At 35.8% G+C, this 144,179-nt stretch overlaps 1 protein-coding gene across 1 annotated transcript; it reads left to right on the forward strand.

Annotated features, from left to right (window-relative positions):
* The first annotated feature begins 42,753 nt into the window (after positions 1-42,753).
* Positions 42,754-121,089, forward strand: LATS2 (large tumor suppressor kinase 2). The gene is made up of 8 exons (XM_051986587.1): positions 42,754-42,851; positions 61,572-62,133; positions 104,206-104,338; positions 108,732-110,263; positions 111,344-111,926; positions 112,828-113,010; positions 114,419-114,525; positions 118,697-121,089. The coding sequence occupies exons 2-8, from the start codon at positions 61,804-61,806 to the stop codon at positions 119,189-119,191; spliced, it is 3,363 nt and encodes a 1,120-aa protein (XP_051842547.1). The 5' UTR covers positions 42,754-42,851; positions 61,572-61,803; the 3' UTR covers positions 119,192-121,089.
* Positions 121,090-144,179: the final 23,090 nt, after the last annotated feature.

Raw genomic sequence — 144,179 nt, forward strand, 5'->3', positions numbered from 1 at the left:
CAGCATGCAAAATCAAGCTAAAGGTCTTTGAGAAAAGCAATGTGTTATCTCTGAGCTCCCAGGCAAAATTGAGCCTTCTTTAGTAATCATCCTAAATTTCTTATTTCAGGCTTTTTATATATATATATATATTTTGCCAAAGACACAATACTGTGTTCTGTAATTGGTAGCATATGGTATTAATTTCAGTAGAAAATTCATTTCCCCCTACTAAATTTGAGAAGATAATTTGATTTGTTGTATTAAAGACCCACAGAGACCAAATAGGATTTATCTTTAGTTCTATAGCATTACTTAACACATTAAGTAAGCCATACTCACAAATTCTAACTGGGGTGGGCCTACTAGTACATTTTCCAAATTCAGAAGGGGCTAACATTTGGAAGCAGCTTGGTTGCTCAGTAGTTAGAGGGTGAGGCCTAGAATCAGGAAAATCTAAGTTCAAATCCAACCTCAGACATATACTAGCTTGTGATCCTAAGCATATCACTTAACCTTTTTTGCCTCAGTTTCCTCATCTGTAAAATGAGCTGAAAGAGGAAATAGCAAAACACCCCAGCATCTTTGCCAAAAAAAAAAAATCTCCAAATGGGTCATGGAGAATTGAACACAATTGAACAACATCATTCTTTAGTCTTATGGAAATAGTGAGATTTAACAACTGATTATAGGATCATAAAATAATAAAACTAGAAGGAAAGGTCATCTAGTCCCCAGCTTTTTAAACTGGGGCCAATAAAGGCAAATGGTCATTTTTTGGGGGGGAGGAGGGAACATAAGGGTCCCTGATACCTAAGGAGAATGGGTGGGAGAAAAAAGGATGAGTAAGGAAGTTGGAAAAGCACATAAACACATTTTTTCTGTTATACTTAGGACTCAAACTGTCTAAACCAATTCTCTACCCTGGTAAGCTTGGCTTTACAAATAGGCAAAGAAGGGTCAGTTCTTATGATAAAATTAGATGGGCACTGAATAGAGACTCCCGAAATGTCTCCTATCATTTTTGAGAAATCCTGAAATTTATGAGAGATTCATTCTTTTAAAAATATTTTATTTATAGCTTCTGTTTTTTATATCACAGTTCATTTTCCTTATAAAATTCTTTCTCTATAAAACAGTTAAGCAACTGGCAGGACATCCTTGTATTACAGGGCATGAAAAATTCCTCACCTATAGCCTACTGTCCCTCTAATAAAAGGAAGAAAATGTGCTATATCATCCATCCTCTAGAAACAGAATGGTCATTGATTTGATCTTGGGTGTTATATTAGTGTAGTCATTGTATATATTGTGTACATATATATTGTATATATTGCTTTCTTTCCCATGTATCAGTTCATAGAAGTCTCTTCATGATCACATTTCTCTGAATTTCCCATATTAATTTTTTTCTTGAAACACATTGCTATTTTATTACATTCATAACCACAATTTGTTCAGTCATCTTGCAAATGATAGGCATCCACTTTGTTTCCAAGTTTTTTTTGAATTTTTCTTTTTTTCTTTCTTTTGGCCTTTTTGGCTGAATCTGAACTCAGTTCTTCTTGACTTCAGATTTACCACTCTATCCCAACCAGTTGTATTAGTATCCTATTTTCCCATGACCCCTACAGCATTTGGCATTTTCTTTTTCTGTTGTTTGCCAATTTGATAGGTGTGAGGTGATACCTAGTATTCTAACTTTAATTTTTCTGATCAATGGTAATTTAGAGCATTTTTATATGACTAATGGTAGCTTTGATTTCTTCTTCTGAAAAATGACTGTTCTTATCATTTGACTATTGTCATTTAGGAAATGGCTCTTATTTTTGTAAGTTTGGGTGAGTTTCCTATATATTTGAGAATATATCAGAAAAACTTGCTATACGTTTCCCATCCATCCCCACCACCCTGCAATTTTCTGCATTCCTGTTAATTTTGGCAACATTGTTATTTTGGGCAAAAATGATCAAAATTATCCTCTTTATCTCCCAGGATCCTCAGTATCTGTTGTTTGGGTATAAAGTCTTCTCTTATCCATAGACTTAACAGGTAATTTTTTCCCATGTTCACTTAATTTGCTTATCAAAGCAAATCACTTAGACATATCACCCTTTAAGTCTAAATCATATAACCATAAAACTGGAACTCTGATGCATTGTTGGTGAAGTTGTGAACAGATCCAACATTCTGGAGAGCAATTTGTAATTATACTCAAAAAGTTATCAAACTGTGCTTACCCTTTGATCCAGAAGTGTTATTATTGGGTTTATACCCCAAAGAGATATTAAAGAAGGGAATATGTGCAAAAATGTTTGTGGCAGCCCTTTATGAAGTGTCTAGAACTGGAAATTGAATGGATGCCCATCAATTGGAGAATGGCTGAGTAAATTATGGTAGATGAATGTTATAGAATATTATCGTTCTGTAAATAATGACCAGCAGGATGAATACAGAGAGGCTTGGAGAGACTTACATGAACTGATGCTAAGTGAAATGAGCAGAACCAGATCATTATACACTTCAACAACAATACTCTATAAGGATCAATTCTGATGGAAATGGCTATCTTCGGCAATGAGAGGATCGAAATCAGTTCCAGTTGATCAGTGATGAACAGAACCAGCAACCCAGCGAAAGAATGCTGGGAAATGAGTGTAGACCACAATATAGCATTTGCACTCTTTCTGTTGTTGCTTGCTTGCATTTTTGTTTTTCTTCCCGGGTTATTTTTACTTTCTTTCTAAATCCGATTTTTCTTGTGCAACAAGATAACTGTATAAATATGTATACATATATTGTATTTAACATATACTTTAACATGTATGGGACTAGCTGCCATCTAGGGGAGGAGGTAGAGGGAAGGAGGGGAAAATTTGGAATAGAAATGTTTGCAAGGGTCAATGTTGAAAAATTACCCATGCATATGTTTTGTCAATAAAAAGCTATAATGATAATAATTTTTTTAAAAAAGATCATCACTCTTCAATTAAAAAAAACATATATTGGATTATTTGCTATTTAGGAGAGGGGCTAGGGGAAGGGAGGGAAAAAATATGGAACACAAGATTTTGCAAGAGTGAATGTTGGAAATTATCCATACCTATGTTTTGAAAATAAAAAGCTTTAATTTAAAGAAAAAATTAATAAATAAAAATAAATCATGTACCCATTTTGAGATTATCTTGGTATTTAGTGTGAAATGTTGTTCTATATGTAGTTTCTGTAAGACTACTTTCTGGTTTTCCCATTAACTTTTGTCAAATATCGAGTTCTTGCTCCCAAAGCTTGACTCTTTAAGTCATAGCAAACACTAGATTACTGTGGTCATTTACTATTGTGTATTACATACCTAATCTATTCCACTGATCCCTTGCTCTATTTCTTAGCCAGTACCAAACTGTTTTCATGATTACCACTTTGTAATATAGCTTGAAACATGATACCGCTAGGACACCTTTCCTCACATTGTTTTCATCAATTCCCTTGATATTCTTGACCTTTTATTCTTCCAGATGAATTTTGTTACTATTTTTTCCCTAGTTCTGTAAAATAGTTCTTAGTAATTTAATTGTGTTCATATAGTTCATATAGTTCCTGGATGTGTCTTGACAGGTAAGATATATTTTTGTGAACATATTAAGTAAGAACTCTTTCATGCCCATTTTTAGGGATTTTAAATATAATTCAGAGCTATGTTTTGTGAGACTTTTTCTATGCCTATTGATAGAATTCTAATTTTTGTCATTTATGTGACTATGCTCATTGCTTTTCTAATGTCAAATCATCTTTGTAACTATGCTACATAAGTCCCACATTGTCACAATAGAAAAGGTTTTGGTTATATTGTTGTAATCTCTTTGCTAAAATTTTATTTAAAATTTTTGCATTCTTAACAGTGAAATTGGTTTATGGTTCTGACTTAACTTTATCCCTCCCAGTTTGGGTATCAATTGTATTACAGAACAGTTTGTAAAATGTGACTCCTTTCTTCATATATGTCTTTCAGTCCAGGTAGCATAGTAAATAGTGGTAGACTTGCATTTGGAAGACCTGATTTCAAATCTTGCCTTAGACCCTTACTAGTTTTGTGACTGGACAAGGAACTTAAGTTCTCTCAGTTTCAGTTTTTTCATTTGAAATGGGATAATTATGCTTGGATCAAATAAGATCATAAAGAGTTTTGCTAATCTTTTAGTGCAATATAAAATTTTTATACCTATTTGTTAAAGCAGGGGCACCAGAGTGCATGGAATGTTGGACCAAGAAAAAGAAGGCAAGAAAACTTCCTGAGATTAAATCTGGCAGCAGACACTGTATGACCTTGAGCAAGTCACTTAACCCTCTTTTGCCTCAGTTTCCTCATCAGTAAAATGGGCTGGAGAAGGAAATGACAAACCACTCCAGTATCTTTGCCAAGATAACTCCACAAAAGAGTCAGACACAACTAAAAAAAATTACTGAACAACAACAAATAGCTTTTTGTTATGCCTAAATTAACCAGGCAGAGGTAGGAACTGCTTTTCAAAATGTTTGATATAACTTACTTTCAAATCAATCTGAAAAAGTGTTTTTTCTTCGATAAATCATATAGTTTGCTTAATATAACTGCTGATATTTATACATACTTTGGTATTTGCAAAGCACTTGACACACTTTATCTCACTTGATCCTTACAACAACCATAAGAAGCAGGTACTGCTATTATCTATCATGTTTCACAGATGACAAAGTTGAAACTTTGAAAACTTAGGCATTTGTCCTTAATCATGCAGGCAATGAGTGTTTGAAGTAGGAATGTAACAAAGTCTTCTTGCTACAAGTCCAGAGTGTTAAACTCAAAGAGAAATAGGGGCCCCCAATCCATCAGAACCCCAGGCAGATCCATATTGAATTAGTTTCTAAATATGATATTATGTTTCATTAAATTTTTATTTGTTTTATTAAGTATATCACAACTACAATTTAATCTAGTTTGAGCCACATCCAGAAGCCACACATTTGATTCTTCTGCATTATTCAATATATGCTTTCTGAAACTGGGTAACTCAAGAACTCATATTTTTTCTGTTGTTAATTTGGGTGTTTTATGTTTTTTGTTGATAATCGTCCATTTCCTTTAAATTCTCAATTTTGCCATCCAGTAATTGTGTATTGTCATTATAGATATCTCTGTTTCCTCCATTTGTTATAAATTTGCCTTGTTCATTTTTTACTTTTCTCTTTAAAAAATACCTAAGATAAAAGGATTATGGATTTAGAGCTAGAAGAGATTTCAGAGTCCCTTTTGTTAATCTTCTTCCTTCCCAAAGCTTTGTAAAAGTTTGTAAAAGCTCACTTATTATTCGAGGTGCTCTTAGTCATTATTGTCTTCTTTTAAAAAAATGTGTGTGTGTAACCCCAATTGGCTCATACACACAATTTTTTTTTTTTTTTAAAGAAGATAATAATGATGCATTTGAATAAGGGAGAGCTGTGCAAGGTCACCTGCCTCACTTTCCCCGCCAGAGCCATCTGGGTCTAGTGGCCAGATACAGATCAGGACAATTGGAGATGGCTCTCAATGAAATGGGAGATTTTGGCCTTTTTAAGCTAAGGTCTTCAAGAGGTCTCAGTTTGACTGAGGCCACATCCATTTAGTGATTAAGGGTAGGTAGCAACTGAGGCAAAGAATTTCCTCTTTCACTTAGTTTAAATTTTTTTAATTAATTAATTAATCTGGGAGGGGAAGACCCTTGGGGTTTCTGGTCAAGGCAGAAATGATTATTATTTATATTCAATTTGAGTAAATTAGGACCCAAATGATGACCAAATGGGACTTGGCCTAGGACCCATTGGTGGGCAATTAGAATCAGATTGGTTAGGCACTAGTATTTGAGGGAAAAGGTTTTGTGCAAAAATAGGAGCTTGAATTGAGTCTTTTTTTTTTTTTAAATAGTATTTTATTTTCCAAATACATGCAAAGATAGTTTTCAACATTCACCTTTGCAAAATCTTGTGTTTCAGATTTTTCTCCCTCTCCTCCCTTCTCCCCAAGACAACAGGCAATTCAATATAGATTAAACATGTGCAATTCTTAACATATTTCCATATTCATCATGCTGTGCAAAAAAAAAAAAAAAAATCAGATCCAAAGGGGAAAAAGCGTGAGAAAGGAAAAAAGCAAACAAACAACAAGAACAATAAAAATGCTTTGATCCACATTAGTCTCCATAGTTCTCTCTCTGGATACAGATGGCATTTTCCATCTTTTCCATCGCAAGTTTATCAGAATTGTCTGGAATCACCTCATTGTTGAAAAGAGCCCCGTCCATCACGGTTGATCATCACATAATCTTGTTGCTATGTACAATATTCTCTTGGTTCTGTTGAGCTGAGTCTTTAAGGAAGTGAGGGATTCTATAAGGTAGTGAGGCTGAGCTAGAGCCAGATTAGCTAGTTTTTGAGAGCCAAGGCCACAAATCAGAGATTGATTTATTATTTTGTTGATTGTCTAGACTTAAGAAAGTGATGGAGAAAATGTTAATAATGTAGATGGGGAGGAATGTCTTTGGGTTTGGAGATATGTGTTGATTTTTTTTTTTTTTTGGAGAAGCAGTTATTAAACATTTACCAGCTCAGCCTTGGGTGGAGGTGAGAAAGGAATGCATTTCAGGCACGAGGAAACAAAGAGTACAAAGGCAATTAGGAGATGAGTGACTTGTGTGAGGAACAGTAGATAGGACAATTTATCTGATCCATAGCATGCAACAAGAGGAGTCAGGCATTAGAAAGTTTGAAAGGTAGACTGCAGCCATGTAGTAAAGGGCTTCAGAAAAAATTATGATTTTATATTTTATCTTGGGAGCAATAGAGAGCTATTGGAGTTTTAAAAAAATAAGAGTCTTTTTGATCTGATTTTTCTTGTGCAGCATTATAATTGTGGAAATATGTATAGAAGAATTGCACATATTTAACTTATACTGGATTACTTACTGTCTAAGGGAGGGGATTGAGGGAAGAGAGAGAGAAAAAAATTTGGAACACAAGGTTTTGCAGAGGTAAATTTGAAAACCATGCATATGTTTTGAAAGTAAAAGCTAAAAAAATTTTTAAAAATTAAAAGAAGATTGTATAGTGCCTGACCCATATGCTTAATAAACATTTGTTGAATTGAATTGAAAAAAAAAATTTAGGAAGCCACCTGATAGACCTGCACTGAAGGAAAATCACTTGGGCAGTTGTGGGGAGGAAAATTAGAGTAGACTAGAGGTGGATGCACCAATTTAGGTGCTACAGCAATATTCTGAGAGCTAATGAAGTCCTAAAATAAGGCAGCTATGAGAAAAAAGAAAAGGGGGAAAATATGGGAGATATTATGGATATTGTAATGGTAACACATGACTACCAGTTTGATATATTAAGTAAGTGAAAGCTAAGACTTGAAGATATTGCCAAGGTTATGAACCTAGAAAATTGGAAGCAAGACAGGACCCTTAATATTAATAGGGAAATAGGAGAAAGGAGAAAGAGCACAAGTTCTTTTTTGGATATGTTTTTGGGACATCTTTTTGGAAATGTCCAAAAGACTATTTATTGATAATACAGAACTGAAACTCAAATGAGGCACTGGTGTGTGTGTGTGTGTGTGTAAATATATCTATGTCTGTATATACCCAGATTCACATACATATACATATGTATACATATAAATATATACACACACATATATATATAATATTTGAGTAATCTTCATAATGACTTGTCGGAAGCTCATGAAATTACACTCAGGAGAAAGGAAGAGAAGAACAGGTCTGAGAAAAGAATCATTGGAGAACACCCTAAGTTAGAGGATCTGATAAGGATGATGTGTCAACACAGGAAATGGAGGAGTAATCAGAGAGTTAGGAGGAAAACCAGAAAGGAAGAAATCCGGGAAGCAAGAGAGTACACTAGTAGTCTTAGAAAGACTTGGACAGGGGTTTTTGAGGGACCCCTAAGTGATGTGTTTGAGGTTCAGCTTCAAAAGTTGTAATTGAGATAAGTACCAAATGATGAGATGGAGAGGAATTAGCACCAAATGTTGGGGTTTGACACCAGATATTGAGGCTCAGCCATGTGAAGAATTTACAATGGCCATTCTCTTTGCCAAAAAAAAGGACATTTATGTAGAAAAAGAGGTTACAGACAAAATGAAGAGCTACAATAGACACTGGGAGTGGTAAATATGAAATAGATTTAGGAGAGCATATAACAATTAATAATGGAAAAGACAAGTTTCCCAATGGAACTCACAATTAACCAGGAGAAAGGAAATACTAATAAGGTGGGATTATGACACTGGTTGGCTAAAGCCATGGAGGAGTTTAGGACCCTAGAAGAGTTTGTTTACTATAAGAAGGAGGAAAAACTTTGTGAGTCGAGGAAGGGACAGGAAGAAAGATACTGAGAGGCAGAACGCCAGTGGAGAATTAACTCAAAAGGATTCAGCCAAGATGTTGTGGCCCACGGGCAGATCTACAGGGGAAATTTAACCTTGGAGATTTGACATAACTTGGCTTTTTGATTAGATCCAGGAAGGCGGGTTTACCTCTGGATCTCCACAGAGGATGGAACTATAAGAATTAAGTTGATCCCCATCTGTGTCCTTTCCTGCTTGCCTCAGGGAGTAAGCTTATCAATACTTGAGGCTTTCTCTGCCAATACCACCTAGTGACCAGGACCTCATCAAAATTTGGGAATTGTATTTTGTATTACATATAAATTGTGTGTATATATATATAAAGTATAATGTAAAATTGTGCTTTGGGAATTGTATTCTTTTCCTTAGCTGGGGAAGACTGGCAGCTATCAAGAGATAGAAACTAGCAGGGATTTTTCCTACAGAATAGTTTTTAAATCTCTGGAACAGGACCACTGAAAGAATCGGAGAACCATTCAGAAAGTTCTGTCTACCATTTGACCTATATCCTTGTCTAGCTGTTTTGTGTACTCATGATACTTGAAAGGACTTTCTGCTCTCAAATGGAACCCATTTTGATGGGCCACAGTCATTTTATCCCTCAGGCTTAAAAGAAACCATATTCATATTCTGCACATCCTTCCTTTTCTTCTCTCATTTTTTCACTTTTCCCAGTTTTCCCAAAGAGAGTGTGTGTGGGGGGAGGGGGGAATAGAGAGTGGGAGGTCAGGGTGGGGGTGGGGTAGGGGAAGGAGGGGGGAACCAAACAAAACACTAAACTCCTGGTTATTTTGAGCCAAAGTCTAGAGATAGGAGGTAGGGGTAGGTTTGCATGTTTGACTCTCCATTCTTCTATATTTCTCCAAACCTTTCATTTATTCATGAAGGAATGTGATTTTTAATTCAAGAAGTATTAACTGAATTATCCCTCCTCCAGACCTTTTTAATCCTTTTATATCTTTTGCTCCTTATATTCTTTTTTCCCATAGTTTTCTCTGTTCTCTCATCTGGGCTCACGGTCTCAACCTATGGAGAGAAGTTTTAGGCTTTTTGTTTTGTTTTGTTTTGTGTTGGGAAGGAGGGGGAGAGACATTAGTTCTGTCTCACCCTAGATGCTCCAGAGTCTAGATTTCATATTTTAATATTATCTTGTTAACGATATTTACCTTTTCTTTCTTTCTTTGTTGGATTTATTTGTGTGTAAAATTTCCTTTTCTTTTCTAGTTTCTTTGGAAGGATGATTTCCTTCTTCCAAAAGCCTTTCCATCTATAAAAACTCTCTAGTAAAAGGCAAATATCTGAAAAAACACAGTGTCTAACACCTTTAATCAACAAGAGCTAACACCTTTGTAGGAATTCCTTGGTAGCTGGTAGAGGAACTAACTGGTGAATAATCAGCTTGGGAGTGTTCATCTGCTTAGTGGCAGGCTGCAGAGGGTGGAGGATAGGAAGCACAAAGTTGGCTTTATTATTTTGCCCAGGGTTAACCGAAGGCCTCAATATTTGTGGTCACATTTAACTTCCAAAGAAAGAGCTGTAGCATTGTGCCCAGGGCTCTGGCAATTTTTAAAATCCAGATATTCTTAACTTTTATTCCATTTGAGGATATACATTAGAATTCTTCTTGTGTTGCTCAATTGTGCCTGACTCTTCAGGACCCCATTTTGGGAGGTTTTCTTGGCAAGGACACTGCTATGGTTTGCCATTTCCTTTTCCATCTCATTTTACAGATGAGGAAACTAAGTAAAACAAGGTCAAGTGACTTGCTCAGGGTCACACAGTTAGCTAAGTAATAGTTGAGCTCAAGAAGGAGTTTTCATGCTTCCAGGCCTGGTGCTGTCCACTGCACCACCCACCTGCCTCTTTTCCCGGTGCCCACTAATTAAAAGGCACTGAATCTGTGATCTGTGAAATTTAACCTTATTTAAATAAAAATATACTTGACATTTAAAAGTATCCTGAAAAGATTATTGGAAAGTACATTCTGAGGAAAAGAGTGCAAAATGACCCAGCCTTTTAAAAATGTTGTGTTTCTGGGACATGGTAGTGCTCTCATTATATTGAGCTTCTCATTAAATTGTGAGCTAATTCTTAGCAAAGTGCCTGGTACGTGTTAGGCACTTAATAAATATACATTGGCTGACTCTGTCTCTGTGCCTGTCTCCTATCTGTCTCTTTCTCTCTGACTCTGTCTCTGGCCCTGTTTTGCTGTTTCTGTCTGTCTTTTTCTCAAATTGTTCTAGTTTTTTTTTTTTTTAAACATATCCTTTCTCTGAGCTTTTCCTCTCATCATTCTTAGCTTCTTCTTTTGTTCTTCTGTTGCTTCTTGCCTTCCAGATTTTAGTTTGAGATTTTTCCTACTTCCTGTTGCAGTTTTGTTTAGCATTTAGGTTAGAAGGCATTTATTAAAACTTAAAAGCAATCTTCTTCACCCATCCCCAGGCTCAAAACAGGACTTCATATGCAACATCAGAGAGGTGCATTGAAACTAACACGTCTAAAACTCAGCAGTTTCTTAGGAGGTATGGAACATGACCTGTCTGATTTAACCAATAAAACTTCATTAGAATTCATTCTTCACTCTTTTCAACTACTGGGGACTTGGGAGGGTTGATAATATATTTGTAGAGATGTTCTGGGGAAGATTTCCAATATTTTTTTGTAGTAGAATCTTGTATCACAAAATTTAAGATTAGTGGAGATAGCCTTTTTTCTATATGACCACTGACACATAGTAAATGCTTAATTAACATCTGCTGAGTGACAGGGGTCCTCAAACTATGGCCCACGGGCCAGATGCAGCAGCTGAGGACGTTTATCCCCCTCACCCAGGGCTATGAAGTTTCTTTATTTAAAGGCCCACAAAACAAAGTTTTTGTTTTTACTATAGTCCGGCCCTCCAATAGTCTGAGGGACAGTGAACTGGTCCCCTATTAAAAAAGTTTGAGGACCCATGGAGGCTCTTAGAGGACAGAGAGTGTCTTTTGCCTTTTTATATCCCCAGCACTTAGCTCAGGGCCTGGAACATAGTAGGTGTTTAACAAATGTTTAGTGATTGATTGATTATTCTGAGATTTGGAAAATATAGTCTATAATTCCAAATGAAATAATAACTTTTCATATGTTTATAATGCTTTATTGAGAGTTATTGTGGCAATATGGAGAGCTCTGAACTCCACCACTTAGACCTGTGACATCGTGGGCAAATTGCTTAATTTCTCTGTATCTCAGTTTCTTCATCTGTAAAACAAAGGGGTTGGACTGAGATTAATTTTAAGGTCTCTTTCAGTTTTTAATCCATGATAATTGTTCTAGTGAAGGATTTAGAATAATAAAAACAGTGAGTAATGAATTCTCTGAAGTTAAATTGGATGAATCAGACAAATCCCTCCTCTGGCATTTTGTAATTGTGACCATGGGCAAAACATTCTTTTGTTCAGTCATACCTGGCTCTTGGTGACCCCCTTTGAGATTTTTTTTTTTTAGGAAACATACTGGATGGTTTGCCATTTCCTTCTTCAGCTCATTTTACAGATAAGGAAACTGAGGCAAACGGGGTCAAGTGACTTGTCCAGGGTCACATAGTAAATTTCTGAGACTGAATTTAAATCGACTTTAGGCTTAGCGTTCTATTCACTTCATCACCTAGCTACTTTCAAGTGCCTAAAACAACTAGTTTGCTGGAAGTCATTCTGTTCTTGGGCCAATAACAACTCCCAAGGTTTAGGACTAAAATCAATCAAACTATTTGGTTGTTTTATAGTGTATTTAGATCCATAGGCGATTCCTGTTTGTTGTGGGCAGATTAAGTACAGCTCCAGAGAGGAAGATAAGTGTAATCTGGAAGACACAGATTCAGATTCAGACACTCAACCTATTACTGCCCCAGGAAACTCTCTAGGACAATAAAATGCAAGAAAGGGTGACTGCATCAGATGTGATTAGTGCTTCTCTCAGATCTCCCTACACAGCTCAATCACAGGTCCAATTCATGGAAGAAAAAGTACATTAGGATTTGGGGCAGAAATTGCAGAGGGAGTTGATCATCATGAGCCTGGAGGAGCCTGTTAAGAGGACTTGCTTCTGGGAAATTGTGCTATGTTTTTAATAACTACAAGCTTCTCTCTGAAACAAAGGCTTATTATTGTTATTTTCTTAAAAACAATAGTCTCACAGTGGTAGTTTCTAGTATATATACCTATAGTATATATAGGTATAGATAGCTTCTAGTGATGGAATATTATAAACTGAAAAATTAAAGTTGCAGATCACACAAAAGTCAATGAAAAGTGGCAGAAAGAGCATAAGAAAGTGGCAATATTTTACTTTTATGGTTTGATACTTTATTTTTAGTGGTATTTTATTCGTCCAAATATATGCAAAGATAGTTTTCAACCTTCACTTTTGCAAAATCTTGTGTTCCAAATTTTTTTCCCTTCTCTCCTCCTTGACCAAGGGAACAAGCAATATAGGTTAAACATGTGCAATTCTTTTAAACATATTTCTGTATTTGTTATGCTGTGCAAGAAAAATCAGATCAAAAAAAAAAAAAAAAAAGCACGCAAACAACAACAACCAGAAAAGAATGAAAATATTATGCTTTGATTCATATTTAGTCTCTATAGGTGTCTCTCTGGATACACTTTCCATCACAAGTCTATTGGAATAGCCTTGAATCACCATATTGTTGAAGAGAGCCAAGTCCATCACATTGATCATCACATAATCTTGTTACTGTGTACAATGTTCTTTTGTTCTGCTCACTTCACATAGCATTAATTCGTGTCTTTCCAGGCTTTTCTGAAATCAGCCTGCTCATCATTTAAAACATATAGAACAATAATATTCCATTACATTCATATACCACAACTTATTCAGCCACTTCCCAGCTGATGGGGATTCATTCAATTTTCAATTTCTGGTGGCAATATATTATTAATAAGGAGATGTTTGTGTGTAGGGGAAGCAATGTTAAGGATATCACCTGAAAAACAGATAACCAGAAAAGGTTTTTGGTCCAGTCACTTAAAGAGAGCAAATATTAAGAGAGATAAAGGGCTGCTAGCATACCAGTACCCTCATGCAAAGTCTTGGATGTGAGCTTAACAAGATAAGAAGAAATTGATGGGTTATGATCTATAACCCCTGGAGGATGCAGATCTATATCAATGAGGTCATTGTACAAGGATACCCAGTTACACAGAAAACATTATGGAAATGAATCGTTTATTGCTGCTGTTATTATAATTACTAATTTGCAAAACAGTAATCTCATCAACCCTACCACTAAGTAGCATCTCAGAGTATTAGAACTAAAGTCAGAAAGCTTTGAATTCAGATCCTGCCTCATGTATTTAGCTTTATGATCCTGGGGCAAGTATTAAAATTGTATGTTTCCTCATTTCAAAAATGAGGGAAATAATAGCACCTACCTCCCAGAGGTGTCTTAAGGATCAAATTAAATCTATTTGTAAAGCATTTGGTACAGTGTTTGGCCCACAGTAGGTGATTATTAAATGCTTGTTTCCTTCTTACCTTCCCTATAATTTCAGGCAAGTAACAGTATCTCTCTAGTTCCAGTTCTAAATTTATGGTCTTGTGAATTATAATATGACATAATGTGTACAAAATGTCAACAAGTGATATATGGAAGTCCAAGAAGGAGGAAATCAGTTTCAGCTGAAATAGTCAGAGAAGACTTCATGAAGGAGTTGGCACCTGAGCTGGGCCAAGAAGATAGTTAGAATTTTTGTTGATACAGATGGGAAGAAGTTATTCCAGAGGGATCAAATGGAATAAATAAAGGTGTGATTGACATATAAAATATAACCTAGGTGCTACAATTTGATCCCCCAGGGATTAGCAAATTATTTCCCCTTTTGAGGAATGAGTTCCCAGAAAGCAGGAAAAAAATTTTTTTTTGGTTTTGTCTTTGTAGCTTTCATTTCTAGTTCTATGCCTTGCTAATAAATATTTGATGAATGGAATAGAATTTACAGAATTGTGAATTGTCTCATCTGATTATAGTTTAGCAAACCTGTAAGAGAATATTAGAAAATAAATTAATACAGGTAGATTAAAATCAGATTGTGAAGTCCTATGAATAGGCTAACAATAGATCTTAGTTGGGAGACAACAAGGAATATTTTTAATAGGGCAGTGACATGGAGTCATAGACCCATAACACTTTTGAGCTAGAGGGAAATATAGAGGCTGTGTGATGCAATTGCCTTTTTTTTTTTTTTTTTTTTTTTTTTGGCTGATGAGACACCTGAAGACAAGAGAAATTAGATGATTTTTTTTCAAGGTCATGCAACTGGTTGGTGTTAAAGCCAAGATCAAAATTTAGACTTTCTTATTCTTTCTTCTTTATAGTGCTGACATGATCAAAACATGGCATTTCCAAGATTGACCTGGCATGTAGGATAAATATAGGATAAGGACATTATAATAAAGGTAAGAAAAATAGAAGACCATTTCAATAATATGTGCAAAAGGAAATGAACATAAGTAGTGATGTTACTAAAAGAAGAAAAAAGGGCAAAAAGCTGGTTTTTGGAATGAAGGTGATATTGGTGCTTTTAGCCATTTGGGGCATCATGTGCTAAGCTAGTGGCCATTTCAAGAGGAAATATTCACCTAACAGCTTGAAATTCTCTTCTGGTAAAGTTCAATCATTATCATTTTCTCTGTATTACTCTTGAATTTCCTCTGAATCCATAGGAATTCTTCCTCTAATTTTTTTCATTCATCTATTCTCTATTTGCCTTGATGACATTGTCTTATTCAAACCTTGATATGGTAACTCATCTTTAAAACATTTTTGCTCATTTCAGAAACAAGTTCTTAACCTCTGTGGATTTGCCTTCTGCATATCTCCACCCTTATCCTATTCTTTTCCAAAGTCCATTTTCTACATGCCTTAAATACCAAACTTACCTCCCTACCCCCACCCCAAGCACCCTTCCCCCATTCAAATATCTCCACCCCTACAACAGATCTTTTCACCTAGAACATTCTATTGGCCTTTGATGCTTATCAGCTCCAGGACATTTTTCAAGTTCCATCCTCAAATCCTGTGTGAGATTACTGGCCTTCTAATATTATCATCAACACTGGTTTACTGACTCTCTTACAGCTTTTTCTTCCCAAATCAGAGACTCTCTTGAATGTTCAGTACACTTGTCCATTACAACTTGATTATTGCCCAGTCTTCTCTCTAGATATGACAGTCATTGTTGCCACATTATCATTATCCTCATCAAAAACCATTTACTGAAAATCCACAGGTATCAAGACACCTTATTTTGGTCATCTAATTAGGTTGTTACATTCAGGTGCCTAGATTGAACTAAAAAGCAGTTATTTTATTAAACAAAAACAAAGGACTGTGGGAGAAAGAGCACTGTATTTGAACTCAGAGAATCTGCGTTCAAGTTGTAGCTTTAGTATTTTCTACCTGCATAAGTCACCTCATCTCTCTGGGTCCCAGTTTCCCCATCTATAAAATGATAGTTGGACTAACTAGACTTTAAGGTTCTTTTCCAGTACTAAATCTATGTTCTAATGAGCTAAACCCAGAATAATATCCTGTAGTGACCTTAAATGTGAGGTTTTTAAAAGTACCAGAAAGTAATCATACCCCACTTTCTGTGGCCCCATATGGAGTTTTCTTGGCAAAGATACCAGAGTCATTTACCCTTTCCTTTTCCATCTCATTTTACATTTATTGGAACAAAGAGGTAAACAGGGTTAAGGCACTTGCCTAGTAAGTCTATGAGGCTGCATTTGAACTCAGTTTTTCCTGACTCCAGGCCCAACACTCTATCCACTGTGTCACCTACCTGCTCCTCCAGAAAGTAATTCATTTTATATTCTACTAATTAAATACATATTATATGAATTAACTTACATTTCTGAATTTAAAAAAAAAAAGAAACTAGAGGCAACAAGGTGGATAAAGCACTAGGCTTAGAATTAAGAATACTTGAGTTTAAACCTGGTTTACAAACTCACTGGCTGTGTGACTTCTGTTTACCTCATTTTCCTCATCTGTAAAATGGAATTAATTATAGCATCTACTTCCCAGGGTTGTTCTGAGTACTAAATGAGATAATATTTATAAAAAGCTTTGCAAAATTTAAAATATATATTATGTTTTATTATATATTGTTATTACATATGTTATTTTATTATAATTATATACATATATAAATATCATATATATCATATATTAAAACATTTTGCTAACCACCCTTCCCACACCCCCATTATCATCATGATCATCATGACTTTGTCTAAGGCCTTATCTTACATAAAACCTATTTTATAAAACCTTATAATAGTAAAAAATTTTAAGAGAGAGAAAAGGTTTGAGGTTGTGTGTATGTGGTTGTGTTTGTAATCATAGATTTAAAATGCAATAACACTTCCCTGTAATGTATGGAAAGTGATAACAATGGCATTCAACTTATGCTTACTAAGGAAGGACAATAAAATGAAGTTGACAATAAACATAATGGAAAATAACGGGGAGATGGCTGATATTCTTGTCACTCCTAATAAAAAGTAAATTACTATACAATAAAAAGATCAGTCCTAGCAGACCTTTTCCTTTTTATAATACAGGATATCAACACAGAACTTTTTTGAATACAGTGTAAATATTTGTATCTTGACAGTGTTTCTTTGAGTTTTTCTGGTTTAAAAAAAAAATTTCTTCTCCTTGTGAAGCAATTCTGCCTTATGCAACCACATACTTTGTTACTCATCTGTGAAGCAGAGAAACAATTCAGAGAATGAGGCCCTGCATGCCCAGCTCCCTGGCATTTCATTGTCTGCCCTCAAATTTGCAGGTAAACCAGGATTGCTAAATAGTCACACGTATCCTGTTAGACTTGTTGGGAACCAAAAGTCTGAAACATTTTACTCCCATAGATGGAGGGGTTCACCACTCTGTTTTTTCACCACTACATTTGGTTTTGTCGTCCTTAGATAGTATTAGGAAAAGTACCCAAACTCAGGGAAATTCACTCTTCAATTTACTACCTTAAGAAAAATGCTATAGAATTCATAGGGAATATGGAGGATAGTTCTCCCTCCTTCAAAGTACTTCATACCCCAATTAATCATTTTGCTGTGTCTTTAGCTAAAGCTCTTCATTGGAATGAAGCAATCGGATGATAGAGCTGATATAAATTCCTTACTTATCTCTGCAAGTTCCTACTCATATATTTGTATTCAAAATCAAGGACTTTAAAAGAGATAGCTACATTATCTAACTACAACTAGATATTAACTCCCTGTGTGACCAAGGATCTTGCAGAAGTGAAGAGAGTTTTTAAATGAGATTTTGAACATCAAAATATTAGAGCATTCATTTATTTATTCAGGAAACAATTATTGAGTGTTTCCTGCATATACAATGAACCAGGGGATTACTGCCTTAAAGAAACTGACAATTTAATAAGGAAGGAAAAATGCAAGTTCCTAAAACAATTAGAAAATAATATCCTCTGCCTGGTTTTCTTTTTTTAATTAAATGTTTTAATTACCTCCCTCCTCTCCCCATTGAAAAAGAAAAAATAAATCCCTATTATATACATGTATTATCAAGCAAAATAAATTCATATATTTGATATGTCAAAAAAAAAAAGTACCTCAATCTATATATTAGCGTGCACAAGACTCATGATAAAACATTCTGACTTCTTCCAAAAAAAGAGGTGAATCCATCTGGAATTGTGGTTGGCCATTGAATTGATCAGAGTTCCTAAGTCTTTAAGTGTAGTTGGTCTTACATATTGTTGTCACTGCATAAACCACTGGTTCTTGTCATCTCACTCTGCATTATTTATGCAAATCTACCTAGGTTTTTCTGAAATCTTATTTCTTATATTACAACATTCCATCACAATTACATATCATAATTGTTCAGACATTTTTTGATTGTTTGGCACTCCCTTGGCTTCTAATTCTTTGCTATATATATAGCTATAGTTGCTATAGATATTTTTGCACATAATTAGCATTTATTTTTCTTAAAACTATTCCCCCCTTAATCTACTTTTTTTAAAATTCTCCCTTTCTCCCTTTTCCCTCCTGGTTCTCTGTTTAGTGAAATGTTTTTTCTGTACTTAACTATGATGAGTATATATGTATTTTTCTCTTTTGACTAATTCAGATGAGCTGTTTCTCCTACCCCTCCCTCTTTGTTTACATAGACTTCTTCTACTTGTCCATCCTAATTATGTGAGATGTTTCCCTAACTTTCATCTCCCTTTTCTCTTCCTCCCTACCTAGTGTATTCCTCTTCCTTTCTCTTTTATTCTTCTAGGTTTAATAAAACATTACAGGATCACTCCCAATCCCTGTCTATTTAAGGAACCTGATGATTATAAGGTTCTGAGAAGACACATTATTCATCTCCATATACTAGAATGTTAAGAAATCTATCCTTTTTAAGATATATATGATGGTTTGATCATATTACTTTTTTTTTTTTTTTTACTTCTCTTAATTTGTGTATTTGCATTTCAAAGTTTCTAGATAGCACCAGTCTTTTCATCAGGAATATTTAAAAGCTTCCAATTCATTAAAGATCCATGTTTTGTCTTGTAGGATCATAATTAGGTTTTCTGGATAAGTTATTCTTGGTTATAAGCCCATATCCTTTCCCTCACATAATATTGTATTTTAAGTGGAGACACTCCTCCATAGTGGTAGCTGCTAAATTGTATGTGATCCTGAATGGCTTTCTGGAAATTTGCAGTATTTTTCTATACCTGAAAGCTCTGGATTTTAGCTATAATATTCCTGAGAATTTTCTTTCTTTTCTTTTTTTTTTTTCAACAGACAACTGGTGGTTCCACTTTGTCCTTTGGTTCTGGAAGATCTGAGCAGTTTTTCATCTTGTTTTGTTTGTGATTTCTTTAAATATAACGTCCAGTGTCTGTCTGTCTGTCTGTCTGTCTCTCTTTGTCATAGCTTTCATTACAATCCAAAATTATCTCTCCTACTCTTTTTTCCAAGTGTTGCTTTTTCTATGAGATGCTTCTTATTTTCTTCTATTTTTCCAGTCTTTTGACATTATTTTAATATTTCTTGTTGTCTCATTGCATTAACTATGAAGAAGTAATCTATTTTAATTTTCAGGGATTTTGTTACTTGGGCAAGGCTTTTGTATCTTTTGTACTAAGTTAATAATTCCTTTTTTATTTTTTTCTTCCATAGTTCTAATTTCATTTCATTTTTTCCATCCAGTACTCTCATTTCATTTATTTAACAAAAAATTTAAAGACTTCTTTTTAAACAATCGCTTTATTTTTTCCAGGAATTCTAGTTGAAATTATGCCCAAGCTATGTTTTCCTTTGAGATTCTGCTCATAGATGGTTGGGAGTCATTTTTTCCTCTTGCTTGAGTATGTGTCTTCCTAGTCTCTGTTGCCATATAAATTCATTATGATGGAATTGTTTTTTAATTTCTCATTCTTCCCACCTACTTCCTGACTTTAGACCTGATGTTAAAGAAGGGTTCTGTGCACTTTTAGAGGAAATATCAGGGCTAATCCTACTATTGTTTTCTTGGAATAGTGAGTGTTGAGTTATTCCAGGATCTCAGAGACCCTTCAGGTTGTGAACTTGCATCAGTACTGACTCCCAAAATGGCCTGAGTCAGAGGCAAAGTTTGCTTTCTGCCCTTCTGATATGAACTCTAAGTACCTGATTTGTTAAGCAACTCTCCTGTAGGCTTGCCCCAGTTGGAGTCCTAATAGATTATAGAAAGATTCAGACATTACTAGCCAGCTGGAAAGCTCTGCTAGTTCAGAGAAACAACATTGCAATCTCCCTTTTGGTTTGAAAATCCTGCCATGGTTATTCTCCTGCAAGCTTCAGATGGGACCTGGAACTGAGACCCTATTCTGCTTCTGAAGTCAAGAACATTGCTGATACTTGATTCTGACCTTGATCCTTCTCAAAGGACTAAAGTACCTAGACTAAAGCCCAGGATTGCTGCTCACTCACGAGCACCAGTCCTAGGTGCAGGTCCCCTCCTCAGTCAATACTAGATCTGTGACCTGGAACTGGATAGAGTAACAGCTGCTAGGTGGCATCTATCCCTGCATCTTGCACAAGGTTGGGTCCTTGTTTGCTGGATTTGGAAACTCTACTTGCCCTATGTAAACAGCATCTCCATATCTAGAATGCTTTGTTCAGTCATTCCTGCCTACACTATGGCCCCCCTGGGTCAACAGATCTTTCTGACAGTCTCCCTGTGCTGACCTAGGCTAGAAAAATGACTCCCTGAGATTTTTTTTTCTCAGATTTCCCAATTAGGATTTTGTCTAGTAAATTCTCTAGATCCATTTGAGTTATTATAGAATATACTTTTTCCAGCTCTTCCACCTTGGCTCTACTTCTGAGTTTTCCAGGCTCTATATGATGTAGTCCCTCTCCAGGCATTCAGAATGCATTATTTTCCATTACTTCTTAATAGTTGCCCACCATTCTCATCTGACAAATCTGCTTTATACTCTACACATAAAATTCATACCTCTATGCATTTTCTTATGCTATTCCCCCTCCTTTTGATGCACTTCTCCCCAGATCTCTGTCAATTAAATACTATTCACATTAAAAAATCCAATCCAATGCTGTCTCTTCCATGAAGTTTTCACTCACTAATCCTATATACATTGATGTTTTCATTTTTTGCATACGTGATACTCTCATGGCACCACATAATTTAGAATTGTTTTGTATATACTGTTTTTATATCCAAAGGTAGAATGTGTGCTCCTTGTTGGCAGAGACCATATCTTGCCATCATTTTATACTCATTATAGTGAATAAGTCAACAAAAATTTATTAAATGTTTTTACTGTGTGACAGGCAATATACTAAGTGTTGGGGATACAAAGGCAGTAATGACTGTGCCTGCCCTCAAGGAACTCACATTTTAATTTTTTTTTTTTTTTTTTATGTACAAGGAAACATACAAATAACTAAGTACACACAAAATGTTAAAAGCTTACTCCAAAGATAATTTTAGAGGGAGGAAGTGGCAATTTGGGATAAGAAAAAAGGATTTTAGCTATTCTTAAAGGAAACCAGAGACCAGAAACAACATGGTTATTCAATGTTTATTGACGTTCCAAGACAACTACAAGACTTTGTTATTGTATGTAATTGAGGAAATAGGAAGTAGAGATTTGTAGTTCATCATTAAAAAAAAAAAAAAAAACTTAGAGGAAACTAGATTGAAGTCAGGTCCTAAAAGAAGTGAAAAACTTTGACTACTGAATGAATGGCAATGGAATCTTTTCTCAAAAAGGTAATGGCATAATCAAGGCATGGAGGCAACATTAACTCATACTGTTATTAGAGAAAAGATGGAGAGATATGGATTAGACCATAATACAGTTAAATGAAGTCAGCATTAGTTAGATAGATGAACTCAAAGGACACCTGTTAAATGGCTCTGTATCAACAATCTCCACTGGAGTATCCCAGTAATCTGTGCTTGGTCTTGTGCTGTCACTGCTCATAGTGACTCAGATAAAGGAAAAATGTCGTGACCATCAAATCTGCAGATGGCACAAAGTTGGAAGCATTAACTAACATATTAGATGACAGCATCAGGATCCAAAAGGATTTTGATCATCTAGAATATTAGGCCAAACCTAAGAAAATAAAATTTAATAAGGATAAATGTAAAGTCTCATGGATATTTTAAAAAATCATCTTCATAAATTCATATAAGATGAGGGAAGTATGCTTCGATAATCCTTGTCCTGAAAAAAAATCTAGTGTTTTTTAGGAACTACTGGTTCAATATGAATTAGTTACATAATGCAAATCAGTCAATTAACATTTATTAAGCACCTACCATGTTTTAGGTATTGTGCTAAGTTCTGAGGATAAAAAGAAAAGTAAAAGCTAGTCCCTGTCCACAAGAAGGACATTCTAATAAGAGAGACAACATACAAACAATTATATGAAATCAAAATATATAAAAGATAAATGTAACAGCCAAAAAAGTTTATCTGATCTTGGGCTGCATTAAAACAGATATAAGGAGTTTCACTGTAGTCTATTCTTGTCCTATGTCTTCTGGAATATTGTGTTCAGTTCTGGCTGTCATGGTCAAAGAAGAACATTAATAAAATGCAGAGCACCCAGAAGGGTACTTGGGTAAGGAAAGGCCTTGAATCTTTATCATATAAAGATTTGATGAAGGAACTGTACGTATTTATAAAGCCTGAAGAAGAAAAGACTTAGGGGAGATGTAAGATCCGTCTTCAAGTAGCTGAAGAGCTGTCGTGTGGAGGAGAGATTAGATTTAGGAAGAACTAGGAACAATGGGTGGAAGTGGCAAAGTTTCCATTTTAAGTTTGATGTTGGAGAAAAAAAATTTTTTTCTAACAATTAAAGCTGTCCAAGAGTAGAATGGGCTGCCTCAGGAAGTCATGGATTACCTCTGCTTGGAAATTTTCAAGCACTTCTTGGAGAGCCCCATAACATATTATATTAGGGTTTTTATTATTTAGTTTTATTATTTTAGTTTTGTTTTGTTTTTTTTTAATTATCTGGGTTCAATTGGATGGCCAATCAGGTCCCTTCCAACTCTCAAACTCTATTAGTCTGTAAGATATATGCCAGAATCAGTAAAGATAGTGACTTCATTGGATGAGAAGATATGTGTTGAAAAATAATTAGAAATGAGTTTTAGAGAATCAATTTTTTCCAATTCAATAGGTCCCGTTATTTCTTATTCATGAAATTTTAAGTTTTCTTCTATATTTCAAGTTTTCTGGATTCATAGAAAAAGAATAACATCCCTTTACTCCTTCTATATTCATTCTTCTTCTTAACAGATTTGCACACAATGACAAAAAGGGTGGAGAAGTACGAGAGAGTCTATGATTAGGATTCCATGGAGCCAATAACTAAAGGACACATTGTGGGGAAGGAAGGATTCATTTGTCTTTGGCACTTTCCTTTTAAGAAAAAAATTTTTTTTTTCTTACCATTTTGGTATTCTATCATCTGCAGCACTTTAAATCACCTTGGTTCATCTCAACTAGTGCCCTCATACTATATTTTATCTGCTCAGGGTCCGCTGTTGGCCCATTACCTGACAAAATATCATCCCTGGAAATCCAAGAATGGATTCCCTCGTCCTATATTTCATTTTATTTGAAATAGTATTTGTAAAGCACTTAGCACACAATAATAAATGCTTATTCCCATCTTCCCTTTATATCATCTTTCTAGGGTCAAGCTCTCTGAGTCTTCTAAAAATCAATTAGTTAACCTAACAAAGTAATCTGGGCTAAATGATGAAAGTTAAAAACTATATCTAGGATTTTATGAAAATTGCTTTGAAGGGATTTTCTCAACTTTTTCTTTTCTAAAATGGGGCAGTCATTCTAATGGGAAAATCAGGCAATGTGGAAAGCAAAGTAATATTAAGCCTCAGAAGGACATATTTGAGGAAAAGGGTGGTCTTGTACATACTCTATATATCTAGAATTATATCATCTAAATTGTCATTTTTTTCATCTGTCTATTTTTTGCACAACCACCACCTTCACTAAGATGTCCTTCTTCATTTCTTATCACTTCTCAACCACTTAACTTCTTCCCCCACAATTTCCTTTATTCCATTCTCTGATGAAGAAGTGACCCTTCTCAATAAGGCCAATAGTTGACATGCATGTTTGATCCCATATTCTCTCATTACTTTCTCTATTGGCTTGCCCTAGCTATCATCCCAACTCCACTCCCACTTCAATCTCTCCCTGTTTATTGATTCCTTCCTTTCTTCCTGCACATATGCCCAAGTTTCCCAATCCTAAACAAAAGAAAACAAAACAAAAAGCCTATGATTTTATAGCTCTCTTATCTGAAACAAGCATAATCATTGAAATAGAAGTCATCTACATTTGGCATTTCCTTTTCTGTCCATTTCTTCTTTTTCCACATTATCAATATTTGAGGACAGGGGATGAAAAACTTTTTTCATTAGGAGTCCTTTGGAATTGTGATGGATTATTTTGTTGATCAGAGTTACTAAATCTTTTTCAATTGATTATCTTTACAATACTGTAGCTACTATATAAATTTTTCTCTTGACCCTTTTTACTTCATTTTGAAGTCTTCTGAATTTATTCCCTTTGCCATTTCTTCCAGCACAGTAGTATTCCATCACATTCATATAACTTGTTCAGCCATTTCCCATTTGATGAGCATCATCTCAATTTTCAATTCTTGACCTGATAAAAAGAGCTACTATAAATATTTTTGCATGCATGAGTCCTTTTTTTCTCTCTCATCTTTTTGGGATAGAGATCTAATAGTGATATTGCTGATTTAAAGAGTATACATAGTTTAATAGCTTCTGGAGCATCCTTCCAGATTACTCTCTAGAATGAAGAGATCAGTTCACAACTTTACCAACACTGCATTTGTGTACCTATTTTCTATATCCACTCCAATATTTGTCATTTTCCTTTTCTGTCTTTTTAACCAAATCTGATAAATGTGAAGTGCTAACTCAAAATAGCTTTAATTTCTATTTCTCTAATTATTAGCAATTTAGAGCATTTTATATGACTATTGATCTTTGATTTCTTTGTCTGAAAACTGCCTTTAACCATTTATCAATTGGGGAATTGCTCTTACTCTTATAGATCTGACTTAATTCTCTACATATTTGGGAAATAAGACCTTTATCAAAGAAGTTTGCAACAAAGATTTTTTCCCAGTTTCCTGATTTTTTCTAATATTAGTGATATTAGTTTTGTATGTACAAATACTTTTCAACTATATGTAATAAAAATTATCCATTTTACTACCCATGAACTTTTCTATCTCTTGTTTAGCAACAAATTCTTCCCCTTTCCATAAATATGTCAAGTAATTTCTTCCATGCTTCATTATTTTGCTTATATCATTCTTTATGTCTAAATCATGAAACTATCATATCCCAGTCTCTCCGTCTTTTTTTTACCCTATTTACTCTAGTTTCTGATCTCATCACTCAGCTGAAATTGCTTTCTCCAAAGTCATTAATGATATTTTAATAACCAAATCTAATAGCTTTTTCTCAATCCTTATACTTCATAACTTTTTATAATATCTAGCATTGCTGATGACTCATTCCTTTTGAATACTGTCTAGTTGAGTTTTCATGACACTGTTACCTTAGTTCTTCTCTTGCCTATCTGTTAGCTCCTTCTCAGTCTCCATTACTGGATTATCATCTGTTACACTCATTCATTGTATGTATATCCCAAGGCTCTATCCAAAGTCTCTTTTCTCTCAATACTTTCTCTTTGTAAGTGACCTCATCAATTTCTATCAGATTGAACAATTCTGTACAGATGATTCCCGGATCTATATATCCAGCTCTCATACCTCTCCTCAATTCTAGTGCCACATCATGGACCATCTATCAGACATTTTGAATTTGATATCTATATTAAAACTGAATATATCCAAAACAGAATTCATTATTTAATCATCCCTTTTTCCAAATCTATCTTTTTTTAAACTTCCTTATTATTATTGTTACCACCATTTTTCTACTTAGATTATTAACCTTTGAATCATCCTTACCTACGTACTCTTTCAACCCAGATATCTAATTACTAGATGTTCTTATCTTTACATCATTTCTCAGATATAGCACCTCAGCACTTCTCTCAGAACACTGCAATTATTACTGAGTGTTCCTGCCTCAAGTCTCTACTCACTCTAATCCAACATCTACACAGCCATGAACAAAATTTTTCTGCAGATCAAGTCTGACCATATCACTCCCCTAATAAACTTCAATGACTCCCTATTACCCATAGGATAAAGATAAACTTCTCATGTTTTGGTAGTTGAAGCTCTTCACAACTAGTTTTCTTTTTACATTTACAGACCCCTAATACATTGTTCTTGTAATGTGTAATAGGCTTCAAACACATTAATGAGTTAGGGGAATGCTTACCCCAAGAAAATGAAGATTTTATTACAATTTGTTTCATTTGTGTTTGATTTATAAACATCTTGTATAAGTGCCAAAGTGATTTTGCTTAAGTGCAAAATTAATTAAATTACAGAACAGAATTAAGATCAGATTTTTTCAATCTGATCATGTTACTCCCCTACTCAAGAAACTCAAGTAACTCCCTGGTGCCTCAAAAACAAAATATAAATCCACTATTTAGTATCTAAAGCCTTTCACAAACTGTTCTCAGACTACCTTTCTAGATTCATTTACTTTATGCTCACATTCTTTAATTAGCCAAACTTACAGATAGTGAACTATCTTCCATCTTTGTGCTTTTCAACTGACTGTTCCCCATGCCTAGAATACACTTCCTTCTTACCTAGACTATATAGAATCCCTCACTTCCTTCAAGACTCAGCTGAAGCAGTACCTTCTATGCAAAGCCTTTCCTAATACCCAAACTATGTGTCCTCTCTCCTTAACTACATTGCATTCTTAGTGCTTTTATTTTGTATATTGTTCCTGTGATAATAAAGCCACAGTCTCCTAAGGGAACTCATTCTATTTTTGGATATGTGTATACGTCGTCTCCTCTACAAAGTATAAATTCCTTTGGAACTGATCATCATGTCAAAGAATTGGAAAGTAAAGGGATGCCCATCAATTGGGGAATGACTGAACAAGTTGTGGTATACAATTATAATGGAATATTATTGTGATATAAAAAATGATGAGCAGGCTGATTTCAGAAAAACCTGGAAATTCGACTTACATGAAGTAATGTAAAGTGCAGTGAATAGAAACCAAGAGAACATTATACATAGTAATAGTAATATTTCATGATGATCAATTGTGAATGACTTAGCTATTCTCAGCAATACAATGATCCAAGATAATTTAAAGGACTCATGATGAAAAGTGCTATCTACATCTAGAGAAAGAACTGATAGAGTCCAAATATAGATTGAAGATACTTTTTCCCCCATTTTATTTTGGTGGGGGGTTTCCCCTTTTGTTTTATGTCTTTAACAACATGACTAATATGGAAATATGTTTTACATGATTGTACTTGTATAATCTATATCAAATTGCTCACCCTCTAAGGGAAGGGGGAAATAAGGAGAAAATTTGGAATGAAAAATTTTTTAAATGAATGCTTTACATATAATCAGGAAGAATAAAAAAAATTATTTAAAAATGAAAAAATAAAGCTTGACCCCACCCCCTAACAAAACAATGAAAAAAATTTTAATTTTGTCAAGAATAGAAATCAAGCTTACAGGTCTCACATAATTAGCCAATCTGAGCTGGAAAAAACTCAGAAACTATTTATTTCAATTTATTTCTGGATAACAATCCCATTCCCAAAATACTCAACAAATAGTCATTGAACCTATGCTTGAGGACTCCTCCAAGAAGAAAATTACTATCTCCTGAGATTCCTTTTAGGATGGAATTAGTTGTTCATAAGTTTTTCTTATAGCAATCCTACTCCTTGGAATTAAACAAACTCTGCCTGGTTCCCCCGCTTTTTTTTTTCCCTGAAAACTGGGACATTTGCCTTTCTAGAACACTGTATTACCTTCCCCACTTTAGTACATCTCTTTATTGTGACTTTTGTTTTTATTTTAAATCTATCCTCTCCTTTTACCTAGAGAGTGATACCCTATAAGAAAGCCTAAAGGAAGGAGAAAAAGCAATACAAAGAAAACTATCCACAATCTATTTTCCCTTCCTCTTCTGTTTTCAGTTTAAAGTCCTTTTAATTAGATTAAACCATGGAGTCAGTGGAAATTGGACAGTATAACTTTTGATCTTGATTCAAAGTTCACTACATCCCCAGAGACAGGTAACTCAAAGATCAGTGACCAATGGCTAAGTGATTTCACTCAGCCAGGAAGGTGAGAAAAGGAATGTCATGTCTGTAGAAGAGATGATAGAACAGTTTAATAGAACAGAAAGTACATAAAGAAAAATGTTTTGAAGTAAGACTGACAAGGTAGGTGTGAGCCAGATTGTGAAATGTAAAGTTGAGCAGTTTGTACTTTATCCTAGAGGCAATAGTAGAGAGAATCCCTGAAGATTTTTGAGTATGAAGGTAGGTGATATAGTTATATATCTTTTAGAAATATTAATTTGGGGGGCAGGTAAGTGGCACAGTGAGTGAAATCAGGAGGATCTGAGTTCAAATCCGACCTCAGACACTTAACACATTCTAGCTGTGTGACTCTTAGCAAGTCACATAATCCCAATAGCCTCAGCAAAAAAAAAAAAAAAAAAAAATCAATTTGATATTCATTTATATGGGAATAGATTAAACAAGAAAGAAACTAATGGCAGGGAAAACAATGAGAAGGGAATGTAATAAAAAAGGACTGATTAGAGTCTGAACTAGGTACTCCTCTACAATGTTTTATTTTCACTGTCTTGTACTTGCATAATTTATTTTTTGGATCCAGTGTTTATTCTTACTAAATTTCATCTTATTAGCTAGCCCAGTGTTCTAGGAGGCTCAGGTATTTGTGGGTTATGATTCCATATTTCAATGAATTTATTTTTTCTCTGAGTTTTTTTTTTTTTTGACAACTAATATGCCATCAGTCTTCATCCAAATTATTGATTAAAAATGTTGTGCAGAATAGGACCAAGGACAGAGCCTCATTACAGTCTTCAACAGCCCTCTTTGTTGACAATGATCCATTTATTATCACTCTTGCACTGTTAGTCCTTCTGTTCTGAATTCCCCTAATTGTACTATTTTTTAATCCTTAACTATTTATCATGTTCATATGAATATTATGATATACTTAGTCAAATGCTTTGCTAAAATCAAAACAAGCTATTTTCTAAGCATTACTAATCTACTAGTCTATCAAAAAAGAAAGTTAGTATGCCTCAAGTAAAATGAATTTTTAAAAAATTACAATTCTTCTTTTTACTAAAGTGAACTTGATAAATATTAACAAATGTCAACATTTCCCTACACGAGATAATTAAAAAGGAGACTTCAAATGAAACTGTGAATCTCCATTCTTTGCATTTTGTTTTCTGTTAGTATATTTAACATATACATTTAATATGGTATTTATAACACTGCTCTGCTTCTCTGTGAGTCCTTTTGAAATTTCTTTTGCTTTCTTCTATTTTAAAATGATTCATTGATACTTTTTTCTTTATTTTTGGAATTGTTATTACTACCTTTTGCATTCCTCAAAAGTTCTGCCTTGCAGGGTATGATAGCCAAGCAAAACAAATTAATACAGTTTGTATCTGAAAATGTGTGTCCATTAGTCCATCAGTTCTCTTTTAAGAGGTTATGATCATGCATAATGATTAGTCTTCTGGAGCTGTGATTGATTACCGCCTTGAACACCAGTCTTTCACAGTTGTTTACAATGTTGTATTGGTTTATATACACTGTTCACATATTTCTTATCACTTTACTATATATATATATGTTCATACAATTCTCCCCCAGTTTTTCTGAATTCATTCTTTTCATGATTTCTTTTTTTCCTTGAAATTGATCTTTTTATTATTATTATTATTATAGCTTTTTATTTACAAGACATATGCATAGGTAATTTTTCTTTTTTTTTTTTCTTTTTTTTTCCTAATAACTTTTTATTGACAGAACCCATGCCAGGATAATTTGTTACAACATTATCCCTTGAACTCACTTCTGTTCCGGTTTTTCCCCTTCCTTCCTCCACCCCCTCCCCTAGATGGCAAGTCGTCCTATATACGTTAAATATGTTGCAATATATCCTAGATACAATATATGTATGCAAAACCGAACAGTTCTCTTGTTGCACAGGGAGAATTGGATTCAGAAGGTACAAATAACCTGGGAAGAAAAATAAAAATGCAAATAGTTTACATTCATTTCCCACTGTTCTTTCTTTGGGTGTAGCTGCTTTTGTCCATCATTGATCAATTGAAACTGAGTTAGGTCTCTTTGTCAAAGAAATCCACTTCCATCAGAATACATCTTCATACAGTATCGTTGTTGAAGTATATAATGATCTCCTGGTTCTGCTCATTTCACTTAGCATCAGTTCATGTAGGTCTCTCCAAGCCTCTCTATATTCATCCTGCTGGTCATTCCTTACAGAACAATAATATTCCATAACATTCATATACCACAATTTACCCAGCCATTCTCCAATTGATGAACATCCATTCAATTTCCAGTTTCTTGCCACTACAAACAGGGCTGCCACAAACATTTTGGCACATACAGGTCCCTTTCCCTTCTTTAGTATTTCTTTGGGATATAAGCCCAGAAGTAACATTGCTGGATCAAAGGGTATGCACAGTTTGATAACTTTTTGGGCATAATTCTAGATTGCTCTCCAGAATGGTTGGGTTCGTTCACAACTCCACCAACAATGAATCAGTGTCCCAGTTTTCCCCATATCCATAGGTAATTTTTCAGCATTGACAGTTGCAAACCCTTTTGTTCCAATTTTTTCCTTCCTTTCCCCCACCCCTTTCCCCAGATGGCAGGTTGACCAATACATGTTAAATATGTTAAAGTATAAGTTAAATACAATATCTTCATACATGTCCAAACAGTTATTTTGCTGTATAAAAAGAGTCGGACTTTGAAATAATGTACAATTAGCCTGTGAAGGAAATAAAAAATGCAGGCAGACAAAATTGGGAATTCTATGTAGTGATTCATAGTCATCTCCCAGAGTTCTTTCGCTGGGTGTAACTGGTTCAGTTCATTACTGTTCTATTAGAGCTGATTTGGTTCATCTCATTGTTGAAGAGGGCCATGTCCATCATCATACAGTATTGTTGTTGAAGTATATGATGATCTCCTGGTCCTGCTCATTTCACTCAGCATCAGTTCATGTAAGTCTCTCCAAGCCCTTCTGAAATCATCCTACTATTTTCATGATTTCTTAAGTGCAATAATATTCCATTATATTGACAAATCATCATTTGTTCAGCCATTTCTCAAATGATAGACACTCACTTTGTTTCCATCTCTTTGCTATAACAAAAAAGTGCTGCTATAATTATGTACATATGAGATTCTCTATTATATTACTTTGGGCTTTATTATAAGCCTTATAATCATATGACTAAATCAAGAGATATGCCATTTGGTTACTTTTTGGATACAGTTCCAAATTACTTTCCAGAAATTAGAGGGGGAATCAATTAAGAGTTCTACCAACATTCCTCTCATTTCCCCTCTAACAACTGTAATATTCCTTTTTTTGTCTTATTTGCCAATCTAATTTTAGTTAATTTACATTTCTCTTATTATTAATAATTTGGAGCCAATTTTTTGGAGCAAAGTAGACTAAGGCAAAGCAGTTAAAAGTCAGAGCATAGTGATACCTGAAAGCAATTACAGTAAAATTGAGACTACAAAGGAATAATCAAGAGGAGAAGTAGAAGCAGAGAATATAAACAGCTTTATCTAGGAGTTTGAATAAGAAAGGAAGGAGAGCCTTAGGATGATATTTTGAGGGAAGGATAGGATCTAGTGAAGGTTGGGTTTTGTTTGTTTTAGGATGGGTAAACTTGGACATTTTTAAAGTAAGAAAAGAACCAGAAAGTAGGAGGGAATAGAGAGAGGATGGATAATTGAGAGAGCAAATTAATAATAAAAAAAGTAATAAACAGGATCAAGGACATAGATTTGAGCTTGGTAAGGAGAAGAGTTACATTGGAAGATGTGTAGGGGTTTTAAGTTGAAGACTAGGATAGAAGAGGAAGTTCACTCTAATGGCTTTAATTTTCTCAATAAAATAAAAAGCCAGCCAGATCTCAGCAGAGGGAAAGGTGGAGAAGGGCAGGCTTGAGAGTCTTGAGTATATAAAAGAAGTTGTGGAGTGAGATAATGAATCAATTAGTGAAGAATAAAGGGATTGCTGCAACGAGGACCTACTTGAAGTTCAATAACATAAATTTATAATGTATCCAATCATCAAGGATATATGATTTCCTCTAAATCATTCTTTTTCCTATATATTTGTATCAATTCCTTAAATAGCTTAGCTATCAGTCCTTTGTCAGAAAAATCTGTATGCCTTGATTTTAATGAACTCATGCTGGTTTATAGTGCTTATTTTTGCCTTTCCTCTGTGTTTACAAACCCTTCAGTAATCCATTCCACAATTTTATCAGGAATCAATTTTAGGCTTCCTAATCTATAATTGAAATATCTATCTTCTCTCCCTTTTTGACAATCAGGAAGGACACTTATTTGATTTTTCAATGAAATTTCTTCTGTTATCATGATTCTTCAAAGATTACTGACAGTCATTTAACAATCACATTTATGAGTTCTGTCAGTACTTAAGGGACATAATTAGTCTGGACCTTGTGGTTTAAATTAATTGAAGTCAACTAGGAATTCTCTCACCATCTCCTTAGCTTTATTTTTTTGTTTGCTTGTTTTCATGTTACATACTTCCTCCCCCCCCCCCCCATTTATTTACTATTGTGTTTTTCCCAGTTACGTGTATAACGATTTTTAACATTTGTTTTTAAAACTTTGAGTTTCAGATTTTCTCCCTTCCTCCTTCCTCATACCACCTGTGAAGTTATACAAAATATTTCCATAAAAGTCATGTTATAAAAGAAAGCATAGATCTCCCTCCGCCCCCCCCAAAAAAAAACCCTCAAGAAAAATAATTTTTTTTTAAAGTATGTTTCATCTCTATTCACACCTATTCAGTTCCTTTTCTCGGTGCAGATAGCATTTTTCATCATACATCCTCCATCGTTGTATTGCTGCTGAGAATAGCAAAGTCATTCACAGCTTATCATCCCACTTTGCTATTGCTTTATACACAGTATATTTCACTTTGTATATGTTCATCATGAAAGACTTTCCAGGTTTTTCTGAAAGCATCCTGCTCATCATTTCTTATAGAACAATAATATTCCACCATAATCACATACTATAATTTATTCAGTCATTCCCCAATTGATGGGCATCCCCTTAATTTCCAATTCTTTGCTGTGAGAAAATTATAGCTTTGGTTTTAATTCTCCTGTTAACTACTTTTGTCCTAAAGATCATTCTCTAAGAACTCTTTAGACGCTTTAGTTTTCTTTAAAACAGAAACAAAAGAAATATTGAGCAGTTCTAGCTTCTGTTGTTTTTTGTCATTGTCCTTTCCACCCCAAGTAAGTTTATTTTTTCCCTGACTTTTGCGCTCTCTCTCTCTCTCTCTCTCTCTCTCTCTCTCTCTCTCTCTCTCTCTCTCTCTCTCTCCAAATAGTTGAAAAAAAAAAAAAAAGCCCTCTTTTGTTGTCGTATTTGTCATAAACTTCAATTGGAAATGATCTTTGGTCACAAAGGTCACAAAGCTAATATGTTTCCAAAGCAGGATTTTAGCTCAGGTATCAGTGATGATTTATAGAGATCCAGCTCTCTATCTTTTATGCCATACTGTCTCTGCGCCAAATTTCTGATTTGTAAAATCTAATATCTCAGCTGGGCTTATGGCCAATTTTATGCTCTTAACATTATACTGAGTCATCATCAAAAAGAATTTACTAAGTACCTACTATGTCCCAGACACAAAGCAAGGCAAAAACAAACTCTTGCCCTTGGGGAGCTGGCATTCTAGCAGAGAAAAGCACATGCAAAGAATTATGTCTGTACATGATATATACAGTATGAATGGGAGGTAATCTTAGAAGGGAGGCAGTACCAGTGAAAGGGACTAGGAAAGGCTTTCTGTAGAATGTGAGGTTTGAGCTGAGTCTTCTAGGAAGCTAGGAGACAGAGGTGGGGAGGGAGAGTAATACAGGTATAGCCAAAGTCAATGATGCTGGATCATTGAGTATGTAGAAGGAATCTTTTCCTACCTGAAAAGGTAGGAAAAATCCAGAAAGGACTTTTAAAAATCTAGTATTTTATATTTGATCCTGGGGGAAACAGGGAGCCACTGGAGGTGGTCATAGTTATATCTTCTTGTTAAACTCTTCTACTTATTTGTTTATGAGCTTTATCAACTATAGTTGGACATTTTTCTCCTTTCTCCTCTTGCTTCCCTTTGAAGTTCTCTTCTATATAGCAATCCCTCTCTAGACAAACGCCCTGGCTCTCCATTCTTCCAGTTTATGCCTTTACCCAGAAAGCTAAATGCTTTTTTCCAACACCATCTCTGCTCGTCTCTTCTCATACATTCACTTCAGCAGCAATGATTAAGACATCAGTCATGTCCCCTAAAACCTTCGGTTTCCTGACCAGTACTTCATAATCCCTAGATATTCTTTCCAAGTCTCTTCTCACAATATCATTTCCCTGTCACATAAATGAATTGTCAATCACCAAAAGACAATACTGAGTAGCAGTGATCCTCAGATCATGTCCTGAATGCCTAACCTCAGAATACATCATAGTTCCCAACTGTTTACATCAGGAGGAACTCTAAGCTACCTCCAGATCTTTTGGCAAGAAGTTATCTACCACCATCACTCAGATCTCCTTGGTGAGGCAGTAAAAGATGTTGTTACTCTTGGTGCATATGTACCTTGTACTTTATTTTATCATTCTATGGATTGTAGGGAGCTGCTTGATTCTTAGAAAGTGTTTCATTCTCTTTGGGAAGGATTTTGTAGCTATTGTTTCTCAAAAGTCTTTCTGATATCCTTCCTTCCTAGTGTGTTACTCTATCACTTCCCAAACTCATAAACTTCATTTTCCTTTTTTGGATTTGCTTCTGTTGTTCTCAAGTAAGGGTTCTTAATTTGGAGTCTACAAATCTTCTTTTAAATTTTGATGCCTATTTGGTTTCCTTTGAAATCCTATGTATTTATTTTATACATTTAAAAACATTATTCTAAGAAGGAGTCTATAGGTTTAATGAGACAGTCAAAAAGACCCATGACTACACACAAAAAAAGTTTAAGAATCTTTGCTTGAAAGTTATTTTTGTGATGACAAATTGGAAATTTAGGGGATGCCCATCAATTGGGAAATGGCTAAACAAGCTGTGGTAGATGAATGTAATGAAATACTATTATTCTATAAGAAACAATGAGCAGGCAGATTTCAGAAAAACCTGGAAAGTTCTACTCGAACTGATGCTGAGTGAAATGATCATTTGTGCAATGATCAGCTTTGATAGATTTAACTCTTTTCAGCAATACAATAATCTAAGACAATTCGAAAAGACTCATGATGGGAAATGCTATCTACATCCAGAGAATAACTATGGAGTCTGAATGTAGATCAAAGCATACTATTTTTACTTTTTTGTTATTTTTTTCTTTATTGTGTTTTTTTCCTTTTGTTCTGATTCTTCTTTTGCAACATGACTAATGGTGAAATATGTTTCATATAACTGTGAATCTATATCAGATTGCTTACTGATTTGGGGAGGGAGGGAAAAAATAGAAATCAAAATCTTAAAAAAGTAAATGTTGAAAACTAAAAAAAAAAATTAATGAAAAGGCCAGGATTGCAGGGCAGAAGAGAATCTTTGCTTAAAAGGGTTTTTTCTTCTTTATTTTTTTCCCCCAGAGGCAAATTAAGTAGTAGATGGAAGGCTGATCTTAAAGTAAGGAATATAATATTTAGGTTCAAATCTACTGTAACTCATATTGGCTCTGTGATCCTGCTTAAGTTAGTTGGTGTTCTCTTATACATCTCTCTAGTTCTATAAGATGCAGACAAAGTGGGACTTGCATTGGTAAAAAGATGTTCATACCTGGGAGTTTCTTCTCTATACCAAGAAAATAAAAGGTATAGTCCCTATATCCTATCCTATTTTTCCCCCTAGAATTATCTTCCTGACAAGGGAATACTTTCAGCCTCATGATGTGAGAAAGAAATGAAATCTTCTTTCAGATCTTTTCCCTTCTCCTTTAGCATGGAGACTAGTTTCAAGTTAGTGGGTGTGACTGTTATTTTCCTATGTCTGGAAATATTGATGTATGGCACCAATGCAGCATAATGTAGTAGAAGAAATACTGGGCATGGAATTCGAGAACCTGGGTTCAAATCCCATTTCTGTTACCATCTAAGTGACTTTGAGCAAATTTCTGTCACTTTCTGGGCCACAGTTTTCCCATCTGTAAAATAAGAGGGTTAGACTATTTTAGTAAAAGGATTCTTTGACCTGATGTCTCTGAACTTTTATTTAAGATTTTTTTTTTGATCACTATCTCAATGTAATTAATTTCTTTGGAATTTTATGTATTCTAATTTATGCTTTTAAAAATATTCTAAGAAGGGATCCATATGCTTCAGCAGATTGCCAAAGGGGTTCATGGCACAAAAATAAGTTAAGAAACTTTGGTGCAGCAGAATAAATACTAGTTGTGGACTCAGAGTAGCTGAATTCAAATCCTACCTCAATTACATTCTTTTGTATTGCTCCTAATGGCAAAACTCTTGACCTTTAACCACTTGACATTTCATTTCCCACCAGCTTGATGTAGTAAAAAAAAAGTTTTGGGTATAGAATAAAAGAATCAGCTCTGTCACTAAGTCATTTAGTAGCTTGATGATTTTAGGTCCCTTAACTTTCCTGGTCTCATTTCCCCCATCTATAAAATAACGAGGCTGCACTTCATGGATTTTGAAGACCCTTACAGCTCTAGATCTCTGGAGCTATAAATAAATGACCTCTGAGTTTCCTTCAATCTCTAAATCCAGGATGCTATGATCTTGTTGGTCTTTGGAAGAGCTCTTTCAGTCTCACTTTGCTCACCTAAAAAAACTGAGATCCTCTGCTATCTCTAGCTACATCTCCTAATTGCAGTCAGGTTCTAAGGAACATAAAATATTTTTAAATAAGTTTTTAATTAATGTAATTTTTTTCTGTATCATAATTTTCCCTAGTATCCTTCTACCTCCTGTATCAGAGAGCCATCCCACATGAAAAATCATATTTTTAAAGACATGGAAAGAAAAGGAAAAAAAAATCAGTTTAACTGATCAAGACATTGAAAAATTCTGACAATATGTTAAATGTACATGAGTGTACATTCATGGACCTCCTCCTCACAAATAAGTGATATGTTTGTTTTTTGTTTGTTCTTGTTTTTGTACTGAGGCAATTAGGGTCACACAGTTAGGAAGTGTTAAGTGTCTGAGACCACATTTGAACTCAGGGCTTAAGGGCTGGTGCTCTATCCACTTCTTCACTTAGCTGCCCCATGGGTTTGTTTTGATGTGTATGTGTCAGTGTATGGTTGTTCTTTCTATTTCTATTGTAGTCATTGTGAACATGGTTTTCTTGACACCTCTTACTTTACTCTGAATCAGTCCGTGTAATTCTATTCTTCTCTGTATTTGTTATATACATAATTTCCTATCATATAATACATGATATATACCGTATCATATACCATAATGGCTTAGCCATCCTGTCTTTCAACAAGCATTCATTAAGTACCCATTAAGTTCTAGGCATTGTGCTAAGTGCTGGATTACCAAGAAAGGCAAAAAAAAAGTCCCTGCTCTTTTAAAGAGCTCACAGTGTAATGAGGGAGACAGATGAGATACAGACCAAAACCATGTATAAACAAGATCTACCCGAGGTAAATTGTAGATAATCTCAGAGGGGAGGCCCTAAGGTTAAGGAAGACTGGAGAAGCCTTCTAGTAAAAAGCAGTTGACACTTACAGGAAGCCAGGAAAGCCAGGAGTCAGAGATGAGGGAGTAGGAGGTAGTCAGTGAATGTCATGTGTAAGGAACACCAAAAAAGCCAATGTCACTGAATCCTGAAGTATGTAGCAGGAAATAAGACATCAGAAGACCGAAAAGACAGAAACAGTTCAGGTTATGGAATTTCTAAAACCCAGAGAATTTTTTATTTGCTCCTGGTGGTAATGGAGAACCACTGGAGTCGATTGCATAGGCCAGATGCAAGTTTAAAAAGATCAATTTGACAGATGGAGGATGAGGTGGAATGGGGAGACTCTCGAGGCAAGCAGACCCTCCAACAGGTCATTATAGTCTATGAAATGATGAGGTTGCATGAAGGGAGTAGCAGTATCAGAAGGGGGAAGGGGATGTATACTCAGAAGGTTGGGAGGGTGGAAAAGACAGGACTTGGCAACTGATTGAATTTGCATTAGAAAGAGAGAGAATGAGGACTCCAGGAGTTCACCTAGGTTGTGAGCTTGGGATCTAGTCTGGAACATAATTATAATAGCCTTCTTCTGGTAAGCTCCCAATATCCCAGCTGTCCTTAGCATTTATCGGCTATTTGTTCAGTGTTATGCATAGTATTTAACAAGAGCCTCAGCAGACTGAACTTTAGCCTTTCTAACACCAGGGCTGCACATGCTATTCCTTTGTATTCACTTATGTTCAATTTACTATTCTTGTTTCTTTCTGCATAAGCCACCTGACCCACTGAAGTAAAGTGAACTCCCTTACTCCTTTAGAACCCAGCTTAAACTGTGGTTCACACTCCTATATGGGGTCTTGTAACTAAATGTGGGGCTTACGAAATGATGATTTATTATCATTAAATGTTTTATTTGTATACCTATTTTATATATCTATATGCACAGGGTCACATAAAAAGTTCTTAGGTGAAAAGGGGTCATGAGTGGAAAAAGTTTAAGAAGCCTTGTTTCAAAAAAGACCTATAGGATCCTAGATTTAGAACTAGAAGGCACCTCAGAAGTGATCCGATCCAACCAACATTCTCACTTTACAGATGAAGGAACTGAGTCCCTAAAGGTTTACATTACTTGTCCCAAGGGACAAGTTAGATTACTTGTCACACAGGGAACAGACTTGGGATTGGAACCCAGTCCCTCTGGTTTCACATAGAGTCCCTTTTTTGTTATACCAACCTGCCAATACCATCCTTTCTCTGAAAGCCTCAAGGTGGGTATTATATATAAAATCTAAGGTAATCTTTTATAGAATTAGGCAAATTAAATATCAGCTCTCTGGGTTTCTGTAACTTTATTCTTATCTGCCAACTGGTCTTTCAGGAGTGCCCACTAGTTTTTTTATTGATCCCTGTCAATTTACATCAGGGGTCAGGCTCCAAAATCCCCTCCTCTACAAAGTATTAATCCATTTTGGGGGGAGGACTTTTCACATCTACAGGTATAAGCATTTGTGCCAGGTACCAAATAGTAAGAGTACTGAAGAAAAGATATAAACCCTGCTTTTCAGGGGTTTACAATCAGATTTTTGAGAAAAAAAAATCACAAAATACACAACAAAGATATTAATAAAGTAACTTTTAAAAGATAAATCAAAATCATAATTTGAGGTTTTATTATTCATTCCACTCACTATTATACTAATACCTGTTAGATTAAACAAATCAAAACTTTTAATCTAAATAAAAAGTAAGTTATATGACTTTTCCCATTGTTCCTCATCTTGGGAGCTGCATTCACCCATTTGTGCTCTCAAATTCCTCCATTTTCACAGTGGCTGGAAGCTTTCCTTCTCTCTAGCCTAGGCAGAAAAAGCAGTTTTCTCTGCTATCCTAGTTAATACCCTTTCTTTGAGAAAACTAGCTAATCTAATCTCACTGGCAGATTGTGACCTGTCTAAAATAGAGTAATCAAATGATAATCTTAAAGATCTAATCTTTACCTACTCTAACATATCTGGATTCATCCCAAGTGAAATTCCTGAACTCTTGTAACTTCTTATAATATCTTTTGCCCCATTTACTGAATTTCTTAACAGCAACTATTTGCTGTCTTTTGGATGAATTCCCATCTCTAGGTCTTTGCTTACATGGTTCTCATGCCTAGAATGCTCTACCTTTACCAACCCCCTCCCCCCTCCCCCATCTGCACCCTGGCTTTAGAAATTCAAGTCATCCTTTAAGATTCATCTCCAAGGGTAACTCCTCTAAGAAAATTCTTCCTATTGCCTCTTTTGGAAATTATCTTTCTTTTCTTCGACTTCACAAAGTCCCTTGTACCTGTTGTACCTGTTTTCTGTCCCATTCTGCAACATCATTATTGTATACTACTCCATATTTATGTATGTATCTCTCACTGGATTGTAAATTTTTAAAGAGCAGCTACCATGTCTTAATTATCACATCCCCCAATTCCAAGTGAAGTACTTTGCACATAAGACCATAAAAAATGACTTTCCCAGGCAATAATTTACATATTAAAAATATATTTTTGCTCTCCTAATTATGATTTCTTCTCTCCAGGCTCTCTTTTTATCAGTCTGGCCAAATCTTATAAGTAATCTTTCTAATTCATCCATCTATATCCAGTTTCTTTTACCTGTTTTTCAAAGCTCTTTCCTAAACTCTCTCCACTTTACTTTACACATTTACTCTCTTCTTGTTCTTATCTGCTCCCCTATATTCAGTTATCACCTTCAAGAAGATTCTCAAATATACACATCTGGAAGTCTGGAACTCTGGTCTTAGATCTTCAACTGTTTGCTAGACATCCATATCTGGTTGCCCTGCCTCCAAATGAATATGTCCAAAATTGAGCACATTTCCCCCCCAGACCTGCCCTTAATCCCCCAAATTTTCTTATTAATTTTGACAGAACCACCGTCTTCCCAGTTATCCAGGTGTGAAATCTCAAAGTCTTTTTCAGCTTTTCCATTTCCCTCAGCCTCCATATCCAAGCTGGGACCAAGTATAGTCAATTCTATTTCTGTAATTCCACCTATTCTTCTGCTTATAACTTCTACTGGCTCCTTCTCTTTACAAATAGAAGTCTCAGGTCTCTGTTCCTTTTTTCACTAACATTAGGAAAGCCACTGTTGGGTCACCAGGGGCTGGGATGTTAGATTCTTTTCTTTTTATATCTGGGTATTCAGCATAGACCTTTTTCTAAGGCCTAGGAAGCCTCCCCATCCATTTCTCCACCTTCTTCTCTATTATCACTGTTTAACAGAATGTGAGGATATACAGTAAGTGCTTAAAACATATTTCTTGGTAAGCACCGAGAAAGATCCAAATACCATAGTTTTCTAACTATATTCTCAGTACAATAGAAATACAGGGAATTACAGGTCAAGGTAACTGGAATAATCTGATGAAAGAGTATAATTTTGACAATTGAGGTAGAAAGGCAAATGAAGGAGAGTGTTGAAATAATCCTGAACAATGACTAATTTTATTATTACTATTATTCCCCAGGGACTTTAAATGATTCAAAAAATAGTTATTTATTGTTAAATCAAACTTCACCTCAATTTTCTGCTAATACTCAATGTGGACACTAAGTCCTACGTTAATAGATGGAGGAGTAAGTTAACATTATATTTAATTCGTGTTAGTGCTGTCCCCCTCCCCCTCCACAACTCAGAATGACAACTCCTTTGTAACTTAGATTTTGAAAGTTAATAAATAGTCAAAATATCTATCAAATTCGTGAAGAACATATATTACCGGTTTTAAAATAGGACATTATGTAGAGAGGCTAAATAATTTGTTCAACTGGACATAATGGAAGATCCAGGAATAGATTCTAGATCTGACTTCCAGTCGGCTCTCCACACCCAGTTTTCCTGCACAATCGCTTCATTTTCATTTGCTACAAAGTACATAGTCTCAAAGTGCTAACGCAGCACTGTGCAAAGTACAAAAAAAAAAGTCAAACTCAATACTGCCAGCAGAAAGCATACTGTTTTGTGCATTGTACTGCAGTTATTTAAACAAAATATACGAGATCAAGTGGGACTGGATAGGACTAAATTTCGCTTTGCAGAGACGTATCCTTCGTTCTTTGCATGGTCTCATGGATCCTTTAAGGAATTAGGAGGGGTCCCTTTTCTTACGCCATATTTCTGATGACTGCCAGCTGCTTGGTGGGCGACTCGCTTTCCCTTCCAGGCCAGTGGGTCCACGCCTCGGCAAGCCCGAGGAGATCCTTAAAGAAGCCAGCGGCTGCACGGGCCTGTGGGGCCACAAACTTTTATAAGGGAGTACAGTTGAGCAGGGCTGAAGTTGGGGGGGGGGGGATGGCAGAAATGCAGAAATAGCCACAAAAAGTACAGAATCAGAGCACTGGCAGGGGCAGAGATGGAGCCCAGGTTGGGTGACGGGGGACTGGGAGGGGACTGGCCAAGTTGCAGGCTGTGGAGTTAGGAGCGGCGACGGGACCGACAGCGGCGGCTCCGGCGGCAGCCGCCCCGCCCGGCCTGGTATGCGGGCGGAGAATGACGCGGGAGGCGGGGTCACGTGACGCTCGTGGAATGCCAACAATGTAGCGAATGTCCCACTTGGGTCTGCGCGTTGGAACAGCGGCGTGAGCGCCCGGGGAAGATGGAGCAGCCGCCGCCGCCGCAGCAGCAGCCTCCGCCGCCGCCGACCACCGCTCTTGCCCTGCTGCCGCCTCCACCCGGGGCACCCTCCTCCCTGAGGGGCCAGCAGCGGCCCGAGCCGCCAGTGCACGGCTGCTCCGCACGAGAGGCCATCGAGGAGCCGCTGGTCAGCGGCCCCCGCTGCCCCTAGACCCCACCCGTCTCCGGAGGTGAGTAGGCGCTGGGTGCGGAGTGTGGGGGTGCGTGCGTGCCTGTGTGTGTGTGTGTGTGTGTGTGTGTGTGTGTGTGTGTATGGTAAGGGGCGGGAAGGGGTGCAGTTACGGAAAGTTTGTCCCGGGGCGGCCGAGCTCAGGGTACTCCCTCGCTTTCTCCTTACAGTCCCTCACCTCCGCCCCGGGAAGCTCCGGACCGTCGGGAGGCGACGCTCCGCCGCGTGCGGCCGGCTCCGGCCAAAGACTGCGGCCGCCGCCACTCTGGGGCGGAGGAGTTAGGGGCCGAAGGGAAGTTCTCCCCTTGTCCGCCCCAGTTCTTCTCACTTGAGAGAGATCGCTCCCACCCGACGCTATGTCGGATCCGGGTGAGGACGGTCTAGGGGCATCCTGCAATGGGGTGAGTTTGCCCCGTGGAGAGATGTCTCGGAGTTCTCAAAACTCCGTCTCCACTGTCCCCGCCGCCTCCGCTGCAGCGCAAACTAAGTTTGGGACAAGTTGGCAGGGCAGGGGCCGCGGGGACTTTGTCCGGGCACTGGAGGAGCCGCGGCCCGGCGAAGCATCGGGAGCGCCTCTTTGTTGTGGGTCCCGGGAATGGCTTTTCTATGGTATGTGAAGAAGGGGCAGGATCATCCTTTTCTACCAGCTGGAGGCTGGAGGAGTCCGGAGACCGTGTCCTCCCTGGGCGGGGGTGGGGAGATGCCTCTCTCCTGAGGGGAGGAGTGAACGAGAGGACCTAGGGATGTGAAACTGGACTTTTCCATCAGAATACCCCCTGGGTTTGGATACTCAGATTCCGCTGGGGCACTGAGGGCCCTCGGGACTCCTGACCACTCGGTTCTGCTTGGCTCAGTTGGGCCCGGCTCCGGGGCAGCTGCACGTCACTGGCCGGGATGTCCCACGCAGGCCTCAATACCCTTGGGTTTAAATCCAGGCTCTCTCCCAGGCTTTTTCCTCTGTAAGTTTCCCTCCCCTGGTTCTTTCTCCTTGATAAGTTTGTCTCGCTATTTTCACCAAACTCAAGTTTCGAGAACACTTTCGCCGCGGTAATTCTGGTGGCAATTGCATAACATGTCTTCCCTGTGTCCTAGTTTAGCTGACTTTTCTGGGACTTGACTTTCTTAACTTCCAAATGCCACGCGCTCGCACTAACCCGGAGCATTTATTTCCCTTGACCACTGAGGAAAGTATCCGCTGTGTAGCCTTTACTTTTTGGGGGGTTTGTTTGAATATTATCTTCTATTTACCTGTCTTTGGAAATAGGGACATGCAACTTCCCCTGGGGAAAAAAATGCAGCCTTTGGAACCAGATTGTCAGAAGTTTGGAGAACTTGGCTGGAAAGCCTTTGGTGTTTGATTCTTCCCAGGTTTTCTGTATACTGTATTCTGTATGCTCAGTATTCCTGAATCAGAATAAGTCTGTATGTCTTGTTGGTATGGAGACAGCATGGTGTGTTGGTTGGAGTAACCTCCTAGGAGGAAATAGTCCCGACTCACCATGTGACCTTGAGCTGGTAAATACCACCTATATATTCCCTGCGGTGAAGTGAAAACTAATGCTATTAAAAGCTCTGTATACGAGATGTTTTGTAAGAAGACATCAAGGTATATCTTTAGGAGTTACTTTGTGTGAAGAAAACATAAGGGCAATAGCTGATACATTATGGGAGTGGGGGATGGCGGGGGTTGGGGGGAGGGGGGAGAAACGACGACACATTTAGGGCAAGCTAAAGTGTTCATTTGTAAGGTATATAGTGACCTGTGCTTTGTAAACAGCACTAAGCCAGAGAACATAATATTTATAGAGAATGTTATTAATACATATAAGTAGAAATGCAAATTAAATTTTTTCAGAAATAATCTTTCATGATTTTGCTTATTTTTAAAGCAAGCTTTGTGAATACTTTTAAGGTAGCCAGAATGAAGTAGAAATTTGATTCCAAAATTCTGTTTGGATCTCTAATACCCTGCAAATTCAAAAAATTTGAGATTAATGAATAATATGAAGCAAATTAAGAAGAGGGTAGTTAATTGTTTACTTTCAGAAAGATTATACCTAGAAGATTTTAATACTTATTTCAGGATAAATAGCTGCAGGTTGGATTCTCTAAACTCTGCTTGAGAGCCATTCATTCTTGGAGAGCTACCAGGAATGAGCTACTTCCGACCTTTTTAGTTTGTTTCACAATGCCTATTGTAATTCAAATGTATCACTAAATTAGAACTTCCAAATTCAGCAGAAATGAACTGTTCAGAAAAGGGCCTTTTAAATTTACATGACAGTTTGAGTTGACCTCATAAAACTTGGTCTAATTAGCTCCAGTTACATAGAGAATTCTGCTTAATGAATATATGAGTATTCTTTTGAAAAGAATTCTCTAAGCATTTAATCAAGAAGAGTCAGAAACTCAGGTAATTTTGAAATTGTGTCTTTGATAATAATATATGGAACTATTCAGGTTAATTAGTAGGATCTTAGAAACTTGGAACTAGTAGGGACCTTAGAGACACACTCTCTCTCTCTCTCTCTCTCTCTCTCTCTCTCTCTCTCTCTCTCTCTCTCTCTCTCTCCCCCTCTCTCTCTCTCTCTTTCTCGCTCTCTCTCTCTCTCTAACCAAGTCTTTTATGGAGCATTGAGGAGTCAAAGCTTATGGGGTAAAATGTCATGATTTAAAGCAGTCTTATCATTTAAGGCACTATTTAATTACTTATGTCTTCCCACAAATCTGAAATCCCAAAAATGTTGATAGGTTCCCAGCATAACACAGTAAATTGAGAAAAGGTTTAGAGAGCTTAAACAAGAGATGGAGACTGGACATGAGATTTTATTGATATAAGAAACTCCCATGAGGAAATTCCCTCTATCAGGGCAGGTCTGCACTTTCTCTGAAACCAGTTCTAGAAAACTTCTATAAGGCACTGAGAGGTTAAATGATTTGCCTAAGGTAACATTTTATAGGAATCAGAAGCTGGCTTGAACTTTTGTTTTCCTAGTTCTCCCTCCAAAATACCAAATTATCGTTATATAAGCTAGTTTTAAGAAGTGATTTTACAATTATTTAACAATAAAACTTCACAGTAATATTCCTTCAACATTTTTTTCCAGCTGTTACTTTCTTGAAAATTGTCAAAGAGAAATATTTCCACTTTGCCCATAGTATTGCTTTTACAGAGAGATTTAAGTTATTTTAGGCCCCATATCGCTCAGGGATCTATCTACCCAAGTGAACTAAAATGATCTTTTGCATATAAAATACTTTACAAGATAATAAATATTACTTACAAGACAATTATTGTCTTGTAATCAAATCAAAGCCCCCCAAAATAGCAAATATTGAAAATAAAAGTTGGTTAAGATTTTAAAATGAAGACTGAATTTGTTTTTTACTATTTTCCTCTATTTCAATTCTAATGCCTTTCTCTAGCTTGGAGATGAAGCCAGGTTCTTTCATATGCTATTCCAATTTCATTTACAAATGGGGGAACTGAAGCCCAGGAACATTAAAAAATTTGGTTATTGTCATACATTTAATGTCAAAGTCAATGCTTGACCCAGTTAAGTGACTTGTCCAGGGTCACATAGCTAGTATAGTCTGAGATCATCTATTCCATTGTGCCACCTAGCTGCCTTTTGTGCCATTGTGTTTTACTGCTTTTCTCTTTAAGACTGCTAATAGAGTAAAATTCTGGCAGTTATTACTCAATTGGGAAGGCTGGAAGTGAGCAATAAATTGTCCCCTATACGCCAGCCCCTGGAACTATGAAGAAGCTCCAAACAAATGATGTTTTTGCTTTTTGAGGGGAGGAGGGGAAGCAGACTTTCTACTGTTGAAGAGTGTTCCTAAAGCAGAGAGCAGTTGTAATCTACATAGGTAGAAGGAAGGAAATGTTTATTAATCACTATGTGCCAGGTATAGTGCAAATTAAATACTTCACAAATATCTCATTTGTTCCTCAAAACACCTTTAGGAGATAAGTACTATCATTATCCTTTTTACAATTGAGAAAACCAAAGTTTAATGACCTGACCATAGTACCTGGATAGTTAACTACAAGCACTAATTTGAACTCAAGGCTTCCTACATCCAGGAATCTGCTCAATATGATGCTGCATTTAACTGCCTGCATAGGAAGAAGTATCCTTATCAGTGAACTCAAAAAACATTGACATTTTGAATAAAACTTTGTATGTGCTCCCCACCAATGGTACTCAAAACTATCCAACACAAGTGAACTTACCTGGTGGCAATTGCTTTTTAGAATTAATTACTCTATAATCCTTTATTTGCTAGTCATTTGATACATATAATATAGCATATTAAAACTTATTTATGGGAAGATATAAAAATGTTATTTTGCAGATGTGTATCAATTGCAACTATTTTTATGTCTCTCAGTAAAAATCTTCAAGTATACAATGATTTATTAGGTATAATATATCTATACATAACAAAAACAAGAATAATATAAAATAAATGTGGGGTTCAGTCATTAACTGAATAATAGGCATTTTAATAAAATGAAAGGTCAAGCATTAGGTTCCATTGCAAAACAATGGAACTACACCTCTGTTTGAATATTGGCTCTCTGCCTTCTAAGGATTAGTCCTTAAAAAATTTTTTAAGGTTTATTGATGAGTTTAATTCTTATATTATGGTACTTTCTGGAAATACTGTCAAAATTGTCTCCTTCATATTGAACCCTCTTTTGTTATAAAAGAAAACAATTAAACCAAAACCTCTAAAATCTACACAGTATTTTATTCTAGTAGAACCATACCTTTCCACTATGAAAGCCAGGGACTTCTCATTATCTCTCTACTCCTGATTGTCATTGATTTTCCAGTTACTCAAGAGTTCGGTTTTGTTTTAGGGTTTTTTTTTTTTTTTAAAAACATGATTAGAGTTGTGTTGTGATTCTCAGCTCTTGGATTATTCTGTCAGTTCATACATATTTTCTTCCATATTTTTCTGAATTCCTTGTATTCATCATTTCTTACTCCACCAGACTTTATGGTCCTTTACATTCATATACAGCCATTTCCTAGATGATGGATATCCACTTTATTTTTAGAGCTTTGCTACCACAAAGAATGCTCCTAACATTATTTAGGGTTGTGTTTACCTTTTGTTTCTATCTTTGGCCTCCTGGGTCAGAGGGAATGGACAATTGAGGCACTGTTCCTGTATGATTCCAAATTAATAGCCAGAATTTTTGTTGACTAATTCAGAGCTTCACCAACAGTATTATTAGTTTTCCTGTCTTTCCACTGATCTCTATCTCTAGCTGTAATTGTTTTTGCCTTCTTAGTCAGTTTGCCTGGTATAGGATGGGGAGGAATCTGTTTTAAAAGGCATTACTCTGGGGGCAGCTAGGTGGCGCAGTGGATAGAGTACCAGCCCTGAAGTCAAGGAGGACCTGAGTTCAAATGTGCCCTCAGACACATAACACTTCCTAGCTGTGTGACCCTGGGCAAGTCACTTAAACTCAATTGTCTCAGCAAAGAAAATAAAAATTTTTTAAAAAGGCATTACTCTGGATCAGTTATTCCAAGGATCTCTACTGAATAACTAAAATCCTATTTTATGGACTTTATTTCATAATAGGCTCCTCTTTTTTAGTGAGAGAAATTATCATCCCTGCTGTTTACCTTTCTTTCCTTCATCTTAGTCTGTAACAGTAAGTTCTGTATCCTTGAAACAGCCTAATCACTTATTCAAACAACTATAGTCGTTAAAAAAAAATTGGCTCAGGTTTTCAAGTGTTTTTACACTAAAAATATCTGAAGTCTAATTATGATATACATAAACACATATATATATATATTTAAAACAGCTATATGCTATAGAATTCATCTATGATTCTAACTCAGATCCCAGGGACAGTATTATAATAAGGTTATATTGTATTCACATGGCATTAGGAATATTTGGGTAAAAATATGAGATACATACATGGCGCTTTCAGTATTTGAAAATATCTGTCTTGATCACTGTGGATACCCCATCCACTTTCTCAAACCACAATACCTCCTCTACTCCTTGGGGTTGGTTTCATGAGTTGCCATAAATTGGGGGGTGGGGAGAAGCCAACTGTTTTGGTCTAGAGCCTTTCCCATACTTAGATTGTTGAACAGTCTATTGCAGGGATGATATTTGTAGCCTTTATCCATTTTGTGGTATCTAATGGAAACCTGTTTTATTGGATTAATGGAAATCTAACCTCTTAGATGTACCTTAGGCTCTCTTCCATGCCATAGTCAGTCATCAGAAGAGATTTTTAAGAGGTTGAAATTCTATTTTAGTTTTCCATTTAGATTGTGAGCTTCTTTACTCATTTTTCACTTGAGTAATATCCAATAACTTAATGGCTTATGTAATGCCATGCCACATTGGGGCTTGATATAATAGTATCATAGTAATTAGGCATCTTTTTTTTTCTTTTGTATTTAGCATTTTGATTACTATATGTTTAAAGGAAAATTCTTTACAATTTGCCCTGCTGGATCAAAGATTGGGAGGGAGTTTTGATAAATTCAAGTTACAGAGCATACTTAAAATACTACAAATGTATTGAGTTCTTGGGACCAAGAACAGACATTTATATTCTTAAATAGTGAGTTTGCCATTTATGTCTGGAGTCAGAAGTGAAAAATGATTTTCATTTCTAGTGAGCTGTTTCATACTTTATAACCTGTGGTATTTTGCCATTACCCTTTAAGTGTGTTTTAAACTAATTGGTGATGTCATTCAAAGAAATGTAAAATTTTAGAATTATTGGCCAGTGGTTTGATTATGTTTTGTTCCTTGATAACCCAGCACCCACTTAAAAAAAAAAGTACATATCCCAAATGCTTTGGAAAGGATAAGATTTTAGAAATTCCTTTTGGAAAAATTTTCTCATCCTTAACCTCATTTATTAAGATGATAAAGTGTGTCAGAATGTTTTGTTTTTATTCACTAATCTTAGTATGACTTATTGCATTCCTATTGTAAATCCTTTCAAGAGTTTGTAATTTGGACATTAAATAAATTGTCTCCAAGCCAAAAGGTTAGCACACAAAGTTTGTAGCTGAGAAACTATTCTCTATTCTTTATGAAACCAATGAAATTTGTGCTCTTTCCAAGCAGGCAGACAGGCATGAGTGCAGCTTACTATTTTGAAAAAATAGTTGTTTTCTACTTAACTGTTTTTAAACATTAAAAAAAAAATCTGTGGTGTTTTTTTAGTCCAAAGTATGTACATTTCCTACAAGATTATGGTAAAAGGAGGTAGTTGAGCTAAAACAGTGTAATGCACCTCATTCCTCCACCCTCCATATTAGAGAAAGGTTTTAATAGAGAGCCAAGAAGTCTGTTTTGGAATCTGTTTGGGACATATTCACTCAGCACTTAACCCACGTATAAATATAGACATCTACACATGAATGTTGTCTCACTCCTACCTGTATTGGTTAATTTTTATAAATGGAATTTTTGTGTTACATTTGAAGATTCTGCTACAAAATTCCAAGCTATCTTAAAAGAGTTACTTCATTGTGAAATAATCCAGCTTTCTGGAATTTCCTTGTGTTAAATGGTGACGACAATCATCAAGACTTGTATATTTAATATCAGAGCTTTCTGTCTTTATAGTTTAACAGTAGATTTTGGAGTAGAGAATTTTACCATGCCATTTACTATTGTATTGCCCATTGTTTCTTTTCTGATTTTCATAGTTTTTTCTAAAGAAACAACTATATTTGGGGGCAGCTTAGATGAAGCAGTGGATATAGCACTACTCCAGAAATCAGGAGGACCTGAATTCAAATTTGGTCTCAGACACTTAACACTTCTTAGCTGTGTGACCCTGGGCAAGTTACTTAACCCCAATTGTTTTGCAAAAAAAAGAAAAAAAAAAACAATTGTACTAACAGAATTAAATACCTAAACATGACTGATGGATGAGTAGATATCTTGTTTTTGCCTATAAGTCTGTATGAGGTTTGTTTATTATAACCTTGTGATATTATTGCCTTTGTATTAAGTTTATAGTTTCAAGTTGAATAAAATATATTTTCCCTTAAAAAAGAATGAACCTCACATTTTGGTTATATTGCTATCAGGAACTTTTGTTACAACACTATGGTTTGAACAGGAGAGGTTGTGGCAGAGGCAAGTTTTGCCAGACATTTACGTCGGAATTTTTCTTTTTTTCTTCCTCCATTTTTTGTTTCTATTTCTGTTGAGAGAGAGAGAGAGAGAGAGAGAGAGAGAGAGAGTATTCAGACATTGAATTTAAAGAGGATAATTTGTATTAACTTTTTAAGGAATCACTTATGTAGTTTGGTACCATTTTCATTAGTCATTAATTTATCATTATGAGTCAGGTTTATCCTGATCTTATTCCTAGACTTGAATGCTTGAGTTCTTCCTAACTTACCTAGTACTTTAATGGTTCAATCAGCAAGCTTTAATTTCCTTGTATGTTCTAAGCAATGGAGATGCAAATACAAAAAAAAAAAAGTTGCAACAGCTGCTAACCTCCTGGAAGATTCAGCATGCACATGTATAAAAATGTCTTACCTCATATTTAAAAATTGTTAATTAACAAAAACTTTATTATTTTTGTTTTTTATTTTAATTTGTTACATAGTTTGTTTTGTATCATCCTTATAACTTAACTTTTTATGGATATCTATTTCACCTAAATTTCTCCCAGTTATCTCTACCTATCAGAAAGCTATTCCATGTAAAAAATAATGTTTTTAAAGAAAAAAAAGGAAAAGAGGAAAAAAAAATAACAAGAACCCATCAAAATATTGAAAAAATCTGAAAACAAGGACTATGTAGCACAACTTGTGAACTTTTGGTCATTGTAAAGGAATAGGGTAGAGTTACCTTAGACAGCAGTTAGGGGCCTGATGGATAGAGTGGTGGGCCAGGAGTGAGGAAGACTACTCTTGTTGAGTTAAAATGTATACTCAGACATTTACTAGCTATGTGACCCTGGCAAGTCACCCCACTATTTGTCTGTTTCCTCATCTATAACATGGTAAATCAGTTTTACTTAATTTTCCAAGAAAACCCCAAATGGAATCATAAAGAGTTGGACACTGCAATTTCTAATTCTTTAATTTACTGTCACCAAAGAGAGCAGCTATAAATACTTTAGTTCTTATAAGTTCTTTTTCTTTTTCCCTAATCATCTATAGACATATGCCTATGTGAATTTAAAAAGGTTCAAGATATATAGCTTTTGAGTAATTTAGTCATTTTATTAGTAAGGCCAGCAAGTTATTAATAAGAGGATGGTCGTTTGGCCATTTCTGTTGGACAACAGTGGTGGCAGACTCACAGTTTATATACCTTTCAATAGAGTTCATCAAACAGCAACCAAATTTAATTGGCTGATATAATTTTGGAGGTCAGACTATATTACAGTGGAAGAGCTGAATATCTTTTGGGAAAGGAAAGTATTTCTATGCCAGACCACCTACAGCTTTAAGGTATCAAATGAAATCCTTTGCAAGGTTAGATGAGTGATCATGATCTAGGAGCATCAATGCAATCTCATTATCAGTAAAGTCCTTCAAGAAAAACGAGACTTAAAAGTCAGGACTTTTGTAAGAAGGTGGAGGAGCTCTTAATCTTTCCCAAGATATTGGTTATTAATATTGATTTCTAACATTTGATTCTTGAGAGGCATGAGTTCTTCAATGAATCACTAACTGAGATGACAGATACTTCAAGGGTTTCTAATTATGGAAGTTATGAGAGGATAGAACATGAGAGGAAAAGGAAAAAGATGGACAATGCTTTGATAAAAATCAAAGGAAGCAATTCCCTTTGATAACATTTTGACAAAAATCAAAGACATCAATTACCTTGATAAGTAGACCTTATAGATAAAACACAAAAGAAAAGAGTAAACAGCAAAATAAAATTCAGAGATGTGTCTATCTGTTCCTCTGGAAATATGTCTGATGTCCTGTGGTTTGGGTATGGTCTCAGAGCAGTTCTCCAGCTCAAATCACTTGTAAAAATTCTCTTATCTGATAAAAATTTCCTGCAAAATTGATCCTGTTCTCAGGGACAGATATTCATTAGCCTTAGGTCTCAGCTGTTACTTCCGTCGAGCTGCTGACTGATGATGTTTCTCTTGAAGCCCATTTAAGCATGGCAGAGTCACAGAAAACTCCTTTTTGTGTTGCTTCTTTCCATTTTTTAGAATCCAGAAATGATTGAATTAGAGGTTTGAAGTTGAGGAGAGTCGATCTTAATTTATAGATCCTCAGCAAAGGGTTTCTCTTTAGGTGAAGAAATCTTACCATGAAAACTGCCAATGAGAATGGTGTGTTTCCTGGGAGATATTTTTGCCAGATCTGTCTCTTTTTCCTCTATAGTCCCTTCCTGGTTACCATATCCTTTAAAAGGGTTTGAGAGATTCAGTCTCTGGGTAATTCAATAATTTTATTAATGAGCCCAGCAGGTTATAAATAAAATTTGGCCCAAAGATCACAACATTCACTTCTGATAATTTTTGTGGTCTTTTCTTTCCCCATTTATGTGTTTGATGACATTGTATATTTTGTTTTTTTGCCTCTGTTTATATCCCTCTACATCAGTTCATGGAAATCTTTCCATGCTTTTTAATATACATCATATTTGTCCTTTTACAGCATCATAATATTCCATCCATTACATTCTCATTTTCGATGACAAGCTAGTCACTATGATTACTGTATTTATGTTTTTGGGTTTGTTCTTTCCATTATCCTTTATATAGCTTGACTTGTAGGTAAATGTATGTTGTCTTAATGATTAGATTGTAAGCTCTTTGAAGTCAGGTCTTTGGTCTTTTTTATCTCTTTTTGTATCCCAGCACTTTAACAGTATTTGGCTCATGGTAGACACAATAAATATTGATTGATTGTTGAAGCCATTATATATGTTTTTCAGGTTCTGCTGTGCTTTTCTGAATTTTTTATAGGAATAATTTCTTATAATTCAGTAGTGGTCTATTACTTAAATGAACCTTAATTTGTTTAGTCATTCTAATGGATGGACATCTGTTTTCAATTTTTTTTGTACGTATGCATGAATTCACACACATGCACACACATATGTATAATGTGACCATCACTATTTTGGTGTTTAGGGGAGTTTTCTTTCTACATTTGAACTCCTACCTTACCCATGGAATTACCCAAGTCAAACTGAAAGGCCATTCTAATTGCTTTCTTTGCATAATTCCAAGTTACTTGCCAGAATAATTGGATCAATTCATATCTCTATCAATTAATCAGCTAATAAGCATTTATTAAGTATCTACTATGGGTATGATACAGGTATTAAGCTCTGTTGATACAAAAAAGGCAAGACAGCCCCTGTTCTCTATGTTCTCTAAATTCTCTAATTTATTTGCAGGTTGTCTCCACTAATAGATTGTGATGAACTCACAATCTATTAGTGGAGACAACCTGCAAATAAATTAGTACAGATAGGTTTCACATAGAATAAATAGAAAGAAGGCACTAAAATTAAGAAAGATTGGTAAAGGCTTCCTTTAGAAGTTGGGATTTTAGCTGGGACTTAAGGAAAACCAGAAGGCTAACAACAATACCTTTTTTTTTTTTTTTAAATTATTATAGCTTTTATTTACAAGATATATGCATGGGTAATTTTTCAGCATTCACAACTGCAAAACATTTTATTTCAATTTTTCCCCTCCTTCCCACACCCCCTCCCCCAGAAGGCAGGTTGACCAATATATGTTAAATATGTTAAAGTATAAGTTAACTACAATATATGTATACATATCCATACAGTTATTTTGCTGTACAAAAAAAATTGGACTTTGAAATAGTGTACAATTAACCTGTGAAGGAAATCAAAAATGTAGGCGGACAAAAATAGAGGGTTTGGGAATTCTATGTAGTGATTCATACTCATTTCCCAGAGTTCTTTCACTGGGTGTAGCTGGTTCAGTTCATTACTACTCTATTGGAACTGATTTGGTTCATCTCATTGTTGAAGAGGACCACATCCATCAGAATTGATCATAATATAGTATTGTTGTTAAAGTATAAAATGATCTCCTGGTCCTGCTCATTTCACTCAGCATCAGTTCATGTAAGTCTCTCCAGGCCTTTCTGAAATCTTCCTGCTGGTCATTTCTTACTAAACAATAATATTACATAACATTCATATACCATAATTTATTCAGCCATTTTCCAATTGATGGGCATCCACTCAGTTTCCAGTTTCTGGCCACTACAAAGAGGGCTGCCACAGACATTCTTGCACATACAGGTCCCTTTCCCTTCTTTAATATCTCTTTGGGATATAAGCCCAGTAGTAATACTGCTGGATCAAAGGGTATGCACAGTTTGATAACTTTCTGAGCATAGTTCCAAATTATTCTCCAGAATGGCTGGATGTATTCACAATTCCACCAACAATAAATACCTTATATTTTTATAGTGTTTTTTATAATTTTAGTGTTTTTATGTTATCCCATTTGTATCTCACAAGCTGCTCTGTGAAGAATGACAGTTGGGTATTCTTTTCCCCATTTCATAAATGAAACTGAAGAGAAATGATTTGTCCAAAGTCACATGGACAGTAAGTGGTAAAGCTAAAACTAGGTCTTCTTTACCTCTCATCAGTGTTTACTGTCTTAAGCTCTTTCTGAATTTGCCTCTTCATTGGGAACTTCAGGTTGGCTTGGCTCAAAAGCAGATTTCAGCATCTTCCCTTTAGAACTGTTAAGCTTAATTAAAAGAACAAAGTCCCAGGAACTTTGATTTCCTTTCATCCCATTCCCATATGACTAAAAAAGAAAAAAATTTACAATCCTGAATTGATGCAGTAAAAAAAAAAAAAAAAGCAAAAGTACTAGTTACAACAGTAGCTTAAAGTAGCTTCAGACTTCTTTGAAATATTTTTAGGAAAATGTAGGTAGGCTAAAAAAAATCAAAATAACTTCCCATTTCATCTGAAGTTTACTTGGTACAAATGAGGTGGGGCAGATTAATAGAAAGAGCAACTCTTAAACATCAGCTCTGGGAACATTTAAGCCCTCTGGATGTCAGTTTCCTCATCTGCAAAATGTGGGAGCTAGACTTGATCTATAAGGATCTTGCAAATCTTAAGTCTGTGAATTACTTTGAATGAAATTATGATGAAATGATATACTGAGAAATGCATTCATTTTATCATAGAAAACATTGTTAAAGGCCATCAGAGGGAGATGTGAAAATAAACAGGTAGCTAGCAGACTTGAATTTTGCAGAATCTCAGTGTATGGGGGATCTTGGAGATCCCTCATCCCTAACCTGAATATGACTGATTTTTTTCAATTTTTTCAATTTAGTTCAATTTCAATATTTTCTATATCTCAATATGAATTCAAATACCAAAAAGTAGTCATCCAGCTTTCACTTGAAAACCTCAAATAATGGATAATTTAGCACCTAATCCCATAGGTGAGCCATTATGATAGTTTTTATTTGCATCAAACCCTAAATCTGCCTTCCTGTAAATCCTACCTATTTCTCTTAGTTCTGCACTCTTGAGGCAAACCATAGGTCAGTCCTCCTTTAAATATTTGAAAACATCTAAAATGTACCTTCCTTCTACTCTCTTCTTCAAGACAAAGATCTCTTTTCACTCAAACCCAACAATAAAAAACAAAACTGTAATGATCCTTGTATGTGATCATTTGACTTCTTACCATCATCCTGGTCAGTTCATCAATGTCTCTTTTATAGTGTGGTCCCTCTAATGGATTCTGTGTTTGGTCTAAATTTGGGCAGAATATAGTGAGGATTTTAATCTTCCTCATGGATACTGTTGCTGTGAATAGTTCCCACGATTGTCATGCTGTTGACTCATGTTTACCTGGCTGCTGTTAGGTGTACAAGGATCTGGAGACCTGGGATGTCATTTAGTCTATTTCGTTCATTTTACAGAGAGAAGAAACACATGAAGTTAAAATGATTTTTTCATATCCTTTCAGGGAATTATTACTACAAATAATGTAGTTCTAACTATTTTTGTACAGATAGATCCTTTTTTCTTTCCAATATCTTTGGAATAAAGTTCTTATAATTATGAAGTTAAATATTATGATCATTTTATGACATTTCTATATTGAGCTGCAAAATATTTGTTTCACTCTACATCCCCACTAACAATGTTTAAGAGTATCTATTTCTCCAAAGCCCCCACCAACATGAAATTTTATCATTTGTATTGTTGTGTCAATTTACTAGGCATAAGATAGCATTTTAAAGTTTTCTTGACATGTAGTTCTCTTATCTTTAAGGAGTTTGTTATCCTTTTATGTGGTTATTAGCAGTTGTGTTTAATATTTCAAAAATTGTCTGTTGATATGCACTGAGAGTTTTATTCCTGTTGTAATTTCTTTATAGATTGTGAATATTTTCCCAAATTTTTTTTATTTTAGAAATCATAAATTTAGAGCTTAAAGAGACCTCAGATGCTATCTAGTCTAACATCCTTGTTTTATTGTTGAGTATATTAAGTTTGAAAAGGATTATAGGTGACTTGTTTAGGGTCCACCAGTTGTCAGGAATTGAGTCAGGATTGAAACATGTCTATTTCTGCTTTTGTTGTAATAAACCCCTTTCTCTTTATAAACAAAATTGCTTGTGTCTCCAATAACTTCACCTGTTTGTTTGATTAAAATATTCTTCTTTTTGGCAAATTGAAGCAAATTTCTTAATTCTTCTAGCTTTTCACAACAATATAGATTCCATGGAAACTTAAACCTGTTTTGTTTTTCATTTTTGTATGCTTATCCCAACAATGCCTCACAGTCATGTGTTAATGTTGAATGCTCTTTGAAGTGAATTAGATTTTTTAAAAATTTTTAGATCACTGATCCAGTTAGGGTTTATTAATAGTGTATGTAGTAGATTCTGTAATTATTGTTTGCCACAAAATTTCTAAATTCTATTAAATTGTGGTACCACTGGGTTTTATTTCATGTCCTTGAGTTTTAAATCCCAGTTTTAGGACTTTATATTTAACACTTTGAATCTGTGATTTCATCAGAGTGATACTTCTATCGATTGCAATCCCTCTCCGCTTTTTAATTCTGAGATTCTTGTCTGGATCTTCCTATAAAGCCTCTCTAAGAGTGAATATTCACCCAAAGTGCAGTAGCCCTTTCTTTTTGTGCTTTTGGCTGTCTCTGCCCTAACTAAGCAATCTGTGGTCTCTCATTTGTGATACATCACTGAATTGATTTCTTTTTCTGTCTTACATCCTTGAAAATGGCTTAATCTGCTATTTAGTAAGTAGGCATAAACTACCATAGATAATATGCATCCAACTTAAACTTACTATGCCCTTTTCTTTTGTCCTCTGAGTAATAGATGGAATAGATGGCCATTTCCTTTTCCAGCTCAATTTTAGAGATTTGGAAATTAACAGTTAAGTGACTTGCCCAGAATCACACAGCTAGGACGTGTCTGAGATCAGACTTGAATTTAGGAAGAAGAGTCTTCTTGACTCAAAGTCTGTCTGAAAGAGACCTTAGAGATCATCTTATCCAACTATTTCATTTGATCTACTTCTCTGGGACCTAGAATGATGTGTCCTGTTAAAGTGAGTGACAGGGCCAAGATTCCAACCTAGGCTCCCCCTGGCTTCCAGTGCAATATTTTTCTTTCCACTAACTATAGCACCTTTTTTTTTTTTTTTTTTTTTTTAAGAAAAGAGTTTTATTTTCATCTCTATTATGTTACCACATGAAGTAGAAGTCCTGTTAATTAAGTAGAAGAAAAGAAGAATTTAAAAACTTATCTATGTCTCTGCACAAAGGGAAAAAAAAGGGGTTATACAATGAATGTTATGGAATATTATTGTTCTGTAAGAAATGACCAACAATATGAATACAGAGAGGCTTGGAAAAACTTACATGAACTGATGCTAAGTGAAATGAGCAGGACCAGGAGATCATTATACACTTAGACAACAATACTGTATGAAGATCAATTCTGATGGATGTGGCTATCTTTGGCAATGAGAGGATCCAAATCAGTTCCAATTGATCAGTAATGAACAGAACCAGCTACACCCAGCTACTCCCATTTTACTGGGAAATAAATGTGAATCACAACATAGCATTTCCACTCTTTTGATGTTATTGTTTGCATTTTTGTTTTTCTTCCCAGGTTATTTTTATCTTCTTTCTAAATCCGATTTTTCTTGTGCAACAAGATAATTGTATAAATATGTATACCTATATTGTATTTAACATGTACTTTAACATATTTAACATGTATGGGACTACCTGCCATCTAGGGCAGGAGGTGGTGAAGGGAAGGAGGGGAAAAGTTGGAATAGAAGTTTTTGCAAGGGTCATTGTTGAAAAATTACCCATGCATATATTTTGTCAATAAAAAGCTATAATAAAAAGGGGGGAGGTGTCATTCAATGCAATTACTGGACAGTTGCAAAGAAGTGAAATTTCATTTTAGAACAACAAAATCTCTTTAAATTAAAAACAGATATGTAAAAAAAAAAAAAATTACCCTGGCATGGATTCTGTCAATATAAAGTAATTATTAAATAAAAATTTAAAAAAAATTAAAAACAGATAATTCAGAGAAAATGGTCTTGCAGTTAATCAATATTTTAATTTTTTAAAATAGCAAAAATAACAACTGACATTTATTTAGTGAAATTATAAAATGCTTCACATATGTCTTCATTTGATCCACACAGAGACCCTGTGAAATACAGTTATAGTCCCCAATTTACAGATGAGAAAATTGAGGCTCTGTTAAAGTTCCCAACTGAGGTAATTTACCTAATAAGTGGAAGTTCTGGGAAATGAACCTAAAACTTTTGTCTTAAGTCCAACATTCGTTATAATATAGCAGGTTTCCTCTATAAATTATTTTATGAGCTGGACAATAAGGAGAACTAGGATGCCATTATTTTTAAAATGCCATACTAATAACTGGTTCTGTGTTATTTCCTTTTTGGTATCGAACTCCTTTTGTGGAGAGACTTGAAAAGTTGTGAGGATCAGAAAAAATGTCTAGTCCACCATCTTGTGCACACGTGATCCACCATTTCCTTTATTTCAAAATTAAAGTGATTAGCTGTCCTTGCATTCTTCTATTTTTTTTTAATTTTTTTTTTTTTGTCTGAGGCAATTGGGGTTAAGTGACTTTCTAGTCACACAGCTAGGAAGTGTTAAGGGTCTGAGAGCAGATTTGAACTCAGGTCTTCCTGATTTCAGAGCTGGTGCTCTATCCACTGGGCCACCTAGCTGCCCCTTTGCATTCTTCTAAATGAACAATATAATCAGTGTTGCTTGTCCCCATTTCTATCATGAAAGTAAATGTTTCAGCCCTTCTCTTTTGGGTGTAATTGTACATTAATGTGATATATTTCAAATTCCAGCTCCAGTGTTCATTTCCTAGCAGCATGTCCAACTTCTCTGAATTGTCGTTTCCTCATATATTTAAAAAAAAAAAAGAAGAAGAAGAAGAAAAAAGGTAGATCTGATGATCTCCATGATCCTGTCTGTTCCAGATGGGCTAAGATTCTACAAGTCTCTTAATATTTGAAAAACTGGGGAAAGATTATGATTGGTGTTTTTCTAGGGAGAGTCAAATTATTAAGAGTAATTTCATAAATAATAAAGGACTTGTTTATAGAATGGAGAGAGATGATTAGCAGAAATAGGGCAGGAAAAGGGGGGAAGAAGAGTAGATAGATACTAAACAAGATTTATTGGCAAGAAAAATAAGCATACAATAAAGCAAACTAATAAACTATACATGAAATTGTAATAGAACGTCAGTTAATCAAAAGCTTTGATAGATCCTATCTAGGGGACAGTTGATATAAGTGTACAGAGTGTCCCAAAAGGCTTAGCATAGTTTATAAAAAATGGAGCTTTAATAGCTTAAAACTGGGCTAAGAATTTTTTTGGAAAGTACCTTAATATAAATATCTAATGTTTGAGGACCAGCTTAATTCAGAGAAGTTAACCATTGATTTAGTCTCAGAATTTTTGACTAATTTCCCATCTACTAGGAGTACCCACACCAATAAAATCACAATTTCACATTGTGAAATACAATTGAAATATTAAATATTATTTTTTCTGTCCTTGCAAATATAATTAAAATAATGCAGAAATTGACTATATTCCATTTAGTTTGCTTATTATATTTTAATAGTCTACTAGATGACTAAAGAACCCTTAACTTTGAGTCAAGAAGACCTGAATTAGTTAGACTACTTCCTCACATAACTTCCTGATGTATGATCCTGAGTAAAGCATTTAAGCGTTCAGTGTCATCTGCCTGTGGAGGGTGGAGACCACTCCTCCCAGAAATTCCATTTTTAAGAGAGAGCTCAGGTTGCTATTCTTTTTATTCTAAGCAATTAGCACAATGCCTTACACATAGGCATTGGATAAATATTTATTGACTGACTAATTGAACCTCATGCTCCTCATTTGTAAAATGGGTATATTTAGCTCCCACCTCACTGGTTAGTTATTAGTATCAGATGAAATGACATATGTAAAGCACTTTGCAGATTAGAAATAGTTGTTGATATTCTATTTAAATACCACTGTATTTTAATAATTTAATCACTCTGATTTTCAAGAAATAGAATTTTTTAAAATTAGCATAAGTTTTTTAAAATATATAACATTTTTCTTTTTCGTTATCTTTTTCAGGTCTGCAAAATGAGGACTCGAGAAATTTTTAGGTTCTCTAGGAACTATGAAGATTGAAGAAAAAAAATTAAAAAGGAAATTGTTTTAAAAGTATGTTTACAATGAACTTATACTATTGACAATAGGGTTTTTGTTTTTGGTTTTTTTTTTATTTTGCTTTGTTTTATTTTGTTTTTAAAATAAAGTATTTTGAGAAGATTGTATTTATGTTAAAAAGGAAACTGGACTAACAATGAGGCCAAAGACTTTTCCTGCTACAACTTATTCTGGAAACAGTAGACAAAGATTGCAAGAGATTCGTGAAGGGTTAAAACAGCCTTCCAAGTCCTCTGGTCAAGGGCTGCCTGTTGGAGCAGGCAGTGACACCTCCTTGGACACAAAAATCTTGGTCGTAAAAGATGCCACAAGGCAGCAGCAGATGAAACCTACTCCAAAGTTTGGACCTTATCAAAAAGCTTTGAGGGAAATAAGATACTCTTTGCTACCTTTCGCCAATGAATCAAGCACAGTGGATGTAAACCGGCAGATGTTACAGGAATTGGTCAAAGTAGGATGTGATCAGGTAAGTGTATGGATTCCTTTTGGATCTTTGGGTTGTGTCAAGTATTAATGCATCGGGGATGAAGTGAAAGTCATGTTTCAATACGTGTTGATGTAGTCTGAGATCCAGATTGGTCATTCATTACAGAAAAGATTTCTGAGCTCTATAATTGCTCCTATCAATTAATCATGTTAATATATTTGTCTTCTTTCCATTGTGAGTCCTTTAGGTAACATTTGTAAAGTTCTGTTATCTTTTCTGCACTTGAAAAATCAAGGAAGACAGGTACTTACGTGATGTTTTCATTTAGTTTTTAGTTAATAGATTTTTCTATTCATGTGTGTTGGTTTGGTCTTCTTATTCTAAATCTGCCTGTGTACTTTCCCTCTTTTCTTTGTTATAGGAGATGTGAAATCAGTTCCTTTGAGGTGTATGAGAAAGAATAGGGGAAAAAAAGTCCAGAAATCTTTAGACATTTGCAAATCGCAATGTACATCTACAAATAGACTCAGTACATGCACCTTTTCATGTACCTTTTATAATTTCATATAAGTGGGATGTGGCCACTGAAAAAATTACTAATTTTGAGAGGCAGTTAGTCTAAAGTAAACTAGATGTTATTTTGTAGATCCTCATTAGTAAAAATATTATTTCCTTGTGAATGACTCTTAAAAGTCATTGTTGTACCATCTGTTATCCTAGTCATGGCTGCTCTTTCAGGATTAGAACAAGCTGGGTGCTTTTACTAACAGTGCCTTGAAAAATGAGATTTTACTTTCAGAACAAGGAAGAGTAGTTTGAGTGTTTCTTCAGAACATATAGAAACACAAGTACAGGAAGTAAGGTGAATACTTGTGACATTTCATATGTGATGTGTTAAAAATAGAAATCATTACTATATTGGATTCTTCAGAACATAATATGTATTTGTTGCCTTTCAGTTAACATTTAAATTAGTTTGGACTGGAACTGTGATTTTATTGTCATAGGAAACCTCCAGTTAGGAAAGCAATGCAGACAGTACCTCCTCAGCAATTTGTTTCAGAATTGTCTTGGGGTGCTGAAAAGATAGATGACTACTTGCATCACACACATAGGACTTGTGGTCAGGATTTCTCTCTGCTAGCTGCATTGCCTTTCTTGGTTATAGAATTTTAAATTTGCTAACTTTTGTAGTTTTGTGAAACCATGCCTGCTTTTTCAGTGCCTCCTTCATCAAGATGCTGAGGTTGTGCAGAGGACCAAGTGTTTTATGGCACCCTTTGTTGTATAGAAAGTGTTTTACAAAGCATGAAATCATAAATAATGTGGTACAGAGAGTTTCTAGAAGTGTAAAATGACAGCAGAAGGCATGACCTTGCTCACTGCAAAAATATGAAGCTAAATATGCTGCCAAGCGTTATTCCCCGACAAACAAAGCTTGATGGCTTTGAAAGTACAGAGGGAGCAATCTTGGAGAAACATCAGAGTGAGATCATGGAGAGACTTGCAGGTCAGCAGCAGAGTTTAAAATCTGTCCTTATAAATCACTTGCAAACAAAAGAGGTAATTAGAGATGGCATATTGGGTGCAGTTGTGTTTCAGCTGTGATAAAAAGAAGCAAGTGAAGCATGTGATCCAAAACACAGGTGGAATCCCACTATATCAAAATCCATTAGTGATAATTGCATTACAAAACATAATGTAGAGGATGCTTTCTTTTCTATTTCTACTGTGTGAGATCCCCGTACATTCAAATTAACAAGAGTGGGCATTCTAGTCAAGTTCTAACCAACAAAAGTACACTCATTTTAATTGCCAGCACAAAGGGACCTGTTTACCATACTTAATGCTTCTGAAAAATTAATGCTAAAGTCAATTTATTGTATAGTGTTGTTTTGTAACTCAAAACATCTGTACCTCTACTCATACCACCCACCTCAACCATCCTAGCAAATTTTGACTATATAAACTCAAACAATGGGAGATGAGACAAAGTGATTGAACACCTCTAGTTTTTGTCTACTTCTGGGTAGAGCTGGGTATCATTGTAATTCAAATAGGACACTTAAAAGAGAACCTAATTGTATCTGCACATGTCTTCCATCTTCTCTTCCCCCTCCTCCCTTCCATCTGCTTTGAACCTTATTCCTTTTCTTCATCATGATGGGAAAGAATTTAAACTCTTTTCCCATAATCTAGTAGGCATAGAGTTTTATTTTGATTTGGCTTTGTTGAAAACTGTACCAAAATAATTGCTTTTGCCACTTTCTTTCAAATGAGCTCATTTCAAAAAGTATCACTACTACCACTTTTGTTTATTTTTCTTTGAAATAAGTGAAGACTTAAGGTCTTTGCCCTTTCCCCTCTGCCCTTATATATTCTATGTAATGAGTCTGTGATTTAAACTTCATAGTCCGTTTACTAAGGTCCTGTATAAATACTCTGGAGGGAAAAAAAATGACTCTTGTATTAATTAGTTTATTCCTTGAAGAAAGCTTTTCTTCTAACGCAAAGTTTGATGTTTTTTTCCAAGTATCAGTATGATTATCTTTTATTGGCTTGTAATGAAGGTTTTGGTCTTAGCTTTAACCTATCTTATTTTTCATTTTATTCCAGGTTTCTTGCATATTTTTTGTCACAATTTTTTTTTTTAAAGAAAGAAAAAGGCTTTGAGCCTTTTCTTTTTCCTTTTGGCAGTCTTTTAAGAACCACTAATTTGATTATACAGAAATTGTAGTATGAAGAATGTTCACATTTTTCTGGAACTAATACTTTTATAATTCATTTACCAGCTAGTTATGTTACAAATTGCATATTACAGCATGTACTATGTAGCTTTTTGGTTAGGCATAGTATATTGAAAATGAAGTGTTTCTTGAAGATAAGTGGCTTATACAGAATGGGAGAAATTAAGGTGGTTTGTTTATTAAGGAAAGGAAAGGAATTCTTTGCATTTTCTAATCTGAAAGGGGAAAAAAATTATCTTTCTAAAACGTAAGGAGTACCAAAACTAGAAAAAATTTATTAAATAAGGTCCCCAGAGACCCGATTGTCTTACTTTGTATATTATCAAGAAATCTCCAAATGAAAAAGAACAGAAGCCAAGTATAACAAAAATCGAAATCATTCAACCAAGTTTCCTATGACCACTGGTTTTAATTCTCCCTTTTATATAATCTGCCTTTAAGATTTCTTAATATTGTGCAAAAAATTAAATACTTCAGGAATTGTAATAAACTCATAAACATCAGCTCAGCTGGATTTTTTTGCATTATCTAGAGCAGAGCTACTTAAGCTTTTTCCACTCGCAATCCCTTTTCACCTGAGAAATTTTTACATGATCCTTGGTATATTATATAGGCATATAAAATAGGTATACAAATCAAACCCTGATAATAAATCATAATTTCAGGAATAAAGCATCCTATATGGGGTTACGAACCACAGTTGAAGAAGTTGAGTTAATCTGTAATCACTTGACCAAGAGTTTATGGATATATTTTAGAGGGTCTGTGAACTTGGGGGAAAATTAAATTTTTATTTTCACTAATCTCCAATTAAAATTTCCTTCAGTTACTTAAAAACATTTTATACATTTTTAGAGGTACAATAATGTCCTATTTGATTGAAAGCAACCGTGTAAAAGTGGTATCACATACACACCACACACAAAGATGAATAACTCCTGACCTAGGATAACTTTGCCTCTGGGTCCCATATAATCTCATGCCTATCAAACTCCCAGACTCAGAAGTGATTGGAAGTTGGAGACTTCAGGCAGATCAGTGCTGCTCTTGCTAATGACAGCAGTAACCAGGAAAAACAAGTATTCCTGACACCGTTGGACTTCTGTGGTTTATTCTCAATTCCAGACTTTGTACTTCGCACCTGTTCTGTGCATATCACCTATACCTGCCCTGGTCTTTTCTCTTCAGACCACCAGTTTAGGAGCTAATTTGGCTGCAGTGATGTTATTATTTCTGAAAGGCAAATTTAATGTTCTTAGACTACTTCATTTTTAGTATTCTTTCTTTCAGAAGAAGCAGAATACTATCAGTAGAGCATCAGATTTGGAGTAAGGAGAGACTTGGAATTAAATCCTGTCACTGTCACTCACAAGAAATGGGAATTATTTTTTCATCTGTAAAATAGGAAGAATAATAACATTTGTTTTTAATAAGATTGTTGTGAAGATCAAATAAGATAATGACATGACTTAAGGAAAACATATTTGCATTTGGATCTAGAGGACCTGAGTTCAGATTTTAGCTTGCCTCTTCAGATTGTCAACCTAATCACAACCTCCATCTCATCAGTAAAATCAGAAGACAAAGTAGACATTTCCTTAAGGTCCCTTCAAGTTCTGTGATTCTATATCAAATGCTTTGTAGATTATAAAGAGTTATGTAAATGTTTATTTTTTTGTGAGGTTTTGATTATTATTATTCTTACCTCTTTTTCAAGTCTTGGTTATCAATGATATACCTCATTCCAAAATGTTCTTCATTTTCTGGTATTACTTATTAATACAATCACAGTATTTATTCTTCATCATCTTTAATATCTTTTGCCACAATCTTAGTGTTTAAGTAGGGTTACCTTATTATCAGAAGCTTTAGTAGTTATGAAGAGATAAAATAACCTGTAACTTCAGATACAGGTAGACGAGGTGGTCTGCTGGACACTTTGCGTCTAGGCTTGGCTGCATGGGAGATTCTATTTCTTAGAAAGTTTTGTACCTTTATACTTAAATATAAATAGAAGGTGAATTTAGTGGAGAGGCCATTGGCATGGGGGGTGAAAGGGATCAGGAAATATCTTATGCAGAAAGTCATGCTAGAACGAAATCTTGAAAGAAATGACTTAAAGGTACCACCACCAATTTTCAGGTCCCCTTGTTCATGCTTTCTCTTTCCTACAGTTATCTAATGTGTATGGTAATTTACATGTCATATTCCCTCAATAGGTTGTAAACTCCTTGAATTCAGCAGCATGTGGTGTGGCTTTAATGTCATTTTGGAGAGGCTTTCTTTGTCCCGACCTTATCCCCATGGGCCTTCCTTCCTGCAACAAATTAATTTGTACCTTGAGTTACCTCTGCAAACATTTTTCTCAGTAGAATTGTTAATAAATAGTTATGAAATACAAGATTTCTAGGAATACTTAAAAGTTCCAGTAAGTTCAATCAAAATAGCAGCCTTATTTAAATAATGAAAGTTAAACAAAAGCACTGTGTGTAAGTTGACCAATTTTTTCTTTGTTTTGGAGTTTAATCACTAGAGTTCTTTAGCTGTGATACATGTATACCTTATTAATAATAATAGCTAGCTTTCATATATAGCACTTTAAATTTTGCAAAGCATTTTTGTAAATTGTATATGTATATAATGTCTGTTATATGTAGTTGTTTAAATAGTTATGAATTTATAAATCTATAGTTATATTTATATTTTTGAGATTCATGGTAATCCAGTGAAATGTATGACATTATTATCCCAGTTTTTCAGATGAGAAAAATGAGGCTGAGAGAATTACAGTGACTGGCTCAGGATCATATACCAGCAAGAGTTGGAGGCTAGGTCACATTCAGATCTACTCTGTGCACTGTATCACCTGTCTCAATAAAGTAACATTGGAAAGTAGAGAAAACAGTTCACTCATAAATTTATACAGAATCACTATTTCTTTGTGCTTTGGTAATAAGATCTTATCTAAAAGTTATTTCATTAAAGATATTTTGCAATAATGAATTTAAAATCATTCAGGTAATAATGAATGTTGTTTCTTTGCTTGTTAAAAAAGGAAAGATCTTTGTGTCATTGAAAACTCAAGATTATTGTTAAGTCACCAGTATTGAGGGACAGAGAAAAAGAAAACACACATAGTGGAATTGTCACTAATGAAAAGGAAATTATATTGCAATGATATTTGGAAGAAATAGCCATTTCTTCCCCCCTCCCTCCCCTTTTTATTAATAAAAAAAGATAAAAGCTGCACTTGTTCTCAATGTATGCTTTAGCAAAAAGTATGCAATTTCATTTTTAGGGTTCTTGTGAAAGCTGTGTAATAAGGGAAAAGCATTCATCTGAGAGTCAAAGAACCTCATTTCAAATTCCATTTCTACCACTTCAGTTACTCAGCAAGAACTCATTAAGTGCTTACTGTATTCCAAGAACCTAAAGTAAAAGACAAACCAAAATCAATCCCTGTCCACCAGGAGGTTATATTTATACTATCATACATCCAGAGGTGTTCTGGAGCCAACTTTAACTCTGATAAAGTTGATTGTTAAATTTTCAGTGTGAACATTTACATTTTGGAGATCAGCAGTCACTACAAATCAAAGCTTAATTTATTGTTCTGATGATTAAACTTAAAAGTGTGCCCTGTTATATGTCGCCCCCACCTCCCACCCCCTACTAAAAAAAGCTGATTGTTCAACATTGATTCACTGCACCATTATCTGTATTTTGTTTCTCCTTTTAGAATGTAAACTCATTGAGGGTAAAAATTGTTTTTGCCTTCTCTGTATCTCCAGTACTTAATAACTGCACAGAAACTGCCACAAGTATAGCAAGCACATAGGAAATACTTATTAACATTCTAGACGAACTTAATGGCAGTAACTACTTGAGGGGAATCAAAAAGGAACTTGATCTTAAGAGAGTGGGAGCTAGTGACTCCCAAGAAGTGGAAAGAAAGAGCATTGAGTAGGGAGAGAGAATGTCTGTGAATAGGCTGTCAGATAACTTTGCTGGCCCCAGCTTCATTGTCTATAAAATTAAGAGTCTGGATCTGATAGTTTCTACCAGCTCTAAAAGTATTTTATAATTTCCTGACACTATGTGTCTGGTACCTTTTGCAGAGTATGCTAAGTAAGACTAGTACAATTAGGTAAAAAGGAAGTCTTGTTAAGGAACTTAAAGAGTTTTATTTACCATTTTCTTCGTTCTTAGAGGCCTGTTGTCTATGACTCAGAATGATGAATTAGGAGAAATCTGCATTTCAGCATGAATTAGTCATATATGTTACTATTTGTTGCAGTTCTACTTTCTCAGGATAAATCATAAAGATAGTAAGTATTGTCTTAATTTAACATCCATTTGGTGAATCAAAATAAATTTATCATTGGTATATTTTATTTTATTGAGCATTTATCATTCATTTCAGTTCATTTTGAGTTAACTGTTACGTATATGATCATGAATTTAATTTTTAAAAAAAAATCATGTAGTTTTTGTTAAACCTCCCAAGGCTTCTATATAAAAGCTAATTTGAAAACTTTCCTATACTCAGCCTCAGTCTCATCCAAGAATTTTCTTGTCCTCTTCTCTCCCCTCCTTGAACTGTGTTGAGCAGGGAGTAAAGCAATTACAATGGTGTGTTAACAAAATGCCCCTTTAGTCAGTGAGTATTATTCTTTTGGTTGTCCTAAGTTTGTTTTTAGACTCTTTTAAGTTTCTTCAGTTATATATAGCTCTCACGCTTCTGGGTGGTAAAGATTAAAACCCAGGGAGAAAAAGACATTAAAACTGCCTTTTGATGGGATTATGATGTTTTAAATTAGCTTTTAAAATAGTAATTTCCCAATTTCTCTTTTCTCTCTGTAAGGTCCCTCTTCACTCCAAATCTGTGACGCTATTTTAATTTAGCATAATATTAATTTGTCACATAAGTTTAGGTGTGAGTTGATCCAGTGCAATAAATACATATTAAAAGCAAATACTGTGTATAAGACATTGACTAAATAAAATGCAGGGAATAAAAAAATGAAAAATAGTATGATACTTTTCCTGTCTTTAAAAATATCTTGTGGCCATCAAATTTTAAAATAAGTAAACACAATTCCCTACTGCCTTCATAACTTTATACAAAATCCCTTCTTTATTCTCTTGTGGCATATTTATTAATATTTTTTTGTCTAGCGTTCTTTTGTGTGTGTTTTTGGTGGGGGGGAAGGTCAGAGGGAATGTCCTTTTCTTTTGTCCATTTATTCTCTCCTTTCTTTCTCTCTTCTCCAACCAGTATTGTGTTTTATACTTAGTAAGTGTTGTACAAATTTGGATTTGGGTGACCAGTTTTCTAAAAATAATAAAATAACTATAGTTATATTATTGAACTATCCTAAGTACTTGAATTGGTGTATCGTGGATAGAATATTTGGGCTTGGGAAACTTGGCATTGCTACTTGAAAAAATTCTTTTGGATAGTATCATTTTCCTCTTATGCAACTTCATTTCTGTTCCTCCTGTCCTGTAGAACTGCATGTATGGTATGCATTACTCTCTTAGTGGTTTTGATTTATCATTTGGAGAGTTAGGATGTTAGAAAAAGAATTAGTCATGTGATAGGAATAAAGGTTGCTTTATCCAAAAATGTGCTTTCTCAATCAATAAATATGCCATGTGAATTTAAAATGACGTTGTGTTCTAAAAGCTTTTATTCACGAAAAAAAACCTTTTTATTCATCTTAGAGCTAGTCATACTTGGCATCCACTAGGCCAAGAGAAGTGAGAGAACATACTGGAATGAATTGAGTTAGGTGGAAAACTTTAACCATAAATTACTTTGAAGAAGCTTGGAGGACACTTAAAAAGGAAGTGTACTTGTCTCCACTTCCAGTCCTGCCCTTTTACTAAGGTAATAAGTCAGTTAATAATGAGGTCATCCCCATAGAAAATCTCAGAAGCTTTTCAAATTCAATGGTAATCTTTTAGTGCATATAAACTAGGAACTTTAAAATAGGGATCCCCAACTTACTGGTAGATTTTGACTCCCCAGAAATTCATCACCTTTAATTTGAGATTTTATTATCACCCTTGTTTGTACTGCCCGTTTTGAGAAATGAAAAATAATTTAATCCCACAAAAAAATCTGCTTTAAACTTCATCTTTGACTCTTTTTTTCTCCTTTATCCAAAAGGATGAGAAAAAAAAATTCAGCACAAGCAGTCGAGATTTTTATTTTTTAAATCTGACATATGCAATGTCCTATTTGCATACAATGCATCTCACTTTCCAAAAAAAATTGAGGGAATATTATCTTCTCATATCTTTTCTTTGGGGCCAGACTTGTTCTTTATTATATATAGCAAGATCCATTTTCAGTTGTTTTGTGGTTGTTCTCTCCATTTACCTTATTGTACATCTTATTTTCATGGCTCTTCTTACTTCACTTTACATTAGTTCATGAAAATATTTCTTTGTTTTCATTTATGTTGGTCATTTTTTATGGCACACTAATATTCTATTACATTAATGTGTCACAGCTTCTTTGGCCATTCCTCCAATTGCTGGTTATTATTTGTTTCTAGTTCTTTGCTAACACACACACACACACACACACACACACACACACACACATTCTGTGTATAAATATTTTGATGTACTATATGTGGAATCTTTTCTTTTTTTTGGTCAGTAAACTTTGGTTATTTGCCCAGCAATAAAATCTGTGTCAAAAGGTTATAGACATTTTAGTTACCTTATTTGCATAATTATAAGAACAGTAGTCAGAATTGATATAAAGATTTTAGACTTGTAAAGAGCTTTACAAATCCTATCTCATTTTATTCTCACAGCAACCCTAGGAAGTAGTTATTACTAATATCCCTATTTTATAGATGAGGAGCTAAGAAAGTCAGATCAAGACAGTGAAGACTAGATTTGAATTTAGATCTCTGGATGTCCGCTTGACTCTTGCCCCAATGTTCTACCTACTGTGCCTCTAGTTGCCAAATTGCTATCCAGAATGGTTGTACTATTTTACCTCTGCACAGATAATTCATTGGTGTGGTTGACTTTCTATAAGCCTTCTAATGTTAACTCTGGAACATTCTGTTATATGTTTATAGTGTGCAATTCTTTTGAAAACTGCTCATATCTTGTGACCATTTATATATTGGATAATGGCTTTTGGGTTTTCTATATTTGTTATGGATAAGAAAATCTTATAAATTTGATGCAAATTTTTTTTCCAGTTGACCTTTTCCCTTTAATTCTTAGATAAATTGATTTTGTTTGTGCAAAAGCTTTTCAGTTTCATGTAATCAGAATTATTTATTCTATCTTTTGAAATTATTTATATCCTTTTTTGGTTAAGAATGCATCCCCTACTCATCATCCACAGCTTGATTTTCAGGGCAACCTGGCTTCTCTGTGATGTCCTCGAATCACCTTAAAGTCACCATAAGGAACCTAGGATACCTGTAGTACTATATTGCAAAGACACCTTAAAATGCCCACTTTCAAGGATTACAAAACCCCTATCATCCTGAGACAATCCATTTCCTGGTTTATTTTGAATTCCAAAAGCCTCAGGAACATTTAGACCATTAATGCATACTGGCACGCCCAGCAGATGTTTCATGAGTGCAGATTCTAAATTCATCAGTCTTTTAGGAAAGCAAATGAAAGCTTAAAAATTAAACCTTTGCAGGCCAGCAGCATCTATCAGGTTTCAGTCTTACTGTGTAAAGAGACACCAGATGTTTCTCCCCTTCTCCAGTTGTCTTCCTTTTCACCTTTCTAGTTGTCCTTGGTTTATTTGAAGACTTGGATCAGTCTTGTTACTATGGAGTAGTATTGCTTGGAAAGATGCCCTGGAATAATAAAGAACTGAAACTCAGCTCACACTTTTATTTTTTTTAATTATAGCTTTTTATTTACAAGATATATGCATGGGTAATTTTTCAGCATTGACAATTGCAAGATCTTTTGTTCCAACTTTTCCCCTCCTTCCTCCCATCCCCTCCCCCCGATGGCAGGTTGACCAATACATGTTAAATATGTTAAAGTATAAGTTAAATACAATATATGTATACATGTTCATACAATTATTTTGCTGTACAAAAAGAATCAAGACTTTGAAATACTGTACAATTTGCCTGTGAAGAAAATCAAAAATGCAGGCAGACAAAAATAGAGGGATTGGGAATTCTATATAGTGGTTCATAGTCATCTCTTGTCAGTTTGTTATTTCTACTGCTTTCAAAGTGATATGTAGGTTGTATCTGTCTTTATGTCCTTGTAAAGATGGGATGTCATATCAGCTTTCTATTATTGTTGAAGTGCCAGCTATGTGCCAGCTACTGTTCTGGGAACCGAAGACACAAAGACAAAATCAGAATAGTGTCTACCCTCAAGGAGGAGGAAATTACATATATACATATAAAGGGATACAGTCAAATTAAGTGTCTACTGTCTCTCAGGTACTGTGTTAAGTGCTAAGGAAACAAAAATATGCGCAAGACAGTTCCTGTCCTCAAGGTGCTCACAATGTAATATTAACTAGCATTTATGTAATACTTGCTATGTGTCAGACACTAGGCTAAGTATTTTACAGATATTCTCATTTGATCCTCACAACCACTGTGGGAGGTCAAGATTATTGTTAACCCCATTTTATAGATTAGATATTTTATATTTTCTTCTATTTTTTTCCTTCATTTTTTTTGTTAACTGATTTTTGACGTCTCATTGAGTTATTCACTTCTATTTGTTCAATTCTAATTTTTAGTGAATTATTTTCTTCAGTTAGCTTTTTTATCTCCTTTTGCATTTGACCAATTGAAGTGTTTTGTTCATTGCATTTTTTTTTTTCCATTTCACAAATTATGTTTTTCAACGAATTGGTTTCTTTTTCATATCTATTTTGTAAGGAGTTAACATACTTTTCCTATTTTATCCAATCTATTTTGTGGAGTTATATGGTTTTCCCATTTCATCCAATCTTTTTTTTAAAGGAATTTTCTTCAGATAATTTCTGTTCTTCCTTTTTCCATACCTTCTTGCAAAGATCTCATTTCTTTTCCCCATTTTTCTTCTAACTCACTTTTAAAATCCTTTTTGAATTATTCCATGAAAGCTTTGTGAAATGGGAACCAACTCATATCTTTCTTTGGGGCTTCATCTGGAGCTGATTTGTCTTTAGCATCCTCAGAGTTTGAGGTTTGTTCTCTTCCTTTTCTCCATAAAAGCTCTCTGGGTCAGAGTTCTTTTTGCTTTTTTGTTCACTTTTTTTTAAAGGTTGAGGTCTGCTCTTAAGGCAAAGGGGCCACAGGTACTTTAGGTTGCCCTGAGACAGGTGTTGCTGATTGACTTCTGGTGCTGGGTAGGTGTGACCAAGTTCTGGGATTCAGTAGTTCACAATTTGCCTTTTTTATTTCCTTTGAGTATCTTACACTGGCTTGTAACTGGACAGAGTAGCCTAAGAACCTCCCAGTGGATTCTCCAGTGGGCAGACAGCAACACCCTGGCTCCCTGTCCCATGCTCAGTATCCTCTCCCTCTGCCCAATTGAAACAGACCTTTTCTGAAGTTCTTCCAAAGTATCTAATGGAAATTTGCTGTACTCCAAATATTTGTGAGTTCTGCCACTCCAAAACCAGTTCAGAGGCTTAATCTACTATTGAGTTGAGGGAAGTTCAGAGGAGGTCAGATAGAAATGGGTCTACTCTCCTTTCTAAGCCATTTTTGTTTTATTTCTGTCCTTTTTCTCTGTTTTCTGTTTCAAGTAGAGTATTTGCCAAAATCATTCATGCTATGAGGGGTAGACGCATATTTCTTAAGTGTTGGTTTGGGGGTTAGTGAATCTTAGGAGCCATGTTTCTGAATGAGAATGCTGACGTGTTTGTGTTAAATATGATAAATATGAGAATAAAAATTAGCAAGTGCTTGTTTCTTGTCTATAGGCATAAGTGCCTACAGAAATCATGTTATTGTCTATTTTAAGTTTAGGAGTAAGGATGCATGAGAATAATAATAATAGTTCTTATATAGTGCTTAAAGAACTTCACAAATATTTCATTCTCACAACATCCTGTGAAGTAGATATTATTGTTATCCCTATTTTACAGATGAAGAAACAGAGGTCAAATGACTTGTCTTAGATCACGCAGCTTGTAAATGTCTGAGATAGGATTTGAACCCAGTTCCTTCTGACTCCAGTGCTAATGTTTTATCCACTGTGCCAGCTAGCTGCCTATAGGATCCATAGAATATATTGCCATCTACACTTGGAAAATATCAATTTATGTAACCAATTTACATAAACTTCCATTTTCAAGTAATAACAAAAAATATTACAAGGTTGATGATAATAAAAGGGGCTTTGACAAATATAAATCAGATTTGCTTCTTTTCCTGAATGGTTTTGGTATAATAGTATATAAACAATAGATGTAGCATGTCCCAGTTTTTGGTTATGTACTATGTTTCATATTCTGTTAAGTCTATGTCAGAGTCAGCAGGTATTGAATCAACTACTTGAGATCTTACTATTCTTGGAGGAGTATGGTGCTTAAAATTTAGTATGGACAATTTTATTTAGTCATTAAAGTCACAAGTCATTTTCTTGGAGCAGCTAAATTGTACATATAATCCATGCTTTTCTCCCATCCTTAGTTTATGACAACTCCTCAATCTCTCTACCAGAGTAATCTCCCTGCATTAAGCTCCCTCAACTTCAAATTCCCATCGTTCAAAACTGTAGATTTCATAGTGGCCATGTGATTGGCCCATGAAACAGAGCCCAGGATTATTCTTGGCTCCATTCCATTGTGGTATGCTCTCTCAAGCTATGCTGGAGATAAACCTGGCAGAGTACAGAAGAACTCTATACTTATTCCTCTCCTGTACATTCATCAGCAGTGACCTGATAATAAGACATTCACTGGACTGGAAGTTTGTAGTTTGTTTCCCCCTTCTCCGCCCTCCCCCCACCAGTTTATCTAAATATTAAAAGGATTATAAACTTTAGAACTAGAAGAAAAACCCAGAGTTAAATCCAATTTAGCAAGCATATAAAGTGCTATGGATGCAAAGAACAAAGCAAAATAGTTTCTGCCTTCACAGAGCTTATATTCTACTAACAAAATATACACAAAGGTAAATAAAAATATAAAGAATTGTGGAGGGGGGAACACTATTGATGGATAGATCAGGAAATACCTTATGTAGAAAAAAAAAAAAAAGATAGTCATGTAGTACAATCCTCTCATTTTGTAAATGAGAGAACTGATACCCAGAAAAGTTAAGGTACTTGGCCAATGTCATGTAGGTAAATAATATACATTGAATTCTTACTCAGGCTTTCTGATTTCAAAGCCAGTGTGTCATATTGGCTAATATATGATTCCGTGTTGACCCAGGAAAACCTGTCTTGTGTTATTCTTATATTTATTTCTGGGCTTGCCATTAATTATTTTTTAAAGTTTGTTCAGTGGAAATGTGGATATTATTTTGTTTTTAAAAATAAAAGCTATTTTGATCCAACTTATTGATGGTGCCACATTGAATAAGGTAGCAGGTCTGGAGAATGAGATTGTAATTTTTCAGTGTGTGTAACAAGTTGGGGGAAAAACGGATTGGAATATATAGAGAATGAAGTTGATTGGAGATCTAAGCAGAGTGATTCACTTGCAGATAAGTAACTGAAAAAAGGGAAATCATTTCATTGCTATAGCTGATAAAAGATTAGAGAATCTTGCTTGATCTTTTAATAGAAATGTCAGCAAAGTAATGTTCTTATATTAAAAGCAAATCAGATATATTTGGATATATGTCTGTGATCTAAAAACAAGTACTTAACTCACTTGGATCATAAAATAATCCAGATATAATCAGGGTCAGGTCAGGGCACTGTGTTCTGATTTGTAATCCATATCTTCACACAAATGTATTTATAATCATTCATTCAGAACACATTTTCTAAGCACTTCTTGTGTGTTATGATCAGCACTATGCTGAGTGCTGAAGATACAGTGAAAAAACAAAAACATACTTTGTCTTCAAGGAATTTATATTCAAATAGGGAAGTCGTTAACATAAATGAGTATATGAAAGCTATATCTCCAGTAGATCTTAGAGGAAAAAAGAATGGGGGAAGAGAGGGAGGGAAACAACTTGGAAAGACCTACAGAAGGTTGTATTTGAACAGTGGTTTAAAGGAAGCCTGGGATTCTGATAAACAGAGGTAATGAGGAGGGAGAACATTCTAAGCTAGGAAGGGCTAGGCACAGAGGGGAGATTTGGAGTATCATGTGAGGAAAAGCAAATGGGCCACAATAAGTAGACCATATAGAGAAAAGTAATTTATAAGATCGGAAAGCTAGCATGGTAGTAGGTTCTAAAGAGCTCACATGCTACGCAGCCATTTATATTTGATTCTAGTGAGTCACTGTAGTGATTCTAGTGAGTTTATTGAGTTGAGGGAACAATATTCCACTTGTACTTTAGAAAGTCATTTTACTAGTTATGTGAAGGATGATGTGGAGTGTGGAGTGATAAGGCAGGAAGACCAATTAGGAAGCTATTGAAGTAGTCCAGCTTATAGATGGTGAGAGGCAGGAAGACCAATTAGGAAGCTATTGAAGTAGTCCAGCTTATAGATGGTGAGGGCCTAAACTATGTTGGTGGCTGTGTGAATAAAGAGAAAAGGATGGATAATTGTTGGAGAAAGAGTTGGCAGTTCATAAGTTGATGCCTGATGGGAAATCAGAACTCAGGAGAAAGAGTAGGTTTTTGGGACACCCTGAATAAATATGGGAGTCATTCACATAGAGATAATTGAATTCAAAGGAGAACTGATGAGGTCATCAAGTAAGATGATAGAAAACCTAGGAGCCTTGGGGAATGCCTATAGGCACTTGGCTATGACATTGAAGATCCAGCAAAGGGTGCTGAAAGGTGGTCAGGCAAGTTAGGAAGAGAACCAAGAAAAAACAATGTCATGAAAATCCAGAGAAGAGAAATGGAAAGAGAAAAGGCACAAGATTGAGTTAAAAGAGTTCAAGTTCTGGTTCTACAGTTATTACTTGGGCGTTTTTTGAACAAGATGCTTTAATCTCTTAATGCCGCAGTTTCCTTTTATGTACAGTGAGAAGTTGTATAAGATGACTTCTGACTCCCCTACCAATTTAAAATATAAGAACATGTGTTATGTGTCTCATATGTACCAATTTATTTACATTGTGTCTCTAACTTTTAGATTGTAACATCCTTGAAGGCAGGAACTGGTTATTGTTTTTTGTTTGTTTTTTGTCTTATCTTTTGCTCCCTTGCATAATTCCTGATACCTGTTAGTCTCCTGATAAATGCTTGTTGATTTATTTCATTGATCCTGATATTCTATCTTATATTATTTGATTTGGTTTAAGTATGTATGTTTCTGACTAAGTTCCTTAAGGGTATGAACCACATTTTCTTTTAACACTTGTGTTTGTTACAATTTCTAATATTTAGTAGGAGCTGCTCAAGAAATGCTTTTGGAATGGAACTGCAAAGGAACAAGGATTGAAAAAAATTTAAGAGGATTGCAATAGAAGAAGAGGAGAGAGACTTGAAGAGAGAACTGGGAAGGTCTAAGATAGGAAAGGAAAGAAGATGGAGAAAGTGAAAATATGATTAGAGTTCACAAATAATTGATGTTTAGTTTAACATCACTGCACTTTCTTATGGCAACTATGAATTGCAGATCCCTAGAAGGGAAGGGAGAGGTCTTTTCTCCAGGATCTAAATTAACTATAGTAGTCTAGAAGGTGTTTGCTTACTTGAGACTACTTTTTGTTATTCTCTACATGAAAAGTTAACCATTGGGGAAAGCGTTGTTCCTGAAAGTTCTTCACCTGAATATTGGGACCATTTGAGGCATTCTGGTGTGTTTATAGATAGCATGTCCAGGAAGAAAGGCTTGACTTGCAAAAAATAGATTGAACATCTTCCCACATAGAGAGCCGTCAGGTTGAACTATTCTATTATTGAATCTCAAATCCGTCTTAGTCCTTAGTCAATTTGTCGAAGCTCAACGTTGGGAAGGGATTTTTAAAAGCCACCTAGCCCAACATATATTGAAGTGAAAAAATCCCCTGTACTAGCTTATGGGATTAGCGCTCTTTTGCTCTATTTATTATTTAGCTCTGTTTGTTAGGAAGCTTTTCCCTTTTACTAATCTCAAATTCACCTTTTTGTAATTTCTACCAATTGTTCTTAGGCCTGTCCATTGAGACAAAGCAAAACAAGTCAAATATTTTTCTAGATACATATCATATTTCTCAAGTTATCTTTTCTCCAGGCTAAACATTCTTATCCTCTTCAGCCTATCCCCTCATCGCATGAACTCTAGGCATTGGAATTCTAGTTGACCCCCTGGTCAGTCAGCCGCTTATCAGCATCCTTAGGTGGTACCCAGAATTGAATGCAATTTGTCTTCGACCTTTGAAATTTAAAGCTTTGAAGTTTATATCTGTTCAGATTACATTTTCCTGGTTTCTTTTTTGATGGGAAGAGATAATAATGGGGAAAGATCACCTGCCTTTTCTCAACCCTGGCAATTTTCCTTACTCTAGTACCCTTCTTAGGTATGCTCTCAGGGAGGAGAATGAACTAATTGACTAACCTAAGGACTATGCTTTAAAAAATCATTGAAATCCATCTTATAGTTGGCTCTGCTGGCACTGGAGCAACCTATCAAGCATTCTTTGTTTTAGTATTGGTTCAGGATTAACTCATTGAGAGTAGTGTGATAAAACAAATTAATAAGAAGTCCTTTTATAGTCCTAGACCAATTCTAGCTCTGCTTGAAACAATAGTGTGGGGGTAGTGCTGTAGGAGTGCATTACTGCCTGTTGTGAAATACTTCACATTCATGAAGACATAACATTGTTGCAGGTTGACCCATTCTGCTTCAGAAGCATGGGAAACTCTCCTCCTCCACCTCTGTTGCCTCTTTTATCCTCCCTACCCCAACTCAAACTTCCTACTCCTTCCTGTAACTTACTGGGAGTATGGATATGTAAATCTATATGGCTTTCTACATTCATTCATTCATTAAACAAACAATTGTCTCCTTGGTTAGTAGGAAATATAAAGATGAACAAGATGATCCCTACCCTCAAGGAACTTAAAATTTAGTTGGAATAAATATAATGTAAATTAGAATATAAATGTAATAATATAACTTGTACTTATTTGAATCTATCCTATTACCTTACTAAATTTGTAAATTTTACAAAACCAAGGCTTGCCATATTGAAATTTTTTATTCTTCCCACAATATTCTATGCAAAGTAGGTGATTATTAAATTTTTATTGAAAAATAGAAGTATACATATCTGTGTGAGCAAGAGAAAGACTATTCATTTTTACTGAGGGAAGCAACAAAGACTTAGGATAATTTGAGCTGTGTCTTAAAGGATTGATAGGTTTCAACAAATAGAATTTGGACAAGAAATCTTTCTGGGATGTGGATAAATAGAGGATATATTTAGAGTATGTTTTAGTAGTCCATTTTGGAGCATAAGGTATATAAAAGAGAGCCTCAGATACTAAGAAAATTGAACTTCATCTGATGGGCAATAGGGAGTGTCTAAGGAATTTTGAGCAATGGAATGCTATAATCTGACTTTTTTATTTGGAAACCTAATCTGATAGTGCACATAAAATGAATTGGTATGGAGGAGAGAGAATGGTAAGGAGACTCAAGAGCCTTTGGGTAGTTATAATAACAAGATTTAAAAACTCATTGAATGGGGAATTCATTGAAAGGAAGATGGTAGGCCAGTACGTTACTGCAAAGTCAGAAAGAGGATTAAGTTTAGGAATATTGATGTGTGGTAAGGTCATGTGGTTATTAAGAATCTGACACGACTGAAATGACTGAGTAATGACAAAAACCATCGAGGTCGCTTTCGGATATTTTGAACTTGAGGTGCTAGTAGAATATTCTAATGGAGCTTTTCTACTAGGTATTTGGAAATATGGGAGGCTTGGAAAAGTGGATTAAAGATGAAGATTTGGGAATGCTTTATGTAGAACTCTTTGTTAGAGTTGTGGGAGTGGATAAGATCATCAAGGGTGTATAAAGAAAAAAGAAAAGAAAGCTGAGGACATAGTCAAGAAGAATGTGAATGTGAAAAGTATGGGAAGAGGAATAAGAAACAACAAACAAGAAAAGAGAAGTAGCTGAAAGAAGCCAAACTTCCAGTATAAGTAGCCTAATAATTATAATAGCGATAGCTGGCATTTATCTGGCATTTTAAAGCTTGGCAAATTCTTTGCTTGGGTTATCTCATTTGAGCCTGACAATAAACCTGTTGTGTAAGTATTACAGGTAGCATTATCCTCATTTTAGGAATGAGGAAACAGGTTCAGACAAGTTAAATGACTTAACTGTGGTCACACAGGTGGTTAGTTAGGTGGCAGAATTCCTACTAAGGACTTCTTATTCTAAGTTCAGCACTTTTTTCTGGACCATGCATGCCATAAAAGGTACCAACCTATTTTTTAAGGGTATAGTAAAGTTGAGGGCAAATTATTATTATTTTGTGTCTGTGACTTAAAGACATATACAGACTCAAGAAAGAAAAGTCCTGCTACTTTGTAGAATTGCATAAGAAATGGGCTATAGAAATTTCAGTTTTCTTCAAATGAGGACCATCTGTATTTTTGAATAAATCAAAGGATTATTAGTTAAATCCCTTTAGTAAGGTAAGGAATATGTTTTCTTCCCTTTTGAACCATAAAACTCAGAACCTATATTAAGCCTTAATTTCTCAGAACTATGTATAAATAAATATTCGTATATGTATATATACACATATGTAAAAGCAAAATAATTATATAAAGAAAATCATGTCTATTCCACCCCATGTCTTATCTATTTTTACCTCTCTAATTTTTCATCCTCTTTTCCTTCTTTTCCCTCACATACCTACCACCCTAATTTACCTCTCATTGTCCCTCATCACCTCTCACCTGGAGAACAGTCTCCTAGTCAGCTGATCTGCATGTAGTCTTCTTTTCTAATTTTTCATATAGCTCCTAAAATGGTTTTTTAAAGCACATATTTGACTGTGTTACACCTCTGCTTAATAAACTCCAGGGGACCCTTATAACTTTAAGGTTAAAATACAACCATCTCTGTTTTGCTTTTAAAGCTATTCATAACTTGGATCCAATCTACCTTTTATAGTTTGTTGTACAAATAGGCCTTTTAAATATTTATTTCTCATCTCTGCCTCTTAGAATCTCTAATTTCCTTCAAAACTCAGTTCAAATATTTTTAATTTTTAAAAAAAATGAACAAAAATAGGTTTTTCTCACCCTCCTACTTCTCCTATTAAAAATAAATAAACCACCTTGTGACAAATGTGTACTCAAGCCAAATTCCTCATTGACCATGTCGTGTGTGTGTTATTTTGCATCTTTCACCTCTCTATATGGAGATAGGCAACATGTTTTATCATTAGTCTTCTGTGGTTCGTAAGTTTTTAAAATTTGATTGTTTTTATAGGATAATGTTGTATTGTTCTTCTAGTGTTGCTCTATTCATTCTTTGTTGGTTCTTTCTTACAGATTTCACTGAAACAGTTCCTTTCATAATTTTTTATGGCATAATAATATTCCATTATAGTCATATACCTTAATTCCTTCAGTTATTTCCCATTTTATTTAGTTTCTGATTAATTTGTCATTATAAAAAGAGCTGCTCAAAACATTTTGCAGTCTTTTTTCTTCTGTGCAGCTAGATGGTGCAGTGGATAGAGTACTGATCCTAAATGCCTAATAGCTCTGTGATCCTAGGCAAGTTATTTAACTTTGCTCCAGTTTTCTCATCTATAAAAGGGGCTGGAGAAAAAGATAGCAAACTAATCCAGTATCTGTCAAGAAAACCCCAAATGGAGTCAACAAAGAGTCAGACTTGACTGAAAATAATTAAACAACTTTTTCCTCTTTATTTAATAAAGAGGCCTTTCCTGATTCCTTCCTCCCCAAATGCTAGTGTTTTCTCCCTAAAGTTCTTTGTATATATATTCTTGTATTTTCTGCTATGCTAGAATGTAAGGCCTTTGAAGGCAAGCACTGTCTTATTTTTATCTTTGTATCCCTGTAGTCCTGCCTGACACATAGTAAGCACTTAGATACTTGTTAAACTGTTGTTTGAGATATTACTGCTAAACTTTAAGCAGCTAGACCAAAACCTTCCATCACTGGAAGAGAATGAAGAATTTGTGGAGAAGATTCATAACTCTGCTTTATAGTTTGATATATATCTGTCCTGTTCTGTTATATATTCCTGCAAGGCAAGGACTATTACTTCTACATCCCCAGCACCTCATAAAAGGTACTATACCTCTCAGCCTTTTGATGAATTCATTTACATTCTCTGTGCTAAGAAACTAAGAAAATCTAGTCAGAACAGTACTTTTTTTGTTTATGGATTCCATTACTTTTTCCTACCTCTTAAATAACTGGCAGCTAAGACACTTTTAAGGAAACTCCCTGTGGTTAAAGATTGCTGCTGTGGAGGAATGAATATACTTTTATAAAGCTAGTCATGCGGATTTCTGGGCTAATATATAACTCTCTCATAATAATTGCTAGCATTAGCACTTGAAGGCTTATAAAGCACTTTACAAATATTATCTCATTTGATCCTTCCAATAACTGTGGGAGTTAGGTGCTGTTATCACATTTTTTCAAATGGGAAAACAGGCAGAGGTTGTGACTTGCCCAGGATCAGTAAGTTTAAAGCCAAATTTGAACTCTGGTCTTCTAGAGCCACGATTTAGGGCTTAATACACCGTGTCATTCATTCTGCCTGTATGATAACAGCATGAGCACCAATTTGGTGCATAATTTGGCCATAGTAAAAAATGTTAGGTCAGATTAAAAAGCTGCTCCCATTGAACCTCAGTAATCCTGGTTTTCTCTGTGTGTAGGAAAAGGAAGGAAGGAGCCAAGATGGAGGAAGATAATGAAGGGTGGGGGCAGGGTATTACTCAATCTTTTTTTCTTTTTTTTGAGAGGTAGTAGTTATTTGCCAAGTATAGTTATGACACAGACAAGTTTTTCAAACATCAGCCAGATTCTTAGAAGCCAATTGCAGTATTTCAAAATCTTGATAATTTACTAGTACTTGGAAGACCTTCCTTCAAATCCCAGTTCTGCTACTTAATATCTAGATTCTCCCTAAGATTCCTTCCAGCTATGTTTTTTGTGCCATCCTTATTTTAGAATACTCATTTCAGGAGAGACTTACTTAAAGGCTAGTATGCCAAAGTGTTGGGATATGGGAAAACTAATTCCTCTTCTAGACTTTTTTGTTCATTTTTTTAGTCATGGCCAACTCTTCATGGCTCCATTTGGGGTTTTCTTGGCAAAGATACTGGAGGGGTTTGCCATTTCCTTCTCCAGCTCATTTTACAGATGAGGAAACTAAGGCAGACAGGGTGAAGTTTCTTATCCAGGGTCACAAAGCTAGAAAGTAATTGAGGTCAGATTTGAAATCAAGAGAATGAGTCTTCCTATCTGCAGGACTGGCACTCTATCCACTGTGCCATCTTGTTACCAAACCTTAGTAGTTGTGCTTTCATGGGCAATGCAACCTCTCAGGGCTTCAAAATCTTTATTTGTACTCTGCAAGGGTAATAGTACTCTATCTCAGGGATTGTCATAAGGAAAATGCTTTGAGAATCTTGAATATTTAGGTAAATGTGGATAGTCATTTTTGGATTTTATTTTCTTTTTGGCATATCTGTGAGCTTTTATGAGTTGGGAGGGGGAGAGTAACAAGATTCTTGTTTATGTGGATTTTAGTTTAGTTTCTATTCATCCCACATGTACAACTCATCTGTCCCCCACCCCAGTGTATGGTGTTCTGTTAATCACTATTTCTCATGCTGCATGGGAACATTAAATTTTCATTTCTTTGTCATTTATTCATAGCAACTTTTAGTGATATGTCATATTTACATCCTTGTGAGTGCCGATACCTACCAGTCACCTGATGAGTCCCTGATATTTTCTGTAAGGTATCTTCAGGGATGAGTAGCCAATTGTATATCCACATAAACAAAGATTCCTGTATTCTATAGATGCCCTCTGATACAACCAGTAATCTGACAGTAAAATATATGGTCTTAAATATTCCAAGCATTACATACTTTTGAATCCTTCATAGTTTTCTATTACTGGAACTTGGGAAGGATGGGATGGTGGAGTAGATGAGAAGAGAATGGCATAGTTTTCTCTGGCTCCCAGTTTGTTTAAAAATCAAAGAGAACACTGGTTTGTAATAGAGAGATATTAATTAATCAATAGGTATTTATTGAGCTGCCTGCTCTGTATTAAAGACCTATAAAGGATTATAGAGAGTTAGAAGGGACTTCAGAGCTAATCTAATTCTATACTCATTTATAAATGAGAAAGCTGAAACTTTAGGTAAGGAAACATCAGTCACCTGGGTTTTAAGTAGCAGATCTGGGATTTCAATCCGTGCCTTCTTAACTTAAATCATTACCAAATATTATAGTTATAGCTGGTGATCTCAGAGAACTTGAAGTTGAATCAGGAAGGTAACATCTGAAGAGAGAACTCATAATTATTGTTGTCCGTTTATGTGTCCTACTGTTTGGGACCCCACGGACATACTATCCAGGGATTTTTCCTTGGCAAAGATATTATAGTGGCCCTCCATTTCTTTCTCTAATAACTTATAATACCAGGCCATAAACAAGTATGTTATAGAGAAAGTGTTGGGCTGGAATACTGCTGTGGATGGAGCTCTAGGCCTACACTCAAAAAGAATAGAGTTCAGATTTGATCTCCAACACTTAACAGCTGTGTGACACTAAACAAGTCACCAGCATAAAAAAAAGAAGAAGAAGAAGAAGAAAATGGTAAACTGCTCCAAAATCAGTTTGCCAGTTGAAAATCTCATGGACAGTTGGTCACAACTAAACAATTGAATAACAACATAGTATTACTAGAGCTCAGTGGAACAAAAGATCATTCCAGTTTGAGTGCATAAGGAAGGCCCTTTGGATGAAGCAGAATGACTTGAATTCATCTGATAAGAGTTGACCAGATGTTTGAATAATTTGGTAGAAAAAAGAAAAAAAACCTATTTGGGAGTTTCTAGTGTGAGAGTTTTATATTTCACTATATTAGTTTAGGACTACTAGGTGGCACAGTGGGTAGAATGCCAACCCACATTTAGCTATCTATGTAACGCTGGGTAATTCACTTAATCTTGTTTACCTCGGTTTCCTCATCTGTAAAATGAGCTTGAGAAGGATATGACAAACCCCTCCAGTGTCTTTGTCAAGAAAATGCCAGAGGTCAGAGTCAGACCTGAACAACAAAATATTAGTTTATTTTTACATAGTACTTGGAGGTTGACAAGATACCTAGAAACTTTAAATCACTTGATATATATTCTCTTTTCAAGTATTGCATACCTTCATTTTGAGATTCTTTGAGGTATACTTTTGTTTTTCATGTTGGACTTTGAAAGTGACAACAGTGAAATACAATTTTTCCCAGGCCCAATAAACCATGTTTTAATTACCTTATTATTAATAGCATAATTATTATTATTATTGGTGAGTACCTTGGGAAGTTATGTGACTAAAGATATTCATGATCTATAGAATTTTTCTAGTCAACTTGCCCCACACTGCTTTTACATGTTTGGAATTTTCTGCTAGATCTCAAATATTTGTATTCTTCATATTTAAAATGCTTCCTCCTTAATGTATCTTTGTCAAAATCATCCTTTACCTAGATGTCAGTATTTAGCTAATTTTTTAGCCACATTATAAAAGGCAGCAGAGATTAGCTTTAAAAAAAAATTTACTTTCATTTATCAATTTCACCAGGCCAATGAAGAATGGAAGAATGTGCAAGGTGATTCATAATTCAAGTGCTTACGATGTACAAAGCGTACCATTTTTTTAAAAATCTAGTCAAAATGTGGTAAATTGATCTATCTTTAGTGATGTTGTAACTGAGGTTCACATTCCATTTTTAATGTTACCTCTGTGATATTGGGCAAATCACTTCTCTGGCCTCAGTTTTCTCAGCTATAAAATATTGGGATTGGACTAGATGGCTTTTGAAGTTCCTTCCCAGTTCCAGATTGATCATCCTTGGAATAAAACTCAATGATAGCAGAATATCGTGCTAAATCTCATCTAAAATAAAACAAATAAGAAATAGAGATGTACTGGCTAGTATTATAAACTCCAAACTTATCTTCTGAGATGTGAGGGAGGGTGGCTGAGGAAGCAACATTCCATCTTCCTCCAAGTATGATGAATTTTTGTGCCACTTTATAAACTATTTTCTCCTCAGTGATCTCCTCTTGTCTATTTTCTCTAAGCTATTCATATAGTTATAAATAGCTTGATTACTTCATCTGAAAACTGTTTATATCTTCTGATCATTTCTCAGTGGAAAAAGACTCTTATTTTTTATAAATTTGATTCAGTTCCTTCTACATTTGAGAAATAAGGCCTTCAGGTGTCCTCAAACTTTTTAAATAGGGGGCCAGGTGCAGCAGCTGAGGACTTTATCCCCCTCACCCAGAGCTATGTAGTTTCTTTATTTAAAGGCCGGCAAAACAAAGGTTTTGTTTTTACTATAGTCCAGCCCTCTAACAGTCCGAGGGACAGTGAACTGGCCCCCTATTTAAAAAGTTTGAGGACCCCTTAAAGTCTAAGCTACATGTAAATCCCAATTCCTTGCTACATTTTATAACTCTTTCAATCAAATTTGTCTATCAAATGTTGGGAAAAGGAACAAGAAAGGAATTTAGAATATGTTGCAGGCATACTAAATCATAATAGTGCACAGTAAAGTAGTAAAGTGTTTGAGGTAAAGAAGGCAATTCCTCAAAAATTTGAACTTGTCGTTCTCTTAACATATAATTAATCAACAAGTGTTGATTAGGCACTGAATATAGGTTTCAAAAGACAAAAATTGAAACATTCCCTGTCCTTATGTTTACATTCTTTTAAGGGAAATGTGTGTGTGTGTGTGTGTGTGTGTGTGTGTTTTAAATTTTTATATATATATATATATATATATATAATATATATATATATATATATATATATATATATATATATATATATATAGTAATAGGATGGGGGAGGGCAGAGAATGGGAATAGCAACTGGGAGGATCAGAAAGAGCTTAACTTAATTTCCACCTCTTGTTTTTGTCACTGACATCACCATACTCCTGGTCACCTAGATTCAGAACCTGCCATCTTCTACTCCATTTCTTTTAAATGCAATCAGCTGCCAAGGCCCATAGTTTGTTCTACTTTTGCTTGTCTCTCTCCTTTATATTCAGATGTCTACAAATGCTGCAGACGACCCTAGTTTTGCCTCTGGTCACCTTCCAGGGTCTATTTTCATAGCCTTTTAACTGTTCTTCCTGTCTCTACCCTTTTTCTTTTCCAATCTTACCTTCATACTTAAGTAATCTTAATATACTTCCTTACATAAAGATTGTAAACTTCTGATCCTTGCTTGAAGATCCTCAACAATCTGGTTCCAACCTGATTATTTCATTGCTTCCTTTTGCTTATTCTACTCTATAGTTGCATAGAAGGAACCTCCCACCTTCTAGTATTCCCCATTACCCATCCTTACCTTCAAGACTGAACTCAGGTGTCATCTCCATCCCTGATTTCCCCTACCAACAATGTTTCCTGATTCTTCAAATTTCCTTCATAAAGGAAAATTTTGCCTGTACCTCTCCTTTAAAATCATAGTTATTTGTATACATGTGGTTCCCTCACATTAGAATGTAAACTCCTTGACCTCAGGGTATGTATGTCTCACCCATCTGAGGCAGCCTGGCATTGGAATTGGGAGACTCCCATATGTAACTATATTGATACTCAGCAGCCATGTGGTCATGAACTCCTCACCTACTATAAGGCTCCAATGAGATCTATGTGGGGTGCTATTTAAATGTCAATAAATGTCAGTAAATATCACTGTTATTGTTATTTCTTTCTTTGTTGCTCTAAAACCTTGCACATGGAAGTTTCTGCTAAACCCAAATAACCCAATTTTCATGGCTCTTTGGGAATTTTCTCATTGATACTGTGAATCAGCTCGTTAATTCTTCTTCTTCTTTTTTTTTTTTTTTTTAATAATGACCAAAGCAATTCTCTCAGGTACACTACTCAAAAAAAAAAAAAAAATAGAAGAAAGTTGTCAGTAGGCAAGAAGCCATAACAACTGATTGTAGGCCAATTGGGACTTGCTGAACTCTGGAGCTTACATAACACTCCAATGAATAAATTGTTAATTTTAACAAGAAACAGTCATGCCTCTATGTATGACTATTTGCAATTGTGTTTGGCTAGCCCAAGGTTAAAAAAATATATAAGGATTAAACACGATATAATATCATAAGAATTTACTATATTAAAATATTGCAGCTAACAAAGCACCAAAGTGAGAGAATTTAAATACTTTGTGACATTCTCATTGTTTTTCATTGTGAATACTAAATTTAAGTTTTTTTTTCATAGTTATAGTGATAATAGGAGTTCTCTTGATAATAAATATATATTTATAGTCAATACTTAGGGTAAATTCACTGTCTTAAAATTAGATTACTCCAAATATATCAGATTGTCAATTGACTTGCTATATTTTTTGAGGAACTATTACCCTTCTATTTGAAACACAAAGTTCTAGTGTTGAAAGTAGGTATTTCTTGATCAAATGGATACCAGCATCTGGAATACATCACAAGCCAGTGGCACTATCCATTATTTCTATATTCTGGCAATCCCACAATAGCCAAATGGAATTTTACCCCAAGATTTCCATGGGACTGGATTTCTTAAATTCCTGTCCTGAGGGAAAACCTCCCAACAGTGGCTTATAATGAGAATACCTTTTCAGCCATCCATCACAGAGAGTCACTCAACCTTGCAAATAGCTGTTCTTCCAGAGACTATAATGATAGAGACCAAAGGAAGCAGTAAAGCTTTTGCTGATCTTTATTTTAATATTTATCTGACACTTACGGACACTAAAACATTTGGGGAGGAGGGGTTAGCTGGGGGCAGAGGAAAAGGAATTCTTTTTGGCAAAGCTTCAGAAACCATAATGCCAAAAATGTGAAATACTGTCTTCTGTTGTGTGATGTAGTGGGAGGAAAAATGGAATTGGAATCAAGATTCTTAACTGAGGTCCTACCTCTTTCACTTACTAGCTAGACTCTTTGACCATATATAAGTCACTTAATTTTTTTTGATCTTCAGTTACTTCCTTTGTAAAATGGAGATAATGCTTACTCTGCTGGGGTTATTTTGAGGTTTCTGTGAGGTGGGGGGAGGGGGGTGTATATAAAATTTTCTCTCTTTACATATTTATACACACCACACCACACACACACACACACACACACACATATTCATTTATTCTTTATATTTAGGGATAGAACTGGTCCTGTAAATTCATTAATATAGTAGAGGGTACTCCTGGGTGAGGAAATTTCTACCACTGCAGATCAGCACCATTTCTGAAACATGATCTTAGAGAGTTACCTATAAAACCTATGTTAGACTCAGATGCACAGTCCTGGTCCTGGAGTCAAAAGATGCATCTTCTGAGTTCAAATCTAACCTCATATACTTAGTAACCATGTGGCTTGGACAAGCCATTTAACCCTGTTTGCCTCAGTTTCCTCATCTGTCAAATGATCTGGAGAAAGAAATGGCAAACTACTGCCGTGTCTTTGCCAAGAAAACTCCATTCATGAAGTTATTAGGATCTCTTCAGGCTGAGTATTGACTTAGAAAACCACATTAGCATTATCCATATTCTATTGTATAATATATATTTATTTATTTTGTTAAGTATTTTTTAATTATATTTTTATCTGAATCTGGCGTCCCTAAGTGATACTTGCGGTCTAGAAGAGTGAGATTTTGATCTGTCACAAGGCCTGTGTGTATGAGGGTAGGGCTTCAGTCCAGGTCTTTCTGGCTTCAAGGCCAGCTTTCTATCTTGCCTGCCATGCTGCCATTGTCAATATAAAAGACTGTAAAAATGGAAGTTATTGTTAATATGAATGTTAGTACATTATATGAAATGCATGTTAAGATCCAGGAAAGGGGAAAATCTACTGATTTTGATTAGTTGCATAACCTTGAGCAAACCCTTTTATTTCTCTGACTTTCCTCTTTTGTGAATATGAGAGTTCAACTAGATGGCCCCTAAGGGTCCTAAGAGCTAGGAAGACTAAGCTTGAGTGATTCCCTGACTCGCAGCCATAGCTTGCTTTTTTTGTTGCTGAGGATGACCTCTTCTGACAGTTCAGAAGAACTTGAAAAGGGAAGGAGATACTGAACTCTTAACATTGTCAACAACTAAGATTGTCGACCCCGAGAGAGGGGTAGGGAGAGGAGAATGAAGCAGATTTTAGTGGGTTTCCCTGTGTTCTTTTTTTTTTTTTCCTGCTATAGTATATCTCTCCCTAACTTCCCACAATGAATAAATTCCTTATTCTTTCTTCTACTTGGGAAGCAGTTATCTGAATTTATAGCCAGCCAGCTTCTGAACCTTGAAGATAAAAATAAATAACTTGGTTTTTTTTTGGTGGGGGGGGTTGTTTGTCCATTTTTTTTTATCATATATGTAGGCTTCCAACCAAAGAAAGTGGGGGACTGATGCCATGGAGCAAATGGCACTGTAACAAGAGCTGCAGTTTATATAGCTTTTAGATACACTATAGGTACATTGTGATGTGTACATTTGCTTTGTTTAAATATGATTTAGTCTATCATCATTGAAAGGCTTGTGAAGATAAATTATAAGCGCCTAAAGAAATGGCAAATACAAAATAATGTAAGAACTCTTGTAGGAAGTGGTAATGAATAAAGCAAAAACCAATGGACAAACTAAGACTTACCAAGCTTTAAAGTCTGCAAATGATAGGGGTAGCTCATTGAGTTAATTTAATTCTTGACAAAATTCTAGAACTTTAATATTGAAGGTGTAGATAGTAAGCATCTGGGAAAGAAAACAGGGAACCAACATAGTACTTTTTTTCTTTTTGCTGAGGCAATTGGGGTTAAGTGACTTGCCCAGGGTCACACAGCTAGGAAGTGTTAAGTATCTGAGGCCATATTTGAAATCAGGTCCTTCTGACTTCAGGGCTGGTTCTCTATCCACTGCTCCATCTAGCTGCCCCCACCACTACCATAGTATTGTGAAAAAATCAGTCATGCCTTACAATCTCATTGCATTTTTCATAGGACTAGTGGAATGCTATAGATATAATTTACAAATTTTAACCAAGGATTTTTTTTTTATGAAGTTTCTCAGACTTCAGAAAAGATCGAAAATTAAGGCCTAGATAACAATTCAACTTATATGCAAACTAAAAAAATTATTTAAGTTCTAGGAATTCAGAACTGATTGACTGTCCAGACTCAAGTATAGCTGAACTAAATAAATGTCAGCTGGGAGAAAGTCCTGTGAAGTGCCATGGGGATCTATGCTTGACCCTATCCTCTTTATCATCTTAATTAATAATTTGGCTAAAGATATAGTAACATACTTATTAAATTTGAAGAAGACATAAAGGTGGGAAAGATTGCTAATATGTTGAATAGCCTCAGGATTTAAAAAGATGGTAATAAACTAGAATGTTAAGCTGAATCTAATAGGATGAAACTTAGTAGGGATAAAAGTAAAGCCCCACACTTGGGTTTAGAAAATTAATTTCACAAATACAGGATGAGGAAGAATAGCTAGAGCAGTTCATCAAAAAATCATCCGGGGGGAAAAAGGGGGAAGGGGGAGAGATTGGTGGACTGTAAGTCCAGTGGTATGTGGCAAGCCAAAAAGCTATAGTGATCTTATTCTGCAATGAGATACTATTTCCCGAATCAGAGAAAAAATTGCTCTGCTTTGAAGGACTATTGGTCTCTTGGCAATCTCTACCCATTGCTACTAGTTCTTTCATCCGATGACAAGCAGAATATACCTTTTTTTTTTTGCCTGCATTTAGGAAAAGCTCCCTAATAATGAGAGCTAATTAGAAATGGAGTGAGTTATCTTGGAAAGTAGGTAATGGGTTTTCAGGCAAAAGATAGATGAATGGTGACATGACGGAAGTATCACGAAGTGTTCCAATTTGGTTTGGAGTGCTTGTGAACTTCTGTGTGCCAGGGATTCTATGACAATTAATGTCTTTGTTGTTTAAAGAAGTTCAGCAGCACTTTTCATTCATTCATTCATTTATTTATTTATGGTTAGGTAATAAATGGCAGGATTTGAAAGTCAACTCATTTACCTTTGTTATAAGTAACAAAACCAGTATTAGATAAGTTTGCCCCCAAATTCAGTCATCTTTCCACCACACATACTACTTAAAATTATTATTTTAAATATAATTTAAAAAAATAATAATCCCAGAGTGGCAAGGACTCTATAATGATTCTTATCCTTTGAGACTTAGAGCTGAAGCTAAATGAAACTTATAAGAGACAGCACTAAAGTCATATAAAAGAGGTACATACTTTAAAAGCATTTTTGTCTTTCTTTGGAATCAGTATTTAGAAATAATTTTTTTAAAAAATCCATCAGGTTTTATAATAAATGTGTTGCTAGGAGAATCTATTCAATATATATTTTTAAGAAGGTAGTATATTGAAATATTTACATGTGAATTCTTGTCATTTTACAAACAGCAATTAATTATCTAGAGATGAATACCTCCTAATCTTCACATATACTCAGTACATTTAATTTCAGGTGCCTGGATTGGCCTATAGCCCAAATGGTTTCTAAGTCTGTTCTTAATGCATATTTCAGAACCACATTTAAATTGTTCCTGGTTCTGCTTTGATGAATGCACTGTTTATTTCTTGGCTAGCTTAAGTGGTTACTTACTGTATTGTACAATGCCTCAACCATGGAAGCATGTATAAACTCCAGGCATATGTTTTTGTTACATCACAAGACATTGACTGGACCTTATTGTTCACGGTGTTCATGTGTATAAAAGAATTGACATACAAATGATGATTATTTGTTATCTGCTTTGGGTAATTCACAGATGTTATTGATGACCCATTTTTTCCCTAACAAAGGAAAAGGATTCTTTCTCAAAGGATTGATTTCCTTGGTATTATTTGAAAATCTCTGGCATCAATTGCCCCTCACAACTTTTACTGTTATTTCCTTGCTCAGGTCTCATGCAGAGAGACACAAAATGGACTCTAGCTTTATGAACCTTTTTTTTCCCCACCATACATAGATTTAATCATTGAGTATGAATTAAATTTCCTCTGAAACTCCCTAAGGTCCTTCCTTTTTAACTACATTTAGTGATCTCTAGGTTTGGCACTACCTAAATACTTCTGTTATCCAGAAGGTGAATTGTCATTATATTCTGCAATCAGAGTATTTCATATTTGTTACTCCTGAATTCCTGCAGCATAAGTAAAATTGAGGAAAATTTTAAATTTCATATATTTTCTTGAAATATCTAGTTTGGAAAGTTTTGAAAAATAACAGTATGGGGAGTCTCCAGGTGATCCCACCTTTGAACTAGATCTGTGGCTACACTTCAAAAGGAGTATTCTGGCTCACACAGTGTGGTCCAGTGGAAAGCATGCTGTATTTGGAGTCAGAGCAACTGGATTCAAAACTGGGTGGTTCTTCTTGCTACCTGATTGACTTTTAGCAAGGTTTAGAAAATTTCAGAGCCTCCATTTTCTTTTTCTTTTTTTTTTTTTTCTCTATATACATGAAAATTTATTAGTATCATTTTTATAGTAATAAAGAACATAATAAAAAATTTAAAACAAAATAAGTGACTATGCTTCTTTTGAGGGTTGTGGGGGGGGCTGTTTTATCCATTTACATTACTATAGTCATTGTTTTCATTGTAGTATGCTATTTCTTTGGTCCTGCTTATTTCATCAACTCTGTATCAGTTCATACAGATTTTTTTTTATGATCCTCCTACATTCACATTCTTCATTTCTTTTAGCATGTTCCTTTAAATTAATATAGTATAATTTCTTTATCCAATCCCAAATTGATGGGCATTTGTTTTTTCATGTGTAAAATGAAAGGGTTAGGCTACACAGACCTCTAACTCCCTTCCAGATCTAAAGGTGGATTCTAGGATTCTCTTGCTACCTAGAAGACTTTTTTAAGTTTTGTATTTTAAGTAGAACATCATTTGGATCAGACTCTTTCAAGAAGCAGGGGCATTTTTCATTTGTTCTCCTTTTGTTTTTGCCTGTCTTTTTTGAGAGCAGTTTTGTTACCATTTGTCAAGAGATGTACCGAGTTCTACTTCCATCTGTCCTGGCTTCTTTCTGTTCACTCTTTTAAAGTACATTGTTTTGTAACCTAATGGTATGTTTTCTTTTGTTTTGGAAAGCAGGACCTCTACCCCAGTCCTGATGTCAAACTAGTTCCCAGATTTTTTCCTAGAATTCTGTCTTCTTGGGACTAACATCTTTCGTTTCCATAGATTGCACTATTTCTTTGTTTCCAAATAATACATCTGCCAAAGGGCCCCTTTCCCCCCATGACTCACAACACTGGTGCTTTTCTCTGTCTCCTGAAATGCTGATTGTCTCCTGGCATGATCTTGATTGCCTTCGCTATTTCCTTAGGAAACAGTTATTGTTTCCATAGTCTCTGTGGAAGGGGAAGGCAAATGGTCATTTTTTTTTTTCTTGTGCTGTGACTTGTGCTGGCCCATTTAAGTGTACCTGCTGTCATACTCAGACATGATGGATCTTTGTGGGCATGAGAGAGCTTTTAAATTCTTGTGCAATCTTCTCTTTGAATAATTGTGCTTTGGCTTTTTCAAGTTGATTGGAAGAGAAATACTGCCAGCTAGCTCTCTGGTGCACTGAGAGGATAAAGTATTGCTGCCAAAACTGATGGATGTTCGCCAGGTTAGAGACTGAAACTGGGAAAGCCTTCTGCAATCTTGGATTGTTAAACACAGAAAAGCAAGTTAATTGTGTGTGCAAGCATGTTCATGCCTACACAAACACACAGTCGTCTTTACCATGTAATCCTTCATGGGAATTGGAGTTAGGAAGGGATGTTGCTTAGGGTGATTGCCCCCACCAAGATTTTCTCCTATGCAGCAAAAGGATGCCTTTCTTACTTTATGTAAACCCCAGAGGCTAATCACTGGGAATTACTCTGGGGCTCCAAGAAGCAATGCCCCTGGGAAGGAAACAAACTCTCCTGCACTCATTGAAAGCCGCACCCACCATAGCAGCATATCTCTGCCATTAGCAGGGGTCCTCAAACTACGGCCCGCGGGCCAGATGCAGCAGCTGAGGATGTTTAACCCCCTCATCCAGGGCTATGAAGTTTCGTTATTTAAAGGCCCACAAAACAAAGTTTTTGTTTTTACTATAGTCCGGCCCTCCAACAGTCTGAGAAGAAATTCTGAAAAGGAGCCAGGAGTCTTTCTCATCAGCTGCTCTGTTGGAAAGCAGGAAGATTGAGCCCAATAGAACCTGCATCAGAAGGTCCTCTGATGTCTGGGGATCTGATCTGGCTTCCTTCCCTTCTGGTCTTCCTCTTAGTGCCTTGACCCAAGAGGTTGGTGCAAAAGAAAAATAGTAGAGTTTCACAACAGGACAATTACACGGTTCCATATATGACCCAAGAATTAACCTTTCTCCTGATGTCTGAGAGATCCTTTCTTTGACTGGCCTATGCATGTCTCCATATTGAAGAAAGTAGTAGACATATAAAAGAAAACAGATAATTTTACTAATCAGACAAGTTAAGCAAGCAAATATTTCAGTGATTCCTCTGTATATAATAAATACTTTCTTAAAAGCTGTTTTAACACTGGGAAAAATCTGTTTTTGTTTTTGTACTTCTGGCTCCATGAAGCTTTGTGTTGCACACAGGAAAAGTGGTGATTGGAGAAAAAAATTGTGATGGAAAGAGACAGGTTGGTCATTGGACCAACTCCTTAAGACCTGGGACTATGGCAACAAGCAGGTAAATGCTTGTTGACAGATTGATAGTTTTTCCTACCTTCTACCCATTGCCCCATCAGCTGCCTCTATTCAGGTTTAATTTATATAGGAGCACTCTTACCATAGCCAGTTGTTGTCCAAGGTATGTTAAGAATGGTCCTTTTAGCAGATATTGATAGAAACAAAATTAGGAATTCCAGGGTGCTTTAGATTCAGCTCATGTGGGAAGTGCTAGTTTGTTTCCTTTTTATTGTTATTTTAACACACTATTTGAATTTCAAAACAGTTCATTTTCTCATCATTTTATTCTCTCAACTATAGGCAAGTTTGAGCAGAAACTGCTTTGGAAACTTTAGGCTGAACTATTTGAATCCTCTTTGGGAAATCAATAGAATGCAAAGAATGGTTTGTGGCTGGGCCTGCAAACCTTGCTTATGATTTATACGTATTCTGCCAGGGGCTTGTGTTTCTTATTAAGGTTTGACAACTGGCTGTAGTATTGGTTAAAACATTTTGTGCAGCTATGCTTTTAAAACATAACTTTCCTGGAATCATTTTGCCTTGAAAATGACTAACAGTAGAGCCTATGAAAAAATGCCAGCTTCATAGACATCCCTTTCAGTATCCAGGAAGTGTGATTTATGAATGCAGATTCTCTATCCTAACCTCAATAGCCTTTCCTCTCCCTTTACAAAAGTGCTTTTCCACTAACATCATTTATTCATTTATTGAATAACAAACATCTCCACTGTGTGATGTACAGCACTAGTTCTGGAGGGAATAGAAAGATGACTAAGACATAATCCTTGCTTTCTATGAAGTGCAGAAGCCAAGCTCTTTGAGGACAGGGACTGTCTCATTATCACCTTTGCAACCAGAGTATCTGGTGCATGAGAAGGCTGGGTTGGATTTAATTAAGAATAAGTCCCACACACAAATTACTACAACACTCATTAGATTGAAATAAGTTGTTTCCGAACTCACCTTCACATGGGAAGTGAAAATAGCTTTATGGAAGACTGTGTTACTTGAAATATGCATCAAAAGATTAAAAAATTGGGAATTAGGGACAGATGTTCTGACTTGGTAGCAGCAACTTATAATAACTGCTTTCTGTTGCTAATCTTCATCATTTTGACAGAGGTGTTATTATTTTTTTTAAATTGGTTAAGCACAGGGGGTCAGGTAGCTAGAAGGTATCTGAAGTTTGGATTTGAATTCTGATCCTCCTGGCTTCCGAGCTAGTTTCCCCAGAAGGAATAATTTTTCAAATATTGATATTTTAAAATTATAAACCTAGAGAAAGTGTCATTGCAATAATTCTTCCCTTTTTTCCTTGATAAGCTGAAGATTTTCAGTTTTGTCTAGTAAGACAGTGACTCCCCTTAAGTTTTACTTCGAAACCTAAATTAGTGAATGACGAGATAAGAGAGGGGTGGAAGGAAGATAAACCATACAGATACAGGAATAAATCCTAAAATGACAATATCTCATGATAGAAAAGTTTTTCAGCCAAGTTTCCATTGAGAATGTTAAAGTATCAGGATGTAGATTTGCTAACATTTAAGAAATGCTGTTATGCCAGAAAAGAAAAGGGAGAGAGGGGGGGAAACCCTTGTGGGAAATTTTTTCCTTCATACATAATCATTTTTCATTGAATTTAAATTATTCTCAGTACTGTGTTGATGCTATTGAAATAGCTTAGCTATCTAGAAAATGTGAACCATACTATCACCTTCCTATAAATTATAAGTCATACATTTTAAAAGAATATTCAGACTTGCTATATAGCTATTTCCCCACATAAGACCTTTGAGTAACAGGGGGGAAAGGTACTATCGTTGGAAGATGACAGCATTATATAGTAAAAGCAAAATGTAAGCAGAAGTATTCATGACTTGGTTGATCTACTTCAAATATCTTTTCATATGCATAGAAACTAGCGCAGGATGCCTCAGTGTGCAGTGGATTTCCATGAATAATTCTGCTACAAATATATAATGGATAGAGATAATATGAATGGTATTAATTTAAAGTCAACAAATGGAACATAGTAAGTGTTTAATAAATGTTTGAGTAACAGATTGCTTACTGTGTGGATTAATGCTTACTGTGTGGCAGGCACTGTACTGAAAATACAAATACCAAAGTGAGATAATCCATGCTCCCAAGAAGCTTACATACCACTCTTAGTTATCTGTTATGAACTATCTCATTCTCCAATAACAATAGAAACAAGTTGGAGTGAGAGGGGATAAACTGTATTAAGCACTTAGATTTATCTCTGTATGTATCTGTTTCCAAACAAAAAGGAAAATAATTTTTGGATCATCCATTATGTAATATCTATTATCCATGCTTCTTCTATACTCTGTTAACATGAATAGTCAAAATTTGGTGCCTTTTTCTGCAGACAAGTACATAGTTTTTCACATTATCATCTGGGAAACTCATATTAGGTCATTTTTCTTTTAGTGTGAAGGAGAAACATAGGTTCTGCATGAAATCACAATGAGTTTACATTATTTCGTTATAGTAAGTTTTTTAAAAAATTAATATTTTATTTGTTTTCCCAATTTTGTGTAAAAACAATTTTTAACATTCCTTTAAAAAAATTTTTGAGTTTCATATTCTTTCCCCTCTCCCTCATTCCTCCATTGCTGTAAATCTTCATGCTGATTGAGCTCATGATCTCTCAATTATTTCTCATTTTATGGGACTGGGAATCTTGTTCCTGTGTTTTATTTTTGTTTTTCATAAATGATCCAAATACTATGTGGGAAGCCTTTTATTGTTGATTTTTAGTATCTAGGTAACTAGTCTACACTTCAGATTATCAGTATCATGCAAAATATCAGTTTAATAAATGTTGAATTACATTGTTTCTCATTATATCATCTACCTACCTTTTCTGGTCATCTGTTTTTTCTATAAGGTCTTTGATATCATTTGTGTTGTACAAGAAATCATTAGTATATGATCTACTCTTATCTGTCCTGCAGACTAGATGCTTTGTGTTTTTTTGTTTTTGATATCTTAGGAATTGTCTTAAAGTCATTATTAGTTTAATTCTCAAATTTGATGTCCTGTGTTTTGAATATATGTATGTTATTGTGTATATGTCTAAATATGTGTGTATATATATCCCTACATGCTATGATGAAGACAGTTTTCCTTAAAATAATAAGCAACATTTATCTAAAACCATCAGCAGTCATTATTTGTAATGGAGAAAAACAGGACACATTCTCAGTAAGATCAGGGTTGAAACAAGGATGTCCATTATCACTACTGTTATCCAATGTTGTACTAGAAATGTTGAGTTTAACAATAAGAAAAAGAAATTAAAGGAATTAGAATAGGCAATGAGGAGATAAAACTATCACTCTTTGCAGATGATATATTTAGAGAATCCTAGAAAATCATCCAAAAATCTACTTGAAACAATTAACAGAATATTGCAAGGAGGGTCAATGTAGCTCATCTTGCCAGGAGCTAATATGTGGTTCACAAATTCCTTGAAGTCAGTGTATGGTCAGTCAGTGCATAGTTATCATTGTAGGTATGGCCTTCCTACTTGGGAGGCTGCTGGTCTAGACAGTGAAAAAGTTTGAGTTGTTAGTTGAAAGATTTTATTTTGAATCCATGTGACACAGTTCAGCTAACATCTCACATTTAAGCCAAATTAATGCATTCTGGTGATTGCTCCCCAGGGAAAGGTGAGAGAGGTGACAGCAAACTTGTTAGTACTGTTTTCAGACTAGACAGATTGGACAGTCAGCTCTGAAGAATAAGGATCATCTTTCAATATAGTCTTAGGGGAAAAGAATGCTACAAGGTTATCTTAATAATAAATATCTTGTATTTATGTAGTGTCTCTTTCCAAGATGTTGAAAGTACTTTGCAGACATGATCTCATTGCATAACATACTTGTGAGGTAGGGAGGTTGCAAGTGGTATCACCTTTTTACAGGTGAAATGGTGAGAATCCATCTCACTCTGACATGAGATGAACTATTTTTGCTTTCCTCTATTGCCTTCTCAGATTTTAAATTCAATCCAAATGCTGCTTTAAAAAAAACCTTACCTCCTTCTTTGTGACATATTCTTCCTCTGTTGCTGACTTTTCATGCCTCTTTATATCCATATCAATCTGCCTAAAAAGTCTTTTAGAATCTTTGACCAGTGTTGCCTCTGTGTCCTCTGTTTTCCCAATGTCTTGCTAACATCTCAGTTCCCTGTGGTACTCAAGGAAGAAATTTAAAATAGTTGAGTTTCTGTTCATTTCCTTCTTCCTCACCAAGCATACCCTGACCAATTCCCATTTCACTAAGAAACATACATATACCCTATATAGTCAGCCCCTCCATATCATGGAATCTGACAATTTTTTGTTTCAAACCTGGTTAGCCTTCCTGCTTTGATCTGGTTTGTTCTTGACTGTCTCTTCCTGTTACATAGTCTTACTAATATTTGGTTAGTAAGTGGACAGAAGTTTAAAGGGCTTTAATTTCATCAAAGTATATAAGTACAAACAGATCATTTGGTAGCCAGTCTTTAGTGATGAGACACTCTATACTTAGCTAGGCTGGTCCTTGAAATATTTTTTATAATGTAACCTATTCTCATAGCCTTTTTAGCTTAGTAAAACTTGGTGAAGTTTTTGCTACTTTTGAGAACTCATGGTCACCTCCATGTAAGTAAAAAATAGACATAGAATCAACAAGACCTACTTCAGACTGTCTGTTTGTGACCCTGAACAAGTCACTTAACCTCTTAGTCTCATTTCTTCGTTGGTAAAATGTGGATAATAATAGAGCCTGCTTTGCAGGGTTGTGAGGATCAAATGAGATAATGTGTTAAAATGCATTGGAGTATGATGTTAGTGACAGGACCTTGTGGTAATGCTGTGGAAAGAACTAACCGGTATCCAAATTTCAGTTCTGCTGTGTGACATTGAACAAGCTGCTTAAATTCTCTCGTCTAGTTTCCTGATCTGAAAAATGAGGAGGTTGAATCTTTGTCTTAGATAACTTTGTCCTAATGATGAAACATACAACCCTCTTCTTTGTAGAGAGGTAAAGGACCACAGAAATGGACTATTGCCTACATTATTACAAACATGGTAATTTTGTTGGGTTTGCTTTTTAATAAGGGAGTATAGTGGCAAGGGTGGCAGATACACTGGGAAATGACTAGTATAAAAATATATATCAATAAAACTCCTTTGAGAACAAACTTTTTTGACATTAGTCACATTTATACTGAAATAGCAACAATAAAACTTGTTCAGTCATTTGTGAGATTCTTCATGACCCATTTGGGGCTTTCTTGGCAAAGATACAGGAGAATAGATGCTGAGGTTTCTTTCTGCAGTTCATTTTACAGATGAGGAAACTGAGGCAGGCAGAATTTAGTGACTTTTCTAGGGTCACCCTGCTAGTGTCTGAGGCCAGATTTGAACTTAGGAAACTAAATCTAAATGATTCCAGGTGCAGCAGTTTATCCACTGTGCTACCTAGATTCCCATTTTAAGATCTAAGGGTCTAGTATAGTGGTACTATGGAAATGAATAATTTCATTATCATATAGTCTATATTAAATAAGAACTATCCTTCTCACTAATTTCCTTCTAAAATGAAAGACCTCTCTAGTATCTGCTCCTAAAGTGATGTTTTTTTCATCTAAATTGCTAGATAGGTGTGGGGGTGGAGATGATGGATGATATAATGGATAATTTTATATATGATTATACTTATATATTTGTCTACATTGAAAGAGATAAATATAATAAACTTCCACATAAGTGATTTTTCTAGATAACTGAAACATCACTTTGATGAAGAAAAACAAATTTTAAACATTTTAGGAGAAAATTGTCTAAAAGTCTACATTTCCCTTACTTCTTAAAGAGATATACAGAGTATTGTTTCTTTTTCTTTAACTTAGGATCATCATAATGAGCATTATAAGATCATAGAACTGGAGCTGAAAGAAACCTCAGCATCTATTTTCCAAGCCTTTTATTTTACAGATGAGGAAGCTTGAAGCCCTGAGAGGTTGTGACTTAAAATGACCTCAGGGTCTCGAGGCATTCTTGCAGAGATTACTTATCCCCCATGTTAAAAGGCTTCTGCATACCATACTTTTAATTCTTATAAGTATATTTATCGTTTATGTATTCTCAGTCAGCCTATCTGTTGTCATCACCTTCTAATTTGCTGCTTGTCTTCTCTGTACTAGGGAAACCAGATGATTGTAGCTTGTGGGAATTGTATATAAATTACAGTAAGCTCAAAGTAAAGACCTGATGTCTTTCCTTATGAAATAAAGTTGTACAGAACTTGATGACCCCTTCAGTAATTTGGAGGCTTTTAAATATGTTTTCTAGTTCATAATTACCTTTCAGAGGGTTGAAATTACTATAGATCTGACTCCCATAAAAGTGGAATGTTACCACTTATTATCAAAGGTAAAATATTATATGATTTGAATATTCTGTGCTGAATCTCCTCTTCATTAATTTTGATATTCAAAATTTGACTTTTAAAAATAAGATTATCAGGGGCTTATGTGGTATTTTTTAAAGAACACAAAATAGTTTCAGAAATATGACCACATGTATCATCATCATATACCTGTGAAGTGGGTAGGAATAGGTCTTAAGCATCTCCATTTCACAACTAGACATAGAAAAGTGTTAGCTATCTTTCTCAAACCCCTAGTTATTGAGACACAAATCTTTTGACTTTGAGAATACTGTTTTTCCATCAGTCTTTGCTGCTATTAAATTTGTAAATTCATATATATCTCAACCAAAAAGTAGACTTTAGGCCGCCAATTTGTTGTGGTTCAATTTAGTATGAAATATATACATGTATAAATAGGTATGTTAAAATGTGTATAATCAGATGTAGTTATTGAGAATCATCTAAAAAGTCTATAGAGCACTGAATTTGGAGTCAGAAGGCCCCATCTAACTCTGTGGGACATGGACCTCTCTCAGCCTCAGTTCACTCATCTCTAAAGTGGAGATAATATTAGCTTTACCTGCCCCTCAGTGTGTGGGAGGAAAATGCCACATAATTCTTAAAGCCTTTCTTCAATGTAAGTTGTTGTTGTGTGAGTTCACTGTAATAGTGCTTAGGGTGGAACTCAGAATAACCTAAACACAACAGAAAATGAAGATTGAGAATCACATACAAAACCCAGGAAGAGCCAAGAATTAAATATTATTAAAAAGGCTTTGTAAAAAAGATGATCATCAGACTTAACATTTCTCACTGATTCATATTTGCTTTTCCTTTTGTTCCAGGAGATGGCGATAAGAGCACTCAAACAAACAGGCAGTAAAAACATTGAAGCTGCTCTGGAATATATTAGCAAAATGGGTTACGTGGACCCAAGAAATGAGCAAATTGTGCGGGTCATTAAGCAGACCTCCTCAGGTGAGCACAGGCTTCTTGTATTTTATCTGAAGAAAATAATTTTGTGTTTTAAATGTAGGATTGTTTGGGGGGCAAACAGAGCCAAACCTATCCATCATCAATGGATTTTTAAAGATTTTTGTTATTTGTTTTTCTGAAATAGACAGGTACTAACGTGACCATTCTCATATACAAACAACAAAAAGAGGATTACATATAAAAGCAAAATCTTCACCACATCCTGCTTGTTTCCTTTTTTTTAAAGAACATTGTAAAGTTCATATATTAGTTTTAAAGCTGTTCTGCTTGTCTTTGCCTTCCTTGTAAACCTCCTAGTCTTCTCTGTTCATTCTTTTTAGCACCTCATAGACATTCTTCTTTTATTCTTGCTTTTTTTTCCCCATTACTTGCTCCTTTTGATTTTCATTAAACCCTCTCTTGTAACAGATATGTATGGTCAAGCAAAACAAAATTCACATCACTCATAACCCAAAATATATGTGTTCCTATCAACCAGTAATCCATGTCTTTTTGGAGATCAGATGCATACTTCATCAGCCCTTTGGAATCATGATTAGTCATTGAATTTGTTAGAGTGCTCAAGTCTTTGAAAGCTCTTTTTCTTTACAGTATTATAATTGTTCTTTTGCTTTTTTTCACTTCATTCTGTATCCTGATTATTTAAGTCTTTCAGGCTTTCTCTGACTCTATCCTTTGTACTCTTTTTAAAGGCAGGATAATCCACTACATTCACATACTATAATTTTTTTTTTGACCTTTGCCCTAATTAATGGGCATCCCCTAGTTCATGATTCTTTGATACCATAAAATATGTTTCTACGAATTTTCTTGGCCTTATGGATTCTTTTTCTTTCATCTCTTTAACTTGTAACCATGGTATGGTAAATGTTTGGTGAGGTGTGAGTGGAATATGTATACACATTTTAAAGTTTAATGTGTATTAATACTTTCTTGAATAAGATAATCAGAAAAGTAACCAAGCCCTGATATGTAGTATTGTTGTTTAAATAAATGTTCACTCTGAAACCTTAACAGTAGTTAACCATTTCAATTCCAAATCCAATACTGGAACCATGTTCAGCTGACTCCAGGGCACCCTATATGTTCCAAGTAGTAGTGTTACTGAATCCAGGAGTATTCACAGTTTATTTGACTTTTTGTTTAGAATTGCAAATTGTTTTCCATAATGTGGGCCATTTTCAGCTCTAGCAAGTGTTTATTTACCTGTCCTTTCCTAGCCCCTTTAACAGTTAGTTACCTTTTGTCCTTTTTTTGGTCATTTTTGTCACTGTATCAATGAAGGTAGGTAAATAGCATAGTGGATAGAATTGGATTCATGAAAATTTGAGTTCAAATTCTTCCTTAGATATTTTCTACCTTTGTGACCTAGATACGTACTTCTCTGTGCCTCAATTTCTTCATCTGTAAAACGAATAACAGAACCTACCTCATAGTGGTTTTATGAGGGTCAAATCCAATGAGATGATGTGTAAAGCATTTTATAAATTAAAGTGCTATATAAATTTTAGCTTTTATTAATAATTTGGAGAATTTTTCAAATGGTTAATAGCTTCCTTTTCTTTTGAGAATTGCCTATTCAGATCTTTTTACCATTTTGGGGGGAAGAGATTGTTCTTATTTTTATATATTTGAATCAGTTCCCTATATATCTTGGATACACAGACCATTATCATAGAAACTTGCTGAAAAGATTTTCCCCCCAATTTGCCTTCTACATTTAAGGAATTATCTATAGCAGATCACCAGGGACCACTTTACAATGTCGAATTTATTCAGATAATGGGTACATTAGGGATACCCTACCATCCTAACAGCTATTATCAGGAGATAAGAGAATGGAAAAAAGCAAGAGACAGCAGAGTCCTGAGCCACTCAGCTAATGGCCTGTTCATTCAAAGAAGAAAAAAAAAAGTAGCAGGGTATACCTGATGTCTTTCTTTATAGAAAGAACTAAAAGTTCAGGACATATTTTAAATTTTCAATTAGAAAAGTGAGGATTTTTGTTGTTGTTGTTGTTAAATCTTTTTTTTTCTCATAACTTCTCATAACTGACAAGTTATATTCTTCTGAATATTAGTAATTAATGATTTGCTATCCTGAAGAATGAAGGAGATACATTGTATTTAGGATAGGATAAAATACCACATCTATTCTCTAGCAGGAGACATGTGCTAGCATGCTTTTAAGCTAAAGAAACTTGGGGGGCAGCAAAGAGCATAGGGGATAGAGCACCAATCTTTAAATCAAGAGGACCTGAGTTCACAATTGGCTTCAGACACTTAACAAACACTTCCTAGCTGTGTGACCCTAGGCAAGTCACTTAAATCCAATTGCCTCAGCAAAAAAAAAAAAAAAAAAAAAAGGAAGAAACTTTGGCAATCCTTAAGATGAGATTTTAAAATGACATGGTACCTGATAAAGAAGCTATGGATAAAAGAGATTTTCTACAGTTTTATTGCCTGAATTTCAGTGATGAAAGACCCTGAGCAAAATTTGATTCATGTGATGGTGTAAGAAAACCATGAGAATTGTTAGAGGTTTTGTCTTTAACATTTTGGGGATTTTTTTTTTAAAGGTTTCTACTAACAAAGAACATGGATTGCATCATACATGTAGCAATCTTATTATACCAAACCAAAAAGGAGCCCCAGAGGGAAACCTCCTTCATATCAGGTTGTTTGGGCAGTTGTTGTTTCATATTCTTTTGTGTCACAGCAACTTATTCCCTTATATCAAGTGTTTAACATGACTGCTTTTTTCTCTACCCTTCCTCCCCCCTGAAAATATAAGTTGGCTCAATATTATTTAAAATCCTTGGATGCTGCTTTTAGCAAACCACTGACTGGTGGTTTTTAAAATACAGATAACATTTTTCATATTATTTATAAAGAAATTTAGCTGAAGTGTGATAAACGTAGTTTAATGCGTAAATACTTTAATCTGGGTTTGAACCTACCAAAGCAAATAGAAGGCAATACCATATAATGATGGGAGGAAATTACTGGATTTGGAATTGGAAAACTGCCATCAGGTTTTAGTTGTAAAGCCTTTTACAGGTCTGTAATCTAGAATATTTAGTCCTTTTGTGTTTATTTATTTTAGCTGTGTCAGATTTTTTTCCCTTACATGTCCAAACTGTAGTGTTCTGCAGCTTATATATTACACACCAAAAGTATCGACCCATGACGTGTCTGCCAAAGGCATGGCAGAGACCCCATGGCATCTCTTTGCCAAGTGATATGAAGTGATAGATGCTAAGTTTTTTGTAGCTACTGCAGAGGAGAGCTTTAAGGGGAGCAGCTGCAGAAAAAAGTCATGATAACAGTGGGAGGGCCTGGTTTTTCTTTCTTTCAAGGCAGGGCCCCCAGAAATGTCTTCTTTTGGAGGAGAGGCAATAGATTATTGGAAGCTTAACTAGTTCTCCCTCGCCTGCTTAAGAATACATTGATACTTTTAGACTTCTTAAGTGCATAATTAGGGCTACAATGACATTTTTCTAAATAACTTGGTGATGCATCAAAAATGGGCATTTGCAGAAAGTGCTTCTTCCATGGCTTCACAGCAGAAGCAGGTTGGTATTAGACATTTCTCCTTTACTCTCTTTATGCCCTGATATCTCCTTCACATATTCTTTAGCTTGTCTTGTGCAGCAAGATAATCATATAAATATGTGTACATATATTGGATTTAACATGTATTTTTAACATGTTTAATATATATTGGATTATTTGTCATCTAGGGGAGGGGGAAAGGGGAGAAATTTGGAACACAAGGTTTTGCAAGGATCAATGTTGAAAAATTATTCATGCATATGTTTTGAAAATAAAAAGCTTTAATTAAAAAAAAATAAAGACATTCTTTGGCCTGGCTCTTCATTACCATTTCTTGACATTTTCTCCTCCTGTGCTTTTTCTAGGGTCTAACAAGAGGAAATAAATGGTTTTTTTTTTCTTTATGGTTTATTTTTATTTTTTTTAATCAAAGCTTTTTATTTTCAAAATATCTACCTTGATAATTTTCAACATTCCCTTTTAGAAAACCTTGTGTTCTAATTTTTTTTCCTTCTTTCCCCCTAGCTCCTTCCCTAGATGGTAAATAGTCCAGTATATGTTAAACATGTATAATTCTTTTATACATGGAATATACACCTGGCCTTCTCCTCCATGATATGCAGTATAGTAGAAAGTAGGTCTTTTCTCTATGTTCAAGGGAGGTTCATCACTGGAAGGGGCTTCTTGAATCTTGTTCATATGTAGTGACGATTGCATCTAAAAGCTAGAAAAGCAAAATAAAAATAAAAGCCAGAGATCTTTTTTGGATAGAACAGATAGCTCCTAATGCAGTATCTTTGTTCTTTCTCCTCCCCACTCAGGAAAAGGAAGTGTGCCAAATAATGTCACTCGAAGGCCGAGCTTTGAGGGAACCAGTGAATCTTTTCCATCCTACCACCTCAGTAGTGCAGCCTATGAAGGGACGGGCTTTGGCGTGGAGGGGGCCAACATGCTGAGCGACGTGCCTAGACAGTACATGGATTTTCTGCTCTCCGCCCCTCAGCCGTCGGCTCTGACTCCTGCAGTTCCGCGGCCTCTTGGGGTCAGCCCTCACAGCGCCCCTGGTAGCCATCAGCACCAGTCCAAAGCCTATTCTGCCAATTTGGAGGCTCCGGGCATTAATTATCCAGTTGCTAATCACAGCAGCCAGGCTCTGCAGCTCCCTCCCGCTCACAGTTCCAACGGTCCCCACTACGGCCGGCCACACATGACAGTCCAGGGAGAACCGATGGGATACGGTATCCAGCGAAGTCCATCGTTTCAAAACAAGATGCAGCAAGACGGGGGATATGCAAACCTTCCCAGTAAAGGGCAGGTGGTCCAGAATAACTCTGGTCATACGTTTCAGCCGGCGGCCCCAGGCCTGTACATGACGCATTCTCATCACAAGCAGAGCAGTCCCTCCTCTCACCAGATGCACATGATGGCCGCCCGGAGCCCCGCATTTGCCAACGACTTTGCAGAGAATCCGCCGCAGAGTCTCCTCACCCCCTCTCGAAACAGCCTGAACATGGACTTGTATGACATGAACAACCAGGGCTGGCAGCCCTCTACTCTATCACGGCGGGATTCTCTACAAAACCCAAGCCTGGAGGCTGCCCCTCGACCGCACGTCTCGTTCCGGCCGGACAGCCATGTGCCCAGTAGAACTAACTCCTTCAACAACCATCAGCAGCCCCCAGTGGCTGTGTCCATTCGGACAGGACCCGCCGGCAAAACAGAGGCCTCTATCCCTTCCCCCAATACCATCACCGCCGTCACCTCTGCCCACATCCTCCATCCGGTAAAGAGCGTGAGGGTCTTGAGACCTGAGCCTCAGACCGCTGTGGGCCCGTCGCACCCCGCCTGGCTCCCCCAAAAGACCCCAGCTGTAGAAGGCCTGGAAATGATGGAGCAGCACCCTCTCCCCAAGGGAAGCCCAAACGCCTACTCCCTGGATGTTGATTATGGCTCTCAGGAGCCGAGGTGCCCCCCGCCTCCATACCCCAAGCATCTGCTCCTTCCCAACAGTCCAGAGCAGTTTGACATAAATAGCCTTTGTGCGGGGGTAGAACAGAGCCTTCGAGGGGTTCCTAACTCAGTAAGCAGTCAGGCTGAGGACAGTGTGGAAAGGAATGACAAAAGCAGCAAAAATTCCAAGGTGGAAAAGCCAGGGAAGGACATAAAGCAAATCCAAACTTCTCCTGTCCCCGTTCGTAAGAACAGCAAAGATGAAGAGAAGAGAGAATCTCGAATTAAGAGTTATTCCCCTTTTGCTTTTAAATTCTATATGGAGCAGCATGTGGAGAATGTCTTAAAAACATACCAGCAGAAAATTAACAGACGATTGCAGTTGGAGCAAGAAATGGCTAAAGTAATTTCCTTTTATACCTATATATGTACATATACTATGTAATCATACACATAACATATCTGCATATATACGTAAAGTTAGTTTTATGTCAGTAGTTAGACACGTCATGAAACATGACCTTAGTAGGGATAAATAGTAATCTTCAAGTATTTGTAGGGCTGCCTGCCATCTGTGAAGAAAATTCAAACTTTCTAACTAGCTCCTGAAAACAGAACTAGGGACTCCAGGCGGAAGCTTCAAAGAGCCACATCTAGATGTGAGATTAAGAAAAATTTCCCAACATAAATGTCCAAAAATGGAAAGCACAGTCTGAAGGAATAGCAAGTTCTAGCTTCTAGCAAAGCTCAGATGATTTAAGTGTTGGAAATACTTTCTTATTGAGAGTTGCATTTTTCTTAAGGTAACAAGGGTTATATAATTGAAGTACTTTGTTAATGTTTCAAAGAATCAAAAAATTAAGGTTTGTGGTTTTTTAACTTAGAAGTTTGAAAATTAGAAAAATGACTATATGTTATTTGCCTAGTATTGGTGTGTGTGTGTCATTCATGCATAGTCTCAAAGTATCATGTTTAAGTATAATTTACCAGCTAGTGCAAAACAAACATCATTCATTTAAAAATTATGCCATTTATAATTAGCAAAAGCTGCCTGCTGCTCCATGAACCTGGCAGCTTCAGTGAATTAGTCATCTTTTCTTTTTTTCCTGAACTACTGAAATATTAAAGAACTCTTGGAATTTTTAGGTATTTCATGGAACATTACCCATAAGCTTTTGTTTTAACACCGTCATTTCAGTTTTCGTTGGTTTTAGAGATTCTCTAAACAAGTAAAAGAAAGAATTTCATATTTGTCTTATCTTTTGAATTCTAAAATACTGCAGAGATTTTAGAATTGGGGTCCAGTGTATAAAGGAAAAAAAATGAGCTAATCATTCTTCCTTAGAGTGAACATCAGGACTTACCTTTCTGCATCACTTTATCAAAGACATGACTTTTGGTGTGTTCTCAATTTGTCCTTATACTTCTTGTTCCATTTCTTATGTTCTTTAATATCACTCTTGTTTTTTCTTTCTTTCCAAAGGCTGGTCTCTGTGAAGCTGAACAGGAACAAATGAGGAAGATCCTCTACCAGAAGGAGTCTAACTACAACAGACTGAAGAGGGCCAAAATGGACAAATCTATGTTTGTGAAAATTAAAACCCTGGGTATTGGTGCTTTTGGAGAAGTTTGTCTTGCTTTCAAAGTAGATACTCATGCCCTGTATGCCATGAAAACCCTGAGAAAGAAGGATGTTCTAAATCGTAACCAGGTGGCTCACGTCAAAGCAGAAAGGGATATATTGGCAGAAGCAGACAATGAGTGGGTGGTTAAACTCTACTACTCCTTCCAAGACAAAGACAATTTGTATTTTGTGATGGACTATATCCCTGGTGGGGACATGATGAGCCTGCTCATAAGAATGGAGGTCTTTCCAGAGCACCTGGCCAGATTTTATATTGCAGAGTTGACTTTGGCCATAGAGAGTGTTCATAAGATGGGCTTTATTCACAGAGATATCAAGCCAGATAACATTTTGATAGATCATGATGGTCACATCAAACTCACTGATTTTGGGCTCTGTACTGGATTCAGATGGACTCACAATTCCAAATATTACCAGAAAGGTATTGTGTTTACTTATATTATGGGTTGTGAAAGACATTCCATGACCAAAAAAAGGTTTAATAATCCCTTATTAATTGATTTTTAATGAATAGTTTTTTATTTCAAAATACATGCAAAGATAATTTTCAACATTTATCTTGCAAAATCTTTTGGTCCAAATTTTTTTCCCTCCCTTCCCCTTATTCTCCATCCCTAGACTATCTATATAGAAATAATCCTATATAGATAACTCCTTATTTAAGTCATTATTGTTACTCTTGAATCTTGGCTTTATGTCTCAATTTTTTTTTTTTTTTTTTTTTTGGTACATTCCAAGATCACGTTATCATTCAAATGAGCCATGAGGAAATCCTACCCTAGCATCTCATTATGGCATGGAGGTGATCCTGAGCTTTCAAAGGCTGCGCCAGAGCAGTACAAGTTCAGGCAGGCCCTAACCAAATGGGTATGAACCTAATGATGGATTATACTTGTCTTTAAAGAACAAGACAAGCCAGTATTACCAGAAAGCATCACTACCTTATGGTAGGATCACCAGCAAATTTTCCATAGGTGATAAGTTTTTGGCCATAACAAGTCATGATGACATATGCTAAAGCTCAAAGATTTCTTGAAGGTAAAACATTTTGAAGGTAGTAATAGATAGTTAAATCTGTGCGACCAGTGGTTTACTATGATTCCCTGTCTTTTTTTCTGCTATGTCTCTGTCTAGCGAATCCTGATCTCATATTGGTTTAATTGGTTAACTTTAGGCTTTAAGTTCATTACCATATCCTTAGTGAACTTTTAAAGAATTATTTCTTGTACTTATCAAGGCTATTTTAAAACTCCCTTTCCTGTTTCATACTAGTCATATCAGGTTGTTAAAAATTTTTTTTCCCCTTTTTTTCTGGGCAAAAGGGAGTCACATCAGACAGGATAGCATGGAACCTAGTGACCTCTGGGATGACGTATCAAATTGTCGATGTGGAGACAGGCTAAAAACTCTAGAGCAAAGAGCTAAAAAGCAACATCAGAGATGTTTGGCACATTCACTTGTTGGAACTCCGAACTACATTGCCCCTGAAGTTCTCCTTCGTAAAGGTATAAACTTCTGAATTTCTTTTGCCTTGAATGTTCAAAAACTTCATTGGGTTGGTGGGTAGGCCTTGTACTAAATGTTGATTGTTCTTTTAAAACCATTAAATACTGAATGGTTTTCATGCCTCCATTGAAACATGTCCCATAGGAAAGATACTGTCCACCAGTGTCTGTTGAAATGAAGCCTTGACTAATTAATAGGAAAGAATGGTCTTCCTCATAGTTGAGTTGTGTTAGTTGTCTCTTTACAATTTCTGCTTTATAACGAATAAAGCTTTGGGTGAGGTAAGTGCTTCAGGCAGTAGCATGAAAGGAATAATCCCAAAACTTCTTTTAACTTTGACAGCACAGTTAGAAGATAAATTTGGTATGATGATAGCCCTTCCCTCCTGTAGCTGCATTAATAATAATTCATTGGTTGAAGTTGGGAGTCTTTTGTGACTCTCTAAGTCAGGCCCAGATAAGATTACATAGCTTGGAGTTTTCTGAAGCAGCGTTCAGACTGGGTCTTTCCAGTTCAAGTACAATACTATATCCCTTATACCAAACTGCATCTCTGATGCTTGCTTTCTGAAGTACCTAAGACCAGGGCCAGCATCACCATTTGCTATATATGCTTTAAGTCAGTAGCGTCAAGCTCAAAACAGAAATCAGGGCCAGTAAGGACCTATGGGGCTGAAAATTGACTTTAAAAATTACTTACTAACATTATCTGTGTTCTGTTACAGTTTTATTTATTTTGTTAAATATTTCCCTTTACATTCTAGTCTGCTCAAGTTCTAGGTTTCATTCTGTCTTTTCTGATCCAAACTACCAAGCTGACTCCACATAATTTTGTTATCAACCAGTGTTCATGTTGCCTTGGCTACAAAACATTATTCTCCTACCATCTCATGACTCTCAAAATCAATTCAACAGCATGACGTCTTATCGATGTCTTGGCACTCTGTTCACAGTAACAGTTGTTTGTTGATCTGACTCAATGAAAATTTTAAAAAATCGTTATTTATTAAGTGCCTCCTTTTTATCCCTCCCTGCTTGCAAGTATTGATAATTGTTCTTCCCCAGGGCAGCTCCCAGAGGGACTATCTGTCCCCTCTTTTTCTATTCCTAGCACACTTAGCACAATGCCTGGCACATAACAAATATTTATTGACTGATTGACAGGTTTATATTATCTCTTCAGAAATAGGAGCCAGGGAGTGTATCTTCCACTTTTATCTCCCTGCCAAAATTGCTAAGGTCTTTGCCTGCACTGGACTATTAGTCAATAATCTGTACAGACCAGGTTTAAAAAACTCAAACCCAGCCCTGTTAGCCTTCAGAGTCTCAGGGAGCACAGAATTTGTGAGTGCTAATGACAGTGTCTGGGATCGTTAACTAAGAGTGACTTACTTATCTTACCTTTCAGGCTACACTCAGCTCTGTGACTGGTGGAGCGTCGGTGTGATTCTCTTTGAAATGCTAGTGGGGCAACCCCCTTTCCTGGCCCCAACTCCTACAGAAACCCAGCTGAAGGTCAGTAAGAAAGCAGGATCGTTTTGTCTAGGAGAACATCTATATATACACATATAGATGCAGATCATTTGATCAATTACTTAGTAAACAGTAAAGTTTGATCTCTTCTTTCCCTCCTATCTCCCCCTCTTTCCTTTCCCCCTCCCCCCCCCCAACAGCCCCATTCCTCTTATGTTGTAATGGGGAAAATGTGAGTTTTATAGTATGCCTTTATCCCTGGGCTTGAGTTATTTGCTTTTTTCCATGTTTATTTTTCTCAGTTTTTATTTTAAACCTTCAGCATTCTATTTGTCATTTTGGAAACAATGTGATTCCAGAGAACTGATGATGCCATGGTTCTGTACTGCCCACTTCCTGACAAAGAAGTGATGATTGCAAGATGCAGAACGAGACACATGTTTTGATGTGGACACTGTGGGAACTAGATTTATTTGACTTTATGAAGAGGTTTTTTGGGGGGGAGGGGGAGAATGTTAATTGGAAAATAAATGAAAAAAAAGGAACTTAATGTGAGAACTAAAAATAAGGAAAGGAAAGGATTGTAACTCCTCCAGGGAATAGATTTTTTCTGAGAAAAATCATATGCCCAAAGAAAGTAAGTTTGGGCATTAACATGAATATAGTAGAAGGGACCTTAGAAACTATCTAATCAAATCCCTTCATCTTCTAAGCAAGGAAATTGAGACACAGAGAGAGCTTTTAGAGGCTTGCCCAGTGTCATACAGGTAGTAAGTATCAGTCTTGAGTTCAAATATGAAGACCTCTGACTACAGAGCCAAGGATTAGCACTGACCGTGCTACCTTCTTATGATATTTCCTGGACAGTTTTCAGCATGATGGCAGAAAACTGAATTGCTTCCATTTGAATTGTCTTAGGAAAATTTTGAAGATCACCTAGTAAGATACCAGACACAGAGATTAATTAAACTGCCAAGCATTCCAGCTCTGTGACAGAGAGCACAACTGCACTGAGCTGGCCACATTGTTCAATTGCCAAATATAAGATTGCCAAAAAGACTATTTTATGGAGAACTCACACAGGGCAAGAGCTCACAAGGTGGCAAGAAAAAGTGATACAAGGACACTCTTAGGTCTCGCTTAAGAATTTTAAAATCAATTGTTTAACACGGGAGACACTGGCACAGGACCCCCAGCATGGCGTGCCCCCATTAAAAAAGGTGCTGTGCTCTATGAGCAAAGGAGAATTGAGTTAGCTCAAAAGAAATGTGAGATGTGCAAAGTTACAGAACCATGGGGACTGTTTGTGTGCGACCTGTGGCAGAGCATTCTGAGCTCATATTGGTCTGATCAGCCAGTCAGACTCATTGTAACCTGACTCTAACACAGTGGTGTCAAACCACTAGTGGTATTGCCATTTCTAGAGCAGCACAAGCGTAGTCAGTTGGTCAGATTAGATGTCTATGTTACCTGTAATTACTTTAAAATGAACAGCAAGACATGCATTTCAGGCATACTTAATGTGGGGATAGGTTTTGTTGGACACGTAGATACAGATAAATTTGTAAGTATAAAAAATGTAGCATTACACATAAATACATCAAAAAATATAGGTGATTTGATCCATGTGAGTGCACCCCTTTTTTTTTTAAATAACTTTTTATTGACAGAACCCATGCCAGGGTAATTTTTTTACATTATCCCTTGCAGTCACTTCTGTTCCGATTTTTCCCCTCCCTCCATCCCCTCCCCCAGATGGCAAGCAATCCTTTACATGTTGAATAGGTTACAGTATATCCTAGATACAATATATGTGTGCAGAACTGAACAGTTATCTTGTTGCACAGGGAGAATTGAATTCAGAAGGTAGAAATAACCCGGGAAGAAAAACAAAAATGCAAGCAGTTTATATTCATTTCCCAGTGTTCTTTCTTTGGGTGTAGCTGCTTCTGTCCATCTTTGATCAATTGAAACTGAATTAGCTCTCTTTATCGAAGAGATCCACTTCCATCAGAATACATCCTCAAACAGTATCGTTGTTGAGGTATATAATGATCTCCTGGTTCTGCTCATTTCACTTAGCATCAGTTCATGTAAGTCTCACCAATCTTCTCTGTATTCATCCTGCTGGTCATTCCTTACAGAACAATAATATTCCATAACGTTCATATACCACAATTTACTCAACCATTCTCCAATTGATGGGCATCCTTTCATTTTCCAGCTTCTAGCCACTACAAACAGGGCTGCCACAAACATTTTGGCACATACAGGTCCCTTTCCCTTCTTTAGTATCTCTTTGGGGTATAAGCCCAGCAGTAGCACTGCTGGATCAAAGGGTGTGCACAGTTTGATAACTTTTTGAGCATAGTTCCAAATTGAGTGCACCCTTTTTTGTTGAAAGTCCCTCCAAAGCCTTTCTATTGCTGTGTGCAAAAAGGGGGGGGGGGAAGAGGGGGCAAATATACTTAGTGACCACATTATCCAAATTTCTTAGGAATGACTGCTCTTTACACAACAAATAGTCTACCACAAGACCTGTGTCCAAGGCTATTTCAGGGATCATTGCTGAGTTGACTTATCTGCTTGCAGCCCCATTAAGAGCCCAGTCACCTCAGTGCTTCTGTGAAGCACTGGGATCAGATACCTCTCAGAGTGGAGGTTGGGGAGGATTTGTTTAATGACATGATGAAGCTGTTTTGTATTCTATTCCTGTTTTTTGGTATCTAAAATTACATATATTCCTATCGAAGCCATTATAGAAACAAGTTTTTTTTGCATCAATCTGTTAAGAATGAAGTGATTTGCTATTTTTTGCTGAAGGCTCTTTCCCACTTGAATTGCTAGACTTGCCTCGAACAGTATTTGTATGGTAATAGATTCCTGAGTATTCTCTTCCCTAACACAAAAGACCCATGACCACTTAACCTTAGCAGGTGAAAGGGATTGGTCCCACTTCAAACATAGTATCAGTATTTTCTTAAAGGATTTTAACCCCAACTCTATAACACTGTTGTGTCACCCTCCTGGTTCACAAGGAACCTTTAGAAAAGTTGGCTTCATTTCTTAATTTAACAAAAAAAGCAACATTTTATAGTGGAAAGACATCAGTTAGGAACCTTGGGTTTGGATCCTAACTCTAACTTTACTAGATGTAGGATTAATATTGTGCAAAGCCCCATAATTTTTTCTGAGTCTTCATTTCCCCATCTGTTAAATGAGGGAATAGAATTTATTTGACCATTTAGGTTTCTTTAAAAGTTGTGATGCTCGTAAAAGTCACCTTTATCTTCATCACGAAATAAAATGATTACTTTCCATTGGCCCTCCCCACACCTCCCTAAAAGATCTCAGTATTAGTGTTTTCTGGGACACTTGAGGTTACACCCCACACAGGGTCACACAACTAATATAGTTAGTATGAGCACACAATAATATAGTACACAATATAGTTAGTAATGAGACTTAAATTCAAGTTATCCTGGCTCTTAGGCCAGCTGTCTTTCTACTACATTATCACTTGCTCTGCTCTTCTCCCACCCTCACATACATAAATAGATTTAAGGTTAATAATCTGAAGCTTTTCCTATAAAATCATTAGCAACATAACCCAGTTTCTCAGTATCCTTACTGACCTGTTACTTTCCCCATTTCTATGGTTGTCCATGTTTACCTTTTGTATCTGGGGCAAGAGAAATTTCCATAGTCCCAAATTGCACGTAATTCCGACCAGTCATTTGACACAAATTCTGGCAAGAGAACTAAGACTGTGGATGAAAATCTGTCACTTAAATCAATGCAACTGTTCTCTCCTCTCCTCTCCTCTCCTCTCTCCTCTCTCCTCTCTTCAGGATTGCATGTTTTTGCTAAGTAATTTTTTTCCTTTTCAGAAAAATCACATCCCTTAAGCACCACTCTTAATTTCCTGCCTATTGGTGCTTCTTCATTATTCGGCATCTGTTTCTTTGGTAGCCTCCTTAAAAATTGTCTTATAGTTTTGTAGAAAATGTATTTAACCACCATGGGGGTTACAATTTCTTGGGAAGTAGACTCTGAAGTTTCTATTAAAGAACCAGGATTTTTGCTTTATAAAGTTTTAATTATATCAACTTATTCCTGCTTTAAATAATAATAATAATAATATGGATTGGACCTTGGATCTGCTAAAAAATTGAAGGAAAAATTCACATTTTGGTTTTGTTTTCCCTTTCAGGTCATAAACTGGGAAAGCACACTTCACATTCCGACCCAAGCCAAGTTGAGCCCCGAGGCCAGTGACCTCATTACTAAGCTCTGCTGTGCTGCTGAGAACCGGCTGGGCAGAAATGGTGCTGATGAGATCAAGGCCCATCCATTCTTCAGCTCCATGGACTTCTCTGGGGACATCCGGCGGCAGCCAGCTCCCTACGTGCCAAAGATCAGTCATCCAATGGACACCTCCAATTTTGATCCTGTAGAGGAAGATGGCCCCTGGAATGATGTCAGTGGAGATAGCACTAAAGCCTGGGACACTCTGACTTCTTCCAACAGCAAACACACAGAGCACGCCTTTTATGAGTTTACTTTCAGAAGGTTCTTTGATGACAATGGCTATCCATTTAGGTGCCCAAAGCCTTCAGGGATTGAAGGCACACCATCTCCAAACTCGGACGTGGAAAACAAAGAACTGGTGGATCCGACTGGGGACTGTCAACCTGTGTACGTGTAAATGATCCCTAGTGTGTCCCAGACGGTCTGGGAATTTAGGTATAAGGAGGGCCTCAAAGCTGATCCTTCTCTTAATAGATGTTCTTGGAAGTTGAGATCAATTTTGTTGTAAATAAGTACTTTGATTTCTACACTTGAAATTCTGATCTTCACGGAAAAAAAATCGAGCAATTCTTCTTGATTTCTAGACTCTGATTTGTGTGAGATCACCACCACTCACACAGATAGGCATTTAAAGACAATTCACAGCATTAAACAATATTTTTTAAAATTTAGTACAGTTTAGAAAGAGCACTTATATTTTGTTTATATCAATTTTTTTCCTACTAAATTATAGGGATTAACTTTGACAAATCATGCTGCTGCTGTTATTCCTTTTTCTACATTGTTATTTTAGCCATAGCACTTATTTCACATTTAGGAAAATACATTAAAAACTGAAGAACATGATGGGAAATACTCTGTGCAATAATGTAAAAAAGGAAAAGAGATAAAGCACTCTGGGCTGATGTTACTAAACCCAGTTTTATTCACACTATGGTTTTGTTTTTTTGGAATTCCTTCCTCTCCTCCCCCTCATAGCAGAATTGTGACATCACCTTAAAAAGCGGCTTTTGTTTCCTTTTGCATATTAGTGTGTAATAGAAAGTGTGAGCAAGGTGACAAGTTGGGTGTGATTTCAGTGTCTGGTGTGTGAAGAATGTTGCATGAGCAGGGTTTTTCTGTTCAGTAAGTAACCATATCTTGCCATTCACGGGCAGGTCCTGTGAATCTTTTCTTAACAAGTATCTTTAAATGAGGTATTCTAAACAATGTGTTGATAATGTATTGTGTGGATGATTTCTTGTTATGATTGTATACCTTATTGATTTCTTATTTTTAAAATTTCAAATGTCTAACTGAGAAGTGATTTTGTGTCTGTGATTGGATTATTTTTTGTTAGGGGTGGGTAAATTAAACACCTCCTGTCCTTCTAAACTGAGATTAATTAATTAGCAGTACCTCTTAAAGGTTAATTATGAAAACATTTTGATACTTATTGTCTGTATCCTATTCCATTCATGGAATGATATGTATGTGGTATTCAGTAATTATGACCTTTCTAAATTAATATTTTTTGTTAACATTACACACACTGAAAAGATTTAAAAGTGTGTTCTCCTTTTGTCTCAGACAGTTGAAGTATTGCCCTGATGGAACACAGTTGTTCTGTTTCTAACAGATGTTATTGGTCTGCTTTAAAATGTCAAATCTTAACTGAGTTTAAAGTGTGCATTTAAAAAATTTTGTACAAGTGAGGCTTATTCAAAGTGATATTGGAATACTAAAATATTAAGCCATAAATATTTTCATATAAGTATAGTTGTATATATAACTGAATAGATAAACACATAAAATATTCCTTAATTCAAATTAGTATTACAGTCCTATTTAAAGTGATTTATATTTGAGTAAAATTCTCAATTTTTTTTTTAAATTTTTTTTTTTTTTGCTTTTTGAAATTCTGGCGCTTTGTACTTTTCATCATATTATTCCATATATTATTCCTTAATTTTTTAGCATATTGTATCCATTGTTATCCAAGCAACATTTATAAATTTATCATTGTCTAAACTAAAAAAATTATTCTTGTGTACGTGTTTACATTTGTATGAATGGCATGTTCTGAGGTCTGCTGTGCTTGTATTGTGACAGTCCACGTAAGATTCAGTATTACTGCTTTTTTTTTTAATTAGTGATGCCTTTTTTTTGTTTTTGTTATTTACAGCTATCTGACATACTTTCATGTGGTAGGTTCTTTCTCAGGAACTCAATTTAACTGTTATTTATTGATATACCATTGCCTTTGAAAGCTTCTACTGGCACAATTTATTATTAAAACTTTGGATTCCCAAATCAGCAGTTGGTGTGGTGTTTCCCTGGAATGTCTGACTTTCTGCTTACAGAGTCTATGTGTGTTGGTCTAGTTGTAGCTGGAGGGAAAAGTCCAGAGCAGCTGTCGATGACTGATTTCTATAATGGGGGAGGGGGGTGACATAGGAAAGCTAGAATGAACACAATTCCTCTGGCCTACGTTTTATAAATGGACATTGTTATTTTGGCCATCAGAAAAAGGAAGTCGTTTTTGAAATGTAAGAGGGTAGGCTAAAAATTTTATTGAGGCTTTGACATTTGATTATAACTTTAAATGCCACGTAACAAGGTGAGGTATGATCATCTGTAAAGTCTATCCTGATTTTAAATTCCCAAGATATCTTGAAAGTTGTTGGTTGTTTTTTTTTGTTTGTTTGTTTTTGTTTTTTCTTTTATTCCCTTCAGCTGCTCCTCTTGCCCAGCCAAAATGTGAATTGTTTAATTAGGCTAATGGCCAAAGAGCAGATTCCTGAGAACAGACATAGGCAGTGTTTTTTGACAGACCCTGAAATGGATGAAGGCTGCACCCAGACCGTCACGAGGTCACAGCCAGTTCTGTCTTCAGCTTGTTTGTGGTCATTATTGGGTGTGATTTGGGATCTGCTGCAGGGACAAAATATCTTATTGCATTCTTTCTAATTTGCTCCTGCCCCAGTTCAAGTGACACATGAAATGCTGTCTTTGAATATAATTCATGAAATGAAAACTATCAATATTCCCTGTCTAAGCCTCCTGTAATTAAAAGTGTCTCCATTTTGGTTTTGAAATGGGAAGGATTTCTGGAGGTCATCTGGTCAACCCCCTTCTGCCTCCAGGCAAAATTATACCTAAATAAACCAAGTCACTGAGGAATCTCTATGACTTCAGCAAGAAGCCAGCACATGTTTGTTCCTGCTGGAACAATAGAATTTATTTAGTGACTATATGCAATCCTCCTGGTGCTAGGCTCTGTGACCATCCTGTTTTTCTCCCAGATTAAAGTACTGTCTCCTTTGGAAAGTAGGGAGTTTCCCATGTCTAAAAATGACAGATTCATTTGAAATTTAAGATGAACTTGTTAAATTGAGAAAATGTTAATAAACTCTTAGTGCTCTTGGACCCTGAGAATGCTCACAGATTTAACTGGAAGCTAATCTATTTCTGAAATTGCTATCTTCCTCCTGCTGCCTCACTACTCTTGAATCTGGTATCCACATCCTGCCTGACCTGTCACAGTTCTTAATCTGGACACTTTCTTCATATTGCATTCATTCTGTCCCAACCAATTCCTAACCCTGGATAATACCTACATCCACTTTCTCCATTCTTATTCCCAAGGCACTTAATGCTGCTGGAAGATGTCTCAAAACTGATAAGTGGGATTAAAAACCTTACCTAGGTATTCCTGCAAAGCAGTCCTTTTAATACCTCTGATTTACTACCTTCCTTACCTAAGTCCCCACAGCAGCTCTTCCAGAACTCTATCTTCAGTCCTCCAATTTCATGCTGTTTTAGGAGATGATTTCCTTTTATAATCCCACATGACCTTCTGATCTCCCCTCTGTACATCAAAACCTCTCCATGAAGGCTTTCTCCCTGGCTAAGAAACTTTGACTCTTGGATTTTTGTTCATTCCATCCCCACCTCAGGACCTGACTCTATCCATCATCTTTTCCTTTCTCATCTTCCACTCTTTCCTCTTTACTGGTTCTTCATCTTACAAATGGCTCAAATAATCCTTCCTCTTTTACAAAACAAGCAAAATATCAAAAACAAAAACCTTCCCCTTAGCTCTACTAATTCACATTAATCCACTTTGGTGGTTTTAGGGATCAAATGAGATAATATCTGTAAAATATGTTGCAAAAAAAACTCGTTATAAATGTAAGAGCCTTTCCCAATTTTCCTAGTTTGAATTAAAAAAAAATAATAAAGTATTTACTTATCTGTGAATATGGTGGTTCCCCCTTTCCTTTGAATATAAGTTCTTTGAGTCCAGCATCTGCATCAGTTTTGTTTTCCAATTTTTAGCATATAGTTTTTAACAAACATTTGCTGATTTGATTATTCAAGCTAATACTTTGTCTCCATTTACTCCCAGACTTATAGTTAACCAGCAGCCCTCTATCTCATCACTCCCAACTCAAAATCCTGCCACCGGACTCCATTATTCTACTGAAATTACTTTCTCAGGTAACCAAAGTCCTCAGCTCAGTCCTCATCATCTGTGAATTTTCTGCAGCATTTACACTCTTCACCACTGCCATCCCCCACTCCCTATACTTGTTCTTTCTTTGGATCCATCTTCTCCCCATCCACCTCCCCTCCTCCCCGATCTGATTGTTTCTTCTCTCCTATTCATAATTTCCACAGCTTCCTCTCCCTAAGAATTGTTCAGTCATTTCAATCTAATGTACAAATTACTGAGTGCTTACTAAGTGTCAGTGATAAGGTAGTGACTGCTAGGTTACCTGGCCTGGGAGGTAGCTAAATGCAGTCAAGACCCCAAAGTCTCTTGGAGAGAGAGAGAGCCCTTGGGGATGAGATGCAGGAATGCTATTTCTCTGTCTTTGGATTATCTTATCAAAATTTGCATTTTATGGCCAGAATGTGGCCTGGAATGAGATGCTTAACTAACTACTCCTTAACTCCATCAGTGACATGAAGCATCTGGTTTTCTCTCACATTTTCCCAGAAAAAGTACCTATATGGGGGCAACTGGTTGGTGCAGTAGATAGAGCACCAGTCCTAAAGTCAGTGGCCTCAGACACTTAATAACTTAACTGTGTGACCCTGGGCAAGTCACTTAACCCTGCCAAAAAAAAAAAAAAAAAAAAACTATTTGTCCCTGCTTTTTTCAGTATTTCCATTTTGGAACTTAGGTTCAGACTTTGTCAATAGTGTTATAATAATAAAATCTTTGCCTTTTGATTTGAAGATGTTCTGAGCCTACAAATTCTTCTGAGACACCCGCACCAGTGTGGAAACCCTCCTCCCCCTAGTATTTTTAGGGTACAACTACCTGCGCCTTAAGAATGGATATGTTTTTTTTTTAATCTTTGTAACCCTGGTAGCTAATGCATAGTAACCTTAATAATTATATAATCAATGCTAATTGAGTAGAACTGAACCCTCTTATCTCATAAGAGAAAATAAAAGTAAGCAGCCCAATTTATTCAAACTGAACCAAATAAATTTAGATCTTCAGTACTAGCAACTCTGAAACCAACTACTAAAAATTAGTCTTTAAATTTAATTTTTAAAAACTTGCTGAAATTTTTTTTTTATCTGACAGTGGCTGTGGACATATTAATGCCCTAGGTAATTCTAAGATCCATGAAGTCTGTAGAATGGAACAGTCTCATGTAGAATACTAGTTGATCTACATTATTAATAATAATAGGTAGTATTTGTACAGCACTTACTATATGCTAGGTTCTGTGCTCTTTATAAATATTTATCACATTTGATCCTCACAACAATCCTACATTTTATAGATGAGGAAACTGAGGCAAGCAGATTCAGTGACTTGCCCAAGGTCACACAGCTAGGAAGTGTTAAGTGTCAGATCAAAATTGAACTCACATCCTCCTAACTTAAGGGCTGATGCTGTATCCACCACACCACCTAGCTGCCCCCAGCTAGTATCTTTTTAAATATTTGAATTTTTTTTTCCCAAATACATGCAAAGACAGTTTTCAACATACAATTGCATAACTCTGTGTTCCAAATTTTTCTTCCTCCACCTCTCCAGCAAGCAATCTGATATAGGTTAAACATGTGCAATTCTTCTAAGCATATTTCATTGTATGCAGTTAGTAACTGAGGCAGAATTTGAACTCACATCTTCTTGACTTTAGGCCCAATGCTCTATACAGTGCACCACCTAAAGGAAGTTCTTTACCATGGTCAAATCATAGATCCTAATTCAATTGCAAATAAAGGCCTACAGGTCCTATCTGAAGATAAACACAAAGTTGAGGATAGCTGAAACATGGAAAGATCCTGGAATCAAGATCCAAAGAGAACTTGACATTAGGCCAAATCTAATAAAATGAAATTGACTAAGAATAAATGACCTCAAAAAATTTAATTTTTCAAGTACAAGATGGCAAAGCCCGAGTAACAGTCAGTAGCATAAGGCAGCCAAGAAAGCTAATATGATTTAGAGTTTCATTGATTAAATAAATCAATTTTTTCCACTGACCACCTCCTTTTGCCTGAGAAATTATTACATGGCCCCAGCTAAATAGGAACACAGAACCTCAGAGCTAAGAGTAGGACAACCAGAATGGTGAGGGGTCTAAAAGATGGAACAAATGATTGTTTGACAAAATCAGAGAAAAGGAAGGTGGGCCATCACAGTTTCGAATATCTGAAAGGTAGCATGTGAAAAAGAAATTTATTAAACTCGTTCTGCTTGATCCCAGGGGGGAGGAACTTGGAGTAATAGGTAAATGTTGTGAGGAGGCAAATTTAAGTTTGATGGCAGTATCTTGAGCCATTTCTGATGACTTAAGGACAAGAGCTATCTATGGAGGAATCGAGAATTATTCTCTTCCTTCAGATTTCTGAACTTCAGACTAGTGTAGCAAACCCAGAGGGAGGGAATCTGTGCCCAATTAAATCAATACTGTGCTAAATATTCCTCCTGCTATGGCTAAGTGAATCTCTTTAACTTTTAGGTGATCTAAGCATTTCTTTCAGTTCTAAATGGAATCTGAAGTACTAGACCAGCATGAAACTGGCATAACCGAGAACATGTACTCAATAATGTATCATTATGTTATTTGATTTTTCATGTGCTTGCTTTGTCTTGTGTTTTTGGAGGACTGAGCCCAACTATACCCCACCCAGCACTCATGACTACCCTATGCACATGATAGACACTTCTTTTGTAAGGAATCAAAGTTAGAATCCTGCTCCCACACTTATCTCTGAATGGGCAAGATATTCTGTCTCTCTAAGTGTTAGTTCTTCATAAATAGGGAATAAATCGGGACTATCTTCTAGGTTGATTGTCCTTTATAGACCTTCAAGTACTGAATAAATAAGGGGTCAAACCAGTTATTAATAATGATGAATATTTTGAGGAACACAGGCAATAATCCACGTCTGGGTTTCTCCCATGATTAGGTACCCATTGGACCAAAATGGCATTCAAGACTCAATCTAGTCTGGACACCCAGATTCATTCAGCAGCCCCAGAAAAAGATGTGTATCCCAGGGATTCTGGGATGATGCTTATGTTAGAATGAATCAGAATCAGAGGATTTTTAGAGCTAGAAGGGATATTCTGTCTAATTTAGTCCTATGTTTTTTTCCAGCAAGTTGCTCCAAGTTTCTATTTTTCCTCCTCTAGGATACATGGGGATTACACCGAAGACTGAAGAAATTTATCTCCTTTGAATAGGAGAGACAATAGGTGTGGAACATTACTTATACTAATAGTATTGATGTATTGGTTTGCTTTGCTGAAATCTCTTTTTTATTCTATGATATAAGGAGTGGTTTGGTGGGAAAGAATGGAGGAAATGTCTATGGGTATATGTATTTGAAAATGAAGATGATAAATAAACCAAAATATCCATTTCTTTAAAAATTTTAAGGACTTATGTTCTTAAAAAGATTACCCGAGCTCAAGGGTCAGCCCTTCTATTCCAGCCAGGGGTGAAGGAAGAAACTGTTCAGATTCATCTAAATCTGAAATTTCAAGGAAAATTTAGTCTATAAAATGGTGACATTTTTTTCTTCCCTTCTAGATCCTCAACTTAGTCTTCTCATCACAGCATCCGCGTTTCAAAACAAACACCCACTGCTTCAGAGGCAGGAAGGGATATACAGCAAACAGCAAAATAAATATTGCTAGATATTCAGTGTCCTTACTCAAATATATTTTTGTTTTGCCCCCGCCCAACTGCACAGTAAAAATAAACAGTAAACTTTGGAGTCAGGGACAGGACAGGCCCCTGCTGAGGAAGGAATAACAAAAACACCATCCATTCCAGCTGTAGCTAAGGAGGGAAAGAAGGAGAGGAATGGTGGTGTCCCAGTGAGCTGGAAAACAGACACACCTTCTCAGCTAGCTGGGAGCAAAGAAAGCAATGGTTCCCAAATAGCTTTAGTGAGTGTCTATATCGTGTGTGTGTGTGTGTGTGTGTGTGTGTGTGTGTGTGTGTGTATACACACACCCACACACATATCCGTGTGAGTGTGAGTATATAAGAATGAGTCACTGAAGCTTACTTTGCGGGTGTTCACTTCTGATTTGCTCTACAGTTTATCCTTTTGGCACATTCTATTACAACTTATTCACACAGTCATTCATGTCAATTCCTTGTTTTCTATGGAATAATAGGCCACAGAAGTACCCCATTTAAGCCTATTTCCTAATAGAAGGAGCTATGACCCATTAAACACAAATCAATTGCTACTCTCATTTCCTTGGCACAATATCTGGCATAGAGTAGGTGCTTAAACAAATGTTTGATTGAATTATCTGATAGACCACTTTTCCCATTTTTTCCATCACTGTAATTTGTATCATTCTGTCTTCTTGAATCCCCAGGTTGAGCAACCTTTAGAGTCTGTTTTTCAAATTTTGTTCCCTTTTTTACCCTGCCCTACAGTTAATTCATTGCCAAATACAAATTCTTTCTCTATAAAAATTTCTTGGCTTATTTCTTTTGTGTTCCCATTTATACTGGAGTCTAGAGCCTGTTCTCATTGTTCCCAGAGGGGATGAATGTAGCACAGACTGTTTCACCAGGGCAGGGCTCTCCATTCCCATTTTATTCACTTGGAATCTTTGTTCCCACCATCTTTTTCACTAATACTTGTCCTTCATCTTCTTCAAAACTAACTTCAAATATCATTGCAATTTATTTCACCTAGCATTTATTAAGCACTTCTGATGAAGCTTACTTTCTCCTGTTATTACAGGACAACACATACATGAAAAATAAATTCAATTTTTGGAAAAATGGGAAAAACACTAACAACTAAAAAAATCAGAAAAATTCTTGTGTAGGAAGTTTCATCTGTAGAAGCATGCTAAGACCTCCTTTTCTTTTAGGAAATATTAATATAGATACTACATCAGAATTTTGAGTGTCAGTCTGTCCTGAAACGAAAAAAAATTTATCGTCCTTTTGAAACGGGTTGAGGGACCACTCAAATAGCATCACTTTGACTGGAAGGCTTAATCATTGCCAAGGAATGGGTACCCTGGCTTGAAGTCTTTAGTTTGATTTTTATTTAAATCATAATGAGTTCTTACAGAAGATAATCCAAGTTCAGAGAGGAAACTTGATTTCTGGTGATCAAACTTGAAGTGGAAATGTCTTTGTTTAATTAAATTTAGAGAAGTATCTCTTGAATTCAACCTTAATTAGACTGAAAACTCTTAAGAGGAAGTGGTGAAAAAAGAATGACTTTTTATTAACCAAAGAACTAAATCAAGAAAGGTGACCTTTTTATTACCCTGGAACTGATCTTGGTTTTTCAGGAAGATAAATTATCTCCATAGGTACACATTTGAACACTGATGTGTGGGATGGGTGCTAGACCTTGTACCCAAATTAATTAATCAGAGACATCTTCAGATGCAAAGAGAAACCATTCATTCGGTCCTTGCAAGGGGAGGCCCAAGCACACCTGAGCAGACATAGAGCCTCTCAGCTCCCATATCCCAGCATCGTGCCTGGCCCAGCATGCTGGAAATAGTAAAGCTGGTTAAATAGCAAAAGATCCAAATCTTTTTATTGGATGGACTAAAAAGGAAGTAATCATCATTGACCAATGATCTATAATGTTGTGTGTTTCTCATCACTTCCTGAAGCTTAGACCCAGGGTCCGACCTTTCTTGCCCCACAGAACTCTAGGCCTAGAGATCATGTGACTTCCTACAATTTGGGACTAAGGTCTGACCTTCCTGCCCTGCAGACCTCTGGGAATAGAGATCATGTGACAGGCCCGCAGGCCTAAGGTCTGATCTACTCCATCCCATAGACTTTTTTGAGAAATCTTCACCTGGTCCCATATGTTGATATTATTATTATTCCACATAATCAAATTAAAAAAAAAAAAAACAACCTAGACCTTTGTCTTGGTGGGTTAATTTTATCTTCTTTTTTACCTTTTAGCATTTATATATATATCATTATAAAATGTAAAATGTAAGAAGATACTGTATCACAGAAAATTCCAACACTGTCTTTCTAAACAGCATTAATTGCAGGAAATTAATAATATTTCTTTGATTGATTTGTGCTAAAACGAACAGAGTACTGAGTTTTTTATTCCACATACATGAGGTGAACCTTTAAGGGAGGTAAAGATGGAGGGTGAGGAGTTAGAAGGAAGGGCATGATTCTAGGAACTAAACTTCAAGAATCTATGCATAGGTATAAAGGTAGGTGCTGAAATGTATTTGAAGAACAAAGAAGGAAATTTTACTTTATGGAGATGTAAAGGATGTAAAGGGAAGGAATGTGAAATAAATCTGAAGAAATGAATTCGAGCAAGATTGTCAGAGAAATTTATATTGTAATTAGTAAGTGGCCCTTCAAGTTAAGCCAGCAATCATTTATTAATCCTTACTATGTAGCAGACGCTGTAACAAGGGGAATTTTAAAAAGGGCAAATATAATCCCTGCCCTCAAAAAGCTCAAATTCTAATGGGGAAGACAATGGCAGACAAAAATGTACATATAAGATATAAAGAATGTAAACAGGAAAGATCCTAGCATTGAGGAGGATCAGAAAAGGCCTCTTGCAGAATGTTAGATTTAAGTAGAAACTTGATAGAAGATAGAAGATGAAGACAAACAAGTAGAGCATTATGGACATAGGGGACAGTAAGTGGCAAGGCATTAAGTACAGAAATATAGTGTTATATGTAAGAATTAATAAGAAAATAAGCCAAGATGATGGCATAGCAGGAAGAAGTATAGCTAGTTTTACCCCATAATCCCTCCAACACAAATACAGATTGAGAAATCAAGTAAAATGTTATAAGGAGTCATTTTTCCAATCCAGTATAGCACAGGAGAACAGAGGTCTGCAGACACTGAGCTCAGGCTGTGGCCAGGAACAGTCAGCCATGTGGAGCATGCTGGTTCAGGGAAAAGGTACAAACCAGGTCAAGAAGAGTCACATGTGGCCCTTTTCAACAATGGGGTGATTCAGGCTAATTCTAATAGACTTGTGATGGAGAGAGCCATCTACATCCAGAGAGAGGACTGTGGGGACTAAATGTGGATCACAACATAGTTTCCACATTTTGTTGTTGTTGTTTGCTTACTTTTTGCTTGTTGTCTCATTTTTTTATTTTTGATCTAATTTTTCTTGTGCAACATGATAAATGTGGAACTATGTACAGAAGAAGTGCACATGTTTAACAAATTGGATTACTTGCTGTTTAGGGTAGGGAGTGGGGGGAGTAAAGGAGAAAAATTTGGAACACAATGTTTTGCAAGGGTGAAAACTCTCTTTGTATATATTTTGAAAATAAAAAGCTTTTATTTGTTAAAAAAAATTTAAAAAGAAGAAAAAGCCCCAAATCCAGCAGAGAGAGGACTAAATTTGTGCATAGTTCAGGAACAGGTGCAAATTGATAGCTCTGTTGCTTACTAACTAGTTCCAGGTCACAAATCCAGGGCAAACAAATGAAAGGATTTGCCCATAGTGGTGGCATTCCAGGGTAAGGAGCAGGCCTGAGCCCTGGACTGTATACTGAACAAGGAGTAAGTTCAAAAGCAAGCAGCAGCTGGATGGCTCTGATCCCAGGCAGGAGTAGGATTTCAGTTCCAAACTCCAGCCCAGTCTAAAGCCTACAGTACAATAATCTGGACAGGAATTCTAGAACAAAGGGTAGCCTGCCATTTTATAAATTTGAATCAGCTGAACTTTCTAAATGGCCGATAGTGACTGAGTTCAGCAGCAGTCTACTGGAATTCAAATTGGGGCAAACGTAGAGGTGTGTTTCTCAGGCAAACACCTAGACCGGGAACTTGGAATGTCCAGACCAGAAGGTAGAAATCAGACTTTATCCTGGGTCAGATCACATTGAAAGCACTTAAAATTTGCAGGTTCCCAATTCCTGAGATCCTGAAATAATACACTTATTCCCAAGAAAACAGATGCAGGAATAGTTTAAACATACTCTTTAGAAGTGCCAGAACTCTGCCCTGATATAAAGATTGAATTCAGGAAGTAGGCTGGAAGAATGAGCAAACAAAAAGAATCCCACTATAAAATATTATTATAGTAACAGGAATGCTTCAGACACAAACCCAAGTGAGAATGACTCCAAAATATTTATAACTAAAATCACAAAGAAAAATGCTAGTTGAATACTTCAATAAGAAATCCCAGAAGAGATTAAGCAAAAATTTTTTGTATTTTTTTTAATAAGAGTTTAAAAATCTGTATAAGTAAAATGAGACCAGTTTAGTTAAACCAGTTAGTTTAGTTATTTCAGAAGACAAAAGACAGGGGCTTACAATCAAGAACAATTTAGCCAGAAAAATTAAGAATAATCCTGTAAGGGGGAAAATGGATTTTTAATGGAATAGAGGCCTTCCAAACATTCTGGATAAAAGGAGTAAAAAGGACTAAAAAAAAAAAAACTTTGAAATGTAAACACAGAAGTCAAGAGAAACTCAAAAAGGTAAACATATTCAAGCAAGCATAAGTGACTAAACAAGAATAACTGTTTACTTTCTAATATGGGAAGGTGGTACATGTTCTCCTTAGAAACTTCTCATCAAGAGTTATAGAGGAACATTATTAGACTGACAGTGTAAGAGGAGAAAGAAAGAGAAATCTACTGGCAGGGATTGGCAGAAAGAGAGGAATGAAAAAGGGAAAAGGATGTGGAAAATTATCTCACATAACTGGTGTCCACAAGTAGAAATCAAGATAAGGAGTAAGGGTGGGAGGAGTGGGCTGACACTTTCATCTGAACTGGTCACACAAATAAAGAATACACATAAACACACAGAGTTGTATATAAAAACACATTTCACTAAACGGGAAATTAAGAAAGAAAGGGGAGAAGTGAGAGGGAAATAAGAAGGAGCTATAATAGATTAAGGGAGAAATTCGTCCTAACTAAAGCAAACTAAAGACATACAAGAATATAAAGAAGACAATAATACTTATAGAAGATGTGTATGCTTGTATATATGTATGAATGTGTGTGGTGGCAAAAAATTAGAAACTATCCATCAAAGGGGGATTGTCTAAACAAATTACAGAATATAAATGTGATGGACTCTATACTATAAGAAATGATGAAAAGGAAAATTTCAAGGGGACCTGAAGAGACTTGCATGAAAGAATGCTCAATAAAATGAGCAGATTCAGGAGATTCATGGTTTATATAATATTCTTTAAAACAAACTTTAAAAGACTTGGGAACTCTGATCACTGTAAAGACCAACAAGTATTGCAGATGAACTCAGAATATACCTTGAGCCATTTTTTTTTTTTTTTTTTGGACATGACCAATAGGGGAATTTCAATGGCTTGATTATATATGTTTGTAAAAGGAGTTTTGCTTTTCTTGCTTTCTCAGTGGGAGCAAGGAGGAAGTGGGAAGGAAAGAGATTAATTTTCAATTTAAAAAAATAGTTAAAAAAGAAACACCATGAAGGCCATTGTTCATGAGTCATAGAGTACATGAAAGAGAATTAAGCATAAGAAGACTATGGAAACATAAAAGATGTCTGGAATGTGGAAGGCTTTACAAGTTAAATAGGATTTTATATCAGATAATACTAGAGGGACATAATTAAACTTGCATGTAAGTAAAATCGTTTTGATAGCTGAGTGGAGGATGGAATGGAGTGAGGTTAGACTTGAGGAAAGGCCAATCAGAAGACTATTGGAATAATCCAAGTGAGAAGTGATGAGGTCCTGCTGCAGAACAGCTGTCAAAGGTGAATAGAAGAAGTATTTGAGAAGAGATGTGTGAGAAATGCTGAAAAGTTGGGTTTCCACAGTTTTGCAAGCTTTAAGGTAGTGTGGTTTAGTAGGTACTACTGACCAAGAGGTTTTCATAATGTTCATAAAAGAATATATGTTTCATAAAAGAGGTTGAGGAAGGCTAAGATTCCACAGAACAATTAAGAGATCAATAGAAGCTTTGAGCAAACAAGGAACTGGTGAGCTGGGAAGTTACAGGTGGATTCAGCCAATCAGAAAGAGTCTTGTGGTTTTGAGAAAATCACAAACTTAAAGTAATAGCTGATCCAGCCCAAACTGGTTGGAGTCAATGACCTGATTTGACCAAATCACTACTGAGCCTGCTTAATAGGCTAATTGAATATTAAACAACACACCCTGTAGCAGGAGTTTTCCGCCATTTTTGAACATTAGATGTATGATGAGGGAGGGGGAACACTTAGCGGGTGTATCAGAAAGATTGTACCCTGGAAGGAACGGACCATTCCAGTCTCTGAAGGGAGGGGCTGCACTGAGCTAACAAGTATAAAGCTTCTTCCACTTCTGTGCTACAGGCTCCTTCTTCCCGAAGAGTAGGGTCTCCCCCACCCCCTTCTGACCAGAAACATTAAGATGATTCCTTAAAATTCTTCTTTAATAAATTTCCTCGATATCTGATTTTCAGTGTCAAGAGTATTTCTAACATATGTAAAAGTAAAGTTAGTAGAACTTGGCAACATGTTGAATATGAGGGGCAATTAAGAGTGAGAGGTTGAGGATAGTACCTAGGTTGTGAGCCTGGCTCACTTTGACATGATAAGAGAAGAGAGTTTGGGGAAAACTTCTGAGCTGAGAAATTGTGTTTTTCCAAAACTTAGCAACTGATTGAATATAGTGGGTGAGAGAGAGAGAGAAGAGTAAAATGTGATTAAAAGTAAAAGTATGGGTGATTTGAGTTAGAATCAGAGGCAGGTTACATGAGAAAGATGATGAGTTCAGTTTTTGTCAGATTTTTTTTTTTGGGAAAATATTATTCTAAACTTAAGCATCCAAAAAAAGAGAGTATTTTCATATACATAGAAAAACATAAAAAGAGGATTCTACATGAGATATAAATCTCTTTTTTAAAGTATATAATAAATTCTACACATTACTTTCAAAATTATCTTGTCTTTTGCCTTTTTCTGAACTTCTTACTCTTCTGTTTAGTTTTTTAAAAAAGTTACAGTGGTCTTTTTTTGGAGGGAGAAGGTTGATCTCTTTCTTCTCAGCCTATACCCAAATTAAAAACTGAGTAAAAAAACAAACAGGTTGTTTACAAATAAACCTAGTCAAGCAAATGAATCTACACAGTGACTATACCTGAAACTGTATATCTCTGCACCTTATATCTATCACTTTCTGTTGTGATCAATATGCTTTATCACAGATTATATAGAAACATTTCATCATTTTGCTAATGGTAATAATAATAACATTATATAGCACTTTAAGGTATACAATGTGTCTTAAAAATATTTTCTCATCCGATTTTCATAACTCTGTGATATAGTTGATATTATTATTCTCATTTTACAGATGAGGAATTGGAGACTGAGAGAAGTTATGGGACAATAAGTGAGGACATGACATATTTTCTTTTCTTGGCAAGACTATCAGGATTAAGGTGACTTGTCCAGAGTCACAGCTAGTGATTGTCAAGTGTCAAATTTGAACTCAGGTTTTTTTTTTTGTTTGTTTTTTTTAAACTCTGGGGTTGGTATTCTAATCACTGCATCACCTGAGGTCATATTTGAACTATTAAGCCACCTCGATGCCTTAGAGAGTTATAAAATTTTTCCCATTTGTTTTTCTTGATAATGTTGCTATCCTTGTATAAATTCATTGTTCTAGTTCTGCTTACTTTACTCTATAATCAGTTCATTCTCCCTAAAATTCTTTAAAATCATCTTTTCAATCATTTCTTACTACAAAATAATATTCCATTTTGTTTCTATGACACTATTTATTCACCCATCCCTTGCTTGTTTGAGAGGCAATCTAAGTAACTTTCTTAGATTCCAGTTCTACTTTTCCCCAGTCCCTTTCAGGATCTGTAAGTTTTCTTTGCTTTTGGTTCTCTCTCTGAATTTTTTTAACATTCCCTAATCTGATTTTTATTTATTTCTGTTTAGTTCCCATGTATTTCTACACCTATAATACAATAATTCAATAAATATATTAAGTGTATGCTACGTGGAAAGAATTATACTAAGCACTGAAGTAAGTAATCTTCAAGGTCACCTGTGCCTAGTATAATTCTTTCCACGTAGCATACACTTAATATATTTATTGAATTATGTTGAAAAGAAGTATTTAGGGGAAAGCTATTGTATTTGAGGAAGCTGTTAAATGATGGTGGCAAATTAAGGGCTCAAAAATGACAGCAAGGAGGAAGGAGTAAGCCAAGTCCTCCTGATGTCCCAGTGAGTTGAAAGGAAGAGTGACTGGCTCTGGAGAGAGTGACAAAGAATGCACCATCAGGGAAAAATCAGATTTCTGTCAATACCAGAAGGTAGAAGGAATAGAAAGCAGCACAATAGAATGGAATGATCATGGCTTTTGGATTTGGAGTACGTAGGTTCACATGTCATTTAATCTCCTATAAAGTTATGAGATTGGATTAGATGGCTGTTGAGCTCCTATCTAGCTCTGGATTATAAAATTTAAAAAAAAAAAAAGATGAACATTATCTGCAAGGTAGACAGTGAATAGAGTGTTAGAATCAGGAAGAGCTGAGTTCAAACCCTACTTCAAACTCTTATTAGATACTGTACCTTCCTCAGCCTCAGTTTCCTTATCTGTAAAATGGAGATAATAATAGCACCTACCTCTTGGGATTATTGTGAAAATAAAAATGAAATAATATTTATAAGGTGCTTTGCAAATCTTAATGTGCTATATAAATGATAACTATTTTTATTATTTAATAAGAGGGAAATTTCTGGACAGAGAAGTGATAGCTGAATTACTGAAAGACATATACATTTTTTCAGACAAGAAAATGTATGGATTTATTTTGCTTTAAAAGAGAGGGCTTGGGATATGTGTGTGTGTGTGTGTGCGCGCGTGCAAGCGCACGCACCCAAGAAATACATAATAGAGACTTATAGTTTATATATAATCATACTTTTTTTTTTCCCACTCTACATAGAAATGTTTGTGTTGATGTTTGTCAAGATCAAAATAACAACAACACCCCAAAAATTTAAATCCTGGAGAAAAAAGAATGAAAGATAGTTTAATGACCATAGAATATTCATTCTAAATGGCACACCAGAAGGGGAAAGCTGGCAAGGTAGATATAGAGGCCCTGATAGAAGAAGATAAAATACAATAGGGATGGATAATGGCAGAAAGGGATTTGTGTATTTGAAGAAGGGGTAAGGAGATTTGTGCTGTATCCCTATTCTCAAACCCTGGGCATCCTTTCTCTTGGGACAAGGAACTGGGTTGTTGTGGGCCAAATTTAGAATAGACATTAATTATCACTTGTTCCTCAAGTACTGGTATACCATAAGCATTAGCCATGATCAGGCACAGAAAGCCATAAATGCACAGTCCTCACAAAAAAAAAAAAAAAAAAATACAAAGAAAAAGAATTCTAGGCACTACAGTTGTGCTGTTCCTCTAAACCTCAAATGGATTCTCTACCTATAAAGATGCCATCCATTCTCATTGTAGACTCTGTTTTCATCACACAAAGGTTGGTCTTCAGAGGTACTTCCCTAAGATACATAAACTCCCTTCCCATTGTATGTCTTTATTAAACACCATGGTGCAAGTGCCATTCTCCTGAGTATCCCTAAAGTAGGTAGCTTGCCACAGTCTAAAAACCATAGAAAAATCTCAGGGAATTTTCCAGGTGAATTTCTCACATGCAAAGTTTCACCTATTCCTACTTCTAAAACATAGTCCTACAGACTAAAACATACTCTATTCTTCCTATTAACTTTCTTTTCTTTTTTTTTTTAAATTTTGTGAGGTAATTGGGGTTGTAAGTGACTTGCCCAGGGTTACACAGCTAGTAAGTATTACGTGTCTGAGGTCAGATTTAAATTCAAGTCCTAACTTTAGGACTGGTACTCTAGCTTCCCCTTCTCTATTAATTATATTCCAGAAGTGGGAAAGCAGTCTGCCTTTCCACATACTCTGTGAAGTAAGGGTTGAAGAGTGGACCAGTAAGTGATTGTCAAAGTTAATCCTTGCATAGTACCAATTAGTCCACTACTTCTTTTTGGTCAACAGGTCTATGCATGAAAAGGCTCTTTATATCCAATTTAGTGTTATCTTCCTTTGACTGTGATGCTGGTGTACCCTCCTAAGAAATGAGATGCTCAGTTTTGATGGTAGATATTAGGAGAGAAAAATATCATTATTCACATATATAGCAGGAGTCCCATATAATTCTGAAAACTTTTGTCTCCCGTGACTCAAAGTGATATGTTTGGGATGATTGCAGTTATGCAAATATAGCTTGGGCCTCAGTCAGTACATTCCCTACCATAAAATCAAATAAAGCAAACAATAAAGCATTTAGAAGAGAAAGAATAGCAAAGTTAAAAAAATAGAGAAAAAAACCAAGCAATATAATCATTTTCAGACTCCTCTCCACCCAACTCTATATTCAAACTAGTTTAATCACGCTGATTCAATACAGGTTTCATTAGGGTCTGGGTCCCAAAGGGGAGGATAAGCAAAGGCATTAATCTCCATTATCTGCTATAGGAGGTCACAGGAGTAACAAGATGCTTCTGGATCACATTTTTTCTGATCCTTATGACCTTTCAAATCTCTCCAAAATAGAAATTATGTGCCAAAGATAAAGCAATTTTAGCTACCTCCATAGATTAGTACACATAGAATCTAAAAGAAGGTTTAAAAAACAAACAAAACTCCAAACCCATTAACTCAATTACCTAGAACTCAGCACTCCTTCTCCATTTCTATGCTATCAGGAACAAGTTTGATTCAAGGATATGACACAGATTTACAATTAAAAAGTAGTAACAATTGGTCCTCCATCCCCCTTTTCAATGCCATGGAAACCCATTTCCAGTTCATGGAAATTTTCCTTGACCAAGACAAACATTCAGGCAGCTGCAGGCCCTCAGGACAATAGCTTACCTGGGGCTATGACCCATAACATCAACTTAAGCCAAGCTCTGAACTTCTAGTGCCTAAAAAGACAACCTTGTGGCCCCAACTGTCCGAGGAGGGCCAATAATCCTGGCACATTGGCAGACGAAGTGCTGGAGTGAAAAACATTGTAGCACCTGTGCTGTAACACTGAACTACTTAGTGCCTTTCCAAAGAACTAAAGAACAGAGGCAGCAGAGTAAACACCAAGCAGGACACAGGGTATGTTTGAGGGAAGGAGAGAACTGTTCAGTATTTTACTAAGCTTAGGGAAAAGCACAGGGAAAAATCATAGAACTGGAGCCAGTTCTGACTGCTTAAAGACCTAAACTGGTGAATCACGAGTTACCTAGCATAGGATAAGACTGAGATACTTTGAGATCTAGTCCCCAAGGAAACCGCAACTAGTAGGGATGAAATCAGAAAGTTAGTGGCAGGGAAAATAAAGGGGAGAGAAAGTTGAAATTAGCAAAGAAAACCCAAAGATTTTAAACATAAACAGATAAATCAATAGGATAACAGATAAATCAATAAGGTAAAGAAATATTGTTTTCAGATTTAGTAAATTAATTCAGGCATCTATGAATAAATATTTCAGAATAAAGGAAAATTGATGAGATAGGAAACCCTGTGAAATTTGAGAACACAGAATCTCAATGTGCTTTTGCTGAGTGGTTCAAAGGAGAAATGAGAATTATGAGAATAGAATTCTTGCCTGAATGACAAAAATAATAAGCAGAATAGAAAAATTGGAATCTGCAATGGCAAACTTCATCAGAAAAAGCAAAAAAGAACAATAGATTGGGAATGCAAATACACAAAAGTGAAGAACAATCTAGAAAAAAAGCAAAAAACAATATTAAAAGAAAATATGCACACTGTACAAGCAAAGCATACTGAATCAAAGAGAGGATTATGGAGATATTGTGTGCAAGGACAGATCCCCAAGTCTGAAATAATTTTGGAAAGAAATTTATCAGGTTGCTTGGTAGAGAAGAAAAGAGGTATGACTCCCTCTCCTATTCAGTTCTGGAGGGTTTACCTTATATAAAATTGAGACAAAGGTGCTCACACACAAACTGCATGGTTAAGCAAAATTGTTGAGAGGGTAACTTGAAAGCAAAGTAGATTGAGATAGATATGAGTTACTATAAACATTCAATAAAATTTGGTTGGAGCCAAAACATGAGGGAACCCAAAATACAAGCTTGAGTGGATCCATTGCAAGTCCTGGGTGTGGTAGTCCAAAACAAAAACACATTGGGTGAATCCAGGACCAGGGAGAACCCAAAATACCTTGTAGCCATTTTCAGCATTCCTAGAGAGTTGCCAAGCAACATTCTGGATATGTACAACCTTTAATTATGTATGGCATGATTTCAACAATATAATACTTTTCTCCAAACAATATAATAAATACTTTTCCCCACATTGTCAATCTAAAGATCATAGGTTTCCAAGAAAAATATAATAGTACAAAAACCTTTCCACCACAATGAAGGAAATAATAAAACTACCCAGAACTTCTAGACAAAGAAAATGAAATAACAACTGAACGAGTTCACAGATCATGTCTAGAAAGACAACCACCACCACCATCAAAGGCTGCAAACTCCAAAGCACATATTAGTTAAATTTAACAATGAGATTCAGAAGCAAGCAAGTTTTATTGAAGGGAAATATTGATAATATTAAAGGGACAGTCAGGGAACTGGACACAGGGTAATTGAGTAGGGTCCTAGGTGGAGTTAGGTACCTAAAATGGGCAGAAGGTTCTTACCTAGCTCAAACAGAATCAGTCACTAAGAGAAGGGAAGCAGGGAGTTTAGATCTGAGAATTGGATTTTATTTAACCAGGCAGGGATGGTGACAAATTTCAGAATATATTACCAGTGACGAAGGAAATACATCCTAGATAACTTTTGTTATATGGTGAGGAAGACACATTCTTCTTTCTCATAGTTCCATCTCCCTGAAACTTTCTTTGTCTCACTATTGCTCCACTTTGCCTTAGATGCTACTCCTCACTGAGTGACAGCTGCTATAAGTTAGCTTTCATCTGCTTCCAAGATCAAGGAGGGGAAATATTGACCTTTTGTGAAACTGTACAGAGCCAACAAGCCTAGGAGTGATAACCAATACACTTTTAACTCTTTTGTTAGAAAAGACATTGCTGATATACAAAAAAGACCCTCAAACAAATGTCAAGGCCTTTTTTCACTTGACTTGCTTTGTTCCTCAACAGAAAGTCTCCCAATCCTCCTGCCTAACTGCATTAGGATAAGTGAATTCCTTTCAACACCCATCAGTCCTCCAGAACCTTGGCCCTGTGCCAAGCACATTGCCTTAAAGATGTGATAAGACTCAAGGAGGCCCTTGTCAACAATGGAGAGCCAAGCTGGTGGATCTTTGCCCTGCATTCTTATCCCCTTTCTTTTTGACCTTTCTATAGCTTTTGACATTGCTAACCATTCCCTCCTCTGAGACTCTCTTTTCTAAATATCACTTCACTCTCCTCATTCTGTTTCTACCACTTCTCAATCTTTTCTGTTGGATTATCACCTCAAGATTGTGTCCTGGGCCCTGCCCTCTTCTTTCTTTATACTGTCTGGGTGATCTCATCAGCTACCATGGGTTTGATTATTATTTTTGTGCATATGTTTCATAAAACTACATATTCAAGCCTCATCTCTCTCCTGGTCTCATTCCCACAACATCAAATTCCTGGTGTACCTACCTTGATACAGAATTTACCCATATGCCCCACAGGCATCTCAATTCACAATGTTCCAAATCTTAGGCAGCTAGAAAACACAGCAGATAAAAGACAAGACCTGAAATCAGGAGGACCTGAGTTCAAATTGGCCTCAGACACTTATCACCTACTAGCTGTGTGACCCTGTGCAAGTCACTTAACCCTAATTGCCTCTTCAAAAAAAAAAAAAAAGTCTCAAATCTAACTCATTGTCTTTCCTGGCAAATTCAGTTTTGATCTCTCTATATCTGTAAAGAATATTACTATTCTTCTAGTTATCCAAGCTCTGAACCTCAAGGTCAACCTCATCCCTTCCCACTTCATTCAGTTGCCAGTTCTTGGTGATTCTACTTTTACAATGTCTCATATCCTTTTCACTCCTCTCACAGAACTGCTACTAACAGGGCCTTTAGACCCTTGTTATGTCTCAATTGGGATACTGCAATAACATCCTGATAGGTTTCCTTACCTCCAATATCTTTCCTCTCCAATTCAGCCTTCATTTTATGAAGAGTTCCAGATTGGTCTGTCTTTATTCCCCACATGGGCCCTATTATTGACTCTCTCCAGGGGTCCTCAAACTATGGTCCGTGGGCTAGATGCAGCAGCTGAGGACATTTATTCCCTTCACCCAGGGCTATGAAGTTTCTTTATTTAAAGGCCCACAAAACAAAGTTTTTGTTTTTATGACCCTCCAACAGTCTGAGGGACAGTGAACTGGTCCCCTATTTAAAAAGTTTGAGGACCCCTGCACAGTCTAGACTTTAAAATCTTAGGAAGGAAAGACAACATAATAAAAAAAGCAATATTGATTTTTAAAAATAAAACATCTTTATTTGAAGTGAAAGTTACATTAAAAACTCTACTTAAAAAAAACATTTAAAAATGTAAGCACATTTTTATAGGATGATTTTTTTATGGTGATTATTATACCTGCTCCCCCACTACAAAGAAATCTCACTGAAAACATACCTAAATCCTTTCATGGGAGATGCAAGAAACTGTGGGTATGCAATGTTGTATATTCTGTCTAATGGAGTTGAATATGAATTGGTTTTGCTGAAAACTCCTTTTAATGTATGGCAAAAGAGAAGAGTGATTTCGAAGGTGAGGTAGATTGTATATATTTGGGAATGAATGTGATATAAAAACAAATAGTCAAATGAATCTGTGATTGCATTGATGTGGAAGTCCCAGTGGTGGTATAGATCACAACCTAACTATCTTATGCAACTTTTGTCTATGTCCTCCCATAAGATTGCCATAGGAGGAATAATGGTATCAATCCATGTCAATAAAACTTTATAAAAATTCCCCAAGGAGATCTGATTTTAGGAAGGAAACTCATAAAGTAAGGTCATTTATATCTGAATCATATAGTAATTAGTACTAGTATATTAAATGCTTGACTTATAAGTTCCTTAAACATTCACTAAATCTATTTTTAAAAGGCAGAATTCTTGACTACAATATTTTTAAAGGCCTACTCATGACTTCCCTGCCATCTCGCAACCTCACATTTGCGGCCTTTTTGCCACATTTCTGAGCTCCAAGAATGACAAACAAGTCAGTTGATATTGTTTTGAGAGTAAAGTTGTGGTTACTTGGTGACAATCTAAGAACACATAACCAAATATCACTTCTATGACGGCAATACACACCCCTTCTGCTGCTGAAACCACACCCATTCCTCTGCTTTTGCCCTCAGGCTGCTGATTCAGTTAGATTTTTTTTGAGAAAAAGGACTACAAAAACTGAAATAAATGAAGCTCTTAAAAGGAACTCTGATAATTTTATAAGATTCCTAAAGTTTAAATGAATAAAAACCATGGGTTTGTGTTTATATTGGTATTCTTTCATCACCCTCCATTCTTCCCCCACACACCACCTCAAATATTTAGGTAGAGTATTTGTTGTTGTTATTCAGTCTTTCAGTGTTGTTCATTCCTTCAATTTGACTCTTTGTGACCCTATGGACCATACTGCCCCTGGAGTTTTCTTGGTGAGGGTATTAGAGTGCTTTGCCATTTCCTTCTCCAGTGGTAAAAGACAAAAAAAGGTTAAAGTAGAGTAAGGTCTTATTGAACCAGCTGTAATAAGCCAGGCAGCCTGGCTTTCCAAAGAAGAAAGAATAAGAAAATCATAATTTTTGGTGTTCATCACTTAGAAAGCTAAGTGTGTAAAATATTTGTGTAAAATATATACCAAAATAAATTCTGGAAATGTTATGCTTTAAACATAGCACAACCTAATGAAGTGAACAGAACCAGGGCAAAGTTTGTTGTAATTGTAATGCTATTACAAATAGACTGAATTCTAAGAGCATTCAGCAGAGAAACAGAAGCAAGAAGATGCATTTATTCAGCTTTCTGTCATTGACATGCTAATTCTACAGCTCAGTAATGGTCTCCAGGAATTTGGTTATCACTGACAAGATTATCACTTGTCTCAGGAGTTGGTCCATGGGACTATTCTGAGACCAGAAGGTATCTGACAGTAAAGAATTGAGGAGCAATCTATTCAGAATCAGACACATTGTTTTTCTTAGATTAGGAGTGTGGGAAGTCCCTGGGATAGACTCCAAAGCCAGAAGATTTAGTATTAGACTTATTGTTAGAACAGAAGTCCCCTTAAAATCAGGGTTCCACAAAATCGTATTACATCAGAGGAACAGGATTTGTAACTCAAAACTTCAAACAAAAATATTTAAAAATGCAACAAAAAAAAAATATATAGCATAAAACTTTCAGAATTCTGATGAAAATGAACCCTTATTTTAAAAATAAATATTGGGGGCAGGTAGGTGGTTCAGTGGATAGAACACCAGTCCTGGAGTCAGGAGGACCTGAGTTCAAATCTGGCCTCAGACACTTAACACTTCCTAGCTGTGTGACCCTTGGCAAGTCACATAACCCCAATTGTCCCGACCAAAAAAAATAAAATTTAAAATAAAATAAAAGTAAACATTGAAGTTGTTTGAAAATAAATAAATCTTAGTCAATTCTATAAGGGAAAGAGCATTAAAATGGATGTTAGAAACCCAAGTTGTAGTCCTGCAGGAGTTATAAATCACTAGAGAAATCATTTAATCTCTCTGAGTTTTCATTTTCTCTTAAAAAAAAAAAAGCCAGGGAAGGATTAAGTAACCTCTAAATTATTTTATAAATCTAAAAATTCTATGATTTGTGAATCAGTCCTTGTCTAGATCTCAAAG

This window comes from Antechinus flavipes, chromosome 3 (assembly GCF_016432865.1).
Source record: "Antechinus flavipes isolate AdamAnt ecotype Samford, QLD, Australia chromosome 3, AdamAnt_v2, whole genome shotgun sequence".
NCBI classification, from domain to species: domain Eukaryota; kingdom Metazoa; phylum Chordata; class Mammalia; order Dasyuromorphia; family Dasyuridae; genus Antechinus; species Antechinus flavipes.

Coding starts and splice junctions, on each gene's coding strand:
- LATS2 (XM_051986587.1), top strand. CDS start 61,804: ATGAGGCCAAAGACTTTTCCTGCTACAACTTATTCTGGAAACAGTAGA. Junction 62,134..104,205: donor TCAAAGTAGGATGTGATCAG/GTAAGTGTATGG, acceptor CTTTTGTTCCAG/GAGATGGCGATAAGAGCACT. Junction 111,927..112,827: donor TTCCAAATATTACCAGAAAG/GTATTGTGTTTA, acceptor TCTGGGCAAAAG/GGAGTCACATCAGACAGGAT.